General features: G+C 37.4%; 3 protein-coding genes and 1 long non-coding RNA gene across 6 annotated transcripts in view; all 4 read left to right on the top strand.

Annotated features, from left to right (window-relative positions):
* The first annotated feature begins 43,915 nt into the window (after positions 1-43,915).
* On the top strand, positions 43,916-54,117 carry LOC115214003 (glutathione S-transferase U19). 3 transcript variants are annotated; one of them, XM_036504849.1, is made up of 2 exons: positions 43,916-44,048; positions 53,266-54,117. In XM_036504849.1, the coding sequence occupies exon 2, from the start codon at positions 53,282-53,284 to the stop codon at positions 53,942-53,944; it is 663 nt and encodes a 220-aa protein (XP_036360742.1). In that variant the 5' UTR covers positions 43,916-44,048; positions 53,266-53,281; the 3' UTR covers positions 53,945-54,117. The 3 variants fall into 3 exon arrangements, with proteins under 3 accessions (XP_036360742.1, XP_029638877.1, XP_029638876.1); XM_029783017.2 differs by lacking the exon at positions 43,916-44,048 and adding an exon at positions 45,074-45,465 and having other exon boundaries at positions 53,268-54,117; XM_029783016.2 differs by lacking the exon at positions 43,916-44,048 and adding an exon at positions 45,076-45,511 and having other exon boundaries at positions 53,268-54,117.
* Positions 54,118-72,722: 18,605 nt separating this feature from the next.
* LOC115214221 (glutathione S-transferase U20-like) lies at positions 72,723-79,631 on the top strand. Its single transcript, XM_029783333.2, has 2 exons — positions 72,723-72,879; positions 78,720-79,631. The coding sequence occupies exon 2, from the start codon at positions 78,735-78,737 to the stop codon at positions 79,398-79,400; it is 666 nt and encodes a 221-aa protein (XP_029639193.1). The 5' UTR covers positions 72,723-72,879; positions 78,720-78,734; the 3' UTR covers positions 79,401-79,631.
* Positions 79,632-88,204: 8,573 nt separating this feature from the next.
* LOC115214295 (glutathione S-transferase U20-like) lies at positions 88,205-94,288 on the top strand. The gene is made up of 2 exons (XM_029783447.2): positions 88,205-88,609; positions 93,377-94,288. The coding sequence occupies exon 2, from the start codon at positions 93,392-93,394 to the stop codon at positions 94,055-94,057; it is 666 nt and encodes a 221-aa protein (XP_029639307.1). The 5' UTR covers positions 88,205-88,609; positions 93,377-93,391; the 3' UTR covers positions 94,058-94,288.
* Positions 94,289-107,629: 13,341 nt separating this feature from the next.
* LOC118764111 overlaps positions 107,630-112,500 on the top strand; it is an 18,362-nt gene continuing 13,491 nt past the window's right edge. Inside the window, exon 1 of the long non-coding RNA XR_004999902.1 lies at positions 107,630-107,642. This is a non-coding gene — a long non-coding RNA (uncharacterized LOC118764111). The remainder of the gene's footprint in view (positions 107,643-112,500) is intronic.

Raw genomic sequence — 112,500 nt, 5'->3', positions numbered from 1 at the left:
CAGAAGGGAAGCTAGGAGGCAAGTGTATTTAGCCAGAGGGGAAGCAGATAAGAAAAAATTTGCCAATGTTCTGCGCCATGAGGATGAAAGACTTGAGGTATTTTGTGTTGCAAGACAGTGTGTGAGAGAGAATCATGGCATGGTAGGAGAGAAATGTGTTCGCAAGGATGACAGTTCACTTGCGCTAAATGAGGATGCAATGAGAGAGGTTTGGAGACGCCACTATGAAAGGTTGCTGAATGAGGAAAATGAATGGGATAAAGAGTCTGCCGAATGTTGACCCAACAGAGGGACCAGCAATCCGAGTTGACAGTTCCTTAGTAGTTAAGGCAATTACAAGCATGAAAACAGGGAAAGCCCCAGGCCCATCAGGAATTACTGCAGAGATGCTCAAAATATCTGGTAGTGTAGGCTATAGCCTAGTCACCCATATAGTTAAGCAGGTGATACATGAAGGAGTCATACCCAATGACTGGTGTTGTAGCATAATAGTCAACTGCTACAAAGGTAAAGGTGACGCCCTAGATACAAATAACTACAGGGGTATCAAGCTGCTGGATCAGGTAATGAAGGTTACGGAGAGGGTTATAGCCCAACTAATTAGAGAGAGAGTTAGCTTAGATGAGATGCAGTTTGGGTTCGTGCCAGGGAAAAGTACTACTGATGCTATATTCCTGGTAAGACAGCTGCAGGAGAAATACCTAGCCAAAGATAAGCCCCAGTACCTTGCTTTTGTTGACATGGAGAAAGCCTTCAACAGGGTCCCCCAATCCCTTATCTGGTGGTCAATGAGGAAACTAGGGATAGATGAATGGTTAGTGAGAGCTGTGCGAGCCATGTACAGAGACTCTGCTAGTAAGGTGAGGGTTGGCAACGAGTACAGTGAAAAATTCCGGGTAGAGGTTGGGGTCCACCAAGGTTCAGTCCTCAGTCCCCTCCTATTTATCATAGTCCTCCAGGCAATAATGGAGGAATTCAAGACAGGATGCCCCTTGGAGCTCCTCTATGCTGATGACCTTGCTCTAATTGCTGAGTCACTATCAGAACTGGAGGAGAAGTTTCAGGTGTGGAAGCAAGGATTAGAATCAAAGATCCTTAGAATCAACCTAGCCAAAACCAAAGTCCAAATAAGTAGGAAGGTAGACCAATCACAAACGCCTTCAGGTAGATGGCCCTGATCGATCTGTAAAAAAGGTGTAGGTAGAAACTCTATAAGGTGCACCAAGTGTAAGCTATGGACACATAAGAGGTGCAGCAATGTCAAAGGAAGGCTAACTAGGAAAATAGTTTTTGTCTGTGGCAGATGCTCAGGAGCAATAAACACTGAAAATGTGCAGAGACCAACTTCTACCACATTCCAGGGAGAAAAACTAGAAGTAGTTGATAGCTTCTGCTACCTAGGTGACCAAGTCAGTAGCGGGGGTGGGTGTGCTGAAAGTGTAACTGCTAGAATAAGAATAGCCTGGGCAAAGTTCAGAGAGCTCTTACCCCTGCTGGTGACAAAAGGCCTCTCGCTCAGAGTAAAAGGCAGACTGTATGATGCATGTGTACGAACAGCCATGCTACATGGTAGTGAAACATGGGCTGTGACTGCTGAGGATATGCGTAAGCTCGCAAGAAATGAAGCCAGTATGCTCTGATGGATGTGTAATGTCAGTGTTCATAATCGACAGAGTGTAAGTACCTTCAGAGAAAAGTTGGACCTAAGAAGCATCAGTTGTGGTGTGCAAGAGAGACGTTTGCACTGGTATGGTCATGTGGCGAGAAAAGATGAAGATAGTTGTGTGAAAAAGTGCTACACCCTAGTTGTTGAGGGAACCTGTGGAAGAGGCAGACCCAGGAAAACCTGGGACGAGGTGTTGAAGCACGACCTTCGAACATTAGGTCTCACCGAGGAAATGACCAGAGACCGAGACCTTTGGAAGTATGCTGTGTGTGGGAAGACCCGGCAGGACAAGTGAGACTATAACCCATGTCCCCTACCTGGGACACAAACCCTACATGTGAAGACCTGTTGAGGCAAGTGAAAATGAAAATGACAATCAAAATCGAAATCAATCAACATCAATGGAAATTGTAGCTGAGATATCAGTGCCGATGGCACGTAAGAGAACTATCCGAACGTGGCCATTGCCAGTGCCGCCCTGACTGGCCTCCATGCCAGTGACACGTAAAATGCACCATCCAATTGTGGCCGTTGCCAGCCTCGTCTGGCCCCGTGCCGGTGGCATGTAAAAAGCACCATCCGATCGTGGCCGTTTGCCAGCCTCGTCTGGCACCTGTGCAGGTGGCACGTAAAAAGCACCCACTACACTCACGGAGTGGTTGGCGTTAGGAAGGGCATCCAGCTGTAGAAACACTGCCATATCAGACTGGGCCTGGCACAGCCTTCTGGCTTCCCAGACCCCAGTTGAACCGTCCAACCCATGCTAGCATGGAAAACGGACGTTAAACGATGATGATGATGATTATAATATATATATATATATATATATATATATCACTTCCCAGTCCCACATTTTCACACCTACACATACACACACATGTCAAAGTCACTAGCCCTCTTCCACATGCACATACAAACTCTCTTATACACATGCACGTGTACCTTCAATTTGGGATCACCACTACTTTATTACCTCCCCTTCTTCCTAGCACTCCTGTGCGAACCTTCTGTCTGGCATTTGCCATGATAGATCGCTAGCCGCTATACATTCTTTATTTTCTCTCCTTGTTTCTTTCTGTGGAAGAGCATAGGCTCAAAACGTTAAGACTTTTTCACTTCCCGAGCATTATACTAATACATCTGTTGGTTGTCTACACCACCTGTCTTTGTCTTTTGTTTTTTTGTGAATTCTCCCTATATATATATATATATATATAATATTATATATATTATATATATATATGATATATATATATATAATATATATATATATATATTATATATATATATATATATATATATATATATATATATATATATATATATACATATATATATATATATATATATATATATATATAATATTATATATATATATATATATTATTTTATTATATAGAAGGAGCTTCTACAGGACTAGAACTGTTTCATTCAAAAGAAATCATCAGGAAGCTAGTAGACAAGAGTTGTTTTGGCATTTATACATTTAGGCAGGTTTAAATGGGTTTAAATGTATAAATGTATAAATGTATAAATGCCAAAACAACTCTTGTCTACTAGCTTCCTGATGATTTCTTTTGAATGAAACAGTTCTAGTCCTGTAGAAGCTCCTTCTATATAATAAATTAATTTACTCTGCTATGTATTGAGTACCTTATTTACTGTGGTTAACCCCGACTCAACCCGGGACCTACATATATATATATATATATATATATGGAAAGCGGACGCTAAATGATGATGATGATGATGATATATATATATATATGTATGTATGTATGTATATGGTGTGTTATGTGAATTTATGGAAAGGAATTCCATGAAACTCAACAAATTTGTTAAAAATGGAGAAGAGAAGATATTAAAATGTAAGAGAATTTTAATTCATGCAGATGATTGTTTCGAACAGCAATAATAAAATCATACAAATTCATGGTTGAATAGAAATAATTAAATTAATTATATATCACTGTTCTCTTCAGTGCAAGAAGTATAAGCAATTTTTTTTATATAAAGAACTTGATAAAGGAAATAGCAAAGTAGAATTTCAAGTATTCATATTTATCCTTATGAGGAAGAAAGAAGAAATGTAAGTCTAGTTAGGTAGATAGATAGATAGATAGATAGATAGATATTTCTTTATTTGTGTATGTATATATATATATATATGTATGTATGTTTGAATGTATATATCTATGTTTGTATGTTTTGGTTTGTTCAAAGGATTGGAAAGTTTATTATTTTTGAAGAAGCTCAAATGTAACTAGAGCTACAAATAAATAAAAGCTCATAAAATACCAGAAAAATTCCTCAGACTTTTGATGTATTTTTAGGTCTTTAGTTACACAAACACTTTTTCAACACTAAGGAACAATTGTATATGTAAGCCAACAAGGGAACTTCTGTGTCGTCTCTTGAACGTCTAAAAATAGGAACCAAATCTCCTTCAAATCTTACACTACTGTCTGAAATAAAGGATACTCTGGACAATGTAGTCTTTGATATGCAAAAAGCTGGTCTGATCATTGATGGGAAGCTTTAGATGAGAGTTTCACTTGAACTAGAGCTGAGCAGTGAGCAAATGATGACGATGGCGATGACGACGACGACCACCACCACTACTCCCAGTTTCACTACTACTACTTACTACTACCAGCTACCACCAGCACCACCAGCACCACCAGCACCAGTACTGATCACAGCTCTAGTACTATGGACATGTAGTTAGATTGTTGCAGGAAAGAATTACAAGACAGATTCTTCAAGCCAAGCCATCTTGCAGGAAACCTTGGGATAGACCGTGAACAAGATGGTTGGTTAATATCCATAGACTCAGTTAGTTTTGCTTGGTAATCCAACTGGAAAATGTAATGGTGGCTGCTTCTGATAGGATCCTATGAGGTGGGTACCTGAAGTACTCTACTCCTATGACCCTCCCAAGAATAGTGGGCAGAGAAGATGGATGAATGGATAGAACTGGAACAGTGTGAAATGAAGTACCTTGTTCAAGAATACAATGTGCTGCCAGGTCCAGGAATTGAACACCCTACCCTACTAGGCAATGTGCCTTAATGGCATGTACATATTCCTACATATGAAGGTGCATGGCTCAGTGGTTAGAGTGTAGGGCTTATAATCATGAGATAGTGAGTTCGATTCCCGGACTGGGATGTGTGTTGTGTTCTTGAGCAAGACACTTTATTTCACATTGCTCCAGTTCATTCAGGTTTAGAAAGGAGTTGTGGCATCACTGGTACCAAGCTGTATTGGCCTTTGCCATTGCCTTGGATAACATCAGTGGCATAGAGAGAGGAGGCTGGTATGCATGGGTGACTGCTGGTCTTCTATAAAACAACCTTGCTCAGACTTGTTCCTTGGAGGGGAACTTTATAGGTGCAATCCCATGGTCAGTCATGACTGAACAGGGTCTTTAGCCTTCTTGCCCTTCTTATATTCCTACATATATTAGGAGCTTTAGATGAAGGGATTTCTTGCATTTGATCAGTAGCCCTCATATCACTGATCTACATGCCAAGCAGAGCTTGAATGGAGTTACCCAGCAGCAGCATCAGTAACAACAACAGCAACAATAACAACAAGCCATTGAAGGGAGCTATGCTTAGATCTCTGTTAAAAACAGAAATCAACTCATCCTCAGATCCTATTTCACTGTTTTATAGAAAAATAAGGTAATGTAGGCCTAGACACAAAATGTCTGAGTAAACAATAGTTTCGAATATTGACACAAGGCCAGCAATTTCAAGGGAGGGGTTAAGTTGATTACATCGACCCCAGTGTTCCACTGGTACTTATTTTATCGACCCTGAAATGATGAAAAGACAAATTCGACCTTGGTAGAATTTGAACTCAGAATGTAATGATGCTAAGTTATTTTGCCCAGCATGCTAATGGTTCTGCCAACTCACTACCATAATATCTGATTAAATAATAATAAAAAAGATGATGGGATGGGATGGGATGGTCAGAGTTGGAATGTCTTTGATCATGGTTCTGCTTTGTCAAATCTTACCTGGAGCTAAACAGCGTCAACAACAACAACAACAACAATAACAACACCTGTTTTTGTTGACAAATTGTTGACAACAATATAGTTGTAATGGTTCAAGTTTAAGTAAAATAGGTAGCAGTCTCTACCTTCATTTTCCAGAAGGATGCACATGAACTGAATTAACATAAAGATGGGATGGTCATGGCTAGACAACAACAATAACTTTCTTCTTTTTTTTATACCTCTGCTTTCTCTCTGCTCTCTCTCTCTCTCTCTCTCTCTCTCTCTCTCTCTCTCTTCACCTTTTCGTTAGCTTTCAAACAGGCACCACAGACATACAACACTTACACCTACACACACAAAGGCACATACACATACACAAGCACATACACAAAACACACTCACACAAGCACACACACACACACACACACACAATCACACAAAACACATACACTCATGCACACATACACACACACACACACACACACACACACACAATCACACAAAACACATACACTCATGCACACATACACACACACACACACACACACACACACACACACACAGACCACACACAGTAGGGGACAGTGAAAGGTTAAATGTTCCCTCCTCAATGATGTGTGTGTGTGTGTGTGTGTGGTTGATAGGTAATATCATAGAGTGAGTGTGGAAGGGAGATGGTTGCCAACACATGTCAACTGTGTATAATACAATATATATATAAAATATAGTCCACATTTTAAACGGACAGATGAGGATTGATTGTGTTTAGTCATCAATAATCAAGAATCAGAAATCAATAAAAAAAACTTTCAGTCAATCTTGATGTTCTATATTTCATTGACAAAAAATGGGGGATATTAATCAAACTCCTCCTCCTCCTCCTCCTCCTCATCATCATCATCATCATCATCATCATCATCATCGTCGTCGTCATCGTCATTGTCATCATCATCATCATCATCATCATCGTCGTCGTCGTCGTCGTCGTCATTATCATCATCATCATCATCATCTTCCTCCTCTTCTTCCTTCTCCTTCTCCTTCTCCTCCTCCTCCTCGCCATCACCGCCGCCACTGCCACCACCACCAACACCACCCTCATCCTCATCATCACCATCATCAATTCCATTATTGCTAAGAATAATTCCAGTTGATCCAGTGCAGGGAAGCTGTATTGTTTAATGTACTAGAAATAGCAGCAAAATCTCTCTCATATGACATCCTATTCTCGTAAGAACAAAGGACAAGTTTTGAAAAAAAAAATCATGGCATTGTTATGGCTGGAACACTTCTTTGATCATAAGTCTGCTGGATCAGAGTTGACTCCTGTCTGAACCACAACATCATCCACTCCACTGCTTTGCATTAAACTTCTTTATTTGTGTACCCTTCTCCATGTAACATGGATGGAGTACACATGTACTGCATTCACATTACAGTACAACAAAGCCTTTTACATTTCACATTTTCATGTGCCATATCTACTGGCATCAACAGTCATGGATCCCTTCACCCTTCTTGTTCTTGGGTTGCCCTTTCTAAAACCAACTGATATAACCATTGAGTGTCTCCTCTTTCTGTCTTCTTCAGTTTCTTCCTTTCAGTTTCATGGCTGTCACCAAGTGCTTGAGACCTTTCTCATATAGTGTTCAATGTACTAAACTTCTTGTCTCCTGATGTTGTTAAAATTTCTGGTAGTCTTTGCTTATCTAAGTAACTTGACATTTATTGCTCTATCTGCATAATACAGCTTTAGCATTTTTCTAAGGAACCACATCTCTGAAGCATTGATAACCTGATGCATTTCATATAAATCTAATGACCGTGTTTGCTACACCCATTAAAAGCCTCTAAATCTATACCCATTAGAAGCCTATCTTTCAACCATTATACTTCTCAGCATCAACTGGCTGCCATACCAGTGAGGAACCAAACTCGAGCCTAAATCTTTCGCACTCACCTTATTGACTTTCAACCGATCACTCTCACTTCCATCACCTTTCAGATGATGGAAATATTGTCATAAGGCGGTGAGCTGGCAGAAATGTTAGCACGCTGGGTGAAATGCTTAGCAGTATTTCATCTGTCTTTACATTCTGAGTTCAAATTCTGCCGAGGTTGGCTTAGCCTTTCATCCTTTCGGGTCAATAAATTAAGTACCAGTTACGTACTGGAGTCAATATGATTGACTTAATCCGTTTGTCTGTCCTTGTTTGTCCCCTCTATGTTTAGCCCCTTGTGAGCAATAAAGAAATAAGGAAATATTGTCATCACTACCATTGTCAACATCATCAGTTTTACATCTGATTTTCTATACTGAATTGGTTTGGACAGGCTTGCCGAGGTAGTATTCTATGGATAGGTACTCTTCCTGTCACCAACCCTTTTAGCTACCTCTTACAGCACATAAGGACATGATGTACCTATTCTAAAACTGACACACATGTGATTGTCATTAATAACCAACTCCTTTGAAATAACAAGTCTCTTTGCTTCCTCCATGACCATCTCTATAGCTTTTCTCAAGCCACACTTACAAAGGACCTGCACTCTTATGTCACTTAATAATAGTCTTTCACTGTTGAGAAGTCCATCAAGAGTAATGTCGTTTTGACCATGTCTGACATAAGAATCTTCTTGCTAAGATGTCTATCTATCTCTCATCTTATAGATTATGTTAGTTCACTCTATTGCAGTACACGCAAATAGAATTTTGTGTATGTTATGCCATGGCATACTACAGAATGATATCATGTTATACTACATTATGCTATATTATGTTAAGTTATTATCTTGGGTATGATTTTAAATGCATACAATAGTGGGGTCTTGGATCAGGAATTCCAGGGTTTTAAGGAGTATGGAAAACCTCTTAGCCACTATTTTTATTGGGTCTAATCTGAACTGGAGTAGCAGCACTTGTCAGGGTCCTAGTTCTGGGTTAAATAAGATGTAACTATCTGATCCAGGATATACTGAAATCATGGGTTGCAGTAGGTGGACATGAATTATTTCAGAAGATGATCTTACTGAATCAATGGTGAATAGCACTTGATGCTTGGTAAACAAAACAGTCAATAAATGGTTGTAGCGTAGCTAGGTGATATCCTCACTGTTTGAGAGATATATTAGAAATGACCTCGTGCTAGATAGCAACCATCTTTGGCTATTTTAACCCTGTTGTGTCCACTGCTCTGATTGGTTGGCATTGGCACAGTTTGTCTCTTGACTTATTTCGCGCCAGTGTGTAAGCCAACCAATCGCGGCCTTCGGATAAGGCCCCATGACACAGTCTTTTGGGGTTTCACTGGAGCCCACCTCAGGTTATAAAAGGCACCAGTAAATCACTATTTCTTGTCTTAGGTTCCAGTCCTTTTCAGGACTAACCTCTGACCAGTGTTGCTGGAACATGGTTGAGTCGCTCTGTGGTCAGAGGTTAACCCTGAGAAGGACTGGAACCTAAGACGAGAAATAGTGATTTGCTGGCGCCTTTTATAACCTGAGGTGGACTCCAGTGATACCCCAAAAGGACTGTGTCATGGGACCTTATCTGAAGGCCGTGATTGGTGGGCTTACACACTGGTGCGAAATAAGTCAAGAGACAAACTGCACCAATGCCAACTAATCAGAGCAGTGGACACAACACGGTCAAAATAGCCGAAGATGGTCGTTATATTACACAAGATCATTTCTAATATATCTCTCAAACAGTGAGGATATCACCTAGCTATGCTACACAGTCAACAGCCAGGGTCACACAGGTCAGTTAGTGAACTATTGTGACTATCTATTTGAGATAAAAACAGATGAGATATATAAGCTAGCATAAGATGAATGTAATTAAAACAAAGGCCAGATGTTTATGTTGCATCGTTTAGTTGGGACATCTGGTGTAGAAGAGTAGTCTGGACAAATCACTCAAATGGATGGATGGTGGTGATGTTATGGTATGATAGACAATGGTATAGTATAGTATTATATGCTATAGTATGGTATAATATGTTGTTATGATCTGGTATCATATGTTACGGCATGCTAATGTTTGCTGTATTATGATGTCATATGTTATTGTATGATATTTTATATAATATTATTTTCTGCCATTCTGTATTCCTAAAACTTCATGATTCTGTTGGTAAAGAATTTAATTATCTTCCATCAAAACCCTTATTAAAATTTGCCTTACAACGGGCTCATTAACAAACACACACACATAGATATGTATATTTTCTTGTTTTCTCATCACATTCTCATTAGCAATAACTACGTTCTATGATTGATGCTGCCAGCTATTCTCTTTTAATTTATCCATGACAAATAATAAATGAGCTGTGTGTATGTATGTGTGTGTGTATATGTGTGTGTGCGTGTGTGTGTATGTGTGTGTGTGCGTGTGTGTGTGTGTGTGTGCGTGCTTGCTTTTGTGTATGAGCGTGTATGCATGAATGTGCATGTATGTATGTGTGAATGTATGTGGAGAAAAGCTTTAATTATATGTCTCGTGGATGGTATGCCAGGGGTAAATGAATGCTGCTAGAACTATACACGACCATAGAATTCTTTTACCAATCATAATAGATATTTCACGAGTTTTAGCATAGACTGTCTCTGTCCCACTAACTTCCAAACGAAATACATTTCAATACTTTCCATTGTTTTATATATTTATGTTTTTGAGAATGTTTTTCTCATTTAATTTTTTTCTTATTACCTCAACTATGTTACTTGAGAAGAAACCAGGAAAATTGCCTGAAGATTATAACTCAGGGTGTGGCAATTACATTTTATTATTATATTATATTCTACTCCAGACTTCGACTGTGGTCAAGATGGGGCAATGCTTTCAAAGTTAACATTCATTAAATTGATCTTAATACTTAACTAGTCGACATATTTTATTGGTCCCAGTAAGATAGAAGACAAATATGATCTGGGTATAATTTGAACCTACGTTATAAAAGCACGTAACTAAACATCGCCGAGTATTTTAGCCGACCTTCTATCAATTCTGCTCATCTTCCAACAGTCGTAAATTTATGATAGTGATTGTGTTGCAACCTTAAGCAAGGGACATAACTCCGTCCTCTTCAATTTACTTAAGAAACGATATTATTAAAGGTTTCACCTTTAATTTACGGCACAGTGATTAGTAGCGAGAAGTTCAGCCAGCTATAAAAAAGAAATGTTCTCCCAGAAAAACATTTTCGGACATGCAAACCTTTACACCACAGCAAAATTATTAACCTTTAATGAATCATCGAGGTTACTAACGAAGGTTTTCATGCAATGCATCATGGGTAAGTTCAGACTGAACTGAGGAGGGGGTGAACTCATCAAGTGTTATCACTAACTCTCCATTTTCTTCTCCGAATCACAATGCAGATTCAGACCTCTACACTCAACTATCACGCTAATAACAAACCTAAGAGCTGGCAGAAACGGTAGCACGCCAGGCGAAATGCGTAGCTGTATTTCGTCTGCCGTTATGTTCTGGGTTCAAATTCCGCCGAGGTCGACTTTGCCTTTCATCCTTTCGGGGTCGATAAATTAAGTATCAGTTACGTACTGGGGTCGATGTAATCGACTTAATCCGTTTGTCTGTCCTTGTTTGTCCCCTCTGTGTTTAGCCCCTTGTGGGTAGCAAAGAAATATATATTATGGCTTAACAAAAAACTCCCATGTTTACCATTCCAGTTACCTCTGACATCAACAAATGTTGCAAAAATCACATTTAGAGTAATCACAGGAACCACAACTGGTCAGCTGGCACTCTATCGGTTACAATAACAAGCATTCCACTTGATCTGATCGATGGAACAGGCTTCTTGTGAAATTAACACGCAAATGGCTGAGCACCCCACTGACACATGTACTCTCAGGCAGATTCTGCATGACACAGAATATGACAAGGCTGGCCCTTTGAAATACAGGTACAAGTCATTTTTGCCGGCTGAGTGGACTGGGGCAATGTGAAATAAAGGGTTTTGCTCAAGAACACAATGCACTGCTAGGTATCAAACTCACGACCGTACAGTTGAGAGCCAAATTCCCTAACCATTAAGCCATGCACTTTCACCACATCTGGGACACAGAAAAATTACCATAATGGTGTAACAGGATGAAAGGTCTGTAACACTTGAAGGGTGCAGGTCTCATCCCTTACATTAAATTATTTGTCGAAGGAAAAGCCAAGACTTCGAATATCTTCAACAACATAGATATTTTTATTTTTCTGGATTCGCAATAATATATATACATATATTTCCTTCGGGGCGAACCAGTAGCCATGGTGCTAGTCACAGTAGTTAAGTGGTGTGAACCAAATCCTGTCTCATTTCAGCATAGTGTAGCATTCGCCATGTGGTGGCAGCTTGGGGTAGCTGTGAGAGCGTGTCTGTTCAATTCGGCTGTCAGCTTCGAGAGAGCGATACGCGGGAAGTTTTCCTGTTGCTGGTTCTCTGCGCATGCGCATGAGGGAACTTCTGGCAGGCCTCCTAGAAGAATCCAACTCTGCACATGCACGCTGAAGACTTCAAAAATGGTGTCACTACAATGGTGTGCAAACAATATATTATGCATTATGCCAGTCTTGGAACCTCAATCTCTCCAAACTGCAATGACTACAAAGAATGCAAAACAATATACTGTGCATCATACAGGCTGTACACAAACTACAGCCACATAGACAAACAAAACAAAGATATTAGATATGAAAGACTATTAAAGTGTTTATATTTAAAACAAAGTATTCCATCATAATTTTTTGTAAGAACCTTTCGGTAAGCCTTGTTCTGAATACTCTCTTTTCTCTTTTATTCTTTTACTTGTTTCAGTCATTTGACTGTGGCCATGCTGGAGCACCACCTTTAAATGAGTAAATCTACCCCAGAACTTATTCTTTGTAAGCTCAGTACTTATTCTATCAGACTCTTTTGCCGAATTGCTAAGTTACGGAGACGTAAACACACCAGCATTGGTTGTCAAGCGATGTTGGGGGGACAAACACAGACAAACAAACGTATACACACGTACATATCTATATATATATATATACATACATATATATATATATATATATATATATGTATGTATATATATATATAGATATGTACGTGTGTATACGTTTGTTTGTCTGTGTTTGTCCCCCCAAAAGCACCCACTACACTCACGGAGTGGTTGGCGTTAGGAAGGGCATCCAGCTGTAGAAACATTGCCAAATTAGACTGGAGCCTGGTGCAGCCTTCTGGCTTCCCAGAACCCCGGTCGAACCGTCCAACCCATGCTAGCATGGAGAACGGACGTTAAACGACGACGATGATGATGATGATGATATATATATATATATATATATATATATATATAATATATATATATATATAATATATATATATATACGATGGGCTTCTTTCAGTTTCCGTCTACCAAATCCACTCACAAGGCATTGGTTGACCCAAGGCTAAAGTAGAAGACACTTGCCCAAGGTGCCACACAGTGGGACTGAACCCAGAAACATGTGGTTGGTAAGCAAGCTACTTACCACACAGCTACTCCCATAACAAAAAAAGGAATTTACTGAGTCTCTCAAAATTCTTTATCATTTACCTTTTATTATATATATGTTGCCGTCATTAAGCTGTGGCCATGCTGGGGCACCACCTTCAAGAATTTTTAGTCGAATGAATTGACCCCAGTACTTAATTTCTTTTTTTAAGCCTGGTACTTATTCTGTTGGTCTCTTTTGTTGAAGCACTAAGTTACAGGAATGCAAACAAACCCACACTGGATGTCAAGTGGTGATGGTGGGACAAACTCAGATACAAAGGCACATACTCATATATGTGTGTGTGCGTGCATGTGACAGGCTTCTTTAAGATTCTGTCTACCAAATCCACTCACAAGGCTTCGATCAGTCTGCTGAAGATGCCATGCAGTGGGACTGAACCCAGAACTAGGTGGTTGGGAAGCAAGCTTTTTACCATACAACCACATCTGTGCCTTGAGGAATTTTAGTCAAATGAATTGACTTGAGTACTTCTTTTTTATGTTTATTTTCATTTAAGCATGGTACTTCTTCCAGTCCCGTTTGCCAAACTGCAAAGTTATGTGGACATAAACAAACCGACTCCCGATGCCAAGTAGCGGTGGTGGACAAATACACACACACACACACCACACACACACACACACACACACACACACAATATGATGAGCTTCTTCTGATTTTCATTTACCCAATCTGCTTACAGGGCTTTTGTTGGGCCGAGCCTAGAATAGAAGACACCTACTGAAGGTGCTATGGAATTGAACCTGGAACTAGGTTGGGAAGCAAACTGCTTACCACACACCAAAGCCTGTTTTTTTTTTTGTTTTGTTTTTTTGTGAAAATAAAAGAAAGCTTATGTAGTGACATGAAAGGGTTGATATCCTGTTACTCTCTCAGCTTTCAGAACAAGTAACCCTTCACTTTTAACTGATCACAGTTTTAGTCTCAAAAGGTTCAGGAAGGTCAAGGGTCCAGTGAATTCCTTCAAGCCAAAATATTGTTAAGAAGAAAAAAAATGAACTTTTTTTCCTTTTGAACATCTGTTGAACTTCCACATTGAGTGCTTCATCTCTTATAGATCATTCACATTTCACCCATTAGCATTTAGCCCAGCTATATTTGGTCCGAATTTTCTTCTTGTTTTACGTTCAAACTGGCCAGATCTGGCTTCTCACAACTAACCTACAATGTCTTCCAAAAAATAATCATTCACATCATCAAAATCTCAAAGCTACAAGATTAATTTAAAACAATGTGAATGAATAAACATTGCATTTGACAGAATAATCTGGATGCTAAAGGGTTAATGTCTCATGTTTCATTGAGCTTTCACATTCAGTGCTCCATGTCCTATTGAACTCAGTGCTCCATGTTACATAAAACTTCTTCCACATTCAATGCCTAATATCTTATGGAATGTCCATATTTGCTACTTCACGTCTTAAAAAAAACTTCTAAATTTAATGCATTTCATAGAACTTACATATTTAATGCTACATGTCCTGTAGAACTTCCTTATTCAATGCTCCATATCTTATAGATTTTCCTCAATTAATGCTTTATTACAATGTTTCATTACTTCATACTATGTCTAACTGCTACAAAACATTGCCACCCTTACACATATTTCATACAGTTGACCTTTTGCTCACAGACTGAAAATCTATTCAATACTGACAGAGGTAAATAAATTGGTAAACGTCATTACAGAGCTTGTTAATTTCTTCCCCTTACATCAACCTAATTAGGTCACAATGCTAACAGAAATTACCATAATTAGAGCACAATTTTCACAGAAATTATCTACTTAAAATGTATAGACTTTATTTTTTGTCTTTTATCTTTTACTTGTATCATTCATTAGACTGCAACCATGCCAGGGTATCACCTTGTAGAATTTAAGCCAAACTTATTGTCCCCAATACCTATCTTGTTTTAAAGGTTTGGTATTTATTCTATCAGCCTCTTTTTGCTAAACTTCTGTGTTACAGGGATACAAACACACCAACACCAGTTGTGAAGTGTTGGTGGTAGACAAACAATGGGTGCATAAAAAATTAGGAACTTTATATTATAAGCGATAATATATTATAATAGTATATAGGTTTATTATATGTATTGGTTTCAAATTTTGGCACAGGACCAGCAAGTTTGTCCTCAGTACTCAGCTGGTACTTATTTTATCAACCTTGAGAAGGATGAATGGCAAAGTTGACTCCAACAGAGTTTGAACTCAATTCAATTCAATTCAATTTTTATTGGCTCAAAAAGCAAAAGCAAGGTCATGTAGAGGGACAAGGAGTTATGTACAGGGAAGGTGGTCATACAAAGAGTTCAGGCCATTTCTGGTCAAGAGAGACTTTGAACCAAGCGGTCGTCGGCATCTTCACTATCTCGTCCGGCAGCTTATTCCACAGATCTGCAACCCGGACGGAGAAAGCCCTCCTCCTTCGATTGAGATGAAATCGTCGTAGATAAAGCTTTTCAGAGTGACCCCGCAACCCACGCTCTGGAGCAGGAGTGAAGAACAGCACTTTCAAGAGGTTACACTTTCCGCTTATGATGTTGTGAGCGAGAATGAGATCACCACGGCGGCGGCGTTTTTCGAGAGAATAAAGATCGAGCATTTTCAGCCTTTCTTCATAAGACAATTGCTTGAGACCAAAAACCATGCGGGTAGCCAGCTTCTGGCTTTACACTCAGAGTGTAAAGACATGAAATGCTGCTAAGCATTTTGCTTGGTGTGCTAATGACTCTGCTGGCTTACTGCCTTAAAAGGTTATCATATATATTATAATGTATTATCACAATATATTAGGGTGTTCGGAAAGTAATTGCTTTTTTCCAGAGAGGATATAAAAATGAATGTAAACTGTTTATCTGAATAGTTTTAATGAAGAGTAGTTTTCAATGACTGAAGTTAAATGAGAAAGCAACTTGTTTTATGTCACATTCAAAGAAACCTATTTCCTTTCCTGAAAAATGTCTGAAGGACTATTTTCAACTTCCTTTCTGTTTCTGAATGTTTTGCCTCTCATAAAATGCTCTTGTGATCAGAACAGATGGAAATCCATCGATGCTGAATCAGATGAATATGGAAGATGTAGAAGAACTTCCCATTCTAACAATCTTATTTTTTCTTGAGTTTGTTTGAAGAGTGTGGTCATGCAGTGTCATTCTGGAGAATAACACCTTTTCTGTTTACCATAGCTGGCCACTTTTGACATAATTTTCCAATTACACATTCAAATTATTGGCAAAGACATCTGCATTAATGGTCCTTCCATGTTCCTGTAGTTCCACTAAACACAGAGCAACGATTTTTGTGGATGGTGTTCTGGCTTTCGTGTTGGCATTGACTCTCAATACATGATAGTCATTGTCTTTTTCCTTTTCTCTTTACTGCAAAACCCATTTTCCATCACCTGTTACAGTGCACCCAAATTCCCATTTTGCATGATTTTCCAGTTTGTTTGAGATGTTCATGGCTAGTTGAACATGGTACATTATATTTTTGTACCAAATCTCTGGTGCTTTGACATGGATCCGAAAAAAATAGTCTCATTCAAAAGATCGTCATTCAGAGTGGGTCATCTTCTAGAATAAGACTTGTTAGATATGTTACAATTGCCATCTTTAAACCTTTTAAACCATAGCTGATATGTATGAACTTTCACTGCATCCAGGTGCACTTCACAAGTGTTTTCCATTGCTTCTGTAGTGGTACTTTTCTTTCAAAACTCATACAGTAAGCACTGGCAAATATGCTGTTTCATAAAGTTCTTATCCTCCATAGGGTGAATTACTAAAATAACTATGAATGACACACTACCTGATAGAAGAGATGATATACTATTTCTTGACAGTTCCCAATCATTCAACCTTGGCTCAGACATGAGTGGTTGATTCCTATTTCATAGTGATGAAAAAACACAATTACTTTCTGAACACTCTAATATGTGATAACATAATTTACATTCTAATATTATAATATTATATTATATAAAAATATAAAATAAATAGAAAATGGAGAAGTGCTGATTAACAACAATTGACTTACATCAATTATCATTTATTTATTATTTTTGAGCAAGGAATGAGTCTTTACCTATAACTTATGAACATAATATTTTCGCATATGTATGTCCATGGTTAAATATAGGTAATATACCAGTAGTGTTGCATATTCCTCACACCCACCTTTCTTTCCTTTCCTTGGCATTTTAAAAGTTAGTTGTGTGTATATGCATGTGTGTGTGTGTGTATTGTGTGTGTGTGTGTGTGTGTGCATGTATCTATGTATTTACGAAAGTATGTATGCAGTGTTGTGTGTGTATCAGTGAATGACAGCTATATTAATGTTCCCATCCCACTGGCACTTCATATTTGTCACTTACACTCCACTGTTCTCCCCTTCCCTGATATCAGACACACTCACTATGCCACCACATTTCCCTCACACTAATGCTCTTTGCACCCTTCTCATTTTATCAAATAATAGCCTAACCCCACTTGGGGGCCCATTATAGATTTTTATTGAAATCCAAGTAGCCTATAATTGAACTAGATGTTAGTTTAATATGTATGCAAAGCTTCGTCAAAATTATTCCACTGGTGTAGGCAGCAAGAGGGTTACAGACAGATTGACAGACAGAAATTGTCATTTATGTATAAGATTAATAATATTGACTGTGTAATATGATTTTTGTTCTTCGGTAGTAGCTGTTATTTCCCATTTGCTTACCCCTAGAAAGTATTGAAAATGGTTAATATTTCCTTCAAACTTTGCTTTTGTTACATTTATTCAGACCCCACAAAATCCCTCTCAATAGATGGCTGTGATGCTCTCACACCACTCTTGCTCATGATCAGAGATGCACATATTATCAGCCACTAAGGGACATGCTCAAGTGGTTAAGGTCAAGCAAATCTGTAGTATTAAGCAGGATATTTGCTATAATGATATTTTTGCATCAACAACTCAATGTTGAATCTGTCTGAAATGTAATGGAAAATAGGTCAGTTTGAAAACATTGATATCCAGGTCACAAAAGAAAGTTTGAAGTGAATAGTAATAATTTCCTTTAATTTCTAGATAGAAGTAAAAAGGAAATAACACTTACTGACCAAAGACAAAAAAGAAATTCAAAATTTTGACAGTGTAATTCATGGTGTTTGCTTTCACAACTTTGTAAATATTTTGTGTCAACTATATTCATTTAAGTTTCACAGTACATGATGGCCATATATCTTTTACAGCATCTATACATAACTTAAATAGCTACTCCCAAAATTATCAGGATTTTTTTTTTTTTTTTGAGATAATAAACAGTATGTTCAATAATATAGGATTTTCAGAACATGATATATAATCAAATATTCCGCCAGCTTATAATGTAAATTCTAATGCAGCCAAGCCTTATATTCCATAAAGCTATCCAACCAATTTTGATAATATAATATATTGATTTACACTACATACAGTGTAGAAAGTATGTGCATATAAGGGTTTATGGCAATGAAAGCAAAAATAGAGGAAGTTCTATTATCTTTAGATAAATTTCAGGATGAATGAACCTGACACTTCTAAGAAAGTAAGTTCCTTTAAGAATAATGCTTTGTATTCTTATAATATAAATATTAATTCAGTGGTAGTCTTGAAGTCTGTGACAGTGTATAGTAATGGAATGTTCCACAAAAGTATCATTCTTATGTAGTTTCAGGTTCTAGTAAATATATTAAAGATCTCTCTTCTCTCTCATCATGCTCTCTCTATGCACACACACACAATATATATATATATATATATATATATATATATATATATAATATTACAAATTTTGGATTTTACCAATAGAACCACAACTCCTATTTCAGGACAACCTTATTTTCTGGAATACACATAGAAAGTTATATCCAATATAATAATATAATAATATAAGCATTTTAAAGCTTTATATCGGCGCTACCTCATCTAAATTAGCCACAAGAATATTGAACCATTTTTCCACATTTAGGGATAAAAAGAAACAACACTCCACTGGGCTAAGCAAATTAGTCTGGAGTTTGAAGAATGTGAATTCAACTTTTAGGCTGGAATGGTCAATATTATCGGTGTCTTTACCGTTTGATAAGGGCAAAAAAATCTGTGCCCTATGTAATTCCGAACTCTTTCATATTCTGTTTGCCCGAGGCCGACTAATAAACTCGATTGTGGAGAGTTCTTTCAGATGCCTTCACTGGAAAAAGCATACCTTTCTCTCATACCAATGAAGTCTAATATAAATAACCCCTGGATTTCCTAAAAAAATTTGAAAGGTGATATCTCATCCCTTTTAGTATAAAAGACTTTCTCATAGTCGCCAAGAACTACTACCAATCCCAACAGTAACCTTGTATCTTGTCATTGCTATTGTGGCCGCCCTCTCCCTATTAAGTTGTCACATTCGAATACACAGACACAGTCTTTTCAGTTCTTGACCGTTAATTCTTGCTATCTCTCTCTCTCTGCCTTCCACACACTTTCACGCATTCAATGACGCGCACACACACACACATTAAGGCAATTTTACACACTCATACATCCGAGCACTCATTCATAAAATAAATCAAATATAAACACCAATCATACAGAATACATTCACTCTCTTTAAGTTTCCTATACCTTCCTTTTCGTACCTTGATTCTGCCCTTGAACTATGTCAACGGACAATTTCTTCTGCTTTCATCCAACCTGGTGTCAACCCCTATAAATAGACATTATTTATCATTATTTTTATGGGCTCCTCGTGAGCAGTCGTCGAAAAGCTTGTTGTGCATTTTGTTGGAGATTTAAGTTCCTGGATTTTCCTGAAGAGAAAGCTGCATAATGGACTCCTTACTCACTAGGAATTAGGGGCTTTGCAGACTTCGAAACATATGTCGAAAATAAAATAAAGGAATTTTGTTAAATCTTCGTTCAGCTCCATTCTTTCCTATACTTAATATAAAAAACTTCAAATTTCCGCACTAAGGCACGGATTTTATGCCCTATGGTCGTAACTTCAACCGTGCCCTTTCTGTTGTGAGTTTGCTACCCAGGTATCGGTTATCTTTCGAATTATCCGTAATAAGATAATTCATTTGTCTATGTATATATATATATATATATATATATATATATATATATATATATATATATATATATTTATATTATTATATTGAAGATGCGGTACTCTCTCCCTTTGCTTTAACCTCTTCAATCTTTCTCCCTCCCCCTCCTCCTCTCTCTTCGCCGCGTGTCCCCCTCCTCCTTCCCTCTTCCTTGCCTATAAAACAAAATTCCTTTACACGTGGTTCCCACTATTGAAAAGACTGCCTCCACGCGCTGCTACTACACTTTCGTCCTTGCCAGCAAAGGCTTCTTCGTTCGTCCCCTTGTGTGGTTGATTTCCTGTATAGTATTCTTGTTATTTTCTCGTTTTGTAACTAATTGTACTTTTTGTACATGTATTTTTATTTTTGCAGTTTTATTGTTTGTCTATGCCAGAAAAAAGGCTTTTTCGTTCGTCCTCTTGTGTTTGTTTTTGTACATGTATTTTAATTTTGCAGTCTTATTGTTACGTCTTGTCTGTGTCGTACTCATTGTGCCCCGCTGCTTGAAATTTTATTTTAATTCTCTCGCAGGAAGGCTATTGGATTAGTGTTCTGTTATGCCTTCGAAACATGCCTGACTCCTCTAGCGACAGCTGATGACGGGGGTTTTGTCCGTGTGTAGCTCGTCCTGTATTTGTTTTTCGTTTTCCGTTTTCTTGTTTTTTGTTTTTTGGCTTTTTCCGTTTCTACGTCTTATTGTGATGTCCTGTACTCCCGTATAATTATTGATATATGCATGTACATATACATGTAGATGTAGGTACGTACATATATGTTTGTATGTATGCATATATTTTTATTTATCTCCTTATATATATAATATATATATATATATATTTATATATTATATTGAAGATGCGGTACTCTCTCCTTTGCTTTAACCTCTTCAATCTTTCTCCCTCCCCCTCCTCCTCTCTCTTCGCCGCGTGTCCCCCTCCTCCTTCCCTCTTCCTTGCCTATAAAACAAAATTCCTTTACACGTGGTTCCCACTATTGAAAAGACTGCCTCCACGCGCTGCTACTACACTTTCGTCCTTGCCAGCAAAGGCTTCTTCGTTCGTCCCCTTGTGTGGTTGATTTCCTGTATAGTATTCTTGTTATTTTCTCGTTTTGTAACTAATTGTACTTTTTGTACATGTATTTTTATTTTTGCAGTTTTATTGTTTGTCTATGCCAGAAAAAAGGCTTTTTCGTTCGTCCTCTTGTGTTTGTTTTTGTACATGTATTTTAATTTTGCAGTCTTATTGTTACGTCTTGTCTGTGTTCGTACTCATTGTGCCCCGCTGCTTGAAATTTTATTTTAATTCTCTCGCAGGAAGGCCTATTGGATTAGTGTTCTGTTATGCCTTCGAAACATGCCTGACTCCTCTAGCGACAGCTGATGACGGGGGTTTTGTCCGTGTGTAGCTCGTCCTGTATTTGTTTTTCGTTTTCCGTTTTCTTGTTTTTTGTTTTTTGGCTTTTTCCGTTTCTACGTCTTATTGTGATGTCCTGTACTCCCGTATAATTATTGATATATGCATGTACATATACATGTAGATGTAGGTACGTACATATATGTTTGTATGTATGCATATATTTTTATTTATCTCCTTATATATATATATATATATATACATATATATATATATATAAAATCAGTAATGCAATACGAAAGTATTGCTTTCCAGTAAAGAATAGCCGGCGAGGGAAAATTATACATAGAAGTAAATATATGGCACAACGAAGTACCAATATTTACTGGAAATAGCGAAGGTAATAATACGACGCTAATGTATAGTTTCACCACGTAGGTACTAGCAAAAATGTGTGAGTGCAACAAACTTGAAAATATCGGTACTTCGTTGTGCCATATATTTACTTCTATGTATAATTTTCCCTCGCGGGCTATTCTTTACTGGAAAGCAATACTTTCGTATTGCATTACTAATTTTATTGAAGCTTCTTCACCATTCTCGTTCTGTTAGCATTTCGGCGTTTCAGTCGAGTGTATTGGCATTAATGTAGTAACATCTGAAATGTTGTCGTGGTATATGTTTGGCTGATGAAGATAGATCAAGTATATGTGTGGAGGCATATCTTGAAAAATCTGAAACCAGCTCCGGTCCCACATTATCCTTTTCTAGGTATTTCATCTTTCAGATGTTCTCCCTGGAGGTAAGACAATTTTTTTCAAGTTTGTTGCACTCACGCATTTTTGCTAGTACATACGCAGCAAAGCTATACATTAGCGTCGTATTATTATGTTCGCTATTTCCAGTAAATATCGGTACTTCGTTGTGCCATATATTTACTTCTATGTATAATTTTCCCTCGCGGGCTATTCTTTACTGGAAAGCAATACTTTCGTATTGCATTACTAATTTTATTGAAGCTTCTTCACTGTTCTCGTTCTGTTAGCGGTTTGGCGTTTCAGTCAAGTGTATTGGCATTAATGTTGTAACATCTGAAATGTTGTCGTGGTATATGTTTGGCTGATGAAGATAGATCAAGTATATGTGTGGAGGCATATCTTGAAAGATCTGAAACCGGCTCCGGTCCCACATTATCCTTTTCTAGGTATTTCATTTTCAGATGTTCTCCCTGGAGGTAAGACAATTTTTTTCACGCATTTTTGCTAGTACATACGCGGTGAAGCTATACATTAGCGTCGTATTATTACGTTCGCTATTTCCAGTAAATATCAGTACTTCGTTGTGCCATATATTTACTTCTATGTATATATATATATATATATATATATATATATATATATATAATATATATGTATTATATATATATATATATATATAATATATATATATATTATATGTATATATATAATATATATATGTATATATAATATATATATATGTATATATATATGTTATATATATATATATATATATATATATATATATATATATATAATGAGATAGGGGTTGAAAATTCAACCCACCATGGGATAACATATATCCAATATACTGCTAGAGAGGTACCCAACAAGACTAATACATAAATGTTAAAAATTGCCATGCAATTAATTCATCATATATATATATATATATATATATATATGTATATATATATATACATGTATATATATATATATTTATGTATATATATTATATATATATATATATATATATGTATATATATATATATGTATATATATATAATATATATATATATATATTATATATATATATATATATATATATATATAATATATATGTATATATGTATATGTATATATGTATATATATTATGTATATATATAATATATATATATATATATGTATATATATATGTTATATATATGTATATATGTAATGTATATATGTATATATATATGTATATTATATATGTATATATGTATCTGTATATATATATGTGTATCTGTATATGTATATATGTATATGTATATGTATATATGTATATATGGATATGTGTACATATATATGTGTATATGTATATGTGTATATGTATATGTGTATCTGTATATATGTATATGTGTATATGTATATATATATGTTATATATATGTTATATATATGTATATGTATGTATATATATGTATATATATATATGGTAAAAACTGTAGTTCAAATTCTTGGAGAGAAAAGTATTGTGTATATATATGTGTGCGTGCGCATGCGTGAAAGTGTGATTGCACACACTTTCGCGCATGCACAGTCACACGTTCGCGCATGTGCACATACACTTTCGTGCATGCACAGTCATACTTTTGCGCACGCGCATGCACACGTTCGCACATGCACAGACACACTTTCGCGCATGCGCAGACACAATAAAATTAATTAAAAGAAAATTTTTTTTTAATTATTTGAAAAAATATATATACCTTATCTGTTATTAGTTGTGGGAAAGAAGATATTTTTAATCAACTCTACACGTGTTTCTGCGCTGGTAGTGTGTTTAACCAGGCTATACCCAATACATAAATATGTATATATATATATATGTATGTGTGTGTGCATGTGTGTGTGACGGGAAGTCAAAAATTATTCACACTTTTGCCATAACATATCTTTATTATTGTCACACCACCCTCTGTAAATGCATGCTTATAGTTGGTACTACCGTGGTCATGTGATTGAAGTTCGAGCCTGATCACACTATTTTTCTTTCTGGCTTTACAGTGTAAGCCTCGCTGCTCCACTAGCAATGGGCAACAAAGAAGAACAAAGACCAGGGATCCTAGAGGTTCACCATTACCACCTCTTAAGCTTGCTGAATCTTCCCATCAGTGGTGGAGGTTGACGGGCGTCCTGTTCCCTCTTCATGCATCACACTTGTCCGACCACTTTTAAACTTCTTGATACGCTCATACGCACTTCTACATGGTAGAAAACTGTCCCCCTATTGAGCTAAAAGCCACTGATGAATTTCAGTACCTGACACACCTTTCGACTACAGAAGTCAGATCACTGCTCTTTGTTCTTCTTTGGTGCACATTGCTAGTGGAGCAGCCATACTTACTCTGTGAAACCAGAAAGAAAAATGGCAGGATCAGGCTCAAACTTCGATCATGTGACCACAATAGTACCAACTATAAGTATGCATGCGCAGAAGGCAGTGTGACAATAATAAAGATATGTCATGGTGAAAGTGCAAATAATCTTTGACTTCCAATCATATATATGTGTATATATAAATATACATACACACACACACACACATATATATATGTACATACATATATACATTTATATATATATATGCACAAATAAACATATATATGCACACATACCTACATATATACTACATACATACGTACGTACATATAGTTGAAATTTATAGAAAAACAAGATAAAGAAAGTTGTATGACCAACAAGCAAGTGTATTAGTTTGACGCTCGGGAAAAATGAAAAAGAATTTTACATTTCAAGCCTACACACTTCAACAGAAAGAAATAAGAGAAAATAAACAGAGAGGGAATGAAAAAACTTGTAGATTTCAGCGGTCCAACTTGGCGAATATATCTATATATGTATGTATGCATGTATATATAGATGTATTGTGCTTTATATGTCACGTTCTCTTTTACTTGCAAAATCAAATGCGCTCACACAAATACACACACACACAAACACACACACACATACACACACACAACACACACACACACACACTCACACACACACACACACACACACACATTTACAGTAGCTGCTTACAACTTACAAATTGTTTCACCTAGAGACCAGCACAGCTGAATGTAGATTCATCAGCGTGTGAAATGTAATACATTTTATGCTCTGTAGATTCTGAGTACAGCCGTGTTGGTCTGTTTATTTAGAATCTTGTAGTTTGTAAATAACTATGTAACAATAGGCTTCTATAACTACAGTGTGTCATCAGATACCTCAAATACTTTTTATAATTTGCAGTACCTCATATGACTGATTATTTTTATGAATCAGTGCTGTCATAATTTTTTTTAACATCAACTTTTACATGTCTACATGGGTCAAATGGAATTCAGTGCGGCAGATTTTCTACAGTCAGATATCCTTTCTGTTACCAACCTTCATCTGTTTCCAAGCAAGGCAATATTTCTCCATAGCTGGACATGGTATTTTTTTTTCACACAGATGACTGAAAATTAATAACATTGTTTGTATGACAATAATGCTCTTCAAGAACCACCATGTGATGTCAAGACAAAGGTACACACAAACATACATATGCATGCATACACACACATATACACATGCACATACACACACACACATTATGAAAAGAGCTTAAGAGTAGAGATATTCCATGTACATTCTTACTGGCAAAATGTTTTTATGTCAGGAGACCAAACTGAATATAAAAGGAAATCTAGAATTTAGATAGAGATTCAATCACAACAGATCAAACATCACAAAAGTAACAATAAACCAAGTATCAATGTCGACATCACTATCATTTACTGTGAACCTTGTGTAACCCTGACCATGACAATATACTGGTTTCAAATTTTGGTACAAGACCAGCAACTTCAGGTGAGGGCCTTCGTCAATTACATTAGCCTCTAGTGCTCAACTAGTACTTATTTCATCGAACCCTGAAAGATAAAAAGGTAAAGCCAACTTTGACAGTATTTGAACTCAGAACATAGAGACAGATGAAAACATATTAAGCATTTTGTCAAGTGTACTCATGACACTACCAGCTCATCACCTTTTTCTGTACTACCCACAAGGAGCTAAATACAGAGAGGACAAACAAGGACAGACAAATGGATTAAGTCAATTATATCGACCCCCAGTGCTTAACTGGTACTTAATTTATCGACCCCGAAAGGATGAAAAGCAAAGTCGACCTCGGCGGAATTTGAACTCAGAATGTGATGGCAGATGAAATAGGGCTATGCATTTTGCCCGGCATGCTAACATTTCTGCCAGCTCGCCACCTTAACCATGATAGTATATTATGGTAGCATACTATCTCACACCATTTTTTTGTGCAGTTTTGAATACTGCACCTATAGTTTTGACTCATGGAGGAGATACTGTTTTACACAACAGCATGTGACAATGCATCAGCAGCCATGACACTAGCAACAGATGAACATGTCTCATCAACAGGATGCAGTAGAGCAGATGCTCCAGTATAGTCAGATATGAACCAGGGACAAGGTATGACCAGGCAGTAAATTATAAGGGAAGCAATGGTAGATCACCTTCAGCTCAGTTTCCCTCTTGGTTGATTACTGGACGAAGCCAGTCACTCAGCTCATAACCTTATCCTAGTTCGTGTTCACCCAAAGATCTGGATTGAATCAGACCCTGATCAGGTTAACCACTTTATCTATTCATTGTCCCACAATGTTGTCTGACAGTATAGACTTGTCTCTCTTAGATGCCAAGATGCAAGCCCACTGATATGTCCAGATTTAATTTCGCTTCTGTCACCACCTCATATTCCTGTAGAATGGTGTTGACCACCTCCACTTTCATGGTCTCTGATACCATCATTGTGAAATCATCCATATAGGCCAACACAGCTCTCCCATATTCCAATCTGTGAGGGATGTTCTTCAACAGTTCTTGCTAAAATGTAGCAAAATCAACTAATGGAACAGTGGGTTTAGGGGCCCAGAAAAAGTGAAAGTTTAGGAGCTGGACAGTTCAGCCTTCTACAAATATTTGGGGATATATGCCAGTAAAACTGCATGTGTAATAGATATTCTAACAAGATTTTAAAATACATACTTTGAAAGAGTGAAAACTTATGTGAAAATTTCATTTTAATAACACAAATTTTATCTTCTCCATTACATTTGCAATTTTAGCCATAAAATATGCTCTATGGCATTGGACTGAAGTATGATAAAACTAAATTCCATAGACTAGATTTTAGAAATCTATTAAATAAAAACATGTACTACACAATACATTTAATAACCTTAGACTGTACATCTCTAGAAGGCAATGTGATATGAAAATATTGACCTTAAGGAGCAAAATAAAAAAGCAGTTATTACTGCTGCCCACAACCCTCCTAAACATAAAAGAAGGCTGGCTATATCTTGTTGATTATGATCAAAATGGAAATAGCAAATTGATTACATGTACAGCAACTCACTTCTCACCAGAAATTCTTTACACTTTGAAGGTCAGCAGCAGAATCTTTGGAAGTCACCACATAAATCAACTGCAGTAAACAACCATAAATGAATGCCTTTGCATGGTCAATATCTGGATGCTTCATATATAATAAGTAAAAGACTATGTACAAATTTTAACTGGATGTGATAGCATAATCAATGATACATGTGGTACAAGAACAGGCCATCTTTTTTGTATGTCAAGAACTAAATTTTTTTATGTATCTTAGTTTTTGTAAGATGGTTGTGGTATGATAAGATGGATAGTTAGCTGCTATTTCTAGCAGATCCAACAATTATATAAAGGCTTCCTTGTTAGCCTGCTCAATGCAAAAATTGATCCACCAGGGAGAAAGTAAAGATTTATTTCTATAGGTTCTTTGTTGAATGGCCTTGAAATCTGATATTGATAATATTCTAGGACAAAATGTAATTCAGGAAGTTTTTGCTTTTACTGCAGAAATTAGGTTAAGAACTTCCAAACACCTCAGATTATAATTTTATTTAATGCAAAATATATATGTAACCTATTTTGTCATACTACTTTTACCAAAGGATTATGTTAAGTGTACATGTATCAGACGAATACTTGATCACTTGCCCACCAGTTTAACAATTGAAATAGCAGACATTAAAAATGGTAAAGGATTCATTTTCAGCCTATTTTGAACTCAGACTTAAGTATTCCTTCTCTTATTGGTTTAAATTTATGGGTACAGGCATGGCTGTGTGGTAAAGAGATTTGTTTATAGCTATGTGGTTTTGGGGTCAGTCTTGCTGTGTGGCACCTTAGGCAAGTGTCTTCTCCAATAGCGTCAGGCTGACCAAAGTCTTGTAAGTTAATCTGGTAGATGGAAACAGTGTGAAAGTTCCTCATATATGTTTAGAAGGTTGGATGTTATGACTGGTCAGGAAGTGACCATTGGTTTCGCAGTTATAAAGCACTTGGTTGTATGTATGACTTGTCATGATTGCAAGATTGTGGTTTTGATTCCTGGATCAAGTGATGTGTTAGGTTCTTGAGCAAGACACTTCATTTCACATTGCTCCAGTCCACTTAGCTGAAAATAATTAACTTTGCAATGGGCTGACATCCCATTTGGATCTTGGTCATTCACACACCATGGAAACCAGGTAACTAGCTCTATGAATCTGTGGATTCAAGACAGTTATGTCCATATAACTATATATGATGTGTATGTGTCTTCGTGTTTGTTCTCTACCACCATTTCAAATCGATGATGGTTTGTTTACATCCCCATAATTTAGCGGTTCAGCAAAAGAGACTAATGGAATAAGTACCAGTCTTGTGTTTGTTCTCTACCACCACTTCAAATTGATGATAGTTTGTTTACATCCCCATAATTTAGCGGTTCAGCAAAAGAGACTAATGGAATAAGTACCAGTCTTGTGTTTGTTCTCCACCACCACCACCACTTCGAATCGATGATGGTTTGTTTACATCCCCATAATTTAGCAGTTCAGCAAAAGAGACCAATAGAATAAGCACCAAACTTAAAAATAAGTACTGAGGTTGATTTTGTTTGGCTAAACTTGGCTAAACCCTTCTAAGCAGTGCTCCAGCATGGTCACAGTTGAATGACTAAAACAAGTGAAAGATAAAAGAAGTGTCATCAAACTATATTTGATAAATGAGTGCAATTAAATATAGGAAAATAATGAAACAATACATCTAGAACGAATACTAATTTAGTCAACAGATTATGGTATGGAACAAAAGCCAAGCATTTCTATTCCAACTATGCAGTCATGTGAAATATAAAGTAAAAAAAAAAAATTATAGATAATTCCCTGACAAAATTCTTTGGAATTAAATTCTTATTATGGTTGAAATAATTTTGAAATATTCTATAGAAAATGGAGAGAGCAGTTTTATAACAAAATGAAGAATATAAGTATTGCCTCGTTTCTATGCATCATCATCACCACCACCACCACCACCACCACCACCACCACAACCACAACCAACACACATCCCCACTATCACCACTACCAAATAGCATGCAAAGTTATGATAAACACATACACACACACCTCTGCCTATCTATTTATCAATCTATATACATTGTTATGTTTGAGGAAGGTCATATTTTGCCAATTAAACACACACATGTTTAATTGGCAAAATATGTCCATTCCACAGTATAACAATATCTGTTTCAACACATGATTTCACATCAAGAATCTTGCAAAACAAATACATAAACATATCTATATATACATATGTGAGTATATATATATCACGTGATCACGTGACCGACCAGACCATCAGATGTTGTTACACATCGCTGGTCACAATGCGTTCGCATTGTTTTAGCCTTTGAATGACGCCACCCCGCTGGCTAAGCGAGCAGGCCAACAGAAGAAAGAGTGAGAGAAAGAGTGGTGAAAGAGTACAGCAGGGATCACCACCATCCCTTGCCGGAGCCTCGTGGAGCTTTTAGGTGTTTTCGCTCAATAAACACTCACAACGCCCGGTCTGGGAATCGAAACTGTGATCCTACAACCGCGAGTCCGCTGCCCTAACCACTGGGTCATTGCGCCGTGTGTGTGTATATCAATGTCATTTAACATCAGTTTCCTATACTGGTATGGGTTGGATGGCTTGATGAGAACTGACAGCCCGAGGATTGCACCAAGCTCCACTGTCTACTTTGGCATAGGTTCTGTGGCTGGATGTCCTTCTTAATAGCAACCACTTCACAGAGTATCCTGGATAATGTCTGCCTTCCATGCTAGTGAAGTCACCAAGTAACTAGTGAAGTCACCAAGTAACTCGCAAAACAAGATCTCTCAGCTGAGTAGGGTGTAGTATTGAGAGAAGTGGTTTTATGCCAGTTGAAGAAAGGTTGGCAAAGAGGAAATTTAAAATACTGTATTTCACCCTTTTGTGTTCAGATTACCCTGTCAAATGTATCACTTATTTATTCACATTGTTTTGAATTAGTCATGCATTATCGTGTAGCTTTAAGATTTCGATGATGTGATTGTTTATTTTTTAAGAATGACATTATTGGGTAGATGTGAGAGCCAGAGCTGGCCATTTTAAACATAAAGCAAGTTGAATATTTTGGCTGGATATGATGGTTGGTTTTAAATGCTAAAGGGCCAAAATAACATAATAATAGTCATTGATGCAATGCTATCTTTTACTCATCACCAGATAACTATTTTGAATATATTATTATGTAATAAATGCTTAGCACACTAAATTATTTAATACTGACATTACTATGAAACCAATTAAGTAGGTGTTAGTATATTCAATACATACAGTATTAAAATCTAAGCTGCCATTTATCATTAGATAAATATTTCATAGAAATTCCTTCATAGCTTTTATTGAATCTAAATTAAGTTTGGATTTTTTTAAATACACAATTCTGTTTCAAATAGTTTGAACTATTTCATCTTAGTCAAAGAGATTTATTGCATAATAAGTCATCTATTATTTATGGTATTTCAAAAGCCTTTTGAAAATGTTTTAGCATAAATGCCTCTGTGTTCTTTGATTTATTCATTGTTTAATATTAATAGATAGTCAGGTGATGAGGTATGGTATTTTGAAAAGTGAAAGGGTTAATGTTGTGCACTATAGCCATTATCAGGAATATTTTTGTTAAAATTTATTTAAGTTGGACATTTGTATTTTATTTATACATTTCTGTCGATGTTTTCTTTTAAACTCAATTTATATTTTGTTTATTTGTTATTATGTAACATTGGTTTTATAAGGATGCAATAGTGTTAATATTTTACTGAAAAATTTCAGGAAATTTGACCCTGGATGAACGGATATGGAGTTTCTGGTCTACAGTTGTATTATTGAATACTTACATAACCAGTGATATTGTTGTTAATATTTTTGTTTTTGGCTCTGTTTGTTGGTAAACAAATCAGATATTTAAGAATCTCTCATAGAACAATTATCCCAGTATTATGGAGGGCTTACACACTTCTAGCAAGTGAAGATTGTGAAACGAGAAGAATTAGTAACTGTGTCATGTAACTTACAATGAAGGTGCCTAGAAATAGCTGCCAAACAGCCCTCAGATTGCATCTATTGTCTATAAAGAGGAGACTTTGTAAGCCTAGTACTTATTCTATCAGTCCCTTTTGCCGAATCGTTAAGTTATGGGGATGTAAACACACCAGCATCGGTTATCAAGCGATGTTGGGGGACAAACACAGACACACAAACATATACACACACACACATATATATACATATATATGATGGACTTCTTTCGGTTTCTGTCAACCAAATCCACTCACAAGGCTTTGGTCGGCCCGAGGCTATAGTAGAAGACACTTGCTGAAGGTGCCATGCAGTGGGAATGAACCCAGAACCATGTAGTTGGTAAGCAAGCTACTTACCACACAGCCACTCCTGCGCCTATGGCTACTTACCATACAGCCACTCCTGTACCTATATATATATATATATATATATATATATGACAGTTTAAAAGTTTTGAATTCAGTATTTAAAGCATTGTAAGATGCTTTAAATACCTAATTCAAATACTTAAATACTTTATTCAAAACCTTTAAACTGTCATATACATTATATATTTATACTTATACATATTTACATATATTTTTATACCTATGTATATTGATTTATTTGTATATTTAATACAACAATTATTTTTCACACGTGTATATCTTTCTGAGGAGTTTTCTGATATTGATTTCCTAATATTAATAATAATATATTATTAAATATATATATATATGCATGCGTGATTAACTCGAAGTTTACTAAATTTACATCAACAAAGAGATCTCATTACATGTACTTGGTGACATTAAGCAAATGCATATTTATTAATAAATCCATATCTTTATTATATATGAGCATTGAAACAAGTATGAAAATTATTGTGTAATATTCCAGACAAATCATTGAGGCAATTAAAAAAAAATAGTTTGAACCTTCCTCCTCTTTCTTTGTCTTTTCTTTTATAATCTATTTTCATTTTTTTTTTCTCTCATAAAGTATTTCAAATTTTACTCTTCCCAAAACACAGGTATCAAATATTATTGCAATATTAAATCAAAATGTAACACAATAGATGAATGAAACATATACACCACACCGACACAATACGTGTGTGTTTGTTTGCATGTGAGACTTCAGAAAGACTAATAATACAATCTAATAACCAGAGCCAGAAAAAGTGTGAAATCACATACATCATCATCATCATCATCATCATCATCATCATCATCATCATCAAAAATCATCATTGCTGTTTATCATCTATTTTCCATGCTGGCATGGGCTGGACTGTTCGACAGGAGCTGACAGGCCAACAGACTGTGCCAAGTTTCAGTGTCTGCTTTGCCATGGTTCCCTAAAGCCAACCACTTCACAGAGCGAACTGGGTAGTTTTTGCATGGCTCCAGTGCTAGTGAAGAGAAAGAGAAAGTAGTGCTGGTACCACACACACACACACACATACACACACATTCAAACATGCATACATATACCCTTATGAGCATAAAACATACATACGTACATATATATCATCATTTAACATCTATTCTCCATGCTGGCATGGGTTGGATTGTTTGGTATGGTAAGTCAGTGAGCTATAACAAGCTCGTTGTCTGGTTTGGCATGGTTTCTACAGCTGGGTGCCCTTCCTAACACCAACCACTTTACAGAGTGTACTGGGTGCTTTTTTATGGCACTAGCACCAGCTGATCAAGACAAAGTCCTTACAACTGAGGTGACGGGAGTAGTATTGAGTGAAGTGGCTTTGTGTCAGTTGATGAGAGGTGAAAAAAATAATAGAAAGATAGAGGTAAGTATCTTGCTGTAGAAGAGATACAAGGATGTTCCAATTCCACTGTTGCTGAAGCTGGAGTGTCATCCCCTAATGTAGCAACCATGTCAGCATCATTGTCCTTTTCCTGCAGGTGCTTGATAACATCATGATGCCATATTTTGTCCATTTTCAAGAGAAGTTGCTACTAGTTACTATTGAGGTTGTCATTGAACTGTGAGATGTTGATTTACCTGGAAAGAAACAATGCAGTTATTAATAAGAGTACTCAGAGAGTGCAAGCCTCTGCCAAGGCAACACCAATATCCTTTCAATGATTAGCTAGGGATGATTATTAAAATAAGAATATCTGAAATAAACTTGACTGCTCTCACAAACGAGAATACTAAAAATGAACCTGACTGCTCTCAAAAATTAAGTAAAAAAAAAATGGAAAAATAAGCTAGAATCCTTGTCCAGTATTGGATCAATCCCAAAATCTAATCAGTTCATGCCAGTCATGAGGCCAAAATCCCAGAAAGTCTCATCCGAATCCATCCAGCGGTTCTTGAGATATCTTGTCCATGGACAAACAGACAAACAAACACAACTGAAAACAATACCTCCACCTTTGCTAAGGCGGAGGTAATAAGAAGAGTTGAAATTAATGCATGCAAGATTTCACAGCTGTAGCATCACTCCTTCATAGCTAACCTATGAATTTTTCAGCCCAGCCTCATATATATCCTCATCATCCTAATCATTCTACATCTGTTTTCCATGCAGGCATGGGTTGGATAGTGGAGGTGCATGGCTTAGTGGTTAGGGTGTCAGCATCATGATCGTAAGATTGTGGTTTCGATTCATGGACCAGGCGATGCATTGTGTTTTTGAGCAAAACACTTCATTTCATGTTGCTCCAGTCCACTCAGCTGGCAAAAATGAGTAACGCTGCAATGGACTGGTGTCCCATCCATCTTGGGAACACATACGCCATGGAAACCGGGAAACTGGGCCCATGAGCCTGGCTAGGCTTTAAAAGGGTGCATTTATTTTTATTTTTAATGGGTTGGATAGGTCATAATGTTCTAGGTCATCTCCTATTGGGAACTGCTTCTCCAATTGACTAGTGCTTGTACATGACATTTGGTGTGATTTCTATAGTTGGGTGCCTTTCTTCTGAATTGCTGGAGTTGTTTCACTTTTTCCAGAAAATTACTTTTAAAATGTTATAGAGGTTTAAATTTTGATCATTTTCACCCAGTCAAGAAACAGGATTTGGAAGCTGTCATTTTGTGCGTGGCTGCACATTTTGTCGTCAACAGCTTGAAAATACCACGCGTTGACAATATTTGTCAAACAACATGTATTTTGCAGTTTGAAACATTCAATAAGTATATAATGTGATAGCATGAACTTAAAAGATTTATCAAAAAAACGTTATTTGTCTGTTATTTTTAACACACCTCACAACCACCTCAATGACTAAAAGAAACAAGTAGTTTTAAGCTTTTAATATGTATTTAATGCAAATGCGATGAACAACATGTTACATGCAATAAACACATTACAATTTTCCCCCACAAATGGTTTCAATACAGTTTTAGCAGAAAGATTTGGAAGAATTAGATGAAAGTTCTCTGGTAATTTCCTTTCATGTAAATGAATGTTTATGCTAATTTAAAAATTTACCAGCAAAATCTTATAAAATAACAATGTTCTATAAGATGTACATGTTTATATGTTATGTATAACAATAAAAGAGTGAACAAAATATGTTTAAAAAACAAACATTTAAGCATGCGATAGGCAACACATTACAAGATATTTTTAAAATTAAAAACTGAAGTTAGAAATACATTTAATCAAATTCTCAAACAAATCACAATTTTCGTATCTCCTGTGCCACAAATTCAGAGATATGAATTTGCTATAGAATGGTGAGTGTCACAGCATTGTTTATTACCTTGCTTCATAGAGGCCCACCTACTCTCTACTTGTTGACTGTGGGTACCATCTTTCCAGTTAACAAACCGAACGCTGTGGTTCACATATACACAATGGGCTTCTTTCAGTTTCTATTTACCAAATCCATTCCCAAGGCTTTGGTTGGCTTGAAGTTATAATAGAAAATACTTGCCCTAGGTGCCATGCAGTGGGACTGAACCTGGAACCATGTGGTTGGGAAGCAAACTTACCACACAACCACATTGGTAGCCTTGTTGATTATTTTTTTCTTTTAATGGTGTCAGCATTAGAGATGTAATCTTGCTCACCTGTAGGCAGGGGTGAGGTGTAGCAGGAAACAGAACATCATGGAACCAGCACAGGTAGAGGAGTGCTTTGTACACAATATATGTAGAAAGTACTTAGTGACCTTAAGCTTATAAACTGAGAATGAGGGGAATGGGGGGGGAATGACAGCAGAAAAACCTGTCATGGACAGTTATGAGGAGGGGATAAGAGTGTATGTACAGATGTGCAAAGTGTACTCAATAACCTAGAGTATGTACGGTTGTTCAGGTGTCTGGGGAAAGAAATAGGGGAGAGAGAGAGAGAGAGAGAGAGAGAGAGAGAGGAGAGTGTTGACTGGAAATATAACGGGGGGGGGGAAGTTAGTGTACATTGGGTAGAGAAATGAGGATTGCTTGATGCAGCCTGGAGGGCAAGGGGGTAGCTGCATAAAAAAAATCTTTGTGTGTGTGTGTGTGTGTGTGCATATGTTTGTGTGTATGAGAGTATGTGTGTATGTGTAAGTATGTGTAGAAAAAGAGAAACTTAGTCATCACCTGCAAGTAAGTATGATGACCAGATAGCTTGTACCATGCTTCCATTGATTGTTTTAGATACCTATATGTAGTTACAACCTATCCCATCCCTCATCCTTCAGTCCTTCTATCCTGGACCTAGCAGAACAGAATAACTGTGACAGTTGAAGGGAGAGAAAACTATACAAGCAGGAGGGTGGTATTCACTTACGGGTGAGTGGACTGGAGCAATGTGAAATGAAGTTCTTGCTCAAGGACACAATGCACTACCTAGTCCAGGATTTGAACTCTCACCACTAGGTCACATGCCTTCATGCACATGCACACACACACACACGCACACACATGCATGCACATGCACACACACACACACACTATTAAAGTATGTTATATTATTTTTGGATACCCTGAATATATTTCTGTTTCACATCTATTTTTCTATGCTTGAATAACTGGAATAATTTATTTGATTAAATGTTTTTCACAGCTGGCTGACCATTTTACTATTAAACCACTCAACTGTATAGAAAGAATGGAATTTTAGGTTTTTTTTCATGTTTCGTTAAGCAAACTAAAGCAAGTAGCACTTGGTATATTAGACACAACACATCGAATGTAAAAGCATCTGAAGTTGTAGCCAGGTTGTCATAGTTCTAGTTTTATGAAGACAAAGTATATATAGATGGCTGTTCTCTTCAGCTGAAGAGAGATTTTGGGATGCCAATGCAATAAGTATGATGTTACATGGCACAAAGACATAGGCTCTGAATGCTGGAAGAATGTTTGAAAACTTAAGATATAAGTTAACTCTTTAGCATTCAGATTACTGTCAAACATAAATAAATAAATGCCCCCTTTTAAAGCCTAGCCAGGCTCATGGGCCCGGTTTCCCGGTTTCTATGGCGTATGTGTTCCCCAGCTGGATGGGACGCCAGACCATCGCGGTGTTACTCATTTTTGCCAGCTGAGTGGACTGGAGCAAAGTGAAATGAAGTGTTTTGCTCAAGAACACAACACGTCGCCTGGGCCAGGAATCGAAACCACAATCTTACGATCATGATGCTGACACCCTAACCACTAAGCCACACACCTCCACTACTGTCAAACATAGTGCTTGTTTATTCACATCATTTTGAATTAATCATGCATTATAGCCTTAATATTTCGATGCCAAGACTGTTTATGTTTAGAATGACATTGTAGGGTAGGTGTGAGAGGCTGGATCTTGCCAGCTTGAATATAAAACATGTAGAATATTTCGGTCTGATATGACCAGTTTATATGCTAAAAGGTTAAACATGCTCCACTAGATGTGTAGTGCCAGCATACATGAACAACAGAGCAAAAGTGATCTGAGAGTAAAACTAGGAATGGAATAAGTCTAATGAAATAATGATAATAATAATAATAATAGTAATAATAATAAGAAGAATAGTAATAACAAGAACAACAACAACAACAACAACAACAACAATAATAATAATAGCAGTAATAATAATAAGCCAAACATAGTCTTAATTGAGAAGGAAAAAGCCGGACATAGTCTTAATTGAAAAAGAAAACAAACTATGCTGGATCATAGATATAGCATGCCCCGCTGACAACAAGGTATGCGATAAGGAAGAAAGAAAAGTTGAGAGATATGACAGGTTAGCTTGGTAAGTTAAACAGCTCTGGCTGATGAAAAAGGTAGCAGTAGTAGTTGGAGCCCTGGGAACAGTGAGCAAAAATCTCAAGAAGTATGTGGAACAGATAGGGGCTGCAATAAGGGTGGAGCACTTACAGAAAACAGCACTGCTTGGAACTGCTTGAATACTCCAGAAGGTGCTCGAAAAATAAGAGGTGTTATCTTAGTTCACTGGTAGTGAACAGCTGACACCTTAGTACATCTCCAGCATTAGAAGCTATGCAAAGGCAATAATAATAACAACAACAACAACAACAAAATAACAACAACAACAACAATAATAATGATAATAATGATTTCTTTTATTGGCCACAAGGGCATAAGACATGGAGGACAATATTGAAGGACAAATTACAACACAAAAAATTACAATTGGTTAACATTAATCAAGTGGAGATAATACCACATTAAAGGAGATAATAGAGAATATATAATAGAAAGTAGAGAATTAATATTAAATAAATAAATAGAATTCCCCATAGCGGGGCAGTCCACTTAGCATAGTCTGGAGTAAAATCCAAGATTACACAAAAATCCTGGATTACTCTGCCATCTCTCAGGCATGGGAAAGTACCCCTCTTCCAGTTTCTTTCCTTCTGCTTAGAAAAGCATATTCTCAGTAAATCCATTCAGCCTCACCAGTAATACCACTGTCGTCCACCTTTTGATAAACACACTAGAAGGCAGTACCTCCCTCTCTATCCTCACCTTCCTCTTCAAATGATATTTGAAGAAATTGATGAGGGCTAAACCAGATAGGAATGTGCCTGTCTTCAAACCTTTCAGATGGGTACACCACACAAACACTTTTGCCACAACCACTTAGCAGAGAAAAATCTGCCTTCCTTCTCTGCTAAAGGAAGGTGGTGTGTTGATCTTCACTATATACTCAGCAGACAGCTGAATTTGTCTTAGATGTGACAACACCAGCTCCACACAATCACACAACTCTCTAATGCATGGACAACTGAATAATATCATGCAAGACAGTTTTGTCCCACTGCAAGCATCTTGGGCAGGTTTGGCTGTTGGCACTTCCATGACTGAAGAGCTTGTCTCGAATTGGTGGGCAGTGCCCTTCTGTTGCACTGCTAAGCCAAAGACTTTTGGAAATTGTCTATGATCTTCAACCCAAAGGTCCTCTGAAAGAAACTGCTCACACTGTTCTCATCGATACCTAGATTCAATCCTAGGCTATCATCACTCATACCCTCAACTAGCCTTCTATAGAAATCTTGGGTTGTTTTCCTGCTAATGGTTTTGGGCAGCTGGTACAATGTAGTGAGCACCTGGCAACATACTAGATGACAAACTAGCCTTGGTCTACGTTTGACCCATGACTGCAGCTCTGTCAATGAGTTGAACTGCAGTAAGACATGTCACACAAAAGACGCTCACACCATTTCACCCTTATTTTCGTTGTTGTCCACATTGTCACAGTGATTGAGATACTTCTATAGATGCGACAGCCTCAAAGCATGGCTCTGCATCATTAGGGATGGCATCTTAAGACCACCACGGTGTGGGTGTTGACTGCAAATGAATTTTCTGACCAGTGAAACCTGACTTCCATAAGAATTGGAAGAGCAAGTGCTTCAATCTGGTCAGAGTTTTCTTAGGACAAGATACAATGATTAAGCAGTAGTTCACTACTGAGTTGATATATACATTCACTACTTCTGCCCGGCCTTTCAGAGACAACTTCCTTTCTGCCCATTTCTGGGTGAGCTTGGCCACCCTAGTCATGACCTCTTTTCAGTTCCTAGCTACCTAGAGTTCTGGTCTGAATCAGACTCTGAGCACTTTCACCAGACCCTCTATCCAACAACAGAAATCACAACTAGTCAACTTGCTTCTCCAAGAATCTAGTTGTAGACCTACTGACTTATTTTGGTTTATGAATGCTCCTGCTCATTCCTGATATTCTTTCAGTATAGCGTTGATCTTTTCTATGTCTGAAGAGTCCAACACCATGACAGTGATGTCATCCAGATATGACAGCTCTCCTGTAACCTAGTTCCAGTGGGATACCCCTCAAATTCTCTATCCTTTGCAGCAAGGGTTCTAAAGCTAAAATATATAAAAGCAGGGAGAATGGTCATCCTTGGTGTACCAAGCTTTCAATACTGAAAGATTCCAAGAGGTGGCCATTTAGTTTGACAACTGAACATATAAGTTTAATGAAATAAAAGCAATAATATTACATCTAATTAAGTTATCATCATCATCATCATCATCATCATCATCATCATCATTTAACGTCCGCTTTCCATGCTAGCATGGGTTGGACAGTTCAACTGGGGTCTGGGGAGCCCGAAGGCTGCACCAGGCCAGTCAGATCTGGCAGTGTTTCTACAGCTGGATGCCCTTCCTAACGCCAACCACTCCGAGAGTGTAAGATAATGAGTGTTATGATAATGATAATTATTAATTTATGTCTAAGGCCAACAATGTTTAATGGATGTAAGCTGATTACATCAACCTAAGTACTTGAAATAATGGTAGTAATGAGAAAACAAATGATGTTGCTTTTTAAAATTTTTATTGATATGGAAATACAATGGATATGCAACATGATGACAGAGAAAAAAATGTGTCCTGGCTTCAGAAGAAGAAAACACACTCAAGGAAGTTGTGGACATAGTGTGATCTGATCTTAGGATGCTGGATCTAACTTCAGTTTTTGTCACATCCTGCTAGGCTAATATTAATCACTTTGCTGAATCCATCCTTACAGCAGAAAAAAAAAAGTATCCTGCATTTCTGGAAGTTCTTCCACCCATCTATGTACTTTTCAAAGGCCAGCTTACAGATGTTCTTGCTGAACATAAATTGTATCAATCTGACCAGTTAAGAAGCTAGAAAGGTCATGAACACTACCTCTTCCTCTTAATCAAGTTCCAGCACTAAACCCTAAGATCATCATTATTATTTAACATTCACTTTCCTTAGGTATAACTGCATGACTGAGGGTACATCATCATCATCATCATCATCATCATCGTCATCATCATTTAACCTCTGTTTCCATGCTAGTATGGGGTGGACAATTTAACAGTATCTGGTAAGGCCAGGAGCTGTACCAGATTCCATAGTCTATTTTGGGTTGGTTTCTAAGGCCGAGTGCCCTTCCTAACACCAACCATTTTACAGAGTGTATTGGGTGCTTTTTACATGGCACCAGCACCCACACCAACACTTTTTAGGATCTCAATTCTATTGTGGTGGGTGGGTCTTCTTGAGTACAGCAATGCACCATATATTATGGCCCTCTGTCATTGCCTTTATAAGGCTCACCCTTTTGAGATCAGCCTTTAATACTTTGTCCCATGTCTTCCTGGGTCTCACTCTTCCACAACTTCCCCCCACATTAGGTGATCAGCACTCTTTATGCAACTGTCCTCATCCATCCATATCACAAGACGAAATCATCACAGTCTCCTCTCTTGCACACTGTGTATAATTCTTATTGGGATCTCATCAGAGTGTCTACATCACTTGGATAATTTCAGAGAAACAAGTGGCCAATCTGCTTATTTACAAAACAAATCTAGTAGCTTCAGAGAACTAGAGCAAATAACTTGCATAGCTTTAGGATTTAACACTTTACACATGTACACATATACAATTGTTTTGATGTCATCTTTCCAGGCTTGCATGAGTTGGCAAAGTGTTGCTGAAGGAGATATTTTGACAGCCAGGTATTCTTTCTGTCTCTGTGTACCTGCCTTCAAGTAAAATGATATTTCTCTTTGTCTTTTGAACTGTGAACAGCTCAATGGCAGGATATGCTTTCATAAATTTGTTGTAAGCCAACAGCTCTGATTTTGTATGAAGGTGCCAGTGGCACATAAAAAAGCACCAATCGATCGTGGCCGCTGCCAGCCTCCCCTGGCACCTGTGTCGGTGGCACGTAAAAAGCACCCACTACACTCACGGAGTGGTTGGCGTTAGGAAGGGCATCCAGCTGTAGAAACACTGCCAGATCAGACTGGAGCCTGGTGCAGCCTCCTGGCTTCCCAGACCCCGGTCGAACCGTCCAACCTGTGTTAGCATGGAAAACGGACGTTAAACGATGATGATGTGACTTTTTCTACAAATAGCATGCATATGTGAAAACAAGGGAAACAGAAAGCACACACACACACACACACACACACAACAGGCTTATTCTAGTTTCCATCCACCAAATTTTGCTCATATGATATTGCTTAGCCCATGGCTATAGCAGAAAACATCAGCCAACAGTATCCACTCAGTGGGAATTTACCTTAAGTATTTGGTTTTGAAGTGACTTTCTTACATGACTAAATGTGTGTGTGTGTGTGTGTGTGTGTGTGTATGCATAATTTCTTTAAATGAAAATTTACTCATGAAGTATTGGTCAATGTATGGTTATAGTGTAAGGTGGCGAGCTGGCAGAATCATTAGCAAGCTGGACAAAATGCCAGCAAGCATTTTGTCTGTCTTCATGTTCCGAGGTCAACTTTACGTTTCATCCTTTCGTGGTCGATAAAAATACGTACCAGCTGAGCACTGGGGTCAATGTAATCAACTTAGCCCCACCTCTGAAATTGCTGGCCTTGTGCCAAAATTCGAAATCAATTTATGGTTATAGTGACAGACACTTGTCCAAAGGTCCATGCAGCAGGACTAAACCTGGAATTATGTGATTGAGAATTGAACACACATCCAAACCTAAATACATAATATAACACTTGAAATGTTATTGAATTGAAGATTTAAGATCTAGTTGCTATTGTTATTGTTTAATGTTACTGCTTAACCTCTGGATAATCCTGATCAAGAAAACCTATTGTCAAAAAGATTCCAACTGTGACCATTCCTTCTATTTAGTCGGAGATATCTAGAATGGGTGAAGTCCAACTACTATTTCTTGCTGATTGGTTGACCATGCAGCGATCCTTTTGTCAACTTGTCAATAATTTTGTCCAGTATTGTGTCTTAAATTAAGTTTGCTTTTCAATCGAATTTTTATTATTAATTTGTGACTCTTGAATTTTAATTAATTAATTAATTAGGAGGAGAGGACATATGTCCTGGGTATAACTTTAAACTGCAACTGAATCAGCCACTCACAAGGGTTTCCTCATAGATCCCATTTAACAAATTTCACTCAAAAAGATTTGCTCAATTCAAAGCTATTGTAAAATACACTTACCCAAGATGCTGTACAATGAAATTGAACCTAGAACCATATAGTTGCTAAGCTAACTTTTTAACCACTCAGCAATGCCTGGTGATATGTTATGGAATTTCTGGGGTAAATCAATTGTTGAATTAATTTTAGATTTATTGATCAGTCTAACTACAAAATGACATAACACTACCAATAGAGTATTTGACAATAATTTGACACTTTCACAGTCTTCTACAAATGAGCAGGGAATTCTTTAAAAAAAATTACATAAGAACATCATTCAAGCATGTCTGGAATTATTATTATACTTGCTAAAGATCAGATTAAACTAATAAATATTAATTTCAAAATTTGGTATAAGGCCAGCATTTTGGTGGAGAGAGTAATTCGTTTACATTGATCCCAGTATTCAACCAATACTTATTTTATTGATCCCGAAAAGATGAAAGCAAAGTCGACCTCGGCGAAATTTGAACTTAAAACGCAAAGCTGGATGAAAAGCTGCTAAGCACTTCGCCCGACTTGCTAACGATTCTGCCAGTTCGCCAACTTTGCTCTGCTGCCGTCATATTTGGGAGTTGTCACCCCTTTCCTAAAGGACTAATTTTATTGACGCTTTCTTTCTTATTAACCCTAACGTGATTCTTATTACTGAAACTTTTTTTTAGCTTGACTCGATCGATCAGGTATGTTAAAACTCACTCGGCTATTCTTTAAAACTTCGATGCTTTGGCTGGCTGGCTGGTAAAAGAACATAGCTTCATAGAATAAAAAATAAAAAACTGCGATATCGTGTTTTGGTAGGAATAAGAATTTTCTAAACTAGGTAGTGGAAAAATAGAATATCATATTATTGTTTAACCCCAAGTCAGACCTGATCCAGTAGGCCTACAGGCCTACAATTAATGACGTTACAACTATGAACATTTTGACCTTCTCCCAGTAATCAGTGTACCTTGGAGAATGTTACTGAATGTATCCATTTATTTAAGACGTTGGGGTGACAGTCGCTTGAAGGACATTTGTCTATTTAGTCTGAGATCTCTAGAATGGGTGAAGTCCAACTACTATTTCTTGCTGATTGGGTGACCATGCTGAGATCCTTTTGTAAACTTGTCAATAATTTCTTTCATGTTTATAACAAAATAATGGAAAATTAGAATTAAACACAAAAGAAAATAAAAAATCAGATTCATAATCTCCGTATTTTTAAGCGTAGAATTAAATAAAAGAAATCAAAGAAAGTTAAAAGCAAAAGCATTGTGGTGGTGGAAGTCGCAATCTCCGTTGCTGAAAACATCAAGAATTCAAAGAAATTTTTTGAGGAGTAAAAAAAAAAAAGCGGGGGGCAGGCAGCCTACTCGTCAACACTGAATAGTATTAATATTTCCACTTTATGTAATGGTCATAAAACGAAAAAATATCGTATTTGACTGCTTATTCTATTATGTTGGACAGGATTCCATATGAGTGGGCTCCATAATTTGTTTTTCCTTCTACTATAGACACAAGAAATTTAAGGGAAGCTAGTCGATTACATCGACTCCAATGCACAACCGGTACTTATTTTATCGACTCCAAAAGGATGGAAGGCAAAGTCGAGCTCAGGGGGAAATTGGACTCGTAACACAAAACCCGGAATAAATGTGGCTAAGCATTTTGTTCGTTGTGCTAACGATTCTGTCAACTCTGCAAGGGACACAACTCCCAAATCAAGATCTGATAATAGAATACTTCAACCAGACCTAACCTAACGGATTTTCAGATATTCCTCTTTCTCTCCACTTTTCCTTTTTAACAATCTTAGCTATCATTTTTAGTCACCTCATTTTAAACGTTTATATTTTTAAATGAATACCTAAAATAACTATTCACCCGGTACTCAACAAATCTATCTATCTATCATTCTATCTATTTTAAATTTGAGTCAGTTATCGGTTATATACAAGTGCTCGCCGCGTGTATATAAACTCACGCACACATAAAGTTATAAAAACACCTACGCAAATTCAGATTTATTAAAGACACAAGGGTGCATAACTTGAGAAACTTGTTTAACTTGTCGTCATTACACGGTCACAAGTTGCTGCGCAAACGGTTTGTACTTATAGTCATTACACGGTCACAAGTTGCTGCGCAAAAGGTTTGTACTTATTTTATTGCATGACTTTATGCATCTGTGATTTCGCTAATGGTTAAATATAATATATAACATTGTCTTTGTGTTATTACATAAAGTATTACAGTTGGATAATTCTGATGAATCGTGAAACGAAAGTAAACTATCTATACTGGGCGTTGTCTTCATGAACAATAGAGCTTTGTCAAAATATTCTTATCACAAACCAGACAGACTTCATTTGTTTGTTGCTTTACTTCTCTTACTAGTTCAATTACACTAAGCCGTAATTGATATGTATGTATTGCTGGGACAAAGATCAAAACACCACCGATTATATATATTATCACGTTGGCGGTTTCCTGCTTTAAGCACTCCACATAACCACTCATAAGTTTTTAATTTTTCAGTATTTTCAGAAAATGTTTGCGAAATTGCATTCTACACGCTGGTATTCATACAATTATGCAAAAACAAAAAAGATTTTCTTTGCGTGATTTAAGGGTTGTTTTTTGCCCCTCTCGCGACTACCCAAACCCCCCTCGTTTGTTTGTCACTGACGTATTGATGTTTTTTCAATATCTTTCCGTAAATAGGATTTAAGCAAAAGATTCGGGCTGCCCGTATTTTTACCGCTTAATCAGGAAAGGGTAACTTATTTTTTAGGGCTTCGGGCAGCTGGGAACAATTATGGTACCAAACCAGATATTTTATTTCAATTATTATTGTCGCTATTAATTTCTATATTGTTATTGTTTTATTTTTTTCAAGTATTGTTGAATGATTTTTGTTGTTGATGGAATATAAATTATTAAATACTTGAACGATAATAATCATAATTGGTTTTGATTTTGGCACAAAGCCAATAATTTTGATGGCGGGGGTTTAGTCAACACCATTGATTCTAGTACTAGACCGGCACTTTATTTTTCGATCCCGAAAGGTTGAACAGCAAGGTGACCTCGGCAGAATTTGAGCTTTTTTCTTTTCTTTCCAACACACTAACAATTCTGCTAATCCACAGTTCTATTTAATAATAATCTTTAGCGATCCTTCGGTATAGGTACCGTAAGTACCGGAAGTGGCTTTGTTTACATTTCTGAAGATAACAGAAACCCTTTTCTCCCACCCCTAACCCTAACATATATATAAAAAACACTTTCTTGAAATGTATCCGGTACTTCTGGTACCTATACCGAAGTTACGCCTAATCTTTTTTACTATAGACACAAAGCTTTGAAATTTTGGGATTGGTAACTAATTGATTACATCGACCCCAGTTGTCCTCCAGTCTAGATGCATTCTTTCATACCATGCTTACCATTCTCATCTACCTTTCAATAAATTTGCTGGGAAGTAGCACTCTGCACCTTCATTGTCATTTTTAAGTAAAAGTTGATGAGAGACTGGTCTGAAAATAAAGTGTTTGGAATTCAGCCCTTTCAATTTGGTTCACCATACACTTTTTTTTGCCAAAGCCTCCAGACAGATGAAACCTGCATGCCCTTCTCATCCAAAGGAAAGTGGCAAAACAATCTTTACATTGGATTTAGCTGATAGCAGCTGTCTGATATAATTCAACGAATCATTTGTGTTAATGCATTAGACAAATGCATGCAGGATGGTTCCATTGCTCTGTGCACTTTTTGGCTACATCCAGCTGACAGCACTTCTGTGTCTGTAGACTTTATCTCAAAGCAACAATGTATACTTATAGAACTACTAAGTCACAAATTTCTGGAAATTATCAATGGACCCCAGCCCCAAAGTTCTGGAACAAACCAGCCTGTGGATTTATAACAACACCCTGAATTTCCCTGAGAATGTTGTTACTTTTACCTGCCAATAATCTGATATAGAACTCTGATGTGGAACTTCTACCTACATATTACATCTGACAGCACTCCAAGTGCCAGGTATCCTGTCTCAGGTTTTGTTTGATCCAGAATTACAGTTCTGATAAAGAGACTAGTTGTGAAAAAACATATTTAACAAATGGTGACCATCACCATCAAATGTATACCATCAAAAAATTGCTGGAGATGTGGCATGCTCAGACCCCTAGTAATTTAATTTAATTGATCTGTCCATCAAGTGCCTCACAACACTATTGGGCTGCAAGAATGTGTTTCTCCAGTGGCTGAGATGTAGATCCATCAGCTTTTTCTGGATGGTTTTGACCCCTGCCACAGCCTCATCAACCCTTAAAGTGGTGTTGATCACATTCATGTGCTTGCTGTCAAACATTATTATGGTGACATTATCCCCTTATACCAATATGAATCTTTTGTATTATAGCAATGATATCAGAAACAAACAATAACAAAAAATATGTGTGCAACAACACATACAAAATAGGTTATGTTTGTATACAATGGAAAGAGGTCAAACTATACTCACTTTAGGACTCTTGCTTGAACAATGCCATTACTAATCTCTTATCACAAACCAAACAAATAGGTTTTTTATTGTTGCACAAAGTCAACTAGCTACATAATAGAAACAAATATCATCCTGCTCCTTTAACATCAGTTTTCTATACTGGCATAGGTTGGACAGTTTGACCAGAGTTGGAAAGCTGGAGAGCTGCACCAGCTTCTAGTCAGATTTGGCTTGGTTTCTATGACTGGATGCCCTTCCTAACACCAGTTACTACAGTGTGTGCTGGGTGGATTTAATGTGACACTGGTATGAGCACTTCTTATGTGGCACTGGCACAGGACTCTTCCAGACCAAAGATAAATTCTTTATTTATTAAAATTATCTTTGAGAGAAGGCAAATGAATACCTAGTGAAATTTTTTTTTTACATCTTTCAGTGAAGAGGGAAGACTATCCATGACCCTTTATAGGGCTCCCAAAACTAGTAGGAAGGATTTATCCTCTGGCCAAAATCCTTGCAATAGACTGAGATCTTCTAAAAGCACTCAAGACACCAGGTGACAGTATTCAGTTGGGAGAGGGATTAGCACTGACTCCAAGTGAGAAGAGTTGAGTATCTCAAGGGATAAATAATCAATTTCTTGAATTACTATGCCGTTATGGAAAACACAATCATTTTTTTTTTCTGGAAACAGGAGGTCAACTGTGAACAAACATTTCTGTTTCAATGCACATCATTAGTATACAGAAACAAACATGAATTTGCTACAAAAGTCCTCATGGAACAGAATCACTTTGGCTAATGATGGTTTCAATAAAATATTTTGTTCAAAAATTTTTTTTTGGCAGCGAGCTGAATCGTTAGCATGTCGGGTGAAATGCTCAGCGGTATTTCGTCTGCCACTATGTTCTGAGTTCAAATTCCGCTGAGGTCGACTTTGCCTTTCATCCTTTCGGGGTCGATTAAATAAGTACCAGTTATGCACTGGGGTCGATATAATCGACTTAATCCATTTGTCTGTCCTTGTTTGTCCTCTCTGAGTTTAGCCCCTTGTGGGTAGTAAAGAAATAGGTATTTCGTCTGTCTTTACGTTCTGAGTTCAAATTCCTCCTAGGTTAACTTTGCTTTTCATCCTTCCAGGGTCGATAAATTAAGTACCAGTTGTGTACTGGGGTTGATCTAATCGACTGGACCCCTCCCCAAAAATTTCAGGCCTTGCGCCTAGAATAGAAAAAAAACAGAAAAAAAAATTTTGTTCAAGGTTTTCTTTTATTAAGCAGGAAAGTAGACAAATTACTAATTCCTTCAGGGAAATGACCCTACACAATAGGTAGAAAAGCTGTAAGTGGTAATTCCAAATAGTGTACCTTGTGCAAACTATGGATGCATAAGAGGTGCAGTGGAGTTAAAGGAAGGTCAGGAGAGAAAGTAGTCTTTGTGTGAAGCAGATGTGTAAGAACAATAAACACTTATGACATACAGGAAATAGATTACCTCAAAAATCCATGGGGATCTGAAGCGGTAGTTAATAATTTCTGTTACATAGGTGACCAAATTAGCTGTGGTGGAGGATGCTCTGAAAGTGTAGTTGGCGGAATAAGAATGGGCTGGACAAAATTCAAAGAGCTACTGCCTTTGGAGTGAAAGGCAGATTGTATGAGGCCTGTGTATGAACAGTTGTGCTACATTGTAGTGAAATGTAGACTGTGAATGTAGAGGATATGCAAAGGATGAAATGTCAGTGAGCATGTACAAGAAAATGTAAATGTGTTTGAAAGAAAAAATGTGTATAAGAGGCATCAGATGTGTAAGAGAGAAGACTGTGCTGGTGTGGTCATGTGATGCACATGGATGAAAACAGCTGCCTAAAAAAAGTACTGATCTCTATTCATGATTTTAATGTATTTGAAAGAAAAGTTGTTCTCTGTGTGCTTGTATGTATGTCTCCCCCATCCCCACCAAGATACCTGCTTCTGTCCCTTTATAATACTTTAACCTTTCAAAATCTGGCATAAATACTACTCTCCTTACTTAGTTGAGGATTTTGTCTTGTCAGTTACTTGGTGACTTCACCAGTGTCAGGGCGATATAAAAAAACACCCAGTATATTCTAAAGTGGTTGGCATTCAGCTGTAGAAACCAAGACAAAGTAGACATTGAAACTTGAGGCAGTCCTCTGACTTGCCAGCTCCTCTTGAAGTGTCTGACCCTTGCAAGCATGAAAAATGGACGTTAAAAGATGATGATTTTATATGTGTGTGTGTGTGTGTGAGAGAGAGAAAGAATATATACTGGGTGTTCAAAAATTAAGACAGCTGATGTTTCGGGCTATAATAACTATGAATAAATGTGATAAGATATGAAAATTATACATCATTATAAAAGCTTAGTGTGTCGTTTTGATTCAGACTAAATAAATTCAGATTTATCGATTAAATAATGGCTGTAGACCGATATACAATCATAACCCTCCACAAAGGAGGCAAAAGTAATACAGCTATAGCAAAAGCTTAAAATTAATCGAACAACAGTTTGGAAAATTGTCAAGAAATTTCAAGAGACTCATGGATCCCTCAGCTTATCAAAAGTACCAGAGAAAAGATATGGTGAAATCCTCATTGTTCTGTCAGAAAACTGGCTGCCACAGCAAAGTTAAGTTGAACATCAATGTACTGAGTGCTGAAGGAAGATCTCAGAAACTACCCCTACAAGATGATTCACCTTCATGAGCTAGCAAGTTTATAAGGCCTTGAGACTGGAGAGAGGTTGTTTTATCATGCGTCAGATTACTGAAGGTACACTGCCCAACCTGGTGTTCACTGATGAAAAGGAATTTGACATTGAACAAACTGTAAACCACCAGAATGACTGACTTTGGGGTGTATCTGGCTCTGTCGAGGGTAGACTTGTAAATTGACATCTAAATCTACAGTCAGTTATGGTTTGGGTGGCTGTGATAGCCGCTGGAAGGTCTCCCCTTGTTTTTGTGTCCTTGGGTGTTAAAATTAACACCGAGCGATACATTAGCAGCCTTCTGGAAGCTGAACTGCTTTCATGAATGAATGAGCACTTTCAAGGTGCACCTTGGAGCCTCCAACAGGACTCAGCACCATCCCACAGCTCCAAACAGACGTAACACTAGATTCAGAAAAATATTCCATTGTTCATAGGAAGGATGTTGGATTTTTCTGTTTGGTCCAGCCTGGAGATGAGGGTCTTGAGCACTCCTCATGCTTTGCTAAATGCTCTGAAGGTAAAAGTGCACCAGGAATGAGCTTTGATTCTACAAAAAAAAACAAAAACAGCTGTGTGCCACATGTGAAGCTTTCACACCTAGACTTAAAGCTGTAATTTGAAACAGTTGTGGTCATATCGAATAAACGCGGTAGTGTCATAATTGTGTTTCCTTCACCATTGCACTGCAATGCTCTGACCTGAAATATAACAATATTTTGCTTTGGCAAAATTGAAAAAAGTTGGTTGCCTAAATTTTGGGACACCCTGTATATGTATATATATATATATAGATATATATACATATATCTGTATGTGTGTGTGTATATATGTGTATTCACACATGAAATTGTGGTTCAGATAATTTTTGATAGAATTTTAAATAACCCTAATTCTTTTTTGTATATCTTAAAAATTGTTATCATTTGTTGTTCACTCTGGATGAGCAGATCTATGATTGGAGACATTCCAGCCATTGCCTTCCATCTTTCTCTCTGGTGTTGCATACCCAGGACTACATAATCCAATATGTTCCTTCCTTTTGAAGGTAAAAGAGTATAATTTGAGAGAAATTTGGCTACTATCTCTAGCAGATTTTGTAGTCACATGGAGGCATCACTTGACTTCATCTCTAAAGAAGTAAAATTTGCTAAATATTATTCTGAGCAAGATAAGCAGCACTGGTTGAACTTTATTGGGAAAGAAGTCAATATAGTAGTCCTCACGTGGTCACTGTGGTTGACCTTCTGGGTTCAACCATTGTAGACCTTGTGAGAAGAATCTTTTCTACTCTTGACACAAGGCCTGAAATTTTGGGGGAGGGGACCAGTTGATTAGAGTGACCCTACTATGCAACTGATACTTAATTTTTCGACTCCAAAAGGATGAAAGGCAGAGTTGACCTTGGTAGAATTTGAACTCAGAACATAAAGACAGACAAAATACTGCTAAGCATTTCGCCTGGCATGCTAACATTTCTGCCAGCTTGCTGCCTTTCCTCATGAGAAGAATATGATTGATCTTGTGAAGTTGATATGATTGGCAGTGAGTTGGCAGAATTGTTAGCATGCTGGCAAAATTTCATCTGGCTTTACATTCTGAGTTCAAATTCTGCTAGAGTCAGTTTTGCCTTTTATCCTTCCAGGGTCAATGAAATAAGTACCAGTTGAGCACTGGGGTTGATGTAATCGACTTATCTGCTTCCCGATATTGCTGACCTCATGCCAAAATTTGAAACCAATATGATTGATCTCATCATTATACATTTTTATTAGTGAAATTCAGAATCTATTGAAAAAGTCTTGTGAATTAAGAATCAGTATGGTTATATCTTATTGATATTTTTGTGTAGGTCGAAGACAACAAATTAGTATAGAGAGTAAATTGTCTAGTGAATACTTGTATGGTTATCATTTATTTTACTGATGTTTCAAACAAAAAGAAACTGTAGGATTTGAATTCTAGACTAAGCAGGTTAAAACTAAATCCTGCAAAGCAAAGCATTTAGTCTATCAGAGTATTATTTGTGTCACATCTTTCCTTTTGTATTTTAGAAATTATTAGAAAATTTATTTATAGGTGCAGGCATGGCTCTGCAGTAAGAAGCTTACTTTCTAACCACATGGTTCTGGGTTCAGTGCCACTGTGTGGCACCTAGGGCAAGTGTCTTCTACTATCGCCTCAGTTTGAGTTAAGCCTTGTGTGTGGATCTGGTAGACGGAAACTGAAGGAAGACCATTGTATGTATATGTGTCTTTGTGTTTGTCCCCCATCACCACTTGATAACTGGTGTTGGTGTGTTTATGTCCTCGTAAATTAGCAGTGTGGCCATAGACTGATAGAATAAATACCTGTCTTAAAATAAAAGAAATAAGTACAGTACTGTGTTTGATTTATTCAACAAAAAATCCTTCAAGGTTGTGCTCCAGCTTGGAAATAGTCTAATGACTGAAACAAGTAAAAGATAAAAGATAAATTCAAGAAGCAGAAATATAGAGTGTAAAGAGATAAAGTATAAAAAAGTTCCTGATTAATACCAAAGAAGACAGACATTGGTGTAAGATTCATAAACTATAATTATTTTGGTAATTTATAGTAATTAAGAATTAATATATATTCTGAATGTTCAGTGTTCTGTGAATATTTTTCTTTTTCTTTTTTTTAGGTTTCTTTTTAAAAATGTCTGATTCATCACTCAGGTTTGCAAGTTCCTGGTTTTGTCCATTTTGCCAAAGAGTCTGGATTGCTCTCTTGGAGAAAGGAATTCCTTTTAAATATGAAGAAATTGATCCCTATAAGAAGACTGAAGAATTTTTAAAACTGAATCCAAGAGGTTTGGTACCAGTGCTGATACATGATGATAAAATTATTTATGAATCTACTGTATGTATGGAATATATTGATGAAGCTTGGCCACAAAAACCCAAAATTATGATGGAACAACCTTATGATAAGGCTCAAGTTCGTATCTGGGGTGATTATGCTGCAAGTAAAGTAATTCCATTCTTTTTTGCAATTCTGAAATCAGATCCTGAAAATCTTGGTGAAGCACAGAAATCTTTTGTTGAAAATATTGGAAGTTTTGTGAAAGCCATGTCTCCAACTGGAAATTTCTTCATGGGGGACTCATTTTCATTTGTTGATATGATGCTGATTCCATGGATGCAAAGATTGCCAGTTTTGAAACATTTTAAAAGTTTTGAAATACCATCTGATATTGATTGGTATCCTCGGTTCCAGAAATGGCTCACTGCTTGTCTTAACAGGGAGAGCGTGAAACCTACTCTTGCTGAGGTAGAGAAATTGCTCCCAGGTTTTGAAAAATATGTAAAAAAACATTAGAACAAGTTGCCTGAAAGATTCATTAATGAAATATCAATACCATAAATCACATTTTTAAAGCAAGCCTATATTTTATGAGTTACTTTTTAAATATAGCTTTATATTTTTTGTCTTTTTTTGCCTCAAATTAATGTAATCAAAGTAGTAAATAAATTTTTGAGAAATATCTAAAATTTGTTATGTAAATTTCTAAATCAGTATTATTTGCTTCTCTATTAGCTGTATATTAATCATTATTATTGTTTAGCTCTAGTCACCTTGATGAATGAGTAGACCAGTGATCAAAACGTTTTCCAGCTTGTTTTTAACTGACATAATATATCTAGGTTTACATCGTTAATTGTATCAATTTTTTTTTTTCTTTTGTGACTGATTTTCTGGTTGATATTTCCCTGCTATTTCTAGCAGAGTAAGTAATAATTTAAAACAGGCATGGGCAATAATTTTGATAAATGGATTACATGAGATGCAGCTCATTATTGAGTAGGCCAAACTACTGAAAAAATTCCAGATAATTTTCCTTTAAGTATGCCACTCAGAAATTCCTGCAGGCCACATAGATGTGAGTATTGCTTGCCTCTACAATTGTATCTCCACTATTCTAGAGTGCTTGAGTCTAAATGGTATGTCATTAACAAAGCTGATATGCCTGAGACCTTCAATCATAATTACATCTATATAAAATACTGACATCAAATCACATGGAAAATATTTCCTTCTTTGTTAAGGTCATAGTGTCACTATACCTTGTTTAGTGCAGTAGTAAAGCAAATATATATATATTCAGATCTATCCATTTTGGGTACAATGAACGACTAAACTTTGGTACAGCAGTAAATTAATTACTCTCTTTAGGTACTTCTATAACCTGGAGGTACTTCTACATCCTGAAGCTGCTTTTACAGTCTGGAAATGTTTCACAATAAAAATATGAGTGTTATCAGGAATTTACAAAAGATAATTATATGGAATATTTACATTGCCTGATTTGATTTTGAAGGAAATAATAGAGGATATTTTTATGTCACTCTGTTGCCAAAATTTGGAGGAGAAAATATGAGCAAAACAATTTGGTGACATTTTGGTAAGTGATACTGTAATGCAGAAAGAAAAAAAAATTCATCACCACCATCACAGGGTTTATTTGTATCACAGTCTGGTCAATAACAGCTATCTCTTATTATAAAAGGCAGATTTTATCTGCCTCCCTTTGTCTCTTATAGAAATCTACAATATAGGATTTCTTCAATTACAATTTACCTAGCATTTTTAAGAGTAGAATAAATCGGGTCGTGCTAGGTCCGGTTTTTAAAATTTCAACCCCAATTAAGCAAAATTTAGAGAAAACTCACATTGTGGTGTGTAAGTCAAGTGCTTTTCTTAGTGTGGGCTACAGCACACACACACAAACGGAGCGAACTGCTTCACTGACGCTATCACCCTAATTTCTCCTCCTTTCTCTTTGCAAGTGTGCAACGATTAAAGTGAAAGTAATTCACTTTTTGTAGTGAGTGACTGAGAGAGAGAGGTTATGTATGTATATATGTATGTATGGCTTCAGTGACACACACACAAAAACACATACCTACGTACACCTAAAGCACGCACACACACACACACACACAAGCGGAGCGCGAACTTCAAAAGAAATTCGCGCGCTATCTATCTGGTTTGCCATTCCTCACACACACGCATACACATACATATATGACAGTGACAAACACAAACGTTTCAAACAACTACATACAAACACGTGTGTGTTTGTTATTAGTAAAAAAGGCGCCAAACACAACTCACTTCTCATTCGAACACATTTGCAAAAACACACCGACGGTCGAATTGCCATAACAATACAGAAAAGGTAAATTGGTTTTTAATTTACTTTCTGTCGTTAAATTTTGGTAGTATTAATTGGCGAGCGTACTTCTGTTGTCAATTGTTGACAGAAAGAAATTGTAAGCTATATAGATATTTAAATGTATTTATATATTCATCTATACACAGATGTATGTATAATGTGTGTGTATATATTTCCATAGAGGTAACCATTCACTCCGCACAAAGTTTTTTTAGGACGAAAATAACATCTAAAGTTATCTCTAAGTAGCAGTCACCCAAAAGTGTATATAGACACACACATGTATGTATAATGTGTGTGTATATATTTCCATAGAGGTAACCATTCACTCCATACAAAGTTATTTAGGACGAATTGGACGAATATAAGATCTAAAGTATATCCAAGTAGCAGAAAGATCGCCCAAAAGTGTATATAGATATTTAAATGTATTTATATATTCATCTATACACACATGTATGTATAATGTGTGTGTATATATTTCCATAGAGGTAACCATTCACTCCGCACAAAGTTTTTTTAGGACGAAAATAACATCTAAAGTTACCTCTAAGTAGCAGTCGCCCAAAAGTGTATATAGACACACACATGTATGTATAATGTGTGTGTATATATTTCCATAGAGGTAACCATTCACTCCATACAAAGTTATTTAGGACGAATTGGACGAATATAAGATCTAAAGTATATCCAAGTAGCAGAAAGATCGCCCAAAAGTGTATATAGATATTTAAATGTATTTATATATTCATCTATACACACATGTATGTATAATGTTTGTGTATATATTTCCATAGAGGTAACCATTCACTCTGCACAAAGTTTTTTAGGACGGACGAAAATCTTTATATATAAAAGAAAGGTTGTGTGTCTGTCTACTCCGATTTAGATTCCTAACTACTCCCACATTTTGCGATGCAGTTTAACCAAAACCGAGTATCTTATAGTCGTGATTCATATTGAGCCCTTTTGGGTATTAGCGCACGTCTACGATGAGTCTACGATTTTACAAATAATTTACCATCATTTTCTCCCATTTTAATCCATATTTTTTTAATAAAGGGAAGTAACTCTCAAACTTCACACCAATATGCGTGCTCATATGCGACGTAATATCACATCAGCAGCATTTCCTCACACCCTCCTTGCACTTGGCGAAGGCAAAATACCAGGGGATGAAAATGGTAATATTGCCATCGATTCCATTTGTACCATTGTTAAGACGCCTTCTGATCTCAGAGATGCAGTGTTCCAAGATCTACAAGCTAATTATCAGAATATGAATTGGATTGGCCAAAAGGCTATACTGGCCCCGAGGAATAAAACTGTTCACCATATTAATGATGAAATGCTAAAACTCATTCCTGGGGAAGTCTATGTATATCAGTCTATCAATACAACTCATGACCCACAGGACGTCATCAACTATCCAATAGAAGTACTCAATTCCTTTGAGCACCCCGGACTAACACCACACATTCTCAAACTTAAAGTCGGTGCCCCTATAATGCTCATCAGAAATTTGGTTCCCCCAAAACAATGCAATGGCACACGTTTGATCGTTAAGTCCTTATCTCCCAACGTAAACTTATATCAATATTTGCCTGAATAATCATCATAATTCAGTGCAATCATTAACAGTACTTTCAAGCAATTCAGCCCCGAGCAACGCCGGGCAATTCTGCTAGTCACTTATAAAACATTTTTTAGCTTCAGTTAGGCTTTATAGGGTTAAAATAATGTAAAGAATTTATCACGGACATTTTGCCAAAGAGTTGGGATTGCTCTCTTGGAGAAAGGAATTCCTTTTAAATATGAAAAAATTGATCCTTATAACAAGACTGAAGAATTTTTAAGACTGAATCCAAGAGGCTTGGTACCAGTGCTTGATACATGATGATAAAATTATTTATGAATTTATCATTGGACATTTGACAAAAAAAAAAAAAAGCATTAAGCCAAGTACATTTAAGAAATGTAATCATGAAATTTTTTTATAAACAAGTTAGAAATTGAATTTGTCAATTGTTCTCTCCCTTACTTGTATTATAACATTTATTTATTATCAATTATAAATTACAATTAGTGAATTGATTTTAAGTTTCTAATGGTTCAATCATCTGTTCATTGCATTTCTAAGGGTGAAAATAACAAATGGATGGGTATATATATATTATCTTTTTTATTTATCATTTACCTGTTTCAGTCATTTGACTGCAGCCATGCTGGGGCACTGCTTAAAAATATTTTAGTTGAATGAATCAACCCCAACACTTATTTTTTTTAAAGCCTGGTACTTATTCTATCACTCTCTTTTGCCAAACTGCTAAGTTACGTGGATGTAAACACACCAACACCAGTTGTCAAGCAGTGGTGGGGAACAAACACATACACAAAGGCACACACACACACACACACATACAAATGTATATACAAGGGCTTCTTTCAGTTTCTGTCTACCAAATCCACTCACAAGGGTTTGGTCAGTTTAAAGCTATACCCAAGGTGCTGCACAGTGGGACTGAACCTGGAACCATGTGGTTGGGAAGCAAACTTCTTACCACACAGCCATGCCTGCACCTGTGTGTGTGTGTATATCATGTGATCACGTGACCGACTAGGCTATCAGATGTTGTTACACATCGCTGGTCACAATGCGTTTCGCATCGTTTTAGCCTTCAAATGACACCACCCCGCTGGCTAAGTGAGCAGGCCAGTGTGTATATATATATGTGTATATATATATATATCATCATCATCATTTAATGTCTATATTTCATGCTTGCATGGGCCGGATGGATGGATGGCATCATGCTCCATTTTCTGTTTTGGCATAAGTTTCTACTGCTGGATGCCCTTATTAATGCCATCCATTTTACAGTGTGTACTGGGTGCTTTTTACATGCCACTAGCACTATTGAGATTGCCATGTAGCTTGCAAGTCAACAAACCCAGGAAGGGAGGATGTTGCATTCATATTTTAGGTAGGGATTAGTGTTTGAAGGAAGAGCTTGGGGGGTAGTGCTGGTTCTCATAGAGGAACTACATGGCTACTTACATTTAGGAGAGGAAGTGAGAATGAATTTGTTATCTTCAAGAAGATAGACAGTGGTGGTTAGGTGTCCAGGTGGTATGTCATGTAGCAGAGGTAGTGGTGTGTGGGCAGAGTGGATGCATGAAAGAGTGTTTAGGAGGAGAGATTGGGTAAGTGGGAGAGGGATGTGGACAACATCTGCATGAGGAGAGATAATTTGGTGGTTTGGGGAGTGGGAGATGGTTACTGTAACATGGGGGTGCAAAGAACAATATTAATGGATGAAGAATGGTTAACAAGTGAGATGCTCTAGGTGCCATGTGGCTGGGAAGCAAACTTATTAGTTTGTTATTTTTGACATTTCAAAAACAAAGAAAAAAGAGAGAGAGAGAGAATCTGTAATATTGAAGACATTCTTGATTATCTCAGAAAAGCTTATAAATTTTGTGAGCAATTTCTTGGAATGTGGTACAGATTATATAAGATAACAATAGTAATCTTTGTACTATTATTAACCCTTCTACTTTATTGGTTTCAAATTTTGGCACAATGCCATTATAAATGAATACAATGGACATTGAGTATTTGCATCGCAGAAGCAAAGTTGTAATTTTTTTTGTTGATAATTAAATCTACCATCCTTCCTCTGATATCTGTAACTGGCTTTTATGATCTTAGCAGTACTATTCAATTAATTATTCCAGCCAAATGCAGTCATAATTTTTTTAATTCTATAAACCTACTCCGTGATTGCATGATTTCTTGTAACTAAGGAAGATATCTGGGTGGCACAGAAGTGGATGTAAGTGTTGGATATGTTTAGCTTAGCTGCTAGGCGACAGCCTTACTTGATTACACAAGCAGTTCCTATGCTGAGCCCAAGTCCAGATCTTGATCCAAATACTTGACACTAGGGTAATTATTATAACCCATAAAGATAAAGTTAACCTCAGTGGGGTTTTAATTCAGAGTGTCAAGATACTTAATTAAATACCGAAACCCATTTATTCTGGAGCTTCATTGTCTTTGCAGTCGTACGTGAATGGCTGGCGGTTATCTATCAAAATTAACACCGGGACAGAATTATCTAAGGGAAGTAACTGTAAGAACCTTGGATATTAAATCACTACTGAGTTATTTCTCGTTCAACAAGGAGCCAACGGTTGTTATCTATAGTTTAGCTGATAACTCTATAATTTGGAACTTTAATAAATAGCAGTAAAAAAATAAATTAAAACGATTATACAAACAATTTTAAACTTGTTTTGTAACGTTAATAGTTGCAGATGATCACATCCCACAAAATTCCGTTGAACTTTGTGGGATGTGATCAACTGAAGCACCTGGTGTTGAATACATGCTATTTTTCTTTCTCTTCTTTCTTCCCCTTTTCTTCCCTCTTTTTTTTACTTTGTTCGCTCATGTTTGTGTTTTCCTCGGTTTTGGATTTGTAAGGCGCAGGCACGGTTGTGTGGTAAGATGCTTGTTTCCCAACCACAAGGTTCCCGGTATTGCCTCATTGTGTGACACCTTAGGCAAGTGTCTTTTACTACATAGCCTCAGACGACCAAAGCCTTGTGAGTGGATTTGGTTGGCGGAAACTGAAAGAAGCCCATCACACACACACATACACACACATATATATAGTCAATCCAAACATGAAAACACAAAGAGAAAACACAACAACGCGAGGACGTGGAACAAGTATAGTATTATTGGACGCTCAGAAAAGGAAAGAAAGAAGGAAGGAGGATTTAACGTTTCGAGCGGAGCTCTTTGTCAGAAACATAGGAAAAGGATAGATCCAAGAAAGGGAAGACGGAGGAAAAAAAATCGCCAACGGTACACTGGCGGTCACATTTTGAATGTTATATATATATATATATATATATATATATATATATATATATATATATAGTGAGCGGTGTTCCGCAGGGCACTGTTTTGGGACCACTACTGTTCATAATGGCCCTCTCAGACATGCCCTCAGCCACGCAGAGAGCCACGATCACAAGTTATGCAGATGATACAAAAGTTTCACAGGCAATACAGAATCCTGAGGACACTAAACGCCTGCAATGTGAGCTGGACAAAATATACAAGTGGGCTGAAAAGAATAGCATGCAGTTCAATGCTGAAAAGTTTCAAGCTTTATACTATCAGCATGCAAAACTAAATGCAATACCCAATGAATACACTGAATTGCAATCCCAGAGGCACAATCAGTGCGTGACCTGGGTATTTACATGAGTGATGACGCAACCTTTCATGTACATGTTGCTAAATTGGCAATGAAATGTAGACGACTGGCCGGATGGATTCTCAGAACCTTTAGAACAAGAGAACAAGAAACCATGATGGTCCTCTGGAGGACACTTGTCCTAAGCCACTTTGACTATTGCTCTCAGTTATGGTCACCATCCAGTGTCAAGTTGATCACAGAACTTGAGGCGATCCAACGTAGCTACACGAAGAAGATAGCCTCTATGCAGAATATAAGCTACTGGGAAAGACTCAAGAGATTAAAACTATATTCCTTGGAGCGTAGGCGGGAAAGATATGCCATAATATACATCTGGAAGATCCTGGAGGGACTTGTCCCAAACTTTGGCATCGAGAGTTACACAAATGCCAGAACTGGGCGCCACTGCGTGGTGCCTAGGACTCCAAATTTGCCATCAAGATGTAGGACAAGATACTGTGATAGCCTGGGCTTCCGAGGCCCACAGCTCTTTAATATCCTCCCGAAGAACCTAAGAGACCTGCATGGGGTGGATGCAGATGTCTTTAAAATGAAACTGGATCTCTTCCTGTCAGGTATCCCAGATGAACCAACTTCACGGCAGGAGGTGCAGATGAGGGCAGCTGCATCGAACTCTCTCATGCACCAAATGGCAGTTGCTAAAAAGCTTTCGTGAAGAAAAACCATGTAGCAACACCAAATGGCGGTGCCCCAGCATGGCCACAGCTCATGAGCTGAAACTAGAATCAATCAATCAATCAATCAATCATATATATATATATATATAATATATATATATATATATATATATATATATATATATATATATATATCTGTGTGTTTGACCCCACTACCATCGTTTGACAATCTATGTTGGTGTGTTTATTTCATAGTCCATTGCAATCGAAATCTTTTGAAGCATATATTCGACCTGTAAAGACTTGTCTAGCGTCTACGAAAATCATTTGCCCAACGTAGTGTTTATCTCAGCTATTTGGGTTAAGAATGTACTAAATATGCTGTTACGAGGGTGGGACCTCCGATTCGAACTGTTACGGAAATCCTCACACAGGCCCGTTCGATGCAGCGAATAAGCTACGGAAACTCGTCGGAGAGAGGAGAGAGAGGAGATATACACAACAACAACAACAACCGCAGCAGCACAGAGATACAGAGGCAAAACGGCAACACTGGCTTACATTTAACAACAGTTTATATGACAATCAATTGTTACAACATCAAGATACATCAAAGCATTTAAGGGAAACAACAAATCAATACATCATACGGGTATACCACAGATCAAAGCATTTAAACATGCATGTAACAATATAACAGTGTTCAGTAACGACACAACAAGTCCAGATCAAATAATGTTCACGATACGTCACAGTCCAATCAGAACACTTCGATACATTATACAATGTTCGTATCACAACAATTCACGTTACAATTCAAAGTTCATTATCGTCTACATCAGAGTCCTTCTTTTTCTCTCTTCTTTCTCTTTTTTTCTTTTACATCGTAACACGTATCAATACATAATCAAATACCTTAATTCCTAATTGAATCGCCAGTGTCCCATATTGCACCGCATCTCTCTCTCAGTACTGCTAACTCCAGCTTGCAAAACTCCTGAATCCAGCCGCTTGCTCCTAAGGTTCCAACTACTCCCTTTGACTTCCAAAATCCGACTGTCCTCTTTGACGACCGACTACCAACTACCAAAACCTCACTTCCTCTCGCTCCTTCCCACTACCCTAATCTCCATCTGTCTCTACTGCTTATAGCCTCTCTATCTGCCATGGTCCCTAACTGCCTATCTCTATCGCCCCTCATCCTCTCTCACTGCCAATATCCTCTCCATCTGCTCTTAGATTCCTTACTCTATCTTTTTCTCACTACTGCTAGATTCTTCCTCACATCTCTCTCTGACCCCTAATCGACCGCACGGGGCCAAAAAGGTCCCTCCAAAACCCCATCAATCTCCCAGCAAACAAAGGGCTGTCTCTTTTCTTCCAGACCTGCCGGCACCATCATTCACGAAGTGGGTCAGAAATACTGCACTAGCCAAAACCCATAACAATATGCTATAGACAGTAAACAACTACATATTTTTAAATTGTTCGTTAATCTTTTTAAAATTTAGATAATTTAATAATTACTTATATAACACGTATGTACACGATGCATATATAATACAAAACTACATTAAAATGCAAACACAAAACCAAGGAAACACAAACATAAGTGAAGAAAGAAAACGAAACAAAGAGGAAGAAAGACAGAGAAACTAGTTCAACTCTGAGTGCTTCACTTGGTCGTAGATAACAAGATTCTCGCTCGCGGCATTACCGCGGGCGTTGGCGAGGCTAAGGTGTTGAAACAGCCAAGCACCCTTATTGGCATCATCTGACACTTCAGCAAGGCGAGCCGCTAACGATGACAAGAACATCTCAAACGCTATAGGATGAAAGAAATGGTTCACAAGGCGGCGAGCTGGCAGAAACGTTACCACGTCCGGCGAAATGCTTAGCGTTATTTCGTCTGCCGCTACGTTCTGAGTTCAAATTCCGCCGAGGTCGACTTTGCCTTTCATCCTTTCGGAGTCTATTAAATAAGTACCAGTTACACACTAGGGTCGATGTAATCGACTTATTCCGTTTGTCTGTCCTTGTTTGTCCTCTCTGTGTTTAGCCCCTTGTGGGTAGTAAAGAAATAGGTATTTCGTCTGCCGCTACTTTCTGAGTTCAAATTGCGCCGAGGTCGACTTTGCCTTTCGAGGTGGATAAATTAAGTACCAGTTACGCACTGGAGTCGATGTAATCGACTTAATCCCTTTGTCTGTCCTTGTTTGTCACCTCTATGTTTAGTCCCTAGTGGGCAATAAAGAAATAAGAAATGGTTCACTGACAAGTCCCAGTACTTATGGATTTTGTTCCGTTTGGCTATGGAAGCAGTGATCGCCTCCCCATTTACAGCAACATCTACGATGTGCGAAAGAATCCGTTATTGCTTCCAGAAGTTTAGTCTTCATCTAAAACATCAGAGCAAGTTGTCTATGTGCATGAGATAAAAACAAAATTTCCGAGTTTGATGCAAAAGTCACTTAGGAACAATAAGGGGAAGCTCCATCCTTTTCCAGATTATTTGATCATGGGCAAAAATTGCAGATAGACAAGTTACTGACGTGGAATGGCTCAATCAGTAAACTAACCTATATCGCCATCTCAATATTTTAGAACTTATCACTATTCTACCGTATCCACGTTTAGCATTAGGTCACATTTATTTAATAAAATAAAAATAAACTACACTAATTCATTATCTTCTATATGTGCTGCCAAACTTCTGGTTGTTGAGATCTGATATTCCACGTGACACTTTACAAAACTTTCACCTTAAGTTATAAGTGGTGGGTTGTCTGGTCTGTAAGAGCGTCGGTCAAAATACCTGGCAGAACTAACTTCTGGTCCTTTGCATTCTGGGTTCAAATTCCGCTGCGGTCAACTTTTTTTGATTAAGATTAAAAAGCAAACAAACAAAAATGAAAAAGTCCTTACTCTGCTGGGTCAGTTAAAGTATTGATCAGGTATTGGAGGTAGGGGCTATTTATTTTTCCTTAACGCACCCTAGATGAAAATAGTATTCCATCAAGGCAAATCAGGTGACGATAGTAGTTTTCAAGTTCTTGACTGCAACTGACATCAAGAGAATACTTATCACAGCGACTAAAGTCCACTTCTATTTTTGCTTCCTCAAATAAATATCCGAATACACTGTGTTACAAAATTTTTGGTCTTTGGTCATTAAGTGTTTCTTTCCAATTTGCTTCTATCCCGGAATCAAAGGAAATGACAAAGATTTCCTTCAAACGTTGCTTTTGTGACCTGGACATCAATGTTTTGAAACTGACCTATTTTCCATTACGTTTCAGACAGATTCAGCGTTGAGTTGCTGAAGCAGAAATATCATTATAGCAAATATTTCTGTTCAATACCATAGATTTGCTTGTCAGTTGTTTGACCGTAACCACTTGGAACATATCCCTTAGTGGCTGACAAAATTTGCATCTCTGATCATGAGCAGGCGTAGTGAGTAGCATCATAACCATGTGCCGAGAAGGATTCTTTGGTGTTTGAATAAATATAACAAAAGCAAAATTTGAAGGAAATATTAGCTATTTTTCATACTTTCTAGGTGTAAGCAAATAGGAAATAACATTCGCTACTCAAGGACAAAAATCGTGTTGTACAATGGCCAACACAGGTATAAATACAACGAAATCATATTTATAGGATTCATCCTTTAATCAATAATGAGAAGAACTACTTTGACTTATCAGTTCGTCAGGTCAGCTAAGAGCAATTATAATTTGATGCAATCAAGGCTTCGAAGAGAAGTTTTAGAAACTAGAACAAGTCTGCTATAGGGCTCTGAGATGAAAGCCTTAAAATTCAAAGGGTGTGAATTTTCTTTTCAAAGAGGAGTCCATCAATTACTCACTGGTTACCGAGAGCTAGATTAAAGTACTCATTGATCTTCAGTACTCATAGTTACTGTCACCTAAATGCACTCGGGCTGATAGAATGGGAACAACGGACGATAAAAATTCCATGACCAGTCGGACGTATCAGGCAGGCTTAAACGTTTACTACAGGCTATCAGCGCTTGCATTAGTTAATAATGCCTAATGATCAACTTTGGTATTGAAGGAATCCAATTGGGTCATAGAGGGAGAAGCTATGAGGAACAGGGAATAAAATACAACACATTAATAAATTTCTAAGATAAATGTTATGCCGACTTTTAAAACAGCACAAAAAAGTAGAATGTGTATGTGTTTATATTAGAATATTAATTGTGCAAGTGGTACAATTGATAAACTACTGGAAGTAGTTAAAAGTGACTGTACCAGTTGCTGCTGAAGTAAGTGAAGAAAAACCTTTGTTTGGGATTCAAGGAAACCAGAATTAACTAACGACCGACAACACGAAACTAAATACGGCGAAAGGAGAAACTCCTAAAGAAAACAACTCTAGGAATGTCTTTTGTTCTATGCATCTCTTCCTTGCACCCGCACCACACACAAAGACTCTTTCTGTGAACCTCCAGTAGAAGTTCCTTGATTGCAGTGTCAAAGAGTTTGATGAATCCACGAAGGTGATGAATAGGACTTGATATTGATACATGAATTTCGTTTTAAGTAACATTGAACCGATCATATCGGTTGTAACTCGTGCTCTACGGAAGCCCCGTCGTGACTCTTTTTATAATCTTTAGAGATTGGTTTCCACACACTGGACAAGAGTGCTATACTTCTACAGTTGGAGCAGACGGATTTGTCTCCGTCATTTTTGTAGATATCACGATCTCTCAATCCGCACACGATCATGGTTCCATGTTTTTGTGATATTTGAACGAAAGGTAACCTCACTCCTTTAATATCTCTAGCTGCATTTTTCTTGAATTTTGACGAAAGAAGCTGCCCGGACTGTTTACTCGGCGATTCTTCTGAGTAATTTTCTCTTTTAGTAAACATGTGCCGTCTGATGATTTGATTTGTATCATGGTATCCCAGAAAAGATATTTCTAGCATATTTTAAGGTAATTTATTAATAAATAGAAAACGTTCCCTACTCGTCGATATGACAAAAGTAAAAACAAAATGCAAGAAATACTATTATTAATAACAATTGCGTATAAATAATAATGATAGGTTCTACTTGTCCAGAAGAAAGGGCGGGAGAGGTTTCATCAGTTACCAGGACTGTATCGAAGCAGAAGAAAACAGCTTAGGGTGGTATATAAAAAATGCCGTGGAGCCATTGTTGAAACATACGAAGAAGGCCGGCGTCATCAAAACTTGGAATTGTGTAATGAAAGAAAAATTTAAAGAAAAAATAAACAAAAAAAAAAAATTAATTGCATAGAAGGAGAAAAATGTAAGGTCAGTTTGCAAGAGATGTGAACGCCAAGACAGATGTAGAAGACCGGTTCCTATGGATGAGGAGGCGGTGACCTGAAGATAGAAACAGAAGCACTCATGCGCAGCTCAAGAACAAGCGTTAAGGACTAATTATGTGAAGTGCAGAATAGACAACACTACCGATAACGACAAATGTAGAATGTGTAGTGAGAGGGTTGAAACGGTATGGCACATCGTTAGCGAATGCCCGAAATTGATACAACGCAAATAAAAAGGACATGACAATGTGGCAAGAATGATTCATTGGGAGCTCTGTGGAAATCACTGCCTACAAAGAGCAAAGACGCGATATGAGAAAACCCCAGAAGGAGTCACTGAGAATGAGAAGTGTAAAATCCTGTGGGATGCAATGATTCGGTGAGATCACCTGACCAGACATCGGAAACCGGACATTGTTATGATGAATAAGAAAAAAGAAAGAACATGAATGATTATCAACTTAGCATGTCCCGGTGACACCAGGATCAAAGAGAAAGAAGAAAAAAGAAACAACTATGACGATTTGAAGTGGGAAATACGAAGGTTGTGGTCAATGAAGAGAGTAGACGTGATACTAATAGTAATTGGTGCACCTGGAATTATCAGCACTCAGCACTCAACTACTAACATGGCTGAAAAACATTATTTACATTTGACGGATATTTGTCATCATCTTGTTTGTTGTTAATACAACGTTTCCGCTCAAATACCCTCCAGCCTTCATCAGGTGTCTTGGGGTAAAACCTATAAAAAACCATGGGTGCCTTGACTTTTAGAACAAGTGCCTTTTTTGCCTTTCCCTTTTTTCCAACTGAAGGCCGAACACTCGCACTATTCTCGCCATTTTCATCCAGCTTCCAGCAAATTGGCAAGAAGACAGCACTTCCCTCTCTACCCTTATTTTCCTTTTCAAGTGAAGGTAATCAGGGATTGACCGAAGAGAAAAGTGTTTATCTTCAGCCCCTTCAATCACGTCCACCATACAACCTCTTTCGCCATGGCTACCAGGCATATAAACACAGCCTTTCTTTCTCGGTTAAAGGAAGGCGGCGGGGCGATCTTCAATGATAGATTCAATTGACCGCGGGATCCGTTCCCCTACGCGACAGCAGGTGTTCGACATAAATATCAATAGTAATGGTTTCAAATTTTGGCACAAGGGCAGCAATTTCGGTGGAGGGGATGAGTCGTCGATTACAAAACAAAGAGGAATTAAATCTGAAAATGATAAAAAAATCCACAAGTCTACAGTTCAAACAGTAACAATTCAGTGAAACTACACATTCAACAAAAAGTAGGTTCATTCACTCATAAAAAGACAACCGAACTACTTACAAAATAATGTAATGTTTTATGATATTTTATAAAATAAAGATCAAAGTAACTAAGAAAAGAAGTAAGCAAAAAAAAAAAGAGAAAACAAAAACAAAACAAAAACCAAAAGAGTGAGGTCGGAAAGAAAGAGAACAGAAAGGAAAGAAATCAGAGAGGCTTGTTAAAACCCGTCAGTAATTAATTTTCGACATTTGCAGTGGACTTGTGTCAGTGACATGGTTTTCGATGTACAATGAATCTATTTGAAACACAATAATTCATTTTTACATGCCAGTTCGTTTGAGAGTTTTCTTTCTTTCTTTCTTCTTTCTTTCTTTCTTTCTTTCTTTCTTTCTTTCTTTCTTTCTTTCTTTCTTTCTTTATTTATTTATTTATTTATTTATTTATTAATCTATAACTGATTTATTAAAAACTCCTTTATAAAACAAGATTCTCGCAACAAAAGTGTATTTTCAGACATTCAGAAATACACTTTTGCTACTTCATTGTCCAAATATATCTGAAATTTAAAAGTTGTTCATATTCCTTTCTACAACAAGCACAAAGCCTGAAATTTTGAGGGAGCAAGTCGATTACATTGATCACAGTGTTCAGCTGATACTTATAATATCGACTCCGGAAAGATGAAAAACAAAGCCAATCTCAGCGGAATTTGAATTCAGAAAGCTAAGATGGACGAAATCCCATTAAGCATTTTACCCGATGTGCTAACGACTCTGCCAGCTCGCCACCTTCAATTGTGATAAGATATTAAAAGTAAAGTTGTTTTTCCCCAACTACCTTAAAGGCTGATGATATTAACAATCATAAAGTCGATTAGTCCTTTATCTGAACATTTCTTTTAATGTCAGTTACAATTTTCAGAATATCTTCTAACAATATATCAATGTATATTTTGTAAATCTATCAGCACACCCACACATGCATGCACACACGCGCACGCACGTACACATACACACACACACGCACACACACACACACACACACACACATACACACATGGCTTTCACCCAACTGTATGTCAATTTATCTACATCTACATTTTAAATATCCGTCTATATTCATAGATGCGCACAAATGCATTTGAACACACCTGTGCATCATAAACGTAAATATGCTCGAGTGTCTGTGAATGGATATATGAACGTATGAAGATGTAAATTTATGAGGAGTGGCTAGTAACTTTACTTTCCTTATTAAGTTTTTTACTCAGCTCATGTTTATTGCTTGTAAGTATAATTAAAAGCACTTTGATTAATGTGTCTGTCTCCATATCAGAGTCCCTCTCTCTCATTCTATTTTTATAACTGTAAAGTTTCTATGTATGTATGTATGTATGTATGTATGTATGTATGTATGTATGTATGTATGTATGTATGTATGTATGTATAGGATAGAAAACTCCGAATGACTCACCCTTGTTCTCTTTGTATAGTCTGTCTGGATGTTTTGTTGTCCCCTTTTTTGTATCACCTAACTCTCTAGATGTTTTGCGTTCTTGTCCCGTGACCGCGTGTGTACCGTTGGCGATTTTTTCTCCTCCGTCTTCCCTTCTCTGGATCTTTCCTTTTCTTATGTTTCTGACGAAGAGCTCCGCTCGAAACGTTAAACCCTCCTTCTTCCCTTCCTTCCTGAGCGTCCAATAATACTATATTTGTTCCACGTCCTAGCGTTGTTGTGTTTTCTCTTTTTGTTTTCATGTTTCGATTAACTATATATATATATATATATATATATATATATATATATCAACATCTTATTCAACACGGGTAGAAATAGAAAAAAGGAGTGGAATGTGTCCTGGGAGTCTTTTAAGTGATTTATTTTTAAAGGCTTAACCGGTTTCATAGATTTTTCTCATTTTCAAACGTTGAAATAGAAAGACGTGGGGCTATGCTTCAACTGTCTTGTTTCTGGCGGGAGTTCGAAAATTCTCTTGTTTTTATAGAGAGAACATGACTCAAATTAATATTTCTTTAGGATACAATCTGATTAGCGAAGGATGATCATGTAATTAGGCTTAGAAATTTTCATAAGTTCCCCAGTATGTCCGTGCGTTAATGTTACATGACAATATTTTTTGGCTCTGTAACCTGAGGCTGATACGGTTGAGTGAACGAGTCTGATGTCAGTCCCAAACGTTGAAGGCTACCTGAATTTAATCTGTCAAGTGTAGAAGAAACAGACTAAATACTCATCGTCAACAAATACGAGGATCCAGTACCTGACAGATCTCACTAAGTGAAACCTAGACATATGTGCCAAAAAAGTTCCCCACCAAGTTCCAAGTCTCCCCACCTTACCTTTGTTCAGTCAATACCACAGGTCAAATACGAATGAACAACGAAAATATATTCGTACCAAAATACAAACCAAAACTGAATAAACATTAACAAAGTATATTCACCAATAACTACTCACGCACAAACTCATTCTGTCATTTGACACATTGACTGTACACAGTTGACTGTGGGTACAGTCAAGACTTTTTCTTGTATGGAACTAACGCACGAATTAAGTGAATATCAAAAATTTTATGCCTACATATGTACATGCAAATTGCAAGCATTCAGCCACTAGACTACATACACGCAATTCCTGCCTACTCTATCACTCGTCAAATTAAAATGAGAGAGAGAGAGAGAGAGATAGAGCCTTGGTCGTTTGAGATAATCACTAGACGTGTTCACTCAACCGTGTCAGCCGTAATTGTCGACGCCAACAATCACTATTCAGATATGAAAATTTTGTAAACTTTATCTATTACACGTATGCTCTGCATATTTGCCTGTAGCCTGCGAAGTAACACGGTGGGATGACTCTTTCAAAGCGAGGGTGTTAAAACACCTGAAAGTCATAGACAGGTGAGACAACTCACCCCAAATCCTATTCAGGAGCGCTGGACATCGATGTTTCGTCAGTTTTGTGGCTTATCAACATCACGTACCCGAACCGAATTGGAGTTGAACGGAAGTGCCATTCCATGAGTATATACAAATAGTGTAAAAACCATTTGCTGGTATGCCCTGGCAATGCATTCGTAAGAATAAATTCAAATATGATTTAAAGGAGCAGCGCTAGTGTTGCAAACAGTATTGACCTCACATACTCAATAAACGACCCGGTCTCTTTTGCCGGTAGGCTGCGATTTAGCACGATCAGGATGATTATCTCAAAGCGCTGCATAAAACATCTGAAAGTCATAGCCAAGCGAGTCAACTCGCCCCAAATCTCATTCAAGAGCGACAGACATCGATGTTTCGTCATATTTGTGCCTTATCAGCATCACGTACTTGAACAGAATTTGGTTGTATATTCTGACGTTGTCATGGACTGACAATTCAGTTCTGAAATAACACAATGACACATGCAAAGGAAAAGCCTAGCACTTTTTCGTGTATAAATATATTTCTGTATTGTCACTATGCTACGAAACCGGGTTCTTTTTCATGCACCACCCTGTATATATAGGCTTACCTATAATATTGTCTCTCCCCGATATATTTCCTCGTAATTTTCAGAAACGTGTATATCTTTTAGAGACATTTTCAACAAATATGCTTCAGATGGTGCAGATTCCGATTATATCGCAATTTGTTGGGGAAAAGAAAAAGGTTTTCCGTGAGTTAGGAGAGGGGCTTCGGAAAATTCACATGAGTCAAATTTGTTTCCTCATAAGTTTCAGGAAAACGAGTATTTTCTATGAAAATTTTCAGCACATACCTTTCAGAAAAAAAAAAAAAGAGGTTGACTCGTACACATACGTACTGACACACATTACATGTTTACAAAAGTTTCGGAAAAAATTATGTCAGTATGTGCATATGTGTGCCCAATTATTTTTTTTTTTTTTTGTCTTTTTCATATCAAATTCTGATATAATAGTAATCTACACGCTCTGAAAATTTGTAGAAAATTTCATTAAAAAAGTACCCATTTTAGGGCAGCAAAGCCCATCCTAAAAATTCCTATGCAATCAGGATCTACTCATCTGAAGCGTATTTGTAGAAACTTTCATTAAATAATTTACATTTTTTCTGAAAGTTATGAGGAATCAAACAAAGTCGGAGTTCGGCACATTTGTATAGGTAGGTCCCCCCCCACCACCACCACCACCATACACACAGATCATTGAACTTGCCTTGCTTCTTTGGTGACAGTGTCACGAGTAGGTTTAGATCTGGCGGAACCCATACCTCTCTTGATACTACTACAGCCGACTTCTTTTCGACAGAGAGAGTGGGAGAGAGAGAGAGAGAGGAATTTAAACACACACATATATGCACATGCAAGCACGCACGCATATACACACACACACAAACACACACACACACACACACATTGAAGGTCATGTATTTATTACAAAACGTATTTTCTGGGTGTATATTGACGCATACTCCAACTGTAAACTACATACCTGCTTGCATTGAACAGACAGCGGGAAGAAGCAAGTGAAATTACTTGTTTGCACAAGTTTGCTCGAGTTGTTTGCAGTGAGGTAAGTAAAAGCATATGTTAAATAAAATCTGCGGAAAAGTACCCCAGGAAGCGTTTTTGAATACACACACACTGAGGGCAGGGTCTTTCATTGACTAACTGTCGATTTTTGGGTTTTAATTATTCTTAAAAGGACTTCTGTGTTTTTTTATACATGGATAACCTTAATTAACCGCTGTTTAAACTTACTATATTAGTTATTGTTATTTGATGTTTAATTCTGGTTTCAGCACTGATTGATCTGATCAAAGGCGTTCCAGCCGTGATGATCCCGTTTGTTTTTAAATTCATATATATATATCTATATATATAAAACTGTAGTTGTGTGAGTGTCTGTCTCCTACGATTTAGATTCCTAACTCTTCCACATTTTGCGGTACAGTTTAACCAAAACCGGGTATCTTATAGTCGTGATTCATATCGAGCCCGTCTGGCTATTAGCGCGCGTCTACGATGAGTCTACGATTTTAAAAATAATTTAACATCATTTTTTTATTCCATTTTAATGCATAATTTTTCGTGTGTCGATGGCGGCGGAGTTGGCGTCCACGCTCAAACACCTGCACCTGTGTTTGCTTCTCCCCCTTCTTCCCTCCCTCGTGAAGCTGTGGGGAAGGGAGTTTAAGGAAATCAACGTCGTAAAGCGTTGTCAAGGAGACCAGCGTTCTTTTAGAACAACGACTTCATGGCTTGAAGACACCAAAACAGAAATGGCTAAGAAAGCCCGAATTGGCATCTATAAAGGAAGTAACTCTCTAAAAATGCTTATATAGTTATTTCCCTTACAAACCCGAGCAACGCCGGGCGATACTGCTAGTCTTTATATATAAAAGTGAAGTTGTGTGTCTGTCTCCTATGATTTAGATTCCTAACTACTCCCACATTTTGCGGTGCAGTTTAACCAAAACCGGGTATCTTATAGTCGTGATTCATATCGAGCCCTTCTGGGTATTAGCGCGCGTCTACGATGAGTCTACGATTAAAAAAAAAATTACCGTCATTTTTTCCCATTTTAATGCATTTTTCGCTATTATATAAGGGAAGTAACTCTCTAAAAATGTCTACGATGATTCAACGATTTTTAAAAAAATTTACCATAATTTTTTCCCCATTTTTAATGCATTTTTTTGCTATTTTTTGGCTATAACTCTCTAAAAATGCTTATATAGTTATTTCCCTTACAAACCCGAGCAACGCCGGGCGATACTGCCAGTAAAGAATAAAATTTGCCTATTTTATTCTTTATGTTTCTGAGTCAACACATTACTTATGAAATTGTAAATTTGACTTAATCCCAATCCAGTCTCCGTTATTTCGATCTCTATCATTTTCAACATTAAACCTATCGCTTTAGGGACATAAAATAGTTTGAAAATTTACACGAGGAAAATTCATTTTTGTTTAATTTGTAATCCCCTTTGCATGTAGTTTTTTTTAATAATAGAAATGAGTTGTTTCCTACGATGCTACTAGGGGCGTAGCTAGAATGTGCTGCCGGGGGATCCCTTGAGTCTCCACTTCTTCCCATTGTACAACATATTGTATAGTGACTCTCTCTTAAAGTTTACACACTTACACGCACTGATTATTAACTAGTTTGTTATGATTAGAATATTACTTGGATCTTTTCAGCCGTCAGATTGAAAAGAACCTATTACTTTCACGTACTCAAATATAGCATGCTTTAAATACATAACAAACAAACTTTCTGACCGGAGAGGAGGTAAAGGACATGGACCGCCTCCACTTTCAGGGGTTTTTTTTCTTACAGAAACCTATCTTTTCGACTGCGTAGATTCCAAATCTGCCAAAAAATCGGCATTTCAGAATTTTAACCTTCCCCCCATTTTGAATTGCCGATTTTTTTCTTTTGCAAATTCGGAATCTCCATAGTTGAAAAAGAGGGTTTCTGCAAAAAAAAAAAAAAACGAAAAGGGGTGGTCCATGTCTCTTACCTCCGCCCTGTGCATTTATATGTTTTTTTTTTACATAATATTTTATTTCAAAATTTTCCTCATTTCAAAAATGTCAGACAGTTATGATCTTCAGAAATTTTCAAACCTTTGGTATGAAAGAAAATGTGCTGTAATTCGAAACAGCAAGCCAACACTGAAAAATAGCACAAAATATGCAAAGGCACCAAAATAGATAATATCAAACTGCATGATGCAGTAAAAGAGAATGGATATGTAAACAAACTACAAATCGACGACTGCAATAAGCATGTATATAAGCATGTATGCCCAACTCTTTTGCTTGTTTCAGTCATGTGACTGTGGCCATGCTGGAGCACCGCCTTAGTCGAGAAAATCGACCCCAGGACTTAGTCCTTGTAAGCCTTGTATTCTATCAGTCTCTTTTGCCGAACCGCTAAGTTACGAGGACGTAAACACACCAGCATCGGTTGTCAAGCGATGATGTGGGGGGGGGGACAAACACAGACACACAAACATATATACACACACACACACACATACATACATACATACATACATATATATATATATATATATATATATATATATATATATATATATATATATATATATGTAAGAAACGATTATGAACTTTTCTATTGCACTTTTTATAATATTTTTGATAAGGTTCGTTTTTTCAAGAACCGAAACATGTAAAATTCATAAGGAAATTAAAATTTATCTAATATAGTGGCGTTTTCAAACTTCTTTTTTACAAATATATATATATATACGACGGGCTTCAGTGAAACATTTTGTGAAATAGCTTTTTCCACTCTGAACATTTTACTTTTTTTTAAAATAACAGATAAGAAACTATATTTAGCATTAGCATTATAGCTAATATTCTGGCTTAGCCTTTGCTTAATTTTCAATTATATTGCGTAAATGTGGGTTGTGGCCTAACTGCTTTATTTTGTCTTCTTCATTGTCATATTGGGACCAAACAGTCTGTGACAGCTTGTGAATATTCAACAGTAATAGTTAGAGGAAAGGTGTCAGCTGTGTATTCACTAAATAGAACAAAAATTGGATCTTTTCCCTTTGAACTAAACACTTTCAAACTTCGTGTTAAAGTTGTAGTATTTCGGTAATTTCAACCAATCAATGACGTGTATTCAGCTGAATAAAATTACTGCTGTTGTTTGTCAACAACAACTTCCAGCGGTGTATATTTCATTTGTCATTGTTATTTATGACATATTTCATCTCAGTTATGTTTGTATGAATAAACGAGTGTATCTGAAGTATGTTTACTTCATGGCACCACCACAATTGTTCGTGCATTTCTACTGCTTTTACTTTTTTTTTTCTGTTTTTCAGCTATTTTTGAAAAGACTTTTTTGCCCCCCTCCCCTTCCAATTTCTTCATTTTTACACTTTTTTCTGCAACTCTAACCCTAAAATCCCAACCCTAACCCTAAAACCCTAAAGCTAAAACCAGTACAAATGCACGAACGATGTCATAAATAACAGTGAGAAACAAAATATACTCAACCGATAGTTGTTGTTGACAAACAACAGCAGTAATTTTATTCAGCTGAATACACGTCATTGATTGGTTGAAATTACCAAAATACCAATACTTTAACATGAAATAACTTTGAAAATACAAAACTTTTCTCAACAACACTAAGAGTAAAAGATGTTTTATATAACACATTCTACCAGTGTCTGAAGTTTGAAAGTGTTTAGTTACAAAAAATTAATTTCCCGATCTGCCATTCAAAGGGTAAAGATCCCCAAAGTTTTTAGTATGCATAATGCTAAGTAACACAAGCTTTGCTTCTCGAAATGTTTTTAGTGTTTCTAGGGTGATTTTTTTTCTCCTGATTTCAAAACTACTCTTGAAAATTGCATAGCATCGATATTTTAGAAGATAATTTCGGTTTTCTATAGAATGGGAATAAAATTTAGCTGTAATATACTTTATTCAACTTATTCACATTGTACATTAATAGGAACAAAAAATATTTTGTCCTAATATTTATTTTCAAACTAATGAGAAATGTAAGCAAAACCATGATGATATTATAAGATTTTACTAGAAATGCACCGAAGGTCATGCTCTCCTACTGTGAGCTCCTATATCTGTATGCACCACTGACTATATGGAGTCCCCCATTATTGCAGTGCCCCATCTCCCTTGGTATCTTTTCTTCATTATAGCAATATCTTGATGGAATCTTTCACCATGTTCCTCACTCACTTGACCTAAATTTTCACGGAAAATGTCTAAAGGCAAATGCAAAAAGTGTACTTTCAATGACATTCTACAGCCTAAATTCTTATAACTCTCAATAAGTTTTGCTATGAGCTGCTTGTAGTTTGGGTCTTTTTTTATTACCAAGGAATCCATTGACAATATCTTGAAATGCAAACCCTGCCTCTCTTTCCAGATCACTCATCAAATTTTCAGGTTTTACTGACCTCAGAATTTTCCTTACTTGTGGTCCAGTAAATATACCACCTTTAACATTTGCCTCAGATAGCTTTGGATAGAGTAGATGAATCTCTTGAAATACTTCTTCACCATGATCTAAAGCCTTTACTAACTGTTTGACCTGATCCAGCATTATGTGAAGTGGAAGTAACAACACTTTTGCAGGCTCTACATTTAGCTTTCCTAACTGGAAGTCATCTTGTGGGGGCCACTCAACCTTCTGGTAATGTTCATGATCAGCCCCACTGCCCCATAGACAAGAAAAACACAAATACTTAGTGTGCCCACCCTGTAATCCAAGTAAGAAGGCAAACATTTTAAAGTCACCACAAACCTCCCATTTAAATTTATAGTTTACTTTCTCGAGATGCTCTTTCACATTGTCATATTCTTCCTTCATTTGTACTTAGTATGCAATAGGCAGGGATGGATGCTGATTTCCATTGTGTAATAAAGCAGCTTTGAGGCTTTTTGTTGAGCTATCTATGAAAAGTCACCATTCTTCAGGGTTGTGATCAATTCCAATAGCTGTAAACAAGCCATTTATATCTTTGAAGCAGCACAGATCCTCACTTATGTCAAAGAATACTTTGAATTTCTCATGGTGCTTCCTATATACTGTTAATCTACAGTCCTTCCCAAGAAATTCCATTCATTCAGCCTGGATGCTAAAAGCTCAGTTCCTAACTTAGTGAGACCAAAGTCCCTAATGAGATCATTCAGTTCATTTTGATTTGGAAAGTGGGGGCAGGTCCTTGTTCTTGGCTCAAATGTTTCATCCATTTCCTCATTGTTGCCACCTCCAGACTCTCCTGCTGAAACCTCCATCAATTCCTCTACCTGGAAAAAATGTAAAAGGTTGCATTTAATAGTTGATACCTTAATAAGAATTTTATGTGTAATCACATATTTCAATATTGATTCTTTTAATGTGAATGAAATTTAAATTTGTTATTAACATTTTGATAGGATTTACTAACATTTTCTGGTGGCTGTGGAACCCATAAGTTATCATCGTGTGGTACAGGTGCAATGGAGGATATATATATGTATGGTTTTGTGTGTGTATGTGTAAATGTTTACATATTGCACATCTCCAGAATATCACTGAGCTTCAAACCATGAAATTTGTTGGCATTTCCCTATCTAAAGTCATCTGATAGTCCTGCACTTCTTTAAAAGAATGGAATGAAAATCCCTTTAGTAGAAAAGCAGGCAAGACTTAATGATAAAACGGGCATCTGACTAAGAATTTTTCTTCGATAATATGCATGTCTAACTCATACTAGCATAGAAAAACAGACATAATACAAAGATACAAATGTAATTTATAAATGTAAAATATATTTGTTTTTACTCAGAATTATTGATTAATAGTTTATGGATATATATTTAAACTATTTTTGCTTCTTTTTCATTTAGGTTCCTTTTCCCAATATGTCTGAAAGTACTAAACTTCGCTTTTTAAGTGCCTGGTACTGTCCATTTGCTCAACGACTCTGGATTGCTCTCTTGGAGAAAGGAATTCCTTTTAAATATGAAGAAATTGATCCTTATAACAAGACTGAAGAATTTTTAAAACTGAATCCAAGAGGCTTGGTACCAGTGCTGGTACATGATGATAAAATTATTTATGAATCTGCTGTATGTATGGAATATATTGATGAAGCTTGGCCACAAAACCCCAAAATTATGATGGAACAACCTTATGATAAGGCTCAGGTTCGTATCTGGGGTGATTATGCTACAAGTAAAATAATCCCATTATTTTTTGCTATTCTGAGATCAGATCCTGAAAATCTTGGTGAAACACAGAAATCTTTTGTTGAAAATATTGGAAGTTTTGTGAAAGCCATGTCTCCAACTGGAAATTTCTTCATGGGGGACTCATTTTCATTTGCTGATATAATGGTGTTTCCATGGTTGCAAAGGCTGGAAGTTTTGAAACATTATAAAAATTTTGAAATACCATCTGATATTGATTGGTATCCTCGGTTCCAGAAATGGCTCACTGCTTGTTCTGAAAAGGAGAGTGTAACACCTACTATTCCTGATATGAAGAAATTAATTCCAATCTACAAACGTTATGTGAAGACAAAGTAAACTAGCCAAAGAATCCACTTACACCATCTTCCATTTATTTAGAATATATTTTATTAAACAAGTTTGTATCATAGCCTTGCATTATTCATCTTCTTCCAAATTCCATAATGAAAACATTGAATTAATATTTGATAGAATGGTAGACCTTAATAATCAACTCATAAAAGTGAATTTTTTTATAACTTGGAAATAAAGAAAAATATTTGAAAATACATAAAGTAACAATCTTTACATTTTCTAAAGCTTTCTATTCATTAATATTTATGAATATTTTTCTGTATAGGATAATTCCCAATGTTTAGGAAAACATTATTTCTTTGTCATGGTGTTTTAGTGTAAAAATGAAACCAATATCTGTAAAGGCATTTATTTTATTGAGACCACTTCATTACACCCAGATTTTCTTACTTATTCTTTTTAATATCTTTATCCTATACCTTGAAGTGGTGAACTGGCAGAATTGTTAGCATGCCAGGTAAAATGCATTTTGTCTGTCTTTATGGTCTTAGTTTAAATTCTGCTGAGGTCGACTTTGCCATTCATCCTTTCCAGGTCAATAAAATAAGTACCAGTTGAACAATGGGGTTGATATAATCGATTTACCGTCTCCCCTGAAATTACTAAATTTCTGGCCTTGTGCCAAAAATTGAAACAAATGTCTTTATCTTACACCAGAATACTTCACTATTGTTTACACATGATTCAGTTATAGGATCAATGATGTAATTTAGTGCAGCCATTTCATAATATACCATTTGTCAATGACTTCTGTGGCTCTTTGAGGGACTCATAACTGAGCTTTTGATAGTAAGATTACCAACGTTATATGTCCCTGGAAAAATCATTTCATTGGGCCGTCTAGTTTTTAAATATTGACATGAAGCAACAACATTCGTAGATTAGAATTGGGTTGCTAGACCTATGAGGCATTTCATTGTTTTATCACATGGCTGTCTACTAGTCCCTCTGTTAGGATTATGCTAGGAAGACTTCATATTTAATAACCTTCAAAGTAGCACTTTCATGCTCTTTTCTTTTCAGAATTAGTAAGTATAAGTGTACCATTATCCATCTGAACTCACTTGTCAATTACAATGTCTCGATCCTCTCTGGTACACTAGCCATTCAGATCACACCTAACCCTTGATCCTCATACTTTAGAATGTTAAAGAGGTTCTGTGGTTATTCTTGTTTTGCAGATGATTACTGTGTAGTATCTTGGAGAAATGTCTTATACCACAGCCTTGAGTTGACTTAAGCCCTGTGGTTAAAATTCACTTGATGCGGAATCCTGTCAGATGGATTGTACTTGTAATCCAAAGAACCTGCTTTATATTGTTTAAATCTGATTCAGCCTGAGAATTAACACTAAAAGTACATTTATCTGTGGAATACTCAACCATTTACATGTTAATTTAATGAGTAAGTAGTCCAGTTTTTCATCAATAGCAGATCCTACATGATTGGTTTTGTAAAAAATTCAAGAAGCATTCATGTTTGATATCATCAATCTATGTATTCCCTCACTCAGCTCACAACATGGATTCAGAGCATAACATAAGAATAAGAACAAGCTAAAGAATAAGGTAAAGAATAAGAACAAGGTGACATTACTACCTGCTTTTATAGCAAGCAGATGCAGATGGTTTATCCCATCCCCCTCTAACTTTTAGTTTATGCAACTGAAAAAACTGCATTATCTATGGGTTGACCCAATATATATATGTGTGTGTATATAATTGAAGTCTTTCAAAAATCCATACTAATGTTTGAGTGTCTTAAAAAATAAATTATTCCCAATTTTGTAATGTATGAGTATAATTAAAACAACAGGATATGCAAGTTTTTGAAGCTCATTTTTTTTCTAAATTTTTATCATTAACCTCGTGATGTGTGTCAGTTATTTTATTTTTTTGCTTTATTTTTTATTATTTTTGTCATCTCATATGTACCCCTAGATAAAAATGGTTGTTTATATAAACCAGTGATGTTCATTCACATTTAAATAAACTAGTAGCTCACATATTTACATCACATCTTTTCTTCCATCCTTTTTCTACATTACATTATTTAGTCACTTTTTACTTGTTTCAGTTATCAGACCGGCCATGCTGGGGCACCACCTTGAAGAATTTTAGTCAAAAGAATTGATCCCAGTCCTTATTTGTATTTTAAGCCCAATATTATTTTATGTTGCTTTTTGCTGAACCAGTAAGTTACGGGGATGTAAACACACTAAGCTAACACTGCTTGTAAATTAGTGATGAGATACACACACATACACACAGTGGACTTCTTTCAGTTTCTGTCTACCAAATCCACTCACAAGTCTTTGATTGGCCTGAGGCTGTAGTAGAAGACACTTGCCCAAGGTGCCATGCAGTGGGACTGAAACAGAACCATGCGGTTGAGAAGCAAACTTCTCATTTATTTCATTATCTTTGACTTTTGATTAAAAAAAATCTGTAATATTGAAGACATTAATTATCTCAGAAAAACTTGTAAATTTTGTGAGCAATTTCTTGGAATGAGGTAAAGATTATATAAGATAACAATAGTAATCTTTGTACTATTATTAACTCTTCTACTATATTAGTTTCAAATTTTGTGACAAGATCAAACCCTTGTACTACATTATAAGTGAATACGATCAACACCGAATATTTGCATCACAGTAGCAAAGTTGTAAATTTTTTTTTATTGATAATTAAATCTACCATCCTTCCTCTGATATCTGTAACTGGCTTTTATAATCTTAAAAGTAGTATTCAATTAAGTATTCCAGTCATATTTAAAAAAAAGATTCTATAAACCTGCTCAGAGATTGCATAATTTCTCGTAACTAAGGAAGATATCTGTGTGGCAGAGCAGTGGATGTAAGTGTTGGACATGTTTAGCTTAGCTGCTAGGCGACAGCCTTACTTGATTACACAAGCTGAGCCGAAATCCAGATTTTGATCAAAATACTCGACACTAGGGTAATTATTATAATCCATAACGATAAAAGATAAAGTCATCCCCAATAGGATTTGAATTCAGAGTGTCAAGAGACTTAATTAAATACTGAAACCCATTTATTATGACGCTTCGTTCTTTGCCGTTGTACGTGAATGATGCTTAGCGGTATTTCGCCTGCCGCTACGTTCTGAGTTCAAATTCCGCCGAGGTCGACTTTGCCTTTGATCCTTTCGGGGTCGATTAAATAAGTACCAGTTACGCACTGGGGTCGATATGATCGACTTAATCCGTTTGTCTGTCCTCTCTGTGTTTAGCCCCTTGTGGGTAGTAAAGAAATAGGTATGTATTAAAGCGTAAAATTAATACCGAGACAAAATTATCTAAGGGAAGTAACTGTAAATGTCTTGGATATTGAATCACTGCTGAGTTATTTCTCGTTCAACAAGAAACCAATGATTGTTATCTATAGGCTTCTTTAATCGTAAGATTTATTATTGGCTTCTTTAATGTTTAGCTGATAATTATAATTTGGAACTTTAATAAATAGATCAATTAAAACGATTATACAAGCAATTTTAAACTTGTTTTGGTAACATTAATAGTTGCAGATGACTTCCGAAAAAATACCAAACAACTTAACCCTTGGCTGTTTCAACGCCTCGGACTCGCCATCGCCCGTAGTAATACCGTGAACGTGTTGGCTTGCTTAAATAGGTTCCGTTGAATCTTATGGGATGTGATCTACTGAGGCACCTGATGTTGAATTGATATTATTTTTCTTTCTATTCTTTCTTCCTCTTTTCTTCCTTCGCTCATGTTTGTGTTTTCTTCGGTTTTGTATTTGTATTTTAATGTCATGTTTATTTTCATTAACATAAACATTTATTTATATGAAAGGTAATTACCGGAAAACTTTCATTTAATTCTACCAACTTTTTCTGTTAAAACTGTGTTAAAATCATTTGTGGGGAATCTTTTCTTATCGCAGTAACTGGTCGCACATCACAATGTTTAATCGGAACCTACTGAAGCAAGCCAGCGCGTTCGCAGCATTACCACGGCTGATGATGAGGCTAAATCGTTGGCAAAGCCAAGCGCCCTCAGGCATCACCTAACACCTCGCTGAGGCGAGCTGCCAACGTTGACAAGAACTTCGCGGTTAGTGTCCCAGTCCCTCCGAACATCTCAAGCGCCACAGATTGGAAGAGATAGTTCAGTATCTTGTCTCAATACATCAGGGTTTTTTTTCCCCCATTCGGCTACAGCAGCAGTGACCCTCCCATTAACCGCAGCATCCAGGATATGGGAGGGAGTAAAGGAGTTGCAGACTGTGACGTCCGACAGCTGGATGCTGTTCCTACCACTTAATATGTACTGGGTGCTTTATCGTTACACTGACACAGGTTAAGGTTGCCGACTAACGTGAATGACAAAGAAAAAGAAGCCTCTTGGCGGGATAGGGTGGCCTTATGCTGGGTTTTGAGGCCTAAAGTATGATAGAATGCGCATGGATTCTTTTCCCACGACTTGTTGGTTCCCCAAATTCTGCAATCCATTTTTTAACGTTTTTATTGATTACATGGATCTTCACGGCAAATAAATAAGGGCGCAATTCTACTTTAAGCACACCATATAACCCTTCATAGCTTTTTTATTTTTTGGAATTTTCAGAAAATTTTTTGATATTTGTGTTCTATACGAGGGAATTCATACGCTTATGCAGAAACCAAAAATAAGCTTTAAGGGCTATTTCGCTGTTATATTTTGCGCATCTCACGACCATCTGATACCCTCCTCGTTTCTTTGTCACTCTGACGTATTGATATTTTTCAATATCTTTCCCATCACAAATATATTTAATTGTTTATAGCTCAGATTTAAGCAAAAATGTCGGACTGTCTGTGTTTGAAAGCCTGCTTTAAAAAAGAAAAATTTCGAAAAATTCGCTCCCCAATTTTTTTAAAATTCGTTCTTTTAATTTAGATAATTCAATAATTACATATATAACACGTATATACACGATATATATGTAACAGCTGAAATTAGATTGGTACACAATATTAAGAATTGTCGGTGGAGGCAGTTGTGACGAAAAAGGTTTGTTGTTATTGCATACTGTAAGATGTGAAAGGTGGATAATGCATTAAGTTTTAAGGAAATATTTATTTTCCGTTACGTTACAAATACCTTGCCTCGACGAGCAGGTTAATGATAGATCCAAAAGCTTTCTAAGTAAAGTTTGTGTTTGTGTCCTCTTCATTGTTTAGTAGTAATTACAGAGAGAGATAGAATGATGTAAGAGAACAGAATTAGAGCTAGAGAGAATTGTTGGGTGTTGTTTGACAGTTGCTTTCTCCCTCTGACCAAAGTGTCTAGCTGGTCAGCCAGACTTCATTGAGGCGTCACCAACTGTGACTAACTCCGTTGAGTCCTCACGACTGTGACAGACTGACTTTTGCTTGGGGTGTGCTTGCTTGTATAAAGATCCAGAAGGATAGATATATCATTGAGAACAATAGATTTAGTTGGTTGTCTCGTTATCTCTATTCTAGCTTTTGGTGAAGTAGAAGAAGTTAGAAAGGGTCAAGTGGTGAAGACATTATTTCGGCCTAGCTAAAGGCACCTGGAAAATGTAAAACTGCTGTCAGAGAAAAAAACCATTGTTCGATCGTGGGAAAAGTTCTGTTGCAGTATTAATTTAAATTTGGCTATGGTGGATCAAATCCACTTCATGCATGCAAGATTCACTACACATATATAAAACAAAACCACATTAAAATACGAATACAGAACCGAAGGAACACAAACATAAGTGAAGAAAGAAAAGGATACAAAGAGGAAGAAAATAAGACAAAGAAAGAAAAACACGAGTTCAACTCTATGTGCTTCAGTTGGTCGCAAATCACAAGGTTCACGCTCTCTAGGTGTTCATTGTTCTATAGGCGATTTTATTGGAGGTAGAGTTTGTATGGTGTTTGTAAAATTTCTTAGCTTTAGATCAGGCATTGGCAACCATTTGATAAAGGAGTGCCAACTTCATATTGCTACTTTTATTAGTAGAGTTTATGCTTCTGAAACTCGCTGGAAACAAATATAATTTTATTTAGAATATTAATTAATTTTTTTCTCCCAAATTATAGCCAACAGAACAAAATTATAAACAAGTTATAAACAACAGTTACATTAAATTTCTATAAATTAATGAGAACCTTAGTCCGTGTACATTTTTGCTTAATTTCTTCATATCAGGCGCATAATTTATGACTGTTAGCTTCATGCAAGCTTCCCAATATTGAATTGCCAGACAACTTCTTTGAGGACTCAAAACAGATTTCATATGGGAAAAATTTTGTTCGCATGCGTATGTTCAGCCAAAGGCTGAAAGCAGCGTATACGAGATTTACTTCAAAGAATTAAATCTTTCAGGCAACGACATCCATCAATTGAAGATGGCAACAGACTTCTCCAAGCAGCTTCTTCCAAGAGTTTTTCGTAGTTCAACAAATTTTGTTTTCCACCATTCTGCAGTTGTTAATTCAATCATTTCCATTTCAAAACTGTTGACGTGCATCCACTCAAAAAGTAATAGATCAAATGAGTTCGTTTTCAAATCAATCAAGTCGGGTTTTATGAGAAAAGAAAATATAGGAGCGTAAGTTTCGAAATCTTTACTTCGCTTGGAAAATTCTTCTTTCAACGTTGCAATATATTTTTGAAATTCATTTTTATTAACATTAAATCGATTTGAATGAGCCTTTACATATGGAAAGTATTTGTAAGTGTTGCTAAGTATATCACCCACCAAAATATCTAATATTAATAAAGCATGATACAAATTTGTTCAAAACATTACCCCGACTAAGCTAATGGACATTACTGTGAGTGGGAGGTCTGCATATTCGCTGTCCAATTCTTGCAGAAGAGACTTAAATTACAAAGAGCGAGAAACTATGAAGTTAACTATTTAACAATAGTCTCCAAGACAGAACTCAAGCTTTGTGACTAAGTTTTCTTGATGTATAATGCAATTAAAACTCATTACATTGCGTCCAATATGATTTTCAAGAAATTTAACAAATCTTTTTTCCTTTCGAACCATTGCACGTGTTCCATCGGTAGTAATACAAAAATAGTTTATTTATATTAATGGCTTGATTTTCGAAATAATTTACAAATGCAGTCAGAATGTCCTGTCTTGTAGTTGTATTGGCAAGAGGAGTCAAACAACATAATTCTTCATAAATACGACCATTGTCACACTATCTTACAACAATTGCTAGGCGCACCATGTCATTCACGTCAGTACTTTCATCAATAGTGTCACTGAATGCAGCAGCTTTTTGTAATCAACCTTTTTGTTTTATTATTATGTTTTCAGCTATATCAGTTAGACGTTTCTCAGTTGATCTTGTAGAAGCTGAGATTTCTTGAATTCGAGACCGTATTGTTTCAGCTTTTGGGAAATCACAGAACAAAATTTTAGCACTTCTCAGAAAAGCCTTTTTTTCTTTATATAAATTCTCCATCTGTAAAAGGTTTACCTTTCTCAGCTATTCATTGAGCAATCGTGTAACTACATTCGTTGGCTTTATTTTTGGCTCAAAGCATTTGAACAAAAACATAACTGCTTTTTTCGTAACCAGAAATATTCCTTTATACGGCTTCACTTTTCTCATCAGAGTTTTTAAATGTAGTCTGTCTGATGTCTTTGTACACTTGATGTAAGACATATGACAGTCACAGCAGAATGCACACACGGCACGATCATTTGTTTCCCCCTAAGTTTCAGGAAAATGGGTATTTTTTATAAAAAATTTTCAGCACATACCTTTCAGTGTCCGTAGATTACGATTATCTCGGGAAAATGGTATGCAAAAAAAAAAAAAAAAAAAAAAATTGGTGGACTCGTACACAGGAGTGGTTGTGTGGTAATTAGCTTGCTAACCAGCCACATGGTTCCGGGTTCAGTCCCACTGCGTGGCATCTTGGGCAAGTGTCTTCTGCTATAACCCCGGGCCAACCAATGCCTTGTGAGTGGATTTGGTAGACGGAAACTGAAAGAAGCCTGTCGTATATATGTATATGTATGTATATGTGTGTGTTTGTCCCCCTAGCATTGCTTGACAACCTATGCTGGTGTGTTTACGTCCCCGTCACTTAGCGGTTCGGCAAAAGAGACCGATAGAATAAGTACTGGGCTTGCAAGGAATAAGTCCCGGGGTCGATTTGCTCGACTAAAGGTGGTGCTCCAGCATGGCCGCAGTCAAATGACTGAAACAAGTAAAAGAGTATACGTACTGACACACATTTACATGTTTACAAAATGAAACTTGAAATTTCGGAAAGAATTATGTGTCATGCCCATTTTTTTTGTCTTTTTCTTATCAAATTCTGATATAATCGTAATCTACACCCGGTACTACTTAAGAAGAGTGGTCCCGGTGCGCGCACTCGCGCATCCGCTGTTGCTAGTTGTGACTAGTCGATCCTTACTTTGTGTATTTGTTTTATTTACTTTGTTTTTAAAAAATTATTTGCTTTAGGTAAAAAAATTATTTATTTTGGGTAAAAAAATTATTTATTTTGAGTTTCATTTACTTTGCTAGGTAGTCGTTGTAGGATCGACTAGTCACGACATGCTAGCGCGGATGCGCGAGTACACGAGTGCGCGCACCTGGACCACTCGTCTTAAGTAAGTACACTCTGAAAGGTACTTGTTTAAAATTTCATTAAAAACGTACCCATTTTAGGGCAGCAAAGCCCACCCACGGAATTTTTTCCCCTTACAAATTCCTATGCAATCAGAATCTACTCATCTGAAGAGTATTTGTAGAAACTTTCTTTAAATAATTTCCATTTTTCTGGAAGTTAAAGTCGGAGTTCGGCACATTTGTGTAAGCATACCCCCACCCCTATACACAGAGCATTGAACTTGCTTTGCTTCTTTGGTGGCAGTGGTGGGTCAGCTACCGCTACAAGTAGGTTTAGATCTGGCGGAACCCATACCTCTCTTGATACTACTACAGCCGACTTCTTTTCGACAGAGAGGATGAGAGAGAGAGAGAGGAATTTAAACACGTATGCACATGCAAGCACACACGCACACATTGACGGTCATGTGTTCATTCAATACCTGTTTTCTGGGTATATATTGACGCATACTCCATATATAAGCTACATACGTACTTGTACGGGAAGAAGCAAGTGAAATTACTTGTTTGCACAAGTTCGCTCGAGTTGTTTGCAGTGAGGTAAGTAAAAGCATGTGTTAAATAAAATCTGCGGAAAAGTACCCCAGGAAGCGTTTTTGAATACACACACACTGTAGACAGGGTTTTTCATTGACTGACTTTCTATTTTTGTTTTTTAATTATTCCTAAAGAGACTTCTGTGTTTTTTTTATACGTGGATAATCTTAATTCACCGATGTTTAAACTTACTATATTAGTTATTGTTATTTGATGTTTATTACTGGTTTCAGCACTGATTGAACTGATCAAAGGCGTTCCAGCCGTGATGATCCCGTTTGTTTTTAAATTCATATATATATATATATATATATAATATATATATATATATATATATATTTGTTAGATACATTATACAAAACGTCATACAAGTCTTTTCTTTTCAAGACGATGGATGGTGTTTTCAAGGAACTTAGTTATTTCTAGCAGGGCAGAAACGTTAGCACGCCGGGCGAAATGCGTAGCCGTATTTCGTCTGCCGTTTCGTTCCGAGTTCAAATTCCGCCGAGGTCGACTTTGCCTTTCATCTTTTCGGGGTCGATTAAATAAGTACCAGTTACGCACTGGGGTCGATATAATCGACTTAATCCGTTTGTCTGTTCTTGTTTGTCCTCTCTGTGTTTAACCCCTTGTGGGTAGTAAAGAAATAGTTATTTCTAGCAGATAGAGCTACTATGGAGAAGCTCACAGTTTGTTGTTGTTTAGCCCCAGATCAATCCTGATCTAGTATTCCAGCTGTGTGCCTCTCGTATTTAGTTTTATTCAGGGTGGATTGCATTATTCAATGTGTCATTTTTACTTTATTTATAAGATTGTACAGCCAATTTCAAAGGGGAGATTTCGCTGCTATTTCTAGCAGCTCGAGCAACGACATAGAGCCAGCTTTGTTGTGTTATAAGATTTCTTACCGCTACTTTAAATATAGTCTACACCAGGGCTTCTTTAAGTTGTTGATGCCGATTATTTTGGTCGAATAGACAATCCTTGGGTGTCGATAAATACACCCGGGAGTGGATGGTTGTGGTGGGATCGAATGAACAAATGCTGGTGATGCAGTCCGAAGATGAAGAAATAGAACACACAAAGAATAAAATTTGCCTATCAACACATTTCTAACTGTTAAATAATTAGGAGTCAACACATCGTTTGTGAAATTGTAAATTTGACTTGGTTAACTTCTTAAGTTAACTAATGAGGCTTTTAAGTAGTGTGCACAAAAATCTGTAAAACAATCTACTTTTAAACATTTAATTATTCCTTTCCCCAACTCAGAAAATCCAAAATTATTTTTGTAGATACCTGGCTTCATTTTCTTATATGTCAATCCTGCAAAAAAAAAAAAAAAAAAAAAAAATTACAATAATGATGGACTCTCCCATCATTTAGCTTGCTCCCTCCATCAAATCAATGTTACCCAAACAAGTGCATGTTGAACACAGGAAAGCTAAATGTTATGACAACCTCTTCACTATTAATTCTCATGCAGATGGCATCTCTAAGTTATCAACATCAGTTTTTTTTTTTTAATGATGATGGACTTTCATATCAAAGAAAATATATGAGTGTTCAGCTGTTTTGATGCATGACTTGCACAAATGATTTGTCTATAGGTGCAGGAGTGGCTGTGTGGTAAGTAGCTTACTTACCAACTACATGCTTCTGGGTTCAGTCCCACTGCATGGCACTTTGGGCAAGTGTCTTCTACTATAGCCTCGGGCCTACCAAAGCCTTGTGAGTGGATTTGGTAGATGGAATCTGAAAAGAAGCCCGTCGTATATATATATATCAGCACTGCCTCAACTGGCTTCCGTGCTGGTGGCACGTAAAAAGCACCAATCTGATCGTGGCAGTTGCCAGCCTCGCCTGGCACCTGTGCTGGTGGCATGTAAAAAGCACCCACTACACTCACGGAGTGGTTGGCGTTAGGAAGGGCATCCAGCTGTAGAAACACTGCCAGATCAGACTGGAGCCTGGTGCAGCCTTCTGGCTTCCCAGATTCCAGTCGAACCGTCCAACCCATGCTAGCATGGAAAACGGACGTTAAACGATGATGATAATGATATGTATGTATGTATGTATGTATGTGTTTGCGTGTCTGTGTTTGTCCTCCCAACATTGCTTGACAACTGATGCTGATGTGTTTACATCCCCGTAACTTAGCGCTTAGAGATACAAATAGAATAAGTACTAGGCTTACAAAGAATATGTCCTGGGGTTGGTTTGCTCGACAAAAGGCGGTGCTCCAGCATGGCCGCAGTCAAATGACTGAAACAAATAAAAGGAAAAAAAAAAAAAAAGAAAATGTACGTACCATACGTTAGTTCACTCCCTCTATTAAATTGATCTTGTTGGAACAAGTGCATGGTGTGCTAAGTGTCAGGCGTCGAACTGACTGCAAAGCAACGTGAGATGAAGTGTTTTGTTCAAGAACACAACACACCACCCTGGGCTATAAATCCCCACTCCATTGCACTGTATTACTCTTTTTGCCAAGGAAAGAAATCCTCTTTGAAAAGATATATTTCTTTATTGTCCACAAGGGGCTAAACATAGAGGGGACAGACAAAGGGATTAAGTCAATTACACAGACTCCAGTGCGTAACTAGTACTTAATTTATCGACCCCGAAAGGATGAAAGGCAAAGTCAACCTCGGCGGAATGTGAACTCACAACGTAACGGCAGACGAAATGCGGCTACGCATTTCGCCCGGCGTGCCAACGTTTCTGCCAACTCGCCGCGGCATTGTTTCACTAAAGCTAAAACAGTTTTGTTGAATTGGTAACAGCTATAGGCTTAAGGCTTAATTCCTGCATATTCAGCTGAGTTGAAAGAGAAGAGTGGGGGAGGACATGTATATTTGTGTTTTGTATTTGTGTTAATAAAAGCGGGGACAAAGAAGAGAGCTAAATAGTATAATCACAAGCTGTCACCTCTCACTCTTCCCCTTCATCCCTTTGCTATTATTTTCATTTTTTACATATTTTGTTTCATATTCCCTTTCTCCTTTCATTCATCAGTGCATGTTACTGAAAGAGCAAAACTTTAATTAGGTCAACGTAGTGACATAGGCAGGTTATCCTCCTAGTATACTACGACTATAAAAGCGCCGTTGTTGGTTTATTATCAATTTATTGATGTAGTTGTTAAGTCAAAAGTCATCTCTAAGTGAGGAGGCCCACAATCATCAATATTCCAGCTGTGACCATTTTATTTACTTTTTGTCCAAACTTAATGTGTCTACATTATTCAGTATATTAATCTCCTTTGTAAAATATTAGTTGTGATTTGAGAGAAATTGGCTGCTATTTCTTATAGCGTGAACAACCACAAAGAAACTCCTCCACATTATTGTTTAACCCCACTTTAGTGTTGTGCAAGCAAACAAATCTATAATTTATGCCATTCCTGCCATGACCATACTATCTTAAGGTTATGTTGTCCTCTGTGTCTGTTTTTCAAAAGTAAAGAGTGTGATTTGTGGGAGTTCTTGCAAGCTGAGCAAACAGATACAGGTCATACCCCTCCCTGTGGTCTATCTCTTAAGAATAAGAATAAATTTTTCACTTTTCCTGTTCTCTGTGTGTATAAATTAATGGTGAAATTTAGAAGTTATTTGCACATGTTTATATCTTTGGTCTTATATCAGTGGATTCTGCCAGCTTATGACCCTTTTATTCACACAATATTTTTTTTGTTTAGTCCCATTGCACCCCTCCTTCACTGGGCAAGTGTCTTCAACTATAGCTCTGGGTCATGTAAGTGAATTTGGTAAATGGAAAATGTACAAAATCCTTTATATATGTATATATGTATGCTTTTGTGTGTGTATGTGTAAATGTTTACATATTGCACATCTCCAGAATATCACTGAGCTTCAAACCATGAAATTTGTTGGCATTTCCCCATTAACAAGTCATCTGGTAGTCCTGCACTTTTTAAAAAGAATGGAATGAAAATTCCCTTACTAGAAAAGCAGGTAAGACTTAATGATAAAAAGGGCATCTGTTTCTGATTCGATGGTCATTCGGAATGCTCACAGCAGCCATATTCCTACCGCTCTATGTCACGCTGGTGAGACCCATGTTGGAGTACGGGATTCAAGCCTCTTCTCCTTATCTCCTCAAAGACATACATCATCTCAAAAGAGTCCAGAAGCTGGCTACCCGCATGGTTCTTGGTCTCAAGCATTTGTCTTATGAAGAAAGGCTGAAGACGCTCGACCTTTATTCTCTAGAAAAACAACGACACCGTGGTGATCTCATTCTTGCTCACAACATCATAAGCGGAAAGTGTAACCTCTCGAAAGAGCTGTTCTTCACTCCTGCTCCAGAGCGTCGGCTGCAGGGTCACTCCGAAAAGCTCTATCTGTGACGATTTCATCTCAATCGAAGGAGAGGGGCTTTCTCCGTCCGGGTTGCGGTTCCGTGGAATAAGCTGCCGGACGAAATAGTGAAGATGCCGACAACCGCTCGGTTCAAAGTCTCCCTTGACCACAAATGGCCTGAACTTTTTACATGAACAGCACCCTGTACATAACTCCATGTCCCCCTACATGGCCTTGCTTTTTGCTTTTTGAGCCAAAATTAACTTAACTAAAAATTTTTCTTCAATAATATGCATGTCTAACTCATGCTAGCATAGAAAAACAGACATAATACAAAGATACAAATGTAATTTATAAATGTAAAATGTATTTGTTTTTACTCAGAATTATTGATTAATAGTTTATGGATATATATTTAAGCTATTTTTGCTTCTTTTTCTTTTAGGTTCCTTTTCCCAATATGTCTGAAAGTACTAAACTTCGCTTTTTAAGTGCCTGGTACTGTCCATTTGCTCAACGACTCTGGATTGCTCTCTTGGAGAAAGGAATTCCTTTTAAATATGAAGAAACTGATCTTTCTAACAAGACTGAAGAGTTTTTAAAACTGAATCCAAGAGGCTTGGTACCAGTGCTGGTACATGATGATAAAATTATTTATGAATCTGCTGTATGTGTAGAATATATTGATGAAACTTGGCCACAAAACCCCAAAATTATGATGGAACAACCTTATGATAAGGCTCAAGTTCGTATCTGGGGTGATTATGCTACAAGTAAAATAATTCCATTGTTTTATTCTATTCTGAGATCAGATCCTGAAAATCTTGGTGAAACGCAGAAATCTTTTGTTGAAAATATTGGAAGTTTTGTGAAAGCCATGTCCCCAACTGGAAATTTCTTCATGGGAGACTCATTTTCATTTGCTGATATAATGGTGTATCCATGGATGCAAAGGCTGGAAGTTTTGAAACATTTTAAAAATTTTGAAATACCATCTGATATTGATTGGTATCCTCGGTTCCAGAAATGGCTCACTGCTTGTTATGAAAGGGAGAGTGTAACACCTACTATTCCTGATATGAAGAAATTAATTCCACGCCACAAACGTTATGTGAAGACAAAGTAAACTAGCCAAAGAATCCACTTACACCATCTTCCATTTATTTGGAATATATTTTATTAAACAAGTTTGTATCATAGCCTTGCATTATTCATCTTCTTCCAAATTCCATAATGAAAACATTGAATTAATATTTGATAGAATGGTAGACCTTAATAATCAACTCATAAAAGTGAATTTTTTTATAACTTGGAAATAAAGAAAAATATTTGAAAATACATAAAGTAACAATCTTTACATTTTCTAAAGCTTTCTATTCATTAATATTTATGAATATTTTTCTGTATAGGATAATTCCCAATGTTTAGGAAAACATTATTTCTTTGTCATGGTGTTTTAGTGTAAAAATGAAACCAATATCTGTAAAGGCATTTATTTCAGTGAGACCACTTCATTACACCCAGATTTTCTTACTTATTCTTTTTAATACCTTTATCCTATACCTTAAAGTGGTGAGCTGGCAGAATTGTTACCAGAATTTGAACTCAGATCATAATAAACAGACAAAATGCATTTTGCCCAGCATGCTCAGGTCAACTTTGCCTTTCATCCTATTGGGGTCAATAAAATAAGTACTAGTTGAACAGTGAGGTTGACTTTGCCTTTCATCGTTTCAGGGTCAGTAAAATGAGTAGCAGTTGAACAATGGGATTGATGTAATCGATTTACTCTCTCTCCCGAAATTACTGGCCTTGTGCCAAAATTTGAAACCAATGTCTTTATCTTACACCAGAATGCTTCACTATTGTTTGTACATGATTCAGTAATAGGGTCAATGAAGTCCTGAAAATGATCCGTGATTAGATGTATATAATTCAGGGCAGCCTTTGCATAATATACCATTTGTCAGTGAGCACTGTTGTTGTTGTCCTTGAGCAACTGATAACTGAAATATATGGTAGCAAGATCACCAGGGCCACCTTAGCAGCATTATATGACCCTGGTACGTAAAAAGCACCATCCGAACGTGGCGCCTTGACTGGCTTCTGTGCCGGTGGCACGTAAAAAGCACCAACCTGCCCTGGCATCTGTGCTGGTGGCACGTAAAAAGCACCCACTATGCTCACGGAGTGGTTGGCGTTAGGAAGGGCATCCAGCTGTAGAAACACTGCCAGATCAGACTGGAGCCTGGTGCAGCCTCCTGGCTTCCAAGACCCTGGTCGAACCATCCAACCCATGCTAGCATGGAAAACGGACATTAAACGATGATGATGATGGGCCGTCTAGTATTTAAATATTGACATTAAGCAACATAAATTAGAATTGGTCTGCTAGAACTATGAGGCATTTCATTGTTTTATCACATGACTGTCTACTAGAATGGCTAGTCCCTCTGTTAGGACTATACTGCGAAGACTCTCTTTATATTTAATAACCTTCAAATTAGCACTTTAATGCTGCTTTCTTTTCAGAATTAGTAAGTATAAGTGTACCATTATCCATCTGAACTCACTTCTCAATTACAATATCTCAATCCTCTCTGGTACACTAGCCATTCAGATCACACCTAACCCTTGATCCTCATACTGTAGAATGTTAAAGAGGTTCTGTGGTTATTCTTGTTTTGCGGATGCTTACTGTGTATCATCTTGGAGAAATGTCTTATACCACAGCCTTGAGTTGACTTAAGCCCTGTGATTAAAATTCACTTGATGTGGAATCCTGTCAGATGGATGGTGCTTATAATCCAAAGATCCTGCTTTATATTGTTTTAATCTGATTCAGCCTGAGAATTAACATTAACCCTTTCATTACTGTATTTATTTTGAGATGCTCTGTGTTTCTTCTAATTATTTTAAATATAACAAAGAATTTAGTAAAATAACATCGTTATCATTAAGCTAGTGTTAGGAACATAAGATTTGGTAGAAGATTTGAATTCAAAACTTATGAAAACAAGACATTTATACTAAAAAGCCAGAGCTGGTTTCAGCCGGGTTGGTAACAAAAGGGTTAAAAGTACATTTATCTGTGGAATAATGAACCATTTACATGTTAATTTAATGAGTAAGTAGTCTGGTTTCTCATCGATAGCAGATCCAACATGATAGGTTTTGTAAAAAATTCAAGAAGCATTCATGTTTGATATCATCAATCCATGTATTCCCTCACTCAGTTCACAGCATAGATTTAGAGCATAACATTCAACCACCAATTGAACTTATGAATCATACACATAGAATATATGTGTCAACAACATTAACCTCTAACACATACCATTCTAATTACCAGTGATATCAGCAAAAATATCTTCTTCATTCTATGTTACCTGGTTATAAACCAAACACTTAACACTCTCAGGTTGTCAACACTAGATAATTTATTAGAGTAATACAGCTAAACATTGAGTGTTATTTAAGTAGGTAAAATAAACTCTTGACAATAAGATAGCAACAATAAGCCGTAGCTGATCAGTAAAATATTAAAACTGTTGATTAAATATTAAACGCTGCACCATAAAATCCTGCAATTAAGAGAATATGGAGAGCATCTGTCATTAAGTTAGACACTTCTGTCAAATATGTTGGGCATGGTGAAAGATGTGCTATATATCTTGTTAATTGCAGGATTTTATGTGGCATTGTTCAATCACTATGCATCTCAAAGATGATACCTTGTGGTGACAGTTCCTCAGAGGAATGATATGGATGTTGGGGCTTACATCCTAAACCTTTTAACTTTCAGATTACTTACTCAAATGTAATGCTTATTTATCAACGTTTTTTGATTACTCAATATTATCTTGTAGCTTTAAGATTTTGATGATTATGATTGTTTATTTTTAGAATAACATTGTAGGGTAGGTGTGAGAGGTCGGATCTGGTCAATTTCAGCATTAACCCTTTAGCATTTAAACCTGCTATACCTGGTCAAAATATTCTACCTGTTTTATGTTCAGACTGGCTAGATCGCGTTTTCCACACCACCTCTTCAATCTCATTCTAAAAAATTAACAGTTACCTTATCAAAATCTCAAAGCCATATGATAATGCATGATTATTTCAAAACAATGGGAATAAATAAGCATTATTTTTGACAGAATACTAAAGGGTTAATCAGGTTGAATATTTGGGACAGTATGACTAGTTTTAAATGCTAAAGGGTTAGAAAATCATTTGGAATTGAGCCACAGTCCTTAGATGGTTGCAAGTCAAAATTGACTTTGGTATAAAATAATAATAATGAAATTATTGTATACAGTGCTCAGGTGCACCACAACTTGTCAGAAAGTGTGTATAAAGTATATGCAGTAATGTACAAATGTCTGGAAAGCGAACAATGTATGAGTCAGATACATGCTTGTGTGTGTATGGAGGGGAGAAAATCAGGTGTAGTGTTGGCGAATCTCAGAAAGCATGGAAGTTTTGAAGGATGCAGTGCTCTGACAACTAACAACTGATGCTGGCAGTTTGTTCCATGCTTCAGCAACTCTCAGCGTGAAAAAATGTTTCCTGAAGTCATGGGAGCTGTGCTGTTTTCTGACTTTGTAAATATGTCCATGGGTGTTAGACGGGTGGAGTTTGAAAAGGTGCTCAGAGTTATTGTTTGTATAATTTTAATCCAAACTGTTACAGGCTGAGAAGAAATACTGCAAAATATTTTGTCTGACACTCTCATGGGTCTACCAATCCAATCTTTTGTTATATAAATAGTTTTAGTTACTGATTTATTTTGCTAAAACCTCATTGGTCCATTTCATGTCATCATCATCATCATCGCCATTTAATGTCCTCTTTCCATGCTGGCATGGGCTGGACGGTTTGACTGAGGACTGGTGAGCCAGAAGGCTGCACCAGGCTCAATCTGATCTGGCAAAGTTTCTACAGCTGGATGCCCTTCCTAACGCCAACCACTCTGAGAGTGTAGTGGGTGATTTTACGTGCCACCGGCACAAGGACCAGTCAGGTGGTTCTAGCAATGACCATGCTCAAAAGGTAATTTTTACTTGCTACCTGCACAGGAGCCAGTCTAGCAGCACTGGCAATGACACACTTAAATGTTGTTTTTCATGTGCCAGTAAGGCAATGCTAGCAAACGATCATGCTCGAATGGTGTTTTTTACATGCCACTGGCATGGGAGCCAATCCATGGCCCTGGCAATGATCACACTCAGATGTGCTATAATGTTCCACTGGCATGAGTGGTACTGTCATTGACCACATCAGCGATTTTGATTTTGATTTCACTTGCCTCAACAGGTCTTCGCAAGCAAAGTTTATTGTCCAATGAATGAAGGGTACTCATAAGTGAAATGGTTATGCACCACTGGCATAAGCCAGGGGTCTCATTTGGCTTGTTGAGTCTTCTCAGGCACAGCATATCTCCAAAGGTCTCGATCAGTAGTCATTGCCTTGGTAAGGCCCAATGTTTGAAGATCATGCTTCACCACCTCATCCCAGGTCTTCCTGGGTCGACCTCTTCCACAGGTTCCCTCAACTGCTAGGGTGTGACATTTTTTCACATAGCTGTCCTCATTCATATGCAATACATGACCATACCAGCACAGTCGTCTCTCTTGCACACCACATCTGACGCTTCTTAAATCCAACTTTTCTCTCAGGGCGCTTACACTCTGTCGTGTATGCATACTGATATTACACATCCAACGAAGCATACTCGCTTCATTCCTTACAAGCTTATGCATGTCCTCAGAAGTCATGGCCCATGTTTCACTGCCATGTAGCATGGCTGTTCGTACACATACGTCATACAGTCTACCTTTTACTCTGAGCGAGAAGCCCTTTGTCATCAGCAGAAGTAGGAGCTCCCTGAACTTTGCCCAGGCTATTCTTATTCTAGCAGCTACACTTTCAGAGCATCCACCCCTGCTACCGACTTGGTCCCCTAGGTAATGTAAGCTATCATCTACTTGTAGATTTTCTCCCTGGAATGTGACAGAAGCTGTTCTCTGCACATTTTCAGCGTTTGTAGCACCTGAGCATTTGCTGCAAAGCGTTTTGTCCATCAGCAGCTAGGTTTCAAGTCAGACAGCCCGGTTTCACATCAGACACCCAAAGAAGAGGAATTAACTTATATAGAAGAAGATAATACTGATGATGATGATGTTGATGATGATCATCATCACTCAATTCTTTAGAAGTACAGAGAACATTATAATACTGTATGTGGGGTCTGTTTTGTTGAAGATAATAGTGATGAGTACTACTACTACCACCAGCAATAGCGGCAGCAGCACCACCACCACCACCACTGTTACTACTCCTGCCACCTAAAATTTGTCTTTGCTACATTTATATTAAGACCTCTTGATTTTAGTCTGCGCTTTCAACTTTAGAAATTTCTTCTCTCATTCTTTGATACTTTCAGATATGAGAACTAGGCCATCAGCATAGACAAGTTCTCATACACAGAGAAGATTATTATTAACTCTGCCTTAGCGAAGGCAGAGGTATTGTTTTGTGGATGAGATATCTCAAGAATCACTCGATAGATTTGATTGAAACTTTCAGGAATGTTTGGCCAGTCTCATGACTGGCACGAACTGATTAGATTTTGGGATCAATCCGGTCCTGGGCAAGGATTCTAGAATACTTTTCCTGTTTTTTTTTTTTTTTTACTTAATTTTTGAGAGTGGTCAGGTTCATTTTCAGTATTCTCATTTGTGTGAGCAGTCGAGTTTATTTCAGATATTCTCATTATAAAAATCATTTCTTGCTAATTGTTGCGAGTATGTTGGTGTTGCCTTGATAGAGGTTTGCACTTTCTGAGTGCTCTTATCATTATTATTATTATTTTCAAAGTGACACACAGGCACTGATCTAATAAATAGAAACATTATTATTTCTAAATGAAATATTATTATTTCTAAATGAAATATTATTAAGTCTAAATGTCTCCTGTTGAGAGATTTAGAAATAATAATAATAATTATTATTATTATAGCAAAATTATTAGCACACCAGATAAAATACTAAGTTATATTTCAGCCTTCTATGTTCTGTGTTGAAATCCTGCCAAGGTCAACTTTGCCTTTCATCCTTTTGGAGTTGATGAAGTAAGTACCAGTTGCATACTGGAGTTGATATCATTGACTAGCCCCTCCCTGGAAATTTCATATCTTGTGCCTATAGTAGTATGAATTAGTGCTTTCAAATTTTGATCAAGGCCAGCAGGTTCAAGGAGGGGTTAAGCCGATTATATTGGCCCCAGTGCTCAACTAATCCTTATTTCAGGAAAGGCAGTGAGCTGGCAGAAACGTTTGCATGCTGTACGAAATGCTTAGCGGTATTTCGTCTGCTGCTATGTTCTGAGTTCAAATTCCGCCGAGATCGACTTTGCCTTTCATCCTTTCGGGGTCGATTAAATAAGTACCAGTTATGCACTGGGGTCGACATAATCAGCTTAATCCATTTGTCCTCTCTGTGTTTAGCCTCTTGTGGGTAGTAAAGAAATAGGTATCCTACCTGTCTTTAAGTTCTGAGTTCAAATTCCACCGAGGTCGACTTAGCTTTCCATCTTTTTGGGGTCAATAAATTAAGTACCAGTAGTGTAGAGGTGTTGATCTAATCGACTGGCTCCCTCCCCCCAAATTTCAGGCCTTGTGCCTAGAGTAGAAAAGAATACTTATTTTAGGATGGAAGGTAAAGTCGACCTCGGCATAATTTGAACTCAGGATGTGAAGACGGAGGAAATGCTTCTAAGCATTGTACCCTGTGTGCTAACATCTTCCACATCATTTTTTTTTTGTCTGTGATGGCATGAGATAACATAGCTGATGCAAACGCTCTCACTGTTAGATGTCCTCATTACTACTAACAACCATAAAGTATGAATTGCTATATGTTCTGTGTTAACCAGGCAGCCTTGGGAAATCAGATTTAAATAACTTCCTCAAGAAACAATTGGTTTAAATATGTAAACGTTATCTACCATTGTGCTCTATATTTCACCGAGGAGGAGGAGGTGGTTGTTTTTATTGTTACTTGTCTGCTTCTTTGCACAGTGGTCATAGTACGTTTCATCTTAGCACAAAGATGTTGCTGTTGCTGCTGCTGTTGTTGTTGTTAAGCAACAAGACAGGTAAGGGTGATTAGGTGATGGTCTAGGGCTTAGGGGCGGGAGACCCCAGACCTTGGGAAAAAAAAAAAACTTTGGTCGTCTTGTTGTAGTCGAGGGCTCATTGTTGACGCCTGACACCACTGGGAGGTGGCCCTCGAAGTCGCTGGAAATGGAGATCTCCAGGTTCAAATTCTTGACCGGCTGCTGCTGCTGCTGCTACCGCCGCCGCCGCCGCCGCCGCCGCCGCCGCCGCCGCCGCCGCCGCCGCCGCCGCCGCCGCCGCCGCCCCGCCGCCGCCGCCGCCGCGCCGCCGCCGCCGCCGCCGTTGTTGTTGTTGTTGTTGTTGTTGTTGTTGTTGTTGTTGTTGTTGTTGTGTTGTTGTTGTTGTTCTTCTTCTTCTTCTTCTTCTTCTTCTTCTCTTCTTCTTCTTCTTCTCTTCTTCTTCTTCTTTCTTCTTCTTCTTCTTCTTCTTCTTCTTCTTCTTCTTCTTCTTCTTCTTCTTCTCGTTTCAGTCATTAGATTGTGGCCATGCTGGGGCACTGTCTTGAAGAATTTTAGTTGAACAAATTGACCCCAGGACTTTTGTTTTTAAGCCTACTACTTATTCTATTGCTTTTTGTTAATGAACCACTAAGCTACAGGGATGTAAACACACCAATATTGGTTGTCAAGCAATGGTGGGGGGGACAAACACAGACACAAAGACACACATACACAAGCTAATGGACAGAAACTGTTGCATCTTCTTTTTCTGCGTGTGTTGTTCATTACCACTTTGCCAGGAATCCAGAAGACATGATGTTTATCCTATTCCCGCTATAGTGAATACGGTGTGACAGAATTAAGCTTAAAGAAGCAGATAAGGTTAGCACCAAAGAACAAAGCATGCGTGTAGGAGAGGTTAATGGTGGAAGAAAACGTTTACAAACTGTAAGATATTTCAAAGTACTGATGAGGCGAATGTAAGATGTTGATGGTAGTGAGGGAGGAGAGAAGGATGATCATTAATTCAGGAGCCAGACCCCACAAGAAAAGATGTGATTTCCTTTGTGACATTATCTGAGGGTAAAAACAGGTTTAAGCGTTAATGTCATATGTTTTGAGTTGACTGGGTGAGTCTAGCTGTGAGGATGAATGCTCAATGGCAGGTCGCTGGAAGAATCATTAGCACACCGGAAAAACTACTTATCAACATTTATTCCGGTTTTACGTTTTCAGTTCAAATGTCATCAACACCAACTTTATCTTTCGTTCTTTCGGGGTCGACCGGGGTGGACGTAATCGACTAGCCCCCTTCCAACACCAAGTTTCAGGCCTGATGCCTATAGCAGAACGCATTATTATTGATTTCAAATTTTGGCACAAGGCCAGCAATTTCGGGGAGGAGGTAAAATCGATTACATCGACCCCAGTGCTCAATCAGTGCTTATTTTATCAATCCACAAAAGATGAAAGGCAAAGTTATCGGCGGAATTTGAACATTGGACATAAAGACGGACGAAATGCCGCTAAGCATTTTGTCCGGCGTGCTAACGATCCTGCCAGCTCGCCACCAAGTCTACTGTCAGATATTAGTCGAGAGGAGCAGAGATAGTAATTGTAGTAAAACTCTGACGGATATTTTTCATTCTCTTACTTGGAATAAGTTTATTGTTCGTGCAGTAAGCTTCGAAATTCGTACATTCTTTCGATTTCTCGTAATTCAGACCGCCTCATGGTCCCAGCAGACAAAATGGAAAAGGCGTTTCCCCAGAAGATGGCGAGGGAAATGCGCTTGGAACAGCCACTCTGACTCACGGGGATCGCACTTGCGGGCAACCGTCTCCGCCCCCGATAGTGGTGAATAAGGATGTAGTCCGGAGGCCGGGAACCCCGAAGGTCTCTGCTGCCACAGGCTCAACTATAGACCTGTTGGAGAGCGACCGATACTTTGACAGTTTGCTTTCTCAGCCTGAAGAGCAGTGGAACCTGGGCTGGTAGCTAAACACACTAAGTTCCCATTGGAGAGTGTGTCACAGCATGTGACAACTGAGGTGATCTATCGTTACGGAGCGGGAAATTTTAGGAACACAACGAAGCAACCACAATGTGGTCGTTCAATTTCCTAGAAATAGTAGCCAAAATCCTTCCCTTTCACCACGTTCAATCCTACTATATTTTTTTAAAAATGAATTTAAATAGCTAAAGTAGTCTTGTGTATGATATTGCTAAAAAAAAGAAGTGTGACATATATTACTGGTTATACCACGTTTATTTCATAAAGAAGATATATCTGTTGCTTTCACAAGTTGGCTTTGAAGACCAGTTCTACTCTAATCTGTATTATATACAGCAGTCATGGCAACCTGCGCTCCACGGGGGTTTCTGAATGGTACACCTGGTAAAGAGTTTCCTCGAATTTAATTTCAGAAGTGCGGCCCATCTAATGATTAGCCATGTCTCATGCGGCCCACTTCTCGAGAAGGGTTGTCTATTACAGCGTCAAAAAATTCAAGCATCTATATGCAGTTATTTCCCTTGTTCTTTTATTACTGTCTAACCCGAATTTTGACCTCCTTAGCAACTGAAATTTCCTATTTGTTTACCCTTAGCAAGAATGAAAATTGGCTAATATTTCCTTCAAGCCTTGCTTTTGTTACATTTATTAAAACCCCAAAGAACCCCTCTCAACACACGGCTATGATGCTCTCCCATTACTCCTGTTCATGATCAGAGACGCACAAGGGATATACGCAAGTGGTTAAGGTCAAGCAAATCTGTGGTATTGAGCAGAATATTTGCTATAACAATATTTCTGCTTCAGCAATTAATGCTGAATCTGTGTGAAATGTAATGGAAAATAAGTAAAACATTGTTGTCCATGGAATTTCTGATTTCTAGATAGAAGTCAATAGAAAATAGCAGTTACTGACCAAAGACCACAGAAAAATATTTTAAAAACGTTACACTATATTAGTTCTTTAACATCTCTAGCAGGAGTTTTTGTTCATTAATTACTTGGTTAATGTCAATTTAAAGAAGATTTCCATTCTTACGTGAGACCCTACTATATAAAGACTTGTTTATTAGTTACATGATGATATTTTGGCTGTTGTCAACAACGTTTGCCTTTGTCGGGATATGGAGAGTTACGCGGCAAATTCAGTATCTCGGCAGACGTTACAAACTCACCGCTAGTAAGGAAGGAGTTATTTCCCCTGTACCGCTGTTTTCGAATTAGTAGATGATTGCTAGTTTGGAACACACACACACACACAACACACACACACACGCACACACACATACACACACACACACACACACACACACACACGCACACACTAACACCAATGCCCTGGCATACGTAAACACAAACACAGAGATTAAATATCCAGAGTTGTTTTTAATCTGTGGGCTGGATTCTCAACATCAGGAAAGCAAACTAGATTTCCCGAAACACAACGAAGCAGCCACAATGTGGTCGTTCAATTTCCTAGAAATAACAGCCAAAATCCTTCCCTTTCACCACGTTCCATTCTACCATTTTTTAAATACAGATTTAATAGCTAAAGTGGTCTTGTACTCTTTTACTCTTTTACTTGTCTCAGTCATTTGACTGCGGTCATGCTGGAGCACCACCTTTAGTCGAGCAAATCGACCCCGGGACTTATTCTTTGTAAGCCCAGTACTTATTCTATCGCTCTCTTTTTGCTGAACCGCTAAGTGACGGGGACGTAAACACACCAGCATCGGTTGTCAAGCGATGGTGGGGGGATCAAACACAGACACACAAACATACACACACACACACATATATATATATATATACATTATAGGACAGGCTTCTATGGTTTCCGTCTACCAAATCCACTCACAAGGCTATGGTCGGTCCGAGGCTATAGCAGAAGACACTTGCCCAAGATGCCACGCAGTGGGACTGAACCCGGAACCATGTGGTTGGTAAGCAAGCTACTTACCACACAGCCACTTCCGCACCTATGTATGATATTGCTAAAAAAAAAAAAAAAAGAAGAAACGTGATGAGCCTGGATGGAGCGCTTTTAATGAATGAATCTGCCCAATGGAAGCCGACCAGGGACGGAACGGCAGCAGCAGCAGCAGCAGTAGCAGCAGCTGCTCACCAAGACGTCTGGTGCTACATGCATCAGTAAAACAAGGATGGAAACATTTGTAACATCAATTCTAGATTAAACAATATCTTTACAATTGCTTAAATGGGAGCTATCAGTGTGAAAGCGCGCTTACTTGTGGTTAGGATGTTGTACTCACGATCGTAGGGGCGTAGTTTCGATTCACGGATCGGGTAGTGTGTTGTGTTCTTAAGCAACGGACTTCAACGATGTTGCTCTACTCTATTCTACTCTACTGATCTGAAGCGGGTATCAGCAACAGTTAAAGTGGTTAGCCTTTCCGAGGACTCTCAATGGCCTACAGACCACGGAAAGTGGGACAAGCTCAGCTTTGATGCGCTTGTAGGCTCACCCGTTTGTTTAACATGCGAAACTATACAGAGATACCCTGGGGGAAAAACAAACTACGAGAGTTGCTGAAGCGTGGAACAAACTGCCGGCATCGGTTGTTAGTTGTCGGAGCACTGCATCCTTCAAAACTTCCATACTTCCTGAGATTCGCCAACACTACACTTGATACACACACAAGCATGTTCACTTTCCAGACATTTCTACATTACTGCATGTACTTTATATGCACTTTCTGACAAGTTGTGGTGCACCTGAGCACTGTATACAATAATTTCATTATTATTATTATTATTAAAACCCCAAACAAAGCAAAAACAAAAGATCATTTCTTTAATAATTAAATTTACACTGCAATGAAAAAAAAATACGATAATTCTTGTCAAAGAGTTAAGGTTTTAATTTGCTAAAAGTGCGTCATTATTTTCATTTAACTACGTATCTACTAGTTTAATTAAGTTTTTCAGTACTTAACCGTATGTATCTGCCCATTTAATAAAGTGTTTTTCTTATTTATTACTCAGTGTTATTAAGTTCAAAGTCAGTTTTCCTGAGTGTGTTCCTAGCTTTTTTAGAACGAACAGCCATTGCAAAAAGAGATGTAAAGCACAAAATTGATACGTCTAAAAAACCCCACTTTTCTTGTTTATCTTGGATATAAAGCGAATATTTATGGGTTCGTATGGTTCTTTATTTGAAAGTAATCCGAAAAGGAAAAACAGTAAGCTTGCTAAAACTCTCCAATCAAACGGAGCAAGAAAACGAACGTCTACCTCTACAAATAAAAAATTATGATAAACTTTTCTGCTATAGACACAAGGCCTGACATTTTTGTTGGGGAGAGTGTTTGTCGATTACATCAACCCCAGTGCTCAACTGGTACTTATTTTATCGACCCCAGAAGGACGACAGGTAAAGTCAACCTTGGTGGAAATTGAACTCAGAACGTAAAGACGGGTGAGATGCCACTCAGCATTTTGTCCGGCGTGCTAACGGATAATAATAACAATAATCATTTCTGCTATAGGTACAAGGCTTGAAATTTATGGGGAGTGGGCTAGTCGATTTCATAACTGGTACTTATTTAATCAACTCTGAAAGGATGAAAGACAAAGTCGACCTCGGAAGAAATTGAACATAGAACGTAGCGGCAGACGAAATGTCGCTAAGCATTTCGCCTGGCGTGCTAACGATTCTGCCAGCTCACAATAATAATCTTTTCTATTATAGTACGAACTCTGAAATTTGGGGGACGGGGATAGTCGATTACACCGACTCCAGTACTCAACTGGTACTTAATTTATCGACCCCAAAAAGGACGAAAGGCAAAGTCGACCTCGGTGGAATATGAACTCAGAACGTGAAGACGGAAGAAAATTTCTTTATTTGTCACAGGGTCATCATATCAGGTGCATTACTAAAATAGGTTGCAATTTGTGTAAGGGATTACATAAAACAGGGTATGGAAAGAAGGGTATGTGGGGGAGAGACACAATGCAACGTTTTTCAAGGAAGTTGTATGGTCGATTATATAGATTCTATTATTTGACTGGTACTTTGATTCTATCGTCTCTTGAATGATAAATATTAAAGTTGGGATTTGGAACAAGAAGGTAAGAGTAATCTATACATATAAAGTTGAAGTTGTCTGTGTGTGTGTGGCAGGTTTGGTAGCCTTCAACTAACACTATCTCCTCCAAGACCCTGCAGCACAAGTTGACCAAAATTGAGAGTATGATAGAAGAAGGTTTGCTCTTCATTCAAATCGGACTATGTTAAGACCAAAAATTATTTACATAAAAAAGGTGCTTTTTTTCTATGAAAATCCCTATTTTTTACGATATTTTAACTGCTGTGTTGCCATTTTTCGGTGTATTTCAACCATAAAAATGTTCATTTAAAGAGAATAACAAGCTACCTAATGCAAAATTTTTACTTTTCAAAAAAAGATTGAAACTATGTCAAAACTTTGTTAACGCGACAATCAAAGTCTGCCGTTTTAAGCGAAACTAAGAAACAAACCCGAACAACGCCGAGCTATACTGCTAGTTCATTACTAAAAATGGTGTAATATTTCTTTTAGAGGATAGAATGTTATTGAAATTAATGTCCTAAAGTCTATATAAGAAGGAAATCTGGAGTGTTTTAGTCATTCATTTGTCTCACGATCAGTCATCGAGCAGACATGATCAAAAGACGATCAAACTATAACACTCCCATCTATCTTTTACTCCAGGTCGTTTCTAGACCACATTAATTCATGTAGTACAGTGATTCCCAACGTGTGGGTCATATGCCCCACGGGTGGGGTTTGTGAAAACTGTGGTGAGGCGTAGTCGTCAGGCACAAGCTTCTCATTATATGATTCACTTTATTTCTTAGTCAATAATGTACATTTTTTTGTACTCAGTACTTAATAAAAGAGCTATCGGTAGATTCTTTCCTATTAAATAATTGTGATGAAATATTAAAAATATAGTTGTTTATTTCTCACCACCGTGGAGGCGCGTGGCTTAGTGGTTAGAGTGTCAGCGTCATGATCATAAGATTGTGGTTTTGATTCCTGGACCGGGCAACGCGTTGTGTTCTTGAGCAAAACACTTCATTTCACGTTGCTCCAGTCCACTCAGCTGGCAAAAATGAGTAACGCTGCGATGGACTGGCGTCCCATCCAGCTGGGGAACACATACGCCATTGAAACCGGGAAACCGGGCCCATGAGCCTGGCTAGGCTTTAAAAGAGCGCATTTAAACAGGGCCTTAGGCTCAATTTAGATGGCTATGTGAAACTGCTAGGGATTGTGGTCTAATAGTTCTTGGAGATGGAAACTGCTGGAAGGCCAGTAGGATTCGGCTTCTTGTTATACCTTCGGAAAGAGTCAGAAGTGGTTATCGGAGAATTTGTACAACTTCACCAACCTCAATTTCTGGCCTCCTAATTCCCCCAACAGTAAACCCATAGATAACTATGTGTGAGGAGCGGTTGAGAAGGACATCCATCGCACTGCCTGCAACACCAAGGCCGAGCTGGTGGCCAAGATCAAAGGAGGTGTTCGAAGATCTTCTCAAGAACACAGTGAGGGAAGCATGTGCCATATTCTGGAGCTGTCTTCTGATGGCGGCTACTTTGAATAAACTGTTATCTCTCAGTCATAATTTAGTCGATAGTTTCTGCTTAGTTAAAACACTTTTATATTTACTCTTTTACTCTTTACTCTTTTACTTGTTTCAGTCATTTGACTGTGGCCATGCTGGAGCACCGCCTTTAGTTGAGCAAATCGACCCCAGGACTTATTCTTTGTAAGCCCAGTACTTATTCTATCGGTCTCTTTTGCCGAACCGCTAAGCGACGGGGACGTAAACACACCAGCATCGGTTGTCAAGCAATGCTAGGGGGACAAACACACACATACATATATATATATTCGACAGGCTTCTTTCAGTTTCCATCTGCCAAATCCACTCACAAAGCATTGGTCGGCCCGGGGCTATAGCAGAAGACACTTGCCCAAGATGCCACGCAGTGGGACTGAACCCGGAACCATGTGGTTGGTAAACAAGCTACTTACCACACAGCCACTCCTGCGTCTATTTAGATGGGATTTTGTGTTTTCTTTTCCTTTTACGCCCGAACACCGTATATATGACCTCCCTTCTTTCTCCACCATGTTGCCCGCTTGCTAGCTCTATTTGTTTCTGAGTTGTGATCATATTTAAAGCAGAATTATAATCTCGTTTTGCACCAGAAGCCAATAAGAGAGTTTTTTCATGGTATGTACCTCAGTATAGTTTGTTCTCACAGAGATTCCACATTTAAGCGGGGATAAATATTATCTCTCTGTATTGATACTGCCTCTATCGCTAATATATATATTATCTCATCTGTTACTGTCTTTTAGGTACAGTGATATGTCATAAAATTGAGACTGACTTTTAGATGAAGTGACGTGTCTACATGAATGATAGAGATTATTGGGGATACGTCTTAATTTGTACCTGACGGCGAAATTTTCTTTAGCTCAGATACACTTCAGTGGTTCATCCTGATCATTGCTCTCCTCACTAACACAACATATTCTATCGGAGTATATCGTCTTTCTAGGGTTACACGTGTACCAATCTTCTGTAGTGTCTCATAGTTGTGAAACTAATCGTATCATTCAGTGATCTAAGAACTTGAGCATTCGTCCTCACCTTACTGCTAACATTGACTGAATGGCTATTAAATGTAATCAGCTTATCAAGGATTAAGCGTGTCAGATTATACTTCCCTGCTTAATTTATTATTCTCGTGCACGGATGCCATCTTGCTTAGAGTGTGCTCATTCAGAAGAACATGTATTCGTAAGATACTATCCCAAAAGTGGAATTCGATTAGACCATGAGGTCTCAGGTTCTGTCCTACTGTACAGCAGTGTATGCAAGAGTCATCTACTATAGACCCGGACTAACCAATACTTTGTGTGGATTTGGTAGACTGAAACAGGAAGAAACTCGCCGTATATATATATATATATATGACGCAAGCGTGGGTGTGTGGTTAGAAGGTTATTTCTCAGCCACACCATTCGGGGTACCTTGGGTATTTTTATAAATAGCGAGAGCTCTCTTAACTAAAAAGAGTCTTGTCGTTTTGATAGCGACCGGCTTGAATTCTCTTAAGAAGATCTTAAATAAGATGCAAAGAAAAAAGAAAAATCATATATATATATATATATATATATATATAACGGGAAGCTTTATGAAAATAGACAAAGACGAGGCAGGTAAAACAAACGAACAATTGTATTAGTATGGCGCTCAGGAAATATAAATAAACAAGTCTTTAACGTTCGAGCCTACGCTCTTCAACAGAAAGATACACAGAAAGAAACACGGAGAGAAAAAAAACACAGAAAGAAGGAGAGAAAAAATGCGTGCAGTAGCTAACGAATCAACATGGCGATCTGATTTCGGCCAGAGGTCAAAGATCAAACATGAGACGCGAGAGCGAAATAAGGGGAGATAATAGGGTTGATATAGGGTTGATAATAGGGTTGAAGGACCAGCTATAGTGCGTAGGAGGGGTCTGGACGTGTGTATGTATAGGGTTGGTGTATGTATTAGTATGTATAAGGGTGTGTTGTGGTGTGTGTGTGTGTGTGTGTGTATGAGAGAGTATTAGTGCGTAGGATTGGTCTGGACGTGCGTATGTATGGGTTGGTGTATGTATTAGTATGTATTAGTACGTATTAGTATGTATAAGTGTGTGTTGTGTGTGTATGAGAGAGTATAAGTGCGTATGAGGGTCTGGACGTGTGTATGTATAGGGTTGGTGTATGTATTAGTATGTATTAGTATGTATTAGTACGTATTAGTATGTATTAGTTGGTGTATGTATTAGTATGGCACATCATATATGATGTGATGTGTAAAGTCGTGTGGTGTAGTGAGGAGAAGAGGGGGAGGGGGAGAAGAGGGGGGAGAGAAGGGGAGGGGAAGAGGGGGAGGAGAGGGGGGAGAGAGAGAGGGGGGAGGGAAGGAGGGGGAGAGGAGGGGAGGAAGAGGATAGGGGGAGAGAGAGGAGGGGGAGGAAAGGGGGGGAGGGGGGGAGGGGGGGGGGGGGGGGGGGGGAGGAGAGGGGGGAGTGGTGGAGAGAGAAGGGAGTGGTGGAGAGAGAAGGAGAGGGAGAGAGGGAGGGGGAGGGAAAGAGGGAAGAAGGAGGGGAGTAGGGGTGAAAGGATGAAGGACTGAAGAAGTAGGGGTCGGGGGGAAAGGATAGGTGAGGAGGGGGGAGGAGGGGGGTTAGATGAGGAGGGGGGGAGAGTTGAGACCAAATGGCGTATAAGACGAAGAAGAGAAGATTAATTCCTGTTCACGGCGCAAACGGGAATCCGGATGGCCTCTGTGTAAGGACAAACCGAACACAGATAGGTGTTGCAAGGAGTGACCGGTGGAGCGGAAATGGCGTGAGACCGGTGTGTCGTTCGCAAGGTGGATGTCATGAAGGTGTTCCGCGAACCGGTCAGCCAAGCGGCGTCCCGTTTGTCCGATGTACAAGGAATTGCAGAGAGAGCAAGAGATGCAATAGATAATATTGCTGGAGTGCAGGTGAAGGAGTGGATGATGGATAGGGTCGATGGTGGGTGCTAGTGAGGCGGGTGGTGTTGGAGAGGTAAGGGCAAGTGCGGCAACGTGGGCGGGAGCAGGGGAACGAGGCGTTTGGGAGGTAGGGTCAGGGAATATATATATATATAATATATATATATATATACACACATATATACACACACTATATTATATACATATATATATGTATATACACACATATACATATACATACATATATATATATATATATACACACATATACAAATACATATACATACATACATACATATATCACACACACACATATATATGTGTATATACATATATGAAGATGTATAGTTAATACATATTAACAATACATCTTTAACTCTCCATTTTCTTTCATTATTAATTTTACCTATTACACACTCACACACACACACACACACACACATATGTACATAGGATAACTTGCTTATTTATTCCTAATACCTTCCGGTAGATTCGAACGCAAATCACTGTTACCTGAATAAATATACACGGTATCGTTCTGAATCCCGCCGTGACGATTAATCATCAGTTCGGTGATGTTTAACGTTTCACTGAAATTATAAAGGCCATCATTTCTGGTTAGATTTATTGGCCCGTGTGCTTCTTTCTGGATGATAAGACACAACATGTCGAAACACCAATGTTCCGGAATCGCTAGCACTAATGAATCGAATGTGTTATGAACACATAGACACCGTAAGGAGAAGCAGTTCGCCTGTGACGAAAAAAAAAACAAAAACAAAAAAACGTGATTTGTACATTATTCACATTTGAAGGATATTCGTCCTCATCTTGTTTGTTGTTAACACAACGTTTCGGCTGATATACCCTC

Source organism: Octopus sinensis, linkage group LG7 (genome assembly GCF_006345805.1).
Source record: "Octopus sinensis linkage group LG7, ASM634580v1, whole genome shotgun sequence".
Classification (NCBI taxonomy): domain Eukaryota; kingdom Metazoa; phylum Mollusca; class Cephalopoda; order Octopoda; family Octopodidae; genus Octopus; species Octopus sinensis.
This window is presented reverse-complemented; position numbering and strand designations above follow the sequence as displayed.

Coding starts and splice junctions, on each gene's coding strand:
- LOC115214003 (XM_036504849.1), top strand. CDS start 53,282: ATGTCTGATTCATCACTCAGGTTTGCAAGTTCCTGGTTTTGTCCATTT.
- LOC115214221 (XM_029783333.2), top strand. CDS start 78,735: ATGTCTGAAAGTACTAAACTTCGCTTTTTAAGTGCCTGGTACTGTCCA.
- LOC115214295 (XM_029783447.2), top strand. CDS start 93,392: ATGTCTGAAAGTACTAAACTTCGCTTTTTAAGTGCCTGGTACTGTCCA.